General features: G+C 48.3%; 7 protein-coding genes and 1 long non-coding RNA gene across 17 annotated transcripts in view; 4 read left to right on the forward strand and 4 right to left on the reverse strand.

The window, feature by feature from the left end:
* Positions 1 to 204: 204 nt before the first annotated feature.
* On the reverse strand, positions 205 to 24,011 carry tfap2c (transcription factor AP-2 gamma (activating enhancer binding protein 2 gamma)). Of its 4 annotated transcripts, none has more exons than XM_088607753.1 (8): positions 23,866 to 24,011; positions 13,542 to 14,012; positions 12,675 to 12,726; positions 8,951 to 9,034; positions 6,980 to 7,202; positions 5,461 to 5,579; positions 3,663 to 3,804; positions 205 to 1,854 (listed from the first exon to the last, which is right to left on the reverse strand). In XM_088607753.1, the coding sequence occupies exons 1-8, from the start codon at positions 23,893 to 23,895 to the stop codon at positions 1,563 to 1,565; spliced, it is 1,413 nt and encodes a 470-aa protein (XP_088463879.1). In that variant the 5' UTR covers positions 23,896 to 24,011; the 3' UTR covers positions 205 to 1,562. The 4 variants fall into 4 exon arrangements, with proteins under 4 accessions (XP_088463879.1, XP_088463878.1, XP_088463881.1 ...); XM_088607752.1 differs by lacking the exon at positions 23,866 to 24,011 and adding an exon at positions 16,940 to 17,368; XM_088607755.1 differs by lacking the exon at positions 23,866 to 24,011 and adding an exon at positions 16,453 to 16,773.
* Positions 24,012 to 28,168: 4,157 nt separating this feature from the next.
* rtf2 (replication termination factor 2) lies at positions 28,169 to 57,527 on the reverse strand. The gene is made up of 9 exons (XM_088607758.1): positions 57,329 to 57,527; positions 56,320 to 56,414; positions 55,552 to 55,645; positions 54,700 to 54,839; positions 53,476 to 53,554; positions 32,367 to 32,480; positions 31,499 to 31,565; positions 29,558 to 29,635; positions 28,169 to 29,339 (listed from the first exon to the last, which is right to left on the reverse strand). Exons 1-9 carry the CDS (start codon positions 57,395 to 57,397, stop codon positions 29,149 to 29,151), a joined length of 927 nt encoding a protein of 308 aa, XP_088463884.1. The 5' UTR covers positions 57,398 to 57,527; the 3' UTR covers positions 28,169 to 29,148.
* On the forward strand, positions 37,746 to 46,925 carry gcnt7 (glucosaminyl (N-acetyl) transferase family member 7). 2 transcript variants are annotated; one of them, XM_088607756.1, is made up of 5 exons: positions 37,746 to 38,231; positions 40,191 to 40,290; positions 41,770 to 42,763; positions 44,172 to 44,267; positions 45,562 to 46,925. In XM_088607756.1, the coding sequence occupies exons 2-5, from the start codon at positions 40,267 to 40,269 to the stop codon at positions 45,798 to 45,800; spliced, it is 1,353 nt and encodes a 450-aa protein (XP_088463882.1). In that variant the 5' UTR covers positions 37,746 to 38,231; positions 40,191 to 40,266; the 3' UTR covers positions 45,801 to 46,925. The 2 variants fall into 2 exon arrangements, with proteins under 2 accessions (XP_088463882.1, XP_088463883.1); XM_088607757.1 differs by lacking the exon at positions 40,191 to 40,290 and having other exon boundaries at positions 37,747 to 38,231.
* A 19,772-nt stretch (positions 57,528 to 77,299) lies between the features above and the next one.
* apcdd1l (APC down-regulated 1 like) lies at positions 77,300 to 92,168 on the forward strand. The gene is made up of 4 exons (XM_088607876.1): positions 77,300 to 77,701; positions 87,479 to 87,662; positions 88,264 to 88,795; positions 89,278 to 92,168. The coding sequence occupies exons 1-4, from the start codon at positions 77,641 to 77,643 to the stop codon at positions 90,058 to 90,060; spliced, it is 1,560 nt and encodes a 519-aa protein (XP_088464002.1). The 5' UTR covers positions 77,300 to 77,640; the 3' UTR covers positions 90,061 to 92,168.
* Positions 92,169 to 96,951: 4,783 nt separating this feature from the next.
* vapb (VAMP (vesicle-associated membrane protein)-associated protein B and C) lies at positions 96,952 to 111,149 on the reverse strand. 2 transcript variants are annotated; one of them, XM_088607774.1, is made up of 6 exons: positions 110,960 to 111,149; positions 105,880 to 106,032; positions 101,506 to 101,609; positions 100,602 to 100,682; positions 99,935 to 100,111; positions 96,952 to 99,234 (listed from the first exon to the last, which is right to left on the reverse strand). In XM_088607774.1, the coding sequence occupies exons 1-6, from the start codon at positions 111,015 to 111,017 to the stop codon at positions 99,043 to 99,045; spliced, it is 765 nt and encodes a 254-aa protein (XP_088463900.1). In that variant the 5' UTR covers positions 111,018 to 111,149; the 3' UTR covers positions 96,952 to 99,042. The 2 variants fall into 2 exon arrangements, with proteins under 2 accessions (XP_088463900.1, XP_088463901.1); XM_088607775.1 differs by having other exon boundaries at positions 96,952 to 99,210; positions 110,960 to 111,146.
* On the forward strand, positions 111,108 to 112,382 carry LOC148648390 (uncharacterized). Its single transcript, XR_015926710.1, has 2 exons — positions 111,108 to 111,236; positions 112,117 to 112,382. It is a non-coding gene; the product is annotated as an uncharacterized LOC148648390 (long non-coding RNA).
* Positions 112,241 to 132,381, reverse strand: rab22a (RAB22A, member RAS oncogene family). 5 transcript variants are annotated; one of them, XR_015926709.1, is made up of 8 exons: positions 132,236 to 132,380; positions 128,881 to 128,960; positions 128,554 to 128,635; positions 120,803 to 120,874; positions 120,291 to 120,397; positions 119,149 to 119,258; positions 116,404 to 118,218; positions 112,241 to 116,278 (listed from the first exon to the last, which is right to left on the reverse strand). XR_015926709.1 is itself a non-coding variant. In XM_088607779.1 (8 exons), exons 1-7 carry the CDS (start codon positions 132,296 to 132,298, stop codon positions 118,121 to 118,123), a joined length of 612 nt encoding a protein of 203 aa, XP_088463905.1. In that variant the 5' UTR covers positions 132,299 to 132,381; the 3' UTR covers positions 112,241 to 116,278; positions 118,117 to 118,120. The 5 variants fall into 5 exon arrangements, 4 of the variants coding, with proteins under 4 accessions (XP_088463905.1, XP_088463904.1, XP_088463902.1 ...); XM_088607779.1 differs by having other exon boundaries at positions 118,117 to 118,218; positions 132,236 to 132,381; XM_088607778.1 differs by having other exon boundaries at positions 112,241 to 117,653; positions 118,117 to 118,218; positions 132,236 to 132,381.
* Positions 131,617 to 140,345, forward strand: part of ppp4r1l (protein phosphatase 4, regulatory subunit 1-like) — a 15,685-nt gene continuing 6,956 nt past the window's right edge. Inside the window, exons 1-9 of the mRNA XM_088607771.1 lie at positions 131,617 to 131,756; positions 133,566 to 133,610; positions 135,709 to 135,838; positions 136,425 to 136,531; positions 137,048 to 137,190; positions 137,278 to 137,424; positions 138,007 to 138,114; positions 138,521 to 138,586; positions 139,270 to 139,428. Of these exons, the coding sequence (XP_088463897.1) occupies positions 131,750 to 131,756; positions 133,566 to 133,610; positions 135,709 to 135,838; positions 136,425 to 136,531; positions 137,048 to 137,190; positions 137,278 to 137,424; positions 138,007 to 138,114; positions 138,521 to 138,586; positions 139,270 to 139,428 (912 nt within the window). The 5' untranslated portion in view covers positions 131,617 to 131,749. The remainder of the gene's footprint in view (positions 131,757 to 133,565; positions 133,611 to 135,708; positions 135,839 to 136,424; positions 136,532 to 137,047; positions 137,191 to 137,277; positions 137,425 to 138,006; positions 138,115 to 138,520; positions 138,587 to 139,269; positions 139,429 to 140,345) is intronic.

Below are 140,345 nucleotides of genomic sequence, written 5' to 3' on the forward strand. Positions count from 1 at the left end.
GATAATGAGGACCATTGTTCCTTTGTTAGTGCTTTATTTCCCTCTTTTTTTAAACTGCTTTTACACACATGAATGACCATCAGTCTGCCAAGCACGCTTTCCAAACTACAGCTCGGGGGGTGGAGGGAGAGAGTACCGCTCTCTGCAGACCTCAGTGTCACGTTACACTCTTGGAGGGAAAAGACAACGGCAAATCTTCACAAATTCACTTTCAAATACCCTGTTTTATTGTTTTTTTTTTTGCTTTTAAAATACGTTTCCGCACAAAAAAAATGTATAACGTACGTTGTCTTGCCCAACAACGCCGCATTTTGTTTCTGTATTAAAAAAAAAACAAACAAAAGAAGCGAAACCCATTTACAAAACTTCTTAAAAAGCGAAGTGGTACACCAGTATTTACAAATCCCGTTAAATTACAACATAAATAAAATATTTACATTCAAGGAAGATGAAAGAAAAATCCTCACTTTACACAAATTCTTTTTAAAAGAGTCAGGCAGGGAAGTACACAATTCCCCCTCTCTCATCTCTTCTTCTAAAAAGTTTTTAAAAAAAATGTTTTTCCAGGGACTCCGCTGTCTTGCTGCAGTTGAAGATTTTCCAGTGGGGTTTTAAGCAGTTCCGGGGCATCTCTGCTCATTAAAAGCTCGTGGCGCCGGAAGGTCAGGAAAAACGCCGCCCTGCCCTTTGCGCCCTTTGATGGCGTCATGCGGCCGACGTGCTTTTGTGCGGCGACGTCCCTCTGTCCGCGGCTCTTTGAACTCCGCAGGGGGTGAACATGAGAGTAGCGCAAAAAAAAAAAATCTCGATTAAAACTTTCCTATTAAGAACTGTTTAGGATGCAGGTAATCTTTGAGTCCCCTCGTCCACCAACAGCGGGGTTCATTAAAAAAAAAAAAGACACCCCTTCTTCTCACATTTCAAGTTTTCCTCCTCCAACAAGACGGAGCTGTGAAGGACTGCATCTGGGCGCTATACATCTCCCCTCTGTCCTCACCTACAGCACCCTTGTACATTTTTCCAGATCTGTGCCCGTTAGCACTGTAGCCAAGCGATGTCCTCTTTCCAACACAAAAGGCCCAGTAAATTGTCGTCTCTCTGGTCTTATGCATTTAGTCCTGCTGTTATCCTGTCAGACTCTTTACTGCAGGTGGGGTCAGAAAGTCCAGGAGAGCGCCGGCTCCCGTGCGGAGAGTTTCACACAACGCCACAGACCTGCGCCTCAGCCCCCCTCCCTCCCTCCCTCCTCGCCGCCGCCGACAGCTCCTCTGGGGTACGGAGAGCGTCCACGCCCACACGCACGCAGCTGGCCAGCCCGACCTCTCCACTGTCAGAGGCAGGAGCAACGCGGAACAGGCCAGACACGTCAGGGGGGCACTACCAGGAAACATCAAACTCGGAAGGGGGAAAAAAAGAAAAAACGCAGACGGAAATCGGATGAGGCTTGTGGCTTGTGGGGTTGTCGGTGCAGTTCAAAAGTAATTCGGCACGTAGGAGCGTCTGCAGGCTCCAGACAGCCGGAGCACGCAGGGTGGTGTGGGGGGCGGGGGGCGTGGCCCGTCTCACTTCCTGTGCTTGTCCATTTTGTCTGTGGCCTTGCTCGCCCCCTCGGAGCCTCCCTGCGCCTCGCCCGAGCTCAGGTACATCTTGTCCACCTGCTTGAGGGCCTCGTTCAGGTAGTTCTGCAGCGAGGTCATGGCGGCGCAGATGGCGGGGCTGCCGAAGCCGTGGGTGATCAGGCTGAAGTGCGTCAGGCAGCCCTGGATGCCCGGCTCCAGGATAGGCGCGGGGCGCGTGTTCCCCAGAGGGGAGCGGTCCTGGGTCAGGAGGTCAGTGAACTCCTTGCAGATTTGCCTTGAGAGGAAGAGGAGACACATGAGGAAAGGAAAGCATCCACACACATAACCCTCGCTTAGCCAGGACCCAACAGGATATCAAGAACCACATGGATGCACGAATACCTCCTTAATACCTCATTGTACAACCTCCTCGGTCTTCCATAGGAAGTATTACACCACTTTGCCTGTTCATCATTGAAACTGAGAATTTGTTCTCTAATTCCATACCCAGTTAAATATGATTGAAGTTAATGAGGTTTTAAAAATCATGGAAAAATATTAAAAGGATTAAACACTTATGTACATGCCAGTTAATTCAACAAAGAAGCAGTGCACCCCTTTGTGCCATTATTAAGGAAAAGGCTGACACCTTATTTTTATTTTTATGTGCAGACATGTCGAAACTGTGACGCTCACATCAAGTACCACAGACCGGCAGGAACCATCGCTTCAGCCCTGTCTTTCATGGCTGTGTTTCCCTCGTGGGATTTCCCTTTAAACTTCACCTTGGCCAGGTCTGCTTCCCAGGTAAGCATCAGCTTTTCACTTCCCACAGTCACAGACGTGCCACCCCAAGTCCCCCGAGGACTGTTTACAGGGGGCTGATCACTATCGCTCACCCCTCGGGCCCTTTAACTCTCATTGCATTCCGGCAATTTACCAATCGGTTTTGCATTGGGTTGCTCATTTTTTTTTATACCAGGTGGTGTACAAGACATCTGACAGTTCATTTCTGCAGATCAAAGAAGGGAGAAAATGGATGGATATGTGAACCTCACTATCCACTGGGGGCCCGAGCCCACCTCTGCAAGCAACGGGCACAGGGACCTCAGCACTGCAAGACTGCAATGCTAACCATGTGCCACCATGCCAGCCAGAAGTAGCATATTATTATTTAAAATATCATAGCTGTAATTATGGTTATGTATTTATCTATTACTCATCCCACTTAGACATGCGCTCAAGACACTGTGAAACAAGCAAGTAAACTGAAGTTAAAACCACTGGGGCCAATCTTGCTTTTAATTAAAATGTCACATTTTACATTTTCAGAGCTGCCGAATGACCTGAATGAATACCTGGAAGGGTTTCTGGTTTATCTGGGTCCTGCCCTAAACAGATGCCATTATGACACATGAAAAGGCTTTGTTTTGTGGAATGTAAACATTCCAGCAGAGACAGAAAAATGCAGAACAAAAAAAAGCCACATGTGAAAAGAAAAAAAAGTCACCCAAGCTTACTTAATTATACCAGGAAACAGCAGCCTACCTCAGGTAAAGCCTTCTTTTCAAGGAGAGGCACAAAAGGGATAAATGTAGTGTGAAATGAGCTCAGTCTGAGTTGGAATGGCAGGCTGTTCTGAAGGACACGGAGGTTTAATTGACTCATAAGTAATTAAGTTAAAGGATGTGAAACCCTGGCAACTGTCATGTGTCAGGACAGCATGCAGCCTGGCACAGGGTGAGGGACTGCCCAGACAGCTGGCATTGTCCTAACCCCAGCCCTGCCAGCCTCCATTGAAGAGCCACCCAATTTACCTGGTCCCCAGCACAGAACAAGATGCTGCCCATGCAGGGGCACAGTGGCTGCACAAGGCAGGGGTCTCTCTGTTAATGAGAGCCAAGGTAATGCAGTGGCACAGCCCCAGTTGTTACCCCACTCAAGAAATTAAAGGATGAGGATCTAAGAGCAACTTCATTAGCAGAAAAGAGGTGAACAAACAGCAAAGGTAACAGGACTGAGCTGGAACAAAACACTTGCTGTCTTGTTGCCCCTGAGTGAGCGAGCGAGAGAGAGAGAGAGAACGGAACAGGAAGCCCTTACTTGGCGGCCAGCAGCATATTTTTCCGGCTGTTGATCTCGTTGCGCTCCACGTGTGGTCGGCTCAGGTACTCTGCCATGGCCTTGGCAGGGAACTCCGTCTCGCACACGTAGCCGAAATCCCGGGCCAGGTGCACTGCCTCACCTGCGAGGGGCGGAAAGGAGAAGTCCCAGGTGAAGGAAGAGCACAAGCAGCCAATTGCCTGCCCTGACGGTGGGACACCCGACGGTGGGACGCCAGCAGGGTTCCCACTCTTCTTGAGCTGCTGTGAGCCCGACGTCTTCAGAAAACAAAGGCTGTTTCTCATCGCGTCTAAGCTACCAGACCCTTGAGCCCTGAGCCAGAGCTTAATTGACAGTTCTGATCAGTCATTTCAGAGAGCCCACAGACCAAAACATCCAAATCCCAACAGCGCCCACAGCCACAGCATCTCAAACCAGCAGAAACAAAGTCTTACCAGCTTTGACCACATCATTCAACTTGCTACATGAAGAACGGCACTTTCTGTGCCCAGAGTGTAATTAGGTTGCACAACAGTTCATCAAAGCGATGGAGTCAGTTCTAAAATATAGCAGGGCTTGCACTCATCGGGTACCGTCAAGATCAAGCTCACCGCTGCACAGTGTGACGGAATCGTTGGAGAGAATCTGCTGGGCTTATAGTTCATGGGAGAGGACTGCAAATGCATCTATGTGATTAAAACAACAGAATGATGCAGAATTCCAATCTTATTCAGCCCAGTTCATATAAAAATACCATCATGTTGTTGGTATTTGGCTATGGATCAGTTCCACCACCTCCTCCTCCAGCCAGCAGCAGGAAAAGCACAAACTGTTTCCTCAGCCTGCCCGGTTTAATGGTTTTCCACAGCTCGCGGCACTCAGCCACCCTGTCCCACCACCAGAGTCTGGTCCCCGATACAGACAGGCACATCGCCGAGAGGCACACGCATTCAGACCGACACAGGCTGCAGGGTCACTTAATCCTCGTGGCGAAAGATCCCACGTGTTTACAATCCCAGATTAAAACAATGGGCTCAAGCCATATTTCAAGAGCCCACATTTCCGTTTCCAGCTGTCGACAGAGCCTCGGCAGTGATGGAGACAGTGGGCTGTCTCAGCAAGGAACAAGCGCAACTTCCATGGAATGTGCTCAGGAAGGAGCAGAATTCCGACTCATTTGCAACAGCCTGGGTTCCAGAACCCTGCCCCCACGCAACCCCCAGGAGACCCTGAGCACACCCCAACCTGCCTGGGCGGCATCACCGCATGAATTGGACAGACAGAGTGTGAACAGCAGACTGGTGTAGTGCGCAGCACGGTAAAGGAAGTAAGGAGTTTGCACAGAAAGCTTGGTTTTTAAAATTTTAGGAGCCTCAATAGGAAAATTCTGGATGGAGATGGCAAGGAGATAAAAAAAATCATTCTATAGGAATCCAACTGGATAGCTGACACAAAAAAAGTCCAGTCATGTCCCGTCAGGCACATTTAACTTTTTTTGAAAAAGTGAAAATGTCACAGATCTAAAATCCCCTTCCCACTTTTTTTGTAGTATGCAGTACTGTGCAGTACAGATGCACACCCTCCTACACGCAGAGCTCCAGCCCTGGCAGGGGCACAGGCGAGCGCATTCCTCCTTCGCGTTTCTTTCGCCCAGGAGCCCCAAGGACCGGCTGTAAATCCCGGCAGCCCTCCCTCCGAGCGCCGACTGCGCACAGAGGCCTTCAGGCCCACGAGGCCAGAACGGCAGGCAGCGCGAGAGCAGCCGCGCTCGGCCCCGGGTTCGAGAAGCAGCGCCTACCTTCCACCAGCGCCGTCAGCAGGGTCACGTTCGCCGCCTTCCTGCGCCCCGCCGGCAGGTTCAGGCCGATCTTGTCGAGCTTCTCCCTCAGCGATCGGCCCCCGTTTTTGGACTTTGCTCTGTGGGAGGAGGAGGAGGAGGATAGGGGTAAGGAAACGCGTTTTATTCTGGGTTTATATTTTTACAGGATATAGAAGAGAGGCTCAAGGCTTGCAGCACCGATGAGACTCTCAAACAGATGTCTTGTACATCAAGCAGTGCTGTTCGTAGGGTACCTGCAATTGGCTGCATTCAGTTACTTTGCAACACATTCCCTGTCTTAAGCGATTCCCAATTTATTCTTCCTACTGATGACCCCTCTTCTGCCAACCTGACCCGTTCGTAAAGCCGTCTGGGCCGTGGGTCAATGGGCTACTTGCTCCCAGGTTTAAGCTCCCCTCGGCTCAGCTTGCAGAACAACCCAAACTGCTAAAAAAAAAAGTGCTGGTGCGTGCCTCTCCAGTGTGCTACACGGTTCTCCCCCCCCGGAGTCCGAACGCGACGAAGACGGGCTTTCGGGAGCGCTGCCACAGCCCCAGCGTGACGGGGAAGCGATGTATTTGTGTACAGAGGCACGTGCCCCTCAGGTTCAGTTCCCATAAGGGCCCGACAGCACGGTTCTGTCCAGGACGCAGTCCGCTCTTGACCTCACGTGAAGCGAGGGTCCTCCTCCGGGAGGTCTTTGCGGGGGGATTTACAGGAACGGTAGCGGCCCCCCGTTTCCGCCTGGCCGCAGTCTGCGCCCGTCGCAGCGCAGATCGCGAGGAGACGGCACCGGGGAGGCTGGCGGGCCCCCTCCCTCCCCCTGACCTACTTTCCAGCTCCTCTCTCTCTCTCTCTCTCATGTCTGTCGCTCGTGGGGAGGGAGAGCGGACGCGTGCTCCCCACACAACCTCCAGGAAGGGCTTCGACTCACGGGAGGCTGGGTCAAGTGCCCCTCGGCGGGCAGCATGGTACCCCACACGCCCGGAGCGAGAGCCAGCCAGCCCCTCCGCCGCACAGGAGCAGGGGAACAGCCAGCAGGAGGAACTGGACGGCTGAATGGGGACTGCAGTCTGGACTTTTTAAAGGGGGTTTTCCTCTGAAGCGCTGCATGCGTTATGAAAACTGCATAGCGGGCCTGAACGCATTTAAGCACAAGCACAGAAAAAACAGGGCCGCCTGAACCTGCACTGTCTGCACATGTTGCGTCCCTGTATAAATCAACGTTTGACTCAGCGCACAGCTACAAGGTCTCTGGTGCAGAATCACATTACTTCAACTCCAAGAGAGAAAGACTGGGCAAATGCTGCAGTAAAACTACAATGTAGATTTCTTTACATGGAGTAGATGGTCATCTCGGAAGAGGCAGAAGAGTACTAAAGCTTCTCAAATGCTTTTGACAAGAATTGGCTAGCTGGTGTCCAGCCTCTACTGCCTCTACTGCCCCGCCCTGTGCAGTTAGACCATGCCAGCCAGCCGCGGGCGTCGAGGTGCCTACCTGCGGAGAACTCCGCCGAGCAGAGAGGCGTTCAGGCACTCCGGGGGCGACAGGCGCCGCTGCACCTCTGCCACCGTCACCTTGTACTTGGAGGTGGAGCTGAGCAGCGAGAGGCGGCCAGGCACCGAGCAGAACACCTCGCTGGGGTTCGACACCATGCCCAAGAGCGCCTCCTTCTGGTAGGGCAGCCCCAGCGCGTTGCCCTTTGCCAGCGACATGGGGCCTGTGGGAGTGGGGGGGACACACAACAAGAGAGCTCAGCCAGCATCCGGCAGAAAACCAGGGACAGATCTGTGAAATAATCGGGGGTCAAGGCCTTCCAAACAAGTCATTCACTGATAGAGAGGACCCGTTTTTTGCATAGCCACAAATCCCCTTTATTTTTCTACTCAAAAGAATAAGAAACTATGAGAAGAGGTGTGGGTTAATGGCACAGTGCTCCTGGGTTTGATTCAGGACTGGGGCATTTTCTGTGTGGAGTTTGCATGTTCTCCCCACTTTTTTATGGGTTTTAATCTGGTGCTTCAGTTTCCTCCCACCACCCACAGACACAATGACTGGGTTAACTGGTGTCTCCAAGTTGTCCTATACTTGTGTAACGGTGACGGACTCGTGTCCCATCCAGACCAGAGTCCTGCCTTGTGCCCAGTGCTTCCAGAAGAGATCCGATTGGCGATTAGCGCCCCCCAGCCCCCAGTGAACATGACAAGCTCTTCGTCAGTGCTGATGGAAGCATGGAGCCGTTCTTTTTGTTTTTAATTCAGAGACTCAAGCATGGCATCACTGAGCTGACAGCCCACCAGGAGCCCAGTCACTCCAGCCGGACCTTCAGATGGACTTTAAAGCATCCTTCTGCACTTCAGAACCAGCTCCATTTGCAACACATCCCCCGGCTCCCTCCTCCCCCCCAGACTTCTCCCCTGAAGGCCGAGACCCAGTCCACTGCTCCCCAGGGAAATTTGCTCAGCTCTCTTCCTCCACAGAACTCACAGCTCTGATTTGGAGGAGACAGTGCTATGAATTTCCAAAGGACCCGTTTTGCAGACTGAAATGCTTCCTGAGGCTACTGACAGAAAGTAATGCAGAAAAAAAAAAACAAACGCAAACAGTATGATGGTTTAGAAACCTGCAGGTGCAGCTGTCCACCTCCAGCCAGCGAGATATTTACACTTTAGCTGGACAAGAAACTTGAATGTTAACTCAGAAAGTTATTCCGATTATGAATGAGGTTGTGGTTTTGAAGTGCAGTTTATTAGAATTATACAAAAAAAAAAACCTGCAGGTTTTTTATGTTGACAAATATAGGTTAACATTAAAGTATTGTCCACCTAAAGATCTACGTATTCTGAACCATTTTATAGTTCAGATTTCATTTAGTAAAAACTTTTATACAGCATCTAACAGTTCTGCCTCACATCTGGAGTCTGATCCAGATCAGGGTACCATTCGTGAGGAGTGTGCGTATCAGATGGGCATCCCGAGATGTGTGCCCTGTGATTCAAGGGCATTGTGCCACTTTGGGCCCTGTATCTGTGGGACAGGTCTGGGTTGCTGCACCCCACTGCAAGCAGAAGCATAACTTTCCAAGAACAGATGGTTCAAATGAAAAGAATGACCTGTACAGCTCTATGACGTAAAAGAATGATCCTTCCCCCCCCCAACCACTGAGATACGCACAGCCCATCCCGGTGGTTCTGTCCAACAACACAACCACTCCATAGACTGCTTCCTTCCTGGGACACCTGACTGACTGCTTACTCCACAGCATCCACTGTGAGACCGCGCGGTCCTTCCATGGGGGGTGTTCCCACTTTCATACACTTGACAGGTTATAGATCTGGACATTTCTGATCACAGCAAGTGACGGGGGGGGCAACCTCAACCCACGGAAACCGCAGCCTCGCGCCGTCACCCCCAGAATGAACCGCATGTCCTGCGACTAACAGGCACGTCCTAGAGGCATTGATGTACCTTCGTCCTCGCCTGCAAGATAGCCACTGTCAAAATACCTCCTCTGTACCCGCTCATGGGCCCAGCCACATCTGAGTCCTAATACTGAGACAAGAAAAGCATATCACAGCACAGCACAGGAGAACGGAAGAGCAGAAGACAAAGGCAGACTCACCAGCAGCATTTGTATTTTTCCCCCCAAACAGAAACGGTACAGCAGAAGCCGATGGCATGCCATGTAAGACAGTGGCCAAGTGGTCTGCTACCAACAACAGCTACTCTTCTTATAAAGTGCCTCCAGTTTTCATCTCCGATGGTAGCCTCGGGTTCTTGTGCGCATAGGCAGCCTGCAATCTTTGTCTCTATTGGGTGTGTGTATATAAGTATATGCACCCCAACAGTTACATTAAGATAAAACGCTCATTTTAAATCCTCTGCTTTCTATTTCTTTAGGCGATACTACACCCCCCTCTTGAAACCGAACGATATCGGAGACATGAAGAAAAAGCACTGGTGCACTTCCAGAACTGCACAATGCCTCGGCGGTGATTCACACACGTTTGCAGGAGCTAAACTCGTCTCTCAGGCTGCCGCCCTGCCAACTCCGAGCCCTTTCATAACCGCCCTGCAAGAGCTCGGATCGGTGCGGATTTCAGACGCATCACGGCAGGATTAGTGAAGTGAAGGATTTACTGAAGGATCTCGAGAAGAAAGAGCACTTGAACGGCCTTTTTCTTCTTCCTCATCACCGGCTTTAATTAGCACCCAAGGTGGAGCTCCTGCATTTCTATAGAGTCGCTCTTGCTATTGAGCGGCTCGCCCGAGCGAGCGAGTGTTTGTTTTCTTTCCCAAGAGCCCCGCAGCACGGCCCTGCCCGGCCTCCCCTGCACACAAGCGACAGGAATCGAGCTGCCCGAGCACACGACCGGCTCCAGACCGGGGCCCTTTTCTGGACTTCCCTCGCAAACGACGGCACAACCTGAAGCCTGTTTTAAAGCTGCAGAACTGAAACGTTCACATACGTATGCTTGTCTCCTCGTTGGACAGGTTTCGCCCGAGGTTCAGGTATGAGGGTTCGAGAGTGAAGGACACAGCGTGCTGTATACCTCGAGGGTCTTAAACAGAGGCTGCAGCAAGAACAGTTAGAAATGAAAAGCCCTTCAGAACCACCGTGATCATCTCCAGCTGCAGCTGGAAGAAGCGGATATCTCCAAATTGTTTTTTTGGGGGGGTAAATTTAACCTCGCTGGGCTATATTTATTCCAAACAATGTACAAAATACAGACAGAAAAGTGCCTCAACAAAAACATTACTGTAAAGAAAGCTTTTTAAAAAGGTGCACACCAGATGCTGTCCCCGTTACACTTCGTCTTTTTGCAAACACTATATAAAGCGTACGTCTGCTGTGTTTAATATCCCCCGCAAAAGCAGGTAGCATGTCATTTAAAGGGAGACCAGCTTTCACTCAACTGAAATTCAGAAAAAAGAAAATCGGTTTCTTTCCCACATCAGAGCCAGTCCAAACCAAGACGAGGGTGGAGCTGATCGGCAGACTCAGCGCTTTCAGAAAGGAAGGGAGAAATGCACAGATGTACAAAGAAAGCAGGGAAATAAACCTGGTTTCTCCCGAAATCAAATCGATAAGAAACATTTCTGCAAAGTACACTCAGGTCTGAGCTAAACAGGTCAAAAACAACCACACAAAATAGGCAATATTTAAATGGTAAACAAATCCAGACAAATTTCCTTCCCTTTAAGCCGGTAGTAAAAAGAGATAGAGGGTATTAAATGCTTGCTTATGTTACTCATTTTTGCTAAGGAAGTCTGAGTAACAGTCTTCCGCCCGACAGCAGATTGACTGAATTAGTTAAAGGCCAAAACACTTTCATCTCTACCTCGTACAGAATTACCCCAGCTAGTGAGAGCAAGGGTCCCGACTAATTGATTATTTTACTGCTGAGCTAATCTAACCCCACAGAGGCTTCTAATCAAGAGGAAACGTTTAACTTGGCATCTGTGGGGGGGGAGAAAAATATGAAAACGTAAAAAATAAATTTGGTTTCGCCGTTTGTTTTTAATGGAACACACAAGCTTTGATAAATACTCTAAAGGGACAGTGCCTCAGTTTTAAAATAACAGCATTTATTTCTGCCCTTAGATACCAGAAATGAGGAAGCGCTAACATTAAGTTCCAACAGTCAACTTTCAGCAAAACCGGAAGCCTTAAAAAAAACCTCAACGTCAAAAACATGAAAAGGACTTAAAATTTACCTAGTGTGAAATAAGCACACATCTCGGACATTAATGCGCGATTTTATTTTTCATGTGCCTGCTGTGCACGCATCACCTGCATGTTGCGAACAAGGAATAAGTATGAACTTGAAAAATGATTTTGGAAGACGTCCACGTTTTCATTTGGAAGAACCATAAAGCAGAGACATTCCCCATGAAAACCCTCAGCTGTTTGTCATCGCCTTGTAATTAAAACACTAAGGCGCAGCTTCGATAAAAAATGCAAACATTTCATTTTTGCACTCGGAGACCTAGTAAAGCATTAATCTTGCTTGTCACTGTTTTACGGGGAACCAAATTGAAATATGATGGCCTCAATATGCTAAATGCTAATGAGGAGGGCAATATATACGCCAATTTAATTATTCAAGATATTTTGTAAAAGTAAAAAAAATATTTCGTTAAAGTCAATCTGGACAATGACACTACCGGGTCTGTTGTTCATTCGTTATTTGTTGAAGCGATCTAAATAGTTACACGGATAATTTTGCAAGAACATCCCAAGTCATCAATGTAAATACTGCATTACAAGTCTGTGAAGTAGCGGAAGAACTCGAATCCTGCGCCTTCAAAAAAAAAACGCACAAGCAATTATCGCCGGCTACGATGAACGAGCTTTCGACAAACTCCGTTAAAATATCAGAGTTGACCAAACGTCCATTATGCCCAAACAAGACAGTGGCGGAGACGCGGGGTGCCTGTTAATCCTCGAGAACTGCACGAGACGGGTTCCGGAGCCCACCTCGTTCCCCCTCGTGCGTGCGGGGCTGCACGCCGCCGTCCCGAGCTCGATCCCCCTGCCTGCGGGAGCGCGGCCGCAGCTCGACTCCAACAAGCCGCTTGACCACCTCCCTGTGCCACAGCTCAAGACCCGTCCTCGCCCCGGCCGCCGGGGAGCCCGGAATTAACTCCGCCAAACGAAATCCGGCCGCTGTTTTGTTTGATGAAGCGGGTCTCTTTTTTTTTTTTTTAAACGGATGATTTTTTTTCTGAACCGCAGTTTTTCTAAAGGATCGCGTTTATTTTGTTACGTCAATCTTCTTGTTAATGCAAATCCTTTTGCACAAGACGAACAAGCAAAAGAATGTTTGCATTCGCCAGGAGTCTAAAAACTGCAGTTGGCGGGAGTTCGCTTACCTGCAGCGCTTAAAATTAAGCATCGACACCATGATTTAGATCGGATTTGCATTGAGGTTAAATGTCCTTTTAACGTGCTAGAATGAGCCTAGTCACAGTTCAAGTTTGTCCGCAGTTGTAAATAACGAAAACAAGTTTAATTTACCCCTGTGTGCCACACTGCTTAAATTGTGATTATAGCAAATTCAATTAAATTGAATTCAGTATTCATTCAGTATTATTTTTTTCTTGGACAGGAAAATAGTTCAAATACAGCAGGTTGCCGTGAATCAGACAGGCAGGCGCATTAAGTTAAAACATACAGAAACATCCGTACCTTTTTTAATTACCGTCTGATCCGCCATTAATATGCTGTGGTCATCCACATTCTGCAAAACAACAAGAGGAAACTTTACTTCCAAGTGCACGCAGCAGCGAAACTCCCCTTAGATCGAGGACAAACTACAAACGCGAAAGAGAATTAATGTAAAATTGTGCTGCTTTCGCGCACACCCGTAATTAAACTCAACAATAAGAGGCGTCTACTCACAGCGAATGAGTATTTGTTAAATGGAGTGACTAACGTATAAGGATTTAAACATATAAAGAGTATATGTAAGTGTTGTACCATGCTTTTACATAGCAAATTATTTTTAATACAGTACTTTTCAACAAATATTAGACCTTGAGATGCCGTTTTGGAATTACTGGGGAAACGCTTTACTTTAAAATTTCTTTCTATGAAACTATTAACATCTATGAATTCATTAGGATAAGGTCTCAAATTCGTGGTTCTTTAAAAATAAACAATGCGCTTTTTAACAACAACCTTGACGACATCTCAGTTTAATCACTTATTTTCAGGACCCTGGTGGTGAGTGTGTAGCGATCTGTACCAAATGGACAACAATTTACACGCTGTGTATATCTTTCGCTGTGCGCATAGTAAAAACTCAAATTCCGTTGTGACAAAATTACAAGTCGATATGAAAGTTCGATCCTTCCGCTGAGAAGGAAAAAATAACACAAACCGCAGTTTGTAATTTCATTGGTGTAGTGCACGTTTCCTCAATAGAGGATACCAAAACAAGTTGCTACATTTGTTTTTTATGCGTTCGATAAATGTCTCGGCCGCTCAGACAGCCCCCCCCCCCAGACTGGTGGACTCCATTTCCCATGAGCACCCGCGGACGCCGTGACCCACCTGCGCCTCCTCCAGGCCCTGGCCCATCTCGTGCATGCCCATGCTGTCCCCGAGGACGGACGGGTCGATGGCGTGCCCGTGCGGCAGGAGCAGCTCCGGCCGGCGGAAGGCCTCCCTCCGCCCGCCCGCGGCGCCCGGCTCCAGCCCCAGGATCTGGCCGGCCAGGCCGGAGCGCCCGTGGGGGCCGAGCCCCGAGTGCTCGGGGTTCTGCCGGCCGGGCCAGGCCTGCTGCTGGCTGGTGGCGGGGGAGGGCTGGTGCAGGGGGTTGATGTTGAAGGTGTCGCCCAGGTGCGAGTAGGGGTCGCCGGACTGCGGGTACGCCATCGGCTGGTAGGGCGGAGGGAAATAGGGCGGCTGGAAGTCGGAGCTGCCCGAGTGGGAGAGGGGAGGAGCCGGGCTGTATAGGTGCTGGCTGACCGCCGTCAGGTGCGGCAGCCGGGGGGCCCCGTTGCTGCCGCCATCGTGCCTCTCCTGAGGGGGAAGAGCAAGGAGTAAGAAGAGCCGTGGAGATCACAGAGCGCCGTCGCGAGTGCCAGTAGCACTGGGGTTGAGCGGAGGCGATTATCGAACAGCGACACAGTTACGGCTGTGTTCATCCTCAAATATCATCCGTCCTGATGCGCTCGGTGCGCGTCCCACCCTCCCACAGAGTCTCCCCTCCGCAGAGCGCTTTAATAACGACGAGGAGCAAGAGGGTTTGCTTTTGTCTCTGTTCGATCTGGTTTTAAAATGTAATGGTTTTCCTCCTTTTACATTTACACTTATTCGTTTGCGTAATGACAGAAAATTTTTAAAAAAAGTTACCACACGTTGCATGTGGACAAGATGCAAAGGGGTTTGGACAGCAGTAGAATTTTAAAGCATTTTCTTACGATTCTAGAAAACTATTTAAAAAAAAAACTAAAGCTGGTCATAGCCCTTCGGCCGTGAGACGTCTCTCCTGGCCCTCACAGATCCACTCAAAATTTGAGAAGTTAATAAAACAGTGAATAAGTAGCCTCAAGCTAAAGCATAAATATTTAAAAATATCAGTAGCTGCGAACCATTGAAAGCTTTTAAAATATATAGATGTATTTTAATCATGGTCAATCTACTCGCAACCGACTTTTGGAAAAAGATGATCTCCCAGCACATCGGTTTCTAGAGAGTGGGATAGGTGTATATTTAATCTCGTACAACGAACAGTGTGAATCTGGTAGACTACACCAACAACACTGGCGAGAGCGGTCGATTCTACATGTTCTGCACCCGAAAAAAAAAACCCAACAACTTTCGTTGTTGTGAACCCGATTTTAAAAATCTGTAGATGGGGAAAATTTAGAATGGGCTTTACAAATTTGCGAACTAATTCCTGTTAAATTGTTAAATTAAAAAAAAACCAAACTGTTGCACATAGATCAATGATCCCCTCTGGCATCACCTACTCGTTTTCTCAATTTCTACACCCGGGAAGAATTTCGCAGTTCAAGCGCCTTCATCCCGAGTTGAAAGCGTTTTCCAGAGCGCACCTGAGTACATTCGGGGGGTTCGCTCCCCACAATCTGCAACTGCTTCAGGGCTGAGTTAGGTTTCTCTAAGCGCGATTTAAGACCATTACTGTTTTTCGACATATTGACTTTTACAAAGTCTTACAAAGTGACGGCGATAAACGTCTTCAAATCCGTTTGGATGGGGGGTTTTTTATGCTTCTTTAATCGGGTTTAAAGAATTTAAGAACAGCGTAGAATCGTTTCAGTCGGTTTCGCGTTATTCAAGACGAGTGTGGTGTAGTCCGCTTTTCAAAATCGCCTCGCAGCGTCTTTCCTGAAAATGACCGCTGAACGAGCTCAAGGCCAGACTACCTCTCCCGTCACCCTGTCGCTCGTTTGCTTTTACTTTTTGTGAGCCGCTAGCAAGGGAAAAAAGATGGGGATTTTCGGTCATGATTTCTTCCAGCGTGCGCGGCTGCCGAGCCCGTGAGCCCGTGAGGGTTAATAGGGGGGCTCGTTTTCAATGCCCGGACACGGGGTCATGCGGAGCGTGAAATGCTCAGGGCTCGAGCCGCCCGGCTTCTAAAAGACGTCTATTGATGCGGAGTAGCTGAATCTAATCACGCGGAGCCGAGGGGACAGTATGGAGCAGACTATGACCAATTGAGCCGGGGGGGGGGAGAGAGGTCGCCCCGCATCAGTGCCCGTCCCTGCGCCAGCTTCAGGCGACAGGATCTGCACAGGATACTTGGAAGCACTTCGATCTCGAAGAGAATCCGGGAGGTTAACGGCGTGTTTCCCAGACGGCACCGGCCCCGTTCCCAACGCTGCGCGGAGACACGAACCCCGGATTCGCCGTCAGACTACCACAACATCACGCCTCGTCCCGGAATCGTTGGCCTCCTGATGCTAAAACAAGAAAGCGCGGCCCTTTTTCCCCGACATCTAGCGATCTGTGTTTTAGGCAGTGAAACACAAATGGTTTCTAAACAAAGGGTAAGAAACGACTGCACGATCAATTGCGTACTGACCCCCTACTTAATTTTAATTAATTCCGTAAGGACCTTGACTCGTTCTAATTGTCGAGCAAATGCTACACGCGAGCTTCAGGCAAAGGGCTGCGGATCTGTGGGGCACCTGGGCGCCCCTTTCCTCTCGGAGCCCACGCCACGGCGCGGGTAGGGGGCGAGGAACAGACCAGTTCGACCGGTCGGCTCACCTTCTGAATCATACCTGTACAATTCACTGACACTCGCTGTACTGCCAAAAACAGGACCTAAACCGCTTCAGTTCCGCCTGTTGGGGCCTGCACGGCTTTTCAGAAAATAATTCGTGATGACTGAAATAAAACTTGAAACAAACACACCTCTCACCTCAGTGAGGGAAAGACTCAAACCTTTCATTTTGCATATAGTAGTCCTCGCCGCTGACTACATCTTTACCTGGATATTCTGTAAGTATCCCCGATACTACAGTGGTAACCGAAGTCTCGTCGAGCGGCGGAATGGACTCAGTAGTGTCGTTACGGGCGGATATCCCGACAACCTGTCCGATCCGCCCCGCCAGTCGCGAATGAACCGGCACACCCTCGCGTCTCCCTGCCTACCCAATCCGTCCACCCGAAACTACCCCACATCACAACCGATTTGAGAAAATATCATCCTGGAAACTTTAAGGTGGACTTCACCCTTCGGCGCTGTTTAAAATGTAGCCCCGATATCCCTCCGTGTACTCTACAGCCCAGGCGCGTTTGCTCGCTTACAGATCCAGGAATTGAACACTTGAAAGGGAGCCGATCCGAGCACTTATTTTAAGATGGAGTAAGTTTACACCTGGGCAGACAACCCAGCGCCCGGTTCTTGGTCTTCAAGTGCTCCCGGAGCCGCCTGTGCAAAAACGCCTGCGCTAGTTACCCTGTCCATCTCTCACCTCGCAGTCTTCCTCGTATTTCACGTTGTCCGCTAACTTCCACAGCATGGTCTCAGGCTCATTCAACTCCAACTCCGGACGGCGAGCCGCTCTCGGCGGGGCGGGTATATCCGAGGAGCGCACTTCGGGAGCTCCTACTCAACTCCGGAGCGGTCGCTGTGCTTCGCGTGGAGATCAGGACAGCCTTGGAAGAGTCAACCGCATGGGGCTCCCTGCTTATCAACGCCGTCGTCTTCAACAGGAAATATATATAATTTGCAAAATCTGGAACCGTCCCTCTTGCGAAACGGACAGGACAGCACTGCTGCAGACTCGCTGAAGTGCTCAGGAATGTCACCTCCCTCGAAACTTAGCCCTCCTTTTTTCGGCTTCTTGTAATCGGCAACTGGACCCCAGAGTTATATTTGCATAACCACCCCCAGGAAGGATGGGTCTAGGGGTGACGTCACGCCCGCGCCTCGCCTCTTCAGCGGTTAGTCGCCCATTGGCTACAGTTAATAAAGAATGGGCCAATCAGCGAGCGCACCGTCTCCTGTCTGCTTTCCTATTGGCTGCGAAACCTCTCAGGTCCGTGTTTACTTTTTCCCCTATCGCGTTCAGAAGGCAGAACATGTCCAGGTTGAAATTTACGGCTGCCCCACTTTGTTTTGTTTTTTTTGTTTTAAAGAATAGGCTCCGTATAGGGTTTGGTTAACGAATTGTTCCGTACGGTTTGTTATAGTATTAAAAATAAAATAATGCCAAACCGCTTCGCTCGCCAGAGGCTCGTATCGGTAAGTGGAGTTTCAGCGACGCGGGTCAAGCAGGTTGGAAATTACCCGTTTTTAGTGTCGGTGTTACAGTGCCATAATACGGGAACTGAAATACAATTAATCATCATATTTAAAGTTGAAGTATTCATCTTTCGCACTTTAACTGTAAGATTTAAAGAGGATGTTATAGCTAGGGATTAAACTTAACCTTCTCACTCCAAATCCAAACACCACTAATAAAGCTACAGCACTACTAATGATACCTACGTACATTTAAACAATCTCCACTAATTGAACCACTGTACCCAAAGCAGTCCGGCTGCCATTAAAAGGGTCATGTTTTTTTGTATTGCTTTATAAATTATATCACACGATATTTTGTTTGAAACATCTGTGCCCGGACAGAAACGCTTCCACAGTTCTCCCTGAAGATGTACAGTAAGCTATGCAGGTTCCAAAGAGCGGTAATTAGGTACATCGGTATCTGCTAAAGTGGATGTTGTAAATTGTACTATTTCCCTACGTGCAAATATTGCCGTTAAATGTTCATTCGAATTTCACTTTCTAAACTTTTTTGTATACAAAGTCACAATGTGCCTCTTGATAGTCTTTCCCCGAAATGGAATTGATTTCGATTTCAGCTCAAGCCTTAGAATGTGATATTACGAATTGTGTTCAGAGGAACTTAAGAAGACTGTTCTTGCGAACAGTTCAGTGGTAAAAACAACACGTTAATCATGGAAAATAATGTTCTGTCTACATTAAAAAACTGCCCCGTTGACGGGTCGGTCAATAACGTATCGAACTTCAGCGCAGTTCTGCGCGTCGCTGTCTCAACGCAAATGGTATCGTTTTTGACGCGTTTAGCACGATATCTCGGACGGCTTTGCTCGGACGTTCACGCCGAGAAAAGACTTAAAAAGAACCATTTCTTTGTCCACAATGGGAAATATTTTTTGGGGGTGAGTATTGCAAAAACAAAATCCAAAAAATATGCCTTACATCATCAGTGATGTACACAAATGAGAAAACGGTGTATAAAATGAATGGCACTGACAGTAAACGCACCCTCTTCTGGTTCCTTACGAAAGACACTTTAAACGAGATACGAAACGCACCCTGAAAGCTCTTGAGGAAGAAGTTAATTGGTTTCTTTTTTCCTTTATGTAAATAGTGGGTTGTCGGGATTTGTGGAATTAATCTCTAATGCCAAGCGGAAGTGCCGCTTTTATTAGTAGTAGGCTGGTAGTTATTAAATGCCTGATGATGTCTGGACATTGGAATAGGGAGCAAGGCCGACTGAGAGGCGGCGATGTTACACGCGGAGGCCTGTCGGCCCATCCTGCCCGTCTAATTGATCCCAAGAACTCGTGTAGCTGCTCCTTGAAAGAAACCAGGGCAGTTCCACACTCCCACAACCCTTTGTGTAAAGAAGTGTTCCCACTTGTCTCCCCCGGTGTACGATTTACTGTCAATTCTGAAGGCTTCTGCCCGGCTGACTTTGAGGACTTTGAATACTTGTATCGGGTCCGCTCTCTCTGAGACTGAAAGGTATCTAGACACCGGAATGCCTCGCAGCTTGAACACGGCACAAGGGCAAAGGGAGAAAATGTGTTACTATAATTCAATATCCTGCTCCTTCAGATCATGTTTTTTTTTTAGTGTTTTTTTGGAGCCGCAGACCCGCCTGGCCAGACGGAAGTGGGACACCGCGGTCCGCAGTGCAGGCTGGCACTGACCGAGCCGAGCCCCACTTCAGCTCAGCTCAGCTGACTTCAACACCAACCTTGTTCAGATGTGCATTGTGGAATTCCTCGAAACGATTTAATTTGGCATTTGCCCCTTTTTTTTTTTGTTTGTTTCGTTTTGTAAAAGCATTCTGGAATCCCTAGACACGAGGAGAACTGTCCTCGAACTTATTCGTGTCGTATTTGTAACATACAGAGGCAATGAAGTGTCCTTACAGTACAGCCATCCGTTTCCGAGTAAATCGGAGGAAGGCGATGTCTTTATATTGTCAACGCGTGTCCGCGCTTCTGCGAGACCGCGCCGGGCCGGCACTGCTGTGCAGGCAGGGACAGCTGGAGGAAATTGAATTACACTGAACCACTACAGCTGTAACACATGAATGGCAATACGGGGATTTTCGGATAGATACGGAAATAAATTGGAGCTTTCTCCCCTGACCTTAAATCTAATAAAATGAGAGAATTCCTTCATAGCATATTTTTAAACTTGTTACATACTTAGAATATCCATTACCCCTCCAGACGATAATTAGAATATTTACAGTATTTACTAGTGGTTTTTATTTTAAAAAAAACCCTACACTAACTTTACTTCCTACAGAATTCTATTGGTGTTCTGTAATACTGCATACTGGGAATATACCATTATATAACGCTGCGCACAAAACCGTAAAATACTACTGTCAGATACTAGATTATGTCCACAGTTTAGGATGAAATATACAAGTTATATAATTTAAGGTTAATACCTTATTACGATTAATGTATCCAATACTTTTAGGTTCTGAAAGAGCATTTACAGCCGTGGTTCTGTTCGGACGGGAGTAAGAAAACAGAACAGCAACAGATGAGAGCGAGTCTAGCGGTCATTCATCCGGTCTTACTCGTTTCGTTTTCGGGATATAAGGGACAGAGGCTTGATTTTAATTTACACTATATAATGTCTACATTATGCTGAACTATTACTCTTGATACTGTAGGCTAATACAGACGGACCCTGCAGGGTAAAATCCACGTTTAGGTTTACCTCGGTGGTACACACGAGCGAACAGTGTAGTGATTACTAGAGCATCTTCTGCTGTTTATTTCATCTCGGGAGATTCGCCCCTGACAGTAATTACGGAGTAAAATGGCTTCTGGTAGCACTCTCGCGTCCCTCCCCAATTCCTTCGAAATTGCAGGCTGTTAAAATGGGATTTCGTACAAAAGTGGAGTATCTTCCACGACACCGGTCCGGCGAGGTGAGACCGGACCTGTGACGCAGGAGGAGAGGGTCGGGGAGTTCCTGGCAGGTCGCTCGAAGCTTCAGAGGATTCGGGGCTTAAAGCGCCCAATTATCTCAAGCCCAGCGAGCACCAGGGACCCTCCGAGCTCTTCATTCCAGAACGCATTACCATTTTTGGTGGAGCTGCTAATGAAAGAGTCTGGGACGCGTGGAAGTGCTGGAGTCTCTTTGATATGCAGGGCTGGCTTTTTCTATAGCAGGGGCAAGCTTCCTGACGGCGCAATGTAAGCAGGCAGTAATGCCGTACACAGACACCCGACTCCAGCTCTCCACGCCGGCCGAAGACCTGGGCTCTCCCTCGCCCGTGTGAGCATTCTAACTTAATGAAATATACACACACCAGGCCCTACAAAAATGAGTTTATTTTGAAGAACAAATATTCGACTGTTTCTACAGCACGACTCTTGTTATGGTCTGTGATTAGTTTTTACTTTAATCTACTTCATATGCGTCATATTGTTCTTCGATCTAGTATTATTTTACATACACATTGTCCAGACCTTAATAATGGTGCATTTTCACACGGGCAGGGATTGTTACAGCCACTCGCTCTGCTGTAAAATGTAACGAGCATTAATGCGAGACAGTTTCCCCGTCTACTGCCTCGACTATCTTTACTGTCCACATAAACACGACCAAGAGACGTTTGTTTCACAGCTGGTCAGTTGTCACAGACGTGTTTGTATTCTTCACTGCTACAACAAAACGAAAACGTACTTTTGCTAAAACTGTTCGCTAAACATATGGCCATATATTCAGTTAAGGTTTAGACGCACAAAATTTAATCCACACAAATGGAATCGTGGTATTTCTACTGAAAATATGGTGTATTAAGTTTGTCGACAAAAGAAAAAAAATATATTTTTCCATAGAAAACCGTGGATGAATTTAATTCAATAGCTTGCAATATTTTATCTGGTTCTGAAGAGCCGGTATCAGGTATATAATTCTAAGAATTTGACTATGTGAAGGAAAAGGCATCGGCACGCTATAGATCCGAGACCAGGCCTGTAATCTAAGAGTTTTCCCGCCGCACATTATCACCGATTCCTGCGCTCACGACAGAGCCCACCGGCAGAAACTCTTCCTTTTTTGCCTTCGGGACCGCGAAGCGAGGGGCCGAGCTCACCTACAGATACAGCAGGAGGGGAAATGAACGAGTCCGACGGAGGTGCCGGTGGGAAACGTCTTTACCTACTCAGGCCTGTGAAATGACGCCGCGGCGGTGTTCTCCAGAAATACAACACAACGCGCAGTCATTCAGAGAGGCTCATTTTAAGTGGTCACGACCCGGAAAAAAATAGAGTATAATTTTATACATTATTCTAGCGCCCTCCAGCAAGCCTCAGGGATATCCTCGCCTCAAGTTGCTGGCCCCACACAGAACTGAGAATTTCTACTGAGCAGAGAAAACGAATCTCCCGGCGGGACGCGCCAGTCGCGGCAGTAATTAACCTGCGGTTTATTTCGCCCAATTATCCCAACCCGAAGGCCAGGCGATGTACCTGCGGGACACTCGTGGTGAAGGAATTCCACCCCGCCGACTGGAGAAGAAACATTTCGTTTGGCAAATTCGCGTTACACGTGAATGAGATTCTGCTCGTTCCGTTTCCACGGCGGGTTGTGAAGGAGGAAAAGCGAGAGTCTAACTCGAACACCAACCTGAAGACAATTAGGACGCGGGAGCGAGAAATGTCGCCGAATGATTCACGCGGCGTGTTCAATCGTGACGGAGGCGGAGGTTTGTTTTATTCCACTCGCTCGTGACGACGACGACGAGGGATCGACGCTTCAGTAAACAATATTTCAACCATCAATCTGTTCTGTATTTAACGTTTATCAGTTGCTGTACTAAGGTTTTTTACGTTGTTATCGATAACGTGTAATACTGCTAAGCCGTTTCTCAGAAAACTATTCGAAAGTGCCGATATTGATGAAAAGGACAGGATCTGAGAGGCCGGTGAGCTCGATTAAGATAATATTTGAAAACGAAGAAAACCAAATTATTATTTTTTTTAAATACATAACTATGTTTACCCATTTACATCAAGTAACGACATTTTAAAAAACCCTGAAATTGTATCATCTTGATTTAAACAGAATTTAGATTTTTCATTAACATACGAATGTAGCTTACTGAACGAATAATTATTTTTACTCCTTGTTTATATTCCAAGGTAAAATATTCAGCGTAATAAACAAGCGTGGAATGTCAAACAAATGAGTTTTATGCTCCATTTTTTCCCCGTCTGAAAATGAACACCTTAATCACAAAGTCCCCGTACAATTACGAAAGTGTTATACAAAATGATTTTGGAAGTGTTCTTAAAAAAACCCACTTAAATAAAGGTTTAATAAGCCTCAATAAAGGAGGCTTGTCGAAAAGGGACCTGCTTTAATTCTCCTCGTCGTCATGGAAAACGAGTGTTCCCGAGACCTGTTCCCTTTTCGCGTCTCTTCGGTCGACAAGGAGATACCCCTGCGGTCACAGCTCTAAGTGTCCGATCGCTGTCCAGCGAACGCGAAACCAGTGTTCCCCCGGACAAACCGCAGAAGCCGACTCACGCCACGCCACGCCACGCAGACAGCCCGCACACAGGGACGGTCTCCCTCTCGCTCGGGGACGAGTTTGAACCGCGGGCTGCCCTGAAGGTGAGCGCTGGGGTCACCTGGCGCCGCTCGCCCTAGCGAACCCCTCATTAGAAAGCGGGCTGAATTCGGGCCTGGAGGAGCCCACTCGTGACTTATGTTCACACAGGGAGCGCTCAAGGGCAGCCTGCAGCTCTGATTGCGTGTAAGGCGCTGTCAGGGGCAGAATATACAAGTGTGAGCGAGCGAGTGCCCGAGTGCCCGAGTCGCCTCCCTTCCCTCTCCTGCATCCCGGTCTAGGGCTTCCTCAGACAGCGTGCAGCGTCTTCCTAACGCGATGTTGCGAACTCCCCACACCAAGAAGCTGGGAATTGTACGGCTGGGTTAGCGCCCTGTTCTCCAGCGGGGCGTATGATTGGCAATGCTAAGACTATATAACTCTGTGGTCTGTTCAGGAAAAGAAATACATATTTCCTCCCCGCCGCCGCCGCTTCTTTTCAAATCTATGCAAATCAAACAATGTCACGGTTACCCGATCAAAGCCCACGTTACCTGCCACTCTATCCTGTCCAACAGAGACATCTGCACGGGCCGATCCGCTGCAAGTCCAGTCCAGAAGCGTCCTGCGGCTGGCGAGTCGCGAGAAGTAACCTGCGCCGCGAGCTTCACCTGGCTTTCTGCGCCCCGCCGCCGCGCAGGCGCACTGCGTCCCCAATACACCTGAATGGAGAGGCGCTCCTGCAGCGCGTCCCCTGCATTCCAACCACGACCGCCTCCTTCCCGAGAGCGCTGCTTCGCACCCCGCGCCTCTCAGAAACAGCAATGTTCTCCGTAGATGGCAGAGATCAAAGAGCACAAGTCGGGGCATTCCTTTTAAGTGGAGGACGGTATTTATTCTATGTGAGCAGATAAAGCTCTTCTATGTCGTTCTGTCCGAACAGTTCAGCTCCGGGCTTGCGGGCTTGATATCCACAGGTCTGCATGAGGGCCAAGGCTGCCGTGTGCCTGTTTAATTACCGGTGGAAGATTGATTCAAATAGAGCGTGTAAATTTAACCTGGTCATATCAATCGTCATGCAAACAAAATATACAGATACAACGAAAACTAGTAAAACTAGAGGTTGTCCCTCATGCATTGTCAAGAAATCGATTTTTTTTACATTAGTCTGCATTGTGGTGCGTAGAGACGAATTCAAGCCTGTGTTAATTTAATTAGATTGCACATTCTCCAGCATTGATTGCTTCTTGTCTTTTACTAATGACTGCAAATGGCTCGGCTGCTTCTGCGTGAATTTTTTTATTCCGCATAAGTTACTGCTTTTCTTTTAAAAATGACACTTTGAATAGTCAAAGAATATCAATTGAACACGAATAATGCAAATCACCTCCATACACTGAATATTTCCATTTCAAATCTTCTTTGTTTAACACGGGTCAACAAGAAGAGCGACATTTTTCAGAACCGGGGAACCTACTATAATTTTATTAGAAAAACCTGTTAAAATTAAATGCGCATACGATTATTATTCATATCTTGAATTTACCGTTTTTGATGAATTATTCGAAGGCAAACCCAACAAAGGTATACATTTATATAGATAATAAAGATTCTAAGGGAGATTCGCCAAATATTCGATTTTATATAATGAGTAACTTCCTAAACTAGGCGATTTGCGCTAAGTATAAACGGTGAGATTTACGAGAAGACAGAATTAGTGTGTGAAAGTTATAAATTGGCGAATTAATTAAACTAATTAATTAATATAATTAGATTTTTAAATATAAATAAGAATCAAATGCAAATATTAATCGATTTGCAGGAACACTTTTAAATCGTGTGCTTCTGTTCCTGAAGCTGGACTGTGAAAGCAGCGACAATCGGTTTAAAGATTTATTTGCAGTAAGATTTGTTTGGACTGCGCTCAGTTTAGCAAACGAATGCGTTTCATCAGCTAACCACGCAATTTAAGATTAGCTTGTGAAAACATTAGAAACTTAGTAAATAAATTAAACGTAGAAAATATGGTCGTTAAGCTCCATGGTGCATTTGTGGAAAGTTTGTTTCCCAGTGTCTCTTTATTCACAAACGTAGATATCTTGCCATTTTGCACAAGTTAATAAAAGACGGTGTCTGGCACACAATTCTGCAATACATTTTTTTTTAGAAAACGTGTTTATAAATACCTTATTACAGTAGAAAAACACAGTACAATTAAATACTTCTAAAAACTTTATTGAATACCCATTTTCAAAACCCCGTGTGCATTTGTTTAAAACATACTGTGAAACACGAAACAAACAAATCGACCGATCGTGTGTTCTTTGAAGAATTAAAGCTTCTTTATGTATTCTAAGTAAACCAATATGTGAAAAAAAACATAGGCCTGGAGGCCAATATGTACCAGTGGATATTATATATAGGCTGTATATTTATGCTGTTTTGTTTAATAGCTCGTCGCCGTTGTGAAAACCGGGCAAAACAAAAAGATCAATTATTTATTTTGTGGATAGGAGGAGATCGCTCTTGGACTCCTGACCGATCAGCAGTGACTCGACTCCCCCGTTTGGCAAAGACGCAGTGGCCGTCGAGTGGTTATAAACGTCCAAGAGCGTGACTTTCAACAGGGTCCGGACAGGTCACTGTTTTGTCAGGAGCTCGGGAGAGCGGGCGCGTCCCGGTGCCCCTTGAGAAACCCCAGCCTGTACAAAGCGCCGTGCGGTCTGTTGTGAGGTGATGTCCCCTTGAAATTCCGCAGGCTGGAGCTCAGGACTGGAAACACTGGTTTCTCAGCGCGAGGCTCGGGAGACAATGGTCTGTCGCCTGAGAGACGAGAGAGACAACGACCAGAAACATCCCCCTCCATAGAAACCGGCCGTCCGGTTCCGCCAGGTATGGGAACATTGTCTGCACGGTAACATGAACAAGTAAAAAAAATAAAATAAAAGTGAAGAGACGTGACCGTCACCCCGTCCTCCCCCCACTACAAAACAACCCTTTCTAATCTATTTAATAGTAAACACGATTGAAGGACCTCCCGTAAGCAGGTCATAAAAAAGAAAATGCATGTATTTGAAGGAGACGTGTGTATTGGAGGGGTTCGTCTTGCAGTGTCCCTGCTCTTTTGGGGAGCGTTTTTATACACTGTGGGACCGGACCAGGATCCGCAAGCAGGGGGCCGCAGCCCATTCCCATCTTGGGATCGGGAAGCGCTCCGAGACCCAGGAACAGGGGTCTTGCCGTTGGCGGCCGGTGCCCGCCGCACTGCCCGGCCTGGGCGGATGGAGTTTAGACCTCAGGGTCGGGGACAGCCGCCGGAGGGAGAAAAAAACTCGACAGTAGTTTTTCATCTTCCACTGTCGTCTGTCCCGTCTGCCCTGCCTAGCAGCGAGCTCAGTCTTGCTTTGTCGGAAAATTTGAATAAAGGCTTAATTAATTTCTGTTACAACAGCTCAAGCCCACATTCGTCGCGGAGCCGTGCCAGGCCTATAATTTACGACTTCTGTGAAAGGCGACAACAGCTTTTTGTAGTTGCTTCATTACACTTAGTAATACACGACTTGGAGGTCTGAATATTCATCACTCGTATATTTTATTCTCCTGGGGAAGCTGGGAGGCTTCATTCATTTTTTATTTGCAAATGCAAGGGTATAAAACCGCACCTGTAGTCCACTGTACTCATCCGTGAACTGCTGTACGCGCCGCGCGGTACTGCATATTACCTTCAGACTCACCTCACCGCCCCGAAATTCACACCAGTCAGCCAATGGCGATTTCCTGCCAGTGTAAAAGTGAACATGTAAAGATCACAGGAGCCGAAAGCCCTTACCGTTCACAAACGAGCGGGCTGAAAGAGGAGCGCACCAGTGCATCTAGAACGACGGGGCAGCGCGACCCCTGCTGGCCGCCGTGGGAGACAGCAGACACTGCGCCACGCTCGCCTCTGGCCTGGATTCCCAGCAGGCCGGGAGCTTACGGGAGGCTGAGGGCAGTGCAAGGTGAGCCAGTCTTACCCGTGTCTACGTGATAAAACGGAAAACGGTTCCACTGGATTTAATCGCAGGAGGTAAGAGTCGCGTATCTCAGGCCAAGGAAACAGAACCGGCGCAGTGAGCGATGTACCAGCCATTGCCCATACTGACATTACTGCAGAATAGTTTGATTAAATGCACAGATATTATTTAAACGCACTGTTGAAAAAATGTCCATGAAGTATTCCCAACTCCATTTCGAGATTAAAAATCCTTTTTTTTTAAAAAAAATTGAGGGTCATGAACTCGATTTTCACAACACCCGCTGCTGTGTTTGAAATTCAACCCAGAAACCCGTGTGAATCAGCTCGCCCTGTTCCTCCAGGCTGGGGAGTCCAGATGCCGCAGCCCAGTTCGGACTCGCAGCCTCGTCGACTCCAGGGTTAGGCTTGGAGCTGTTCACGTATGCACTCCGAGCATCAAGGTGGTGCCCGAAATGTTACCTTGCAAACCGGGAAGAGGCAGCTCATTCTGGGAGCGATATAGGCTGTTTAGAAGCTAAACTGATCAACTGTATTCGGAGCTGCTGGGTCAGAGACGAGGGTCCCCGCTACACGAGGGGCGACAGCGCGTAAACACGACAGAATTAGTGCAGGTCTGAAATTCGCTTTTTTAAAGCCCAGTAACAAGGAAAACCGAAAGTCTAAACAAATAAGACGATCCCTTAAAGGCATCAATTAGAACCGGGGAGCTAAGAGTTCGGCCGGACCCGTACCGGAGCAGCGAGAAACCCCAGCCAGCGTGTGCGACGCGGCTCTGCTGCCACCCTGTGGACAAAGCATGTCATAAACAAAACAAAACTTTACAAAAACGTGTACGCTAGAAATTAGCTGAATAATATTTAATAACTACAAAAACTGTTGCATTTTCTTCCGATTTCTTTTTCTTTTTTAAACCAAGCTCTATTCATTCTCTGGGCGAAAATCAACAGGCTTGCATCACGAGGAGATAGAAAATGTCCATACAAATGCGGACATGAAAGCGATACTGTGCATCTCGGCAAGGCACTAAGAGGAAATGCATTCAGGAACGAAAACAAAAGGGGCTTCTTGCCACAGCATCACGGGTTTCAGAACAAACTACCAGGCCAAGATGTTTCAAATCCTGTGTCCTTATTAATCTTGTATGTTATTAGCTGCAGTAATCACACACTGCAGTTTTGTAATGCAGCACAGCCTTGTACCAACAATAACAAGTCTGGTAAGATTCAGTTATGTTTTCTAGATTATTTCCAAAGATTTCAGGCTTAAAAACAAATGAGATCAGTACAGCAGTGGAAAGTTAAGATCCCAGATGTTAGTGATCCTGCTGGTAAATAGCCCTTTTGCTTTGCAATATCTCATGTGCTATAAAATGACAAGACAGAGCTAAAGAGCAATTTTTCTATAAAAAAACAACAACAAAGATGTCTTTAACTTATTATGTCTTAAAACCAAGCCACATGCTCTTCAGAGAACAAAAGGCCCAGATAGCATCAGGGTGTTTACCTAGACATTTAATAATAATGCTGGAAATAGTAAAAAAAAAAACTGGCATTATTCTGTTGCAGTAATTTCTTTCGGCTACGGCTGGGTCAATGTGTTCATCTATAATCCCGAGATGACGAGTCGGCGTGCCACAGCAGTCCTGTTGTCCTCCCAGGTCCTGCTGCTGTAGGACTGAAGAACGGTGTCAAGTCTTTGCTTCAGGTTGTGAAGGGGGCGAAGAGAACTCGGGGTGTGTGTGTGTGTATGGGGGGCGGAGGGGTGGCGGCTGTCCCGGGTCAACTCTCAGCACCCCCCCTGAGAGGGCGTGCCAGCTGGCAGCTCAGAAGTGGTAGGGGGTGTGGGTGACCCAGTTGGACATCTGCTCCTTGCTGCGCTTGGCCGAGCTGTGGGAGGTGAAGAGAGACTTGTAGGCTTCGGACTTCTCCGCGGCCAGGACCGGCCTTTTGGCTCCAGCACCGGCTCCGGGCTTCACGGTTCTGCTGGAGGTGGCTGTGCCCGGCAGCCCAGGGGCTGCAAGAAAGCAAGGGGAGATTCGCTTTCAATCTCCACACCTTCACCGCGTCCGAGATTGGTTTACCCAAACGATAAGCGTGTAAGGAAATGGCTCCGCCTGGCCGCTTTGCAGAAATTGAATTTAATGACCTAATCGGGCCTTGAGTACTTCACTGCTCCTGCTGCTGCAGGAATGGAACGGGGGGGAGGGGGGTCTTGATCAATCCCACACTCACCTGAAGAAGTGCTCCCTGCTTCTTTCTGGGATTCTGGCTTCTGCACTGCAGTGGTGGACAGGGAAGAGCTGTGGTTTTCTGGAAGGACACGCGTGCAGTCAATAAACACATCAAAAACTGACACCCATCGATATCATGTCACAGGCAGGTGTGCGCACCTAACCAAGTCACTTCTTATTGCATTATTAGCAGCAGACTCCCTGAATGGCACCTTCAGAGCTGGGAGTCCTCAGACTATGCCTGTGTCCCTGTGATGAAAGCAGCAGGGTGCACTCCTAATGTGCGCTGGCTTGTGGAATATCTGGAAGGAGCTCGATGACATTTCGTGACACCTGAGCACCTCTGGCAGTTTTTGTTTAAGGACAAACACTGAAGAAGAATTAAGTGTCCCCCACAGACTGCTAGAAAAAAAATATAACCTTGAATGAGATTTTTAGTGAAGCAGTAAAAATGATGTAACTTTGATACTGAATGTGGTATTCAATTCAGCTGTAAAGAAACTAACTTTACACAAAGCCAGTTGTGCAGTTATTTATACTGATTTAACACTTTTATTTTGTAATTCCTTGTGATTCTTTGCACAGCCAAGTCCCTTGGCTGTTACCAGTTATCAAGAACTTATTGAAGAATACCATGTGCTCAAGCTGATGCTTTTATTTAGTCAATGTTTTTAAATGGAAAGCAAATAAAAAGCTATAACTGAGGACAAACAGCCTGTGTGCAGAACTAATCGAGCAATTAAGCAGAAATATGTTTATGATCATTCTAAAACAAATTAATTAGTTTTTTGTAAGGGACAAACAAAATACAATCATGGCTTCACTGGAACATTTTAGTACGTAGCCATATAACCAAAAATAGTAAAAACTCAGCACATATTGTTAGAGGCATGAACATAGCTCTACTTTGGTTTCTTTAAAAAGAATGATAATATTGTCCTGTAGGGGTCTGTGTTATGATCCCACAGGACAAGAAATTCCAACTTCAGGAATGAGCAAAGGAATGCATTTGCTATTGGCTTGGCATAGCTGGGGTCAAGCTAGTGACCACAGGCCTGGCAACACTGGTCAGTATCTACAGTTCTAAGTATTAGAGTGTCACACGAGAGCTCAGTCATTATTAGCTGGCCTATAGTGCCACCTAGTTGCAACAAGAACAGTCACACTGGGTACTTTTTTAGCCTTCCAACTGCAATTCCATAACACTGCTGTTAATATAAAAGATTTTACAAGAATTCAAACATCTGAATGCTCTGATTTTGAGGGGATACCAGAACGTCTGAACTACTACTTCTGTTGAGCTACTGGACAAATGTTACCAGAATTGACTGTCCGGAATTCGGATAAAATGGGACCACATTACCCAAATCACCAAATTAAGATTGGTTTCGTGAATTTCAACAGGTTGCACCAGGAGGATGCCAAAGCATTACCCTAACAAATAAAAACCGCACAGATATAAAATTCGGAAACTAAACCAACACAGCGATGGCCAGCATTTTCATGCTACACAGGAAATTGTCACCACTGTATCAAACTTCATCTAACAGAATTCTAAGCCACACAGCTACTAATTATAGTGCAGGATGAATCAGAACGCAGCGCTGCCTCAAGCACAGGAAAACACTCATCTCTCCATGTCCTGACTCAGCCCACAGCCTGCTGCATCTCCAGTCTAGTGTGACTAAGTCTGCAACAACTGGCTCATTCGTTTCTTAACCGACGACCAGCCTGAATAACTTCAGAGTCGATGTGCTAGCGAGAGGTGTGGTGCGGAGCGGAGCAGGTGGAGAGACACGGTTGGAGAAGCCAGCCATTAATACTGCTGAATAGGTCGTCTGTTGCACCGACGTCCTAATGCAGAGCTCGATGCTGTCCAACGCCCCGAGTCAGCCCAGCGGTGAAGAGCTGAGGCGGGGAGGCAGCAGCTCGCGGGGCTCACCTTCTGAGGGTCCCGGCTTCATGCCCTTCTCCGTCTCCGTCGCGGCTGCCTTGCTCTTCCTGGACTTCTGCAACGGAACAAGCAGGAACAGGAATCGCAGCAGGAAATCACTTCGTGCTCCCGTTTAAGAATTCGACAGTTACTTTATCCAACCGCGGTGGCGCATAGGGAAGTCACCTTTAACTTTCTTGATAAAGAAACCCCTACAGCAGTGGTTCCCAAGCTTCTAAGCTCCTCGGCGTCCGAACCCCCGGGGATCTCACAGCTGCCTGTCCTCCACACTCGGAGCAACACGCAGACACTGCGTCTAAAACTGCGCTGTGGTGCTTCTGCTGCCCGATGTCTCCCTTGCAGGGCGTGACCTGATCCCCATTTTTTTTTACAAGCTTTCCTCTTCAAGCACCCCATCTTTAACCAGAGACCCCACTGCTCTCCAGCGTGTTCAATCAACAGGTCGTACAGAACTGATGGCGTTGAAGCAGATGGAAAGTTGAAAAAAATCCTTCTTATCTTAAGAAATGTAGGAGAACAGCTGACGGCATCAGCAGAAGTGTTTATTTTAAAACACTTCATGGACTGAAGTGACTTTATTTATCCCTTTATTTATTTTACGGGGTAAGTCAATCGAACTCACGCTGACCTGTGAACCCATTTCTTTAGCAGGGCGTTTCCTGGAGCGATTTGAGCAAAGTAACATGCTCATGGGCGTAACAGCCATGGGATCTGCACTCACAACCCTCCTGTCCACAATACAGAACCCTAAATAATACCCCACACTGCTGCTCACACTTGAGGTCCAACAGCCGGGCCCCAGAACAGACAATTTCAAGAGACAAATCTCAGCTGTCATGCTAAAGGTGTGCAATACCTTCCCATTTTTGGCCTTAGCTCTCTTCTCCTCCATTCTCTGGCGAAGCTTCTCGACTTCTTCCTTGCTGCCATTGAGGATCACAACGTCGCTGTCCTGAAAGGGATCGCCGCACTGCGGAGGAGGAAAGAGAGCACAGTGCTGTAAGAAACGCGCTGAGCGGACACTGGGATTCACGGGGGACAGCATGTTCCTTGGCCACTCCTAGGGGTCACCTGTGCCAAGCCAGGGGGCAACTAAAGCTTCTCAACCCTAAACCCCAAGCCAGCAAGCCTGTTCTTGTTACAGAAGACAACGAGAAGGGTACAACACACCCCCACGCACTTCAATCCAAACGCCTTTCACCTTAGTCTCCACTTGCGTTTCGTGCTTCATCAGGTTTTCTCTTTTTAGTCTTCGAAGACCAAGTGGAATGTACCCGTTTGCTCTTTTCATTACCGATTCCAGAGCAGAATCATATTTTTTTGTAAGGAGGGGTCCAAAAACGAACAATATTATACACAAGGACATACTGTTGCATTGTAAAATATAAACATATTATGCTTCAGTTGAAAATGTATGCTTTTAACAACATATACTAATATTCCATTTTCCTTTATTGTTTCCCACATATAAACACATCCGACCTGTGAAAGACCTACGTCTTGCACAGAATTCTCCAGGATTGGTTCTTCCATCTTTTTTTATACTTAATATTTTTGCTACTTGCATGAAACCCACCACACGTGTCTACGAATTAACAGTGAAGAGTATTCGTTTTCAATAATGTTCATAACTTGTAATATTTGCTGGTGCCAGCCTTCACAAAATTTGCTCAAATTCATTGTGAAGAGTAACACAGAGTCTGATCAACTCAACAAACTCAGCAACCCTCTTGACATGCTTCTTTTCACTTTGTAAAATATCAATTTATTTATTTTATTTATTATTTATCAATTTATGTTATTTTTCTTATTCTTATTATGACACTGTTATTTATTAATAGGACTATTTAATTTGACTGACGTTTCCAGCACAATCTCACGAACCCCCTGCAGTACCGCCATGAACCCCTAGGGGTTCACGAACCCCTGCTTTAGAGGAAAGGGGACACTTGTCTGCAACCACTCTGAAGACCGGGCTATATACTCAGGACCCAAACACGTGCTTAAATGAACAAGGCAGGCAGATTAGGCTTGAATCTTATCAGTTTAATGGGATAATGGAGCAGGAGACAAACACTAGGGGGCAGATGTGCTTTGAACTATTTTAAGAGACAATGAGATCACAGAGACCCACGTTTGTTAAGTTACTCAGTATCCAGAATATTCAATCCCTGTTATTTGCTGCCCATGCCTCCCACTGCAGGATATTGTAGATAAACAGTCATGACCACTTCTCTGACAAAAGACACCATAAATGCTTCTTAAAATACATCAGGGCGTTTAGCAAAGAAACACCGCATGAAACAACGAAATATCGAGGTCAAATGCGTAACGCACAGAAATGTATTTTGTTACTCTTCTGCGCAGTTGATCTGCGTGTGCCCTGAGTAACACACAGACACAAAAACAGAATCAAGAATTGTAGAAGGGGATGTGATGCCTCTTCCTTCGATGTTCATTTGCTACAAAAAGTATGAAAGAAAAGCCCTCCCAAGGGGTACATTCTACCCATGTGCTTCTTGACTGGCACCAGCAGGTACCCATTTTGAATGGCACTGCCAAAATGACAGTATGAACATTTGTGACTGCACCGAATGTTAGGTAGCGGAATGAAGGGAGCAGTCTCTTCAGTTTCTTAGCCATCATCAAAGCAAGCACAGGCAACAACGTAAAAAACACACTAGATCAACAATAAAACACAAAGACTGGCAGCATCAGAGCCGTCTGAGGTTCACTGGTGTTCTTTCTGTGCACCGAAGACCTCATTTTCAACATTCTGTTCTATTTTGCACTGCCCGTTTAAAGACCAGAAACCAGAACGACTTTCTGGCTTAAAGACACGTCACACCCAACACTGCACAAAAATCCCAGAGCAGACCTTGAGCTGCAAGAATGGAACAAGCTACCCAGGCAGGTGGTTAAAGACAGTATCCTGACATCTTCCCAGAAAGGGTTACATGAAGCTCTTGGATAATTAGTGGTTTGCAAATGGAAAAAGCTAAAGAAGCCACACTGCCTCCTTGGGATGTGGTTCATAACTGTTCTTCAGCTCATTGCCTGCAATCCTTCAAGAAACATCTAGCTGAGTCTCGGACTAGTTAGTATGCAGGCCAATGGGAAACAAAGTCTGAGTATCCACCTCCTTTCTGTGACTCGTTGCACTTTCTTACATTCTAAAAATTCACTGATCCTCTGTTTTAACAGACCTGTCACACTGCATACCCGCCAGTGTTGTGCCAGTCCTGCAGGGCTAGAGAGTGGCACTGCCCGTTTTGCAGTTTGCAAAACACATCCTACATGATTTCTCTCCTGCTCCCCTCCCTCAGGTTTTCAGAGCAAAAGTGGCAGTGTTCATGGGGGCTGTAATCATATCTGAGAAATGTTTCCCAACAGGCTAATGGGCACTTTCAAGATAATCCAGCACTTTAGAAGGCTGCCTGACAGATTGTTCTGTTAAGAGTCCATCACAGTAATAATGCACTCATTCAAGCACTTAGGTACGCGCTCATTATAGCATCCTTAGAAAAAAAAGTAACTATAAAATAATTATTGAATATAGGATCAAAAACCACTACATAAACTGTGCATTGGACAAGATATTCCTGGAACTGCGCATCATTTAAACAGACATGGGTAAAAATGACAAATCGCTTCTTTTTACCTGAAAATCACATTTTTCTTTGCTACTGATCTTTTCTCAAGTTGACTGCTACCTCCTGAATTAATATGCACACACACCTGTTACAGGCATATATATAGTATATATATATATTCCACATCCAAAGAAGGCTCCACAGCCAAAACATTGGTTTTCTTTTCAGCATGGAAAGAACCTTTACTTTTTCCTATATACCTTTATGCACTTCTACAGAAGAACCTTGCAGATCGTAGCTGCTCCAGAAATGGTCTCTTTTTCCTCCTTACAGTAACACAAAACAAGCTCCAATGAGCCAGAGTCTATGTCCTGTTACAGGTTCAACCTCAACTGTGTTGTGAAAATATTAATTGAATAAACAATGCATACTTCATTGTCATTATCATACTATTCTATAAATAATGCTTTGTTCTATATTCTTTTTTGTAAAGAACACAACAACACAACAGTGTACAGTGGTCCACAAAATGGATTAAACAACTGCAGAAATTTTTTAAAGCTTCAGTGACGTGTTTATACTTTAAAAAATTCCCAGAATCTGCCTCTCACTCATGTTCCAGGTTACTCAAGACCAGCCTCAAAAATAGGCCAGAGCCCTGCTTTGCCTAAAAAGGTTGTAAACAGATGGGAATGTGTCTTTCTTTTTTTCTCGGCATTTCTTTGTGCTCTATTATTAGAGCATTACTGTGAATTACTCCATCTTCTCCCAAAGTTACTATGAAAGCAATCCATCTTTTTTTTTTAAAATAAAATGCCTGACCACTTGATGGACACTCCTTACTGCACCATGAGAGCACCAAGCGAAAGGCTAATGGGGGAAAAAAAAAAACGCAAACCATTATCTGAAGGGCTCAGGATGGGTGTCTCTGCCAGCCCTCACTTTCTGATCCAGTCAGCTGCTCACAAGTATCTACGATTTTTCACACCACTTGCCTGCCCGAGAGACGTTTTACAGCCACAGTTAACGGCTGCATACAGCAGGAGTCCAGGGCTGGAGCTCTAGAACTCTGGAACAAAGGCCGTGAGGAGTTACGAGGCATTTACAAGGAACAGATCGGAAGGGATCATCTGAAAGAGCACTCCAGTCTTTCCTGAGGGTACAAGCTACTTCAAAATAAAAAAGGGGGGCGATGACCAAATAAAATAAAACATAAATAAATATGAGTTAACTGCTAGCAAGACGTGCGGCACTGCTTGTGGGAAATTAAGTCCAGAGGCAGGACCAGAGCTGAGTAGTAACATTAGCTGAATATCTGAAGTAGGTTCACTGTGCTCACAAGCACCCATGAAAGTGTCTAAATCACTTCAATGGCAGTGAATTAAAATCTGTGCTTACTAATACTGTATATATTGGCTCAGATGCATGCTCTCTCTTTGTTCACTTACATCTCAGCACTGCGCTCACTACTGTACTCCATGACATTCTATTCATCGGCAGGTGACAGATGAGAGGAGGCTATACTGTAGGTCCCATTTAGCGTGTCTGGTAGCAGGTAGTAAGCTGATCTCGGGACCTCAACCAGTGGTGCCTTGAAAGAAGCCAGGGTATCAGCTTCAATAACAGGGCTGAGTAGGTGGTCCTGTTCTTAATGTACTACACAGTTTCCAGTTGCATCTTCTGGTACGTGCTGACTGTTGATTCTGAAGAGTCTCTCGTACTTCCCTTAAAATCTTCCCTTGCTGAAGGTCGGCATTTTACTTCCAAGATTGGGTAGGTAGATACATCTGGCGTCCCACAGGCCTATTTTGCATTTCTATTTCTCCACCTGGTCCAATACTAAAATTACATGCCCTGTATTCGCATTTCTGGCAGATGCTACTCAAATCTAGGTGCATGCAAATACTGATTTGGAGGTAGCCCTTGCAGTACTCTGTGATTGATTACACTGGTTTAATAGTTTAGATGATGCCACTCCAAATACTATTGTATTAAACTGTTATGACACCATGTTTGAGCTTTGATCCAAAATGCAAAATTTAGTATTTTTATTTTAGCATTGACTTTTGAGCAATCCATATTCAGAATTTTCTTAAATGCTTCATTATTTCGACAGTACCAGGTCAATACTGCCTTTGTCTGCAGTGGAAAAACTGGTTCAGGTGTTTGTTTTGAAAAGGAATGATTATTCCAACACCTTCTTTGCAGGAGTCTCTAAATATACAATTCATCCAGAATTCAGCAGTTAGAAACCTGAGCAGGACACGCACAAGCCTGGGAAATTTTAATTTTATAGCGATATCACAAATTGTAAAAGCACTTTGACATAATTGCTTTTAAAGCCACAACATCAAATCATCAGTTCACTTTCCACCGTCACAAACTAAACAAATCTCTGAATAGTTTCTTTCGTCATCCATTTGTTGTTGTTGAAGCCAATTAAAGAGTTAAATGACACTATTACAGCGCAAAAATAAAACAACAATCACAAAATAACCACCAGGGGCCCTTCTCATGTTCCCCTGCCAGCTCAATGTGACCTCTGTACGCATGAACAACACACTGAGCAACAGCAGGACTTCAAACACAGCAGCTGACCTGCTGGCAAACACAGCAGTCCTACACCTATTTCCGCAGAGCACTTCCTCTCCTTTTTCCTTAGTAAAACTCACAGCTGCTAGCAAGGACTACTGCAGCCCAGGTCACCACCTGAGAGCCAAAACGTTTTCAAGGCAGAGATGAGAGAGTTTGTGATAAAAGAGATGGAGAGAGGAGAGGGAGCCAGTCAGCAAGCGTAAGGGAGGGAGAGAGGGGGGGCAGGAGGAAGGGCGGGAGGAGGGGAGGAGATTCGGAGAGAGCTGCTCACCACAGATGAAGAAAAACAGCCCGTTTCCAGGCTCCGCTTCAGACTCCTGGGAGCCAGCCTCTACTGCAGCACACATGCAGATACAGCAGCGCAGGGCTGGCGGAAGCTCTCCCTCTCCCAGCACAGAGGAGAGACCCGGAGAACCGGAGGATACCGCAAGGTCCCCAGCCTCCCGGGAGTAAGAGCGGATCATGCCGGCGCGGCACCGGCACCCCTGCGAGTCCGACTGACCCCTCGGCAGCTGGACGGGCTCTCTCTTCAGGTGAGGCACTTGCGAAACGCTGCTCCCCTCGCCGCACGCCGTTTCCAAATCGGCCCCCTCCCTTTCGGCCTGACTCAAGCGTGACTTTAGATTTTCTTTAAAAGGGGTCTTTGTGGATCGCAAGTCATGACAAAAAGTGAAGTGCAAAGAGATGACGCAAGATGAAACTATCCAAATAAGCCATAACCCAGGAAAAGTCTACTCCGGACTTTCAGCTTAGTTGGAACCCACGTAAATGTGAAGGAGTCTTTATTAAGAGCTACTACTCATGGTCAGGCACAGGGAATACCTTTCGAACAGGGTTTGAGCACCACTTCAGGGCTACAGAGTTTTAATGACAGTGTCGCTGCCACACACAGCTGACGCTGTGAAACTAGCAAGAGGCATTATCGCGCTCTCGCTGCGTCTCTATTCTTAAACACGACCGCCACAAGAGGAAGACCGAAAGCTCGTTTCCTTGGTTCACACTAAAAAAAAACACAGCAAGAACTTAACTCGCATATCCATCATGCTTTCTTAATCTCTCACAGGTCTCCAGCAATTCAGCAACTATTTTATACAAGCAAATACAGTGAGGCAGAGGGAAAGGTAAATAAATACGACCTTTGTTTTAAGACCAGGCTTATTCCAGTTCAATTAAGACCAGTAACTTCAAGAGGATACAGGATAGTACTGTACTCAGCATGTGGTGCACAGTGAAAACATGCTGCAAGAAACATGATGGTATGATTTAAAATCAACTCATCTTACTTTTGGCAACTAATATCATAGTTGCTGTGTATAGTTTAGTGATCAATACCAGTAACAAAGTACATGACTGAGCAATACATTTGAGACCAACCCATTCTCAATATTTGCTGAGCACTTCATGCACACTTTTTTAAAAAGACACTAGTTAAGCCTGTTTGTGTGTGGATTAATAAGTTAAAAAACACTTATGCACTGTAGTGCAAGTCATACTAAGAATGACTCTAGTTTCCAAGCACTGAGTGTGGAAGACAATCACAGCCTTAACCGGGTCTCACCCCCACAACCTCCTGCTAAAAAACAATTCAAGCAGAACAACTCTTTAAAAGTCAAATATAAAAAGGCTCATTCTTTCAATACACAAATTGATTTTACAATAAAAAGGTTAATGCCTGCTTCAAATATGCTTAAGTCTTATTTGAGATCACTGTTCTCATATAGTATTATTTACTTTTAAGTACTTCAAATAATTAAAACACCGTTATCATTAATAACAACAATACCTCACAGATCTACATAAAACTAAACGGGGAAAGAAACTGCTACTGAAGTGAAAACACAAAAACAGCTTAATAAAGGACTATACAGGTGTTATTCCTTAAAACAGAAGTAAAAACCCATTTACACTGAAAGGTTTATTCTGATTGGCTTAGACAAAAATGAACTTTAAGACCAAAGAGTTAAGTAGGAGGCCACTCTTGGAACGTTTTAATAAAAAATAGGTCACAGAAATGTAAAAAACAGGAATAAGATATAAAGATTAAAATTGCAAAGCATACCTTGCATACCAGCATACCAGACTCCTCACTAGTAAATGAATCACAAGAGTCTGACCAGCAGGGCATTTGTTTTACTTTAACTCGGGACAAAAACTATGCACGGATATCTAATGCAAGCAACAAATAAATTCTCAGGAAACAATTAATAGACAAGAACAGCCATTTACTATACACTCTAGCGCAGAAGCACGAAATATTGGTGTTACTGTCCGTTGGAGGAGAAAAAACCCCCATGTAAAAACACTCCCAGGGTGTGGTTCGTGTCTTATCGCAGGGTGTGGTCCTGAGCTCACTGCACCAAACCGTCCATGCTCGCCAAATACCGTTGCAGTATTTGATGGAAACATCCGAGGTGTGACAACAACGGGGGGGAAGGTTTACAGAGGTGTAACCCTTCCTTTCTCCGAAACAATACTTTTGGTGCCGTTCATAGATGTGACACTGCTGACTGAGGACCGCCCAGTTACGAGTATCCGCTGCCTTGCCTCTTTCTTCTAAGAACTCTAAGGATGTGTTGCAAGTTTACTGATAAGGCAAGTTCCCCGAAATCCTTTAAGTTAGTAAGTCTAGTTTTAAAGACGGTCAGATTTGCAGATATTACTGCAAAGAAAATATAAAAAGATATGATGGAATTCAACAGCTGGTAAATGGCATTTAAGGTAGATGTGCAGTGTATTCGTGGAATCCTAAGTAACATATGAAGCAACACAAAAGATGGGACCTTTATCCTAGGTTGTTTACAACACAAATCCACAATGAAGTATCACAACTGTATAAATGACTGTAAGACAAATACGGTGCTCTAAGATAATTAATATAATAAAACTCAAGTTAAAAATCTTCAACTGTCAAGACTTCCACTCTCTTCATACGGAAAGCTGCATCCAACAAAATTCCCGCTTAATCTAACGGGAGTTTTAACACTCGGATTAAACAAACAAGTAAACAAACAATTAGGTTGCTGGGGAAATCGTTCTCTTGATGCTCATGTTATTCCAACTGCTAAACTCAAGGCATTCCTTGATATTTACACTGCCTGCACTACAGGGATTTAATTAAAACTTAGGAGGTGCTTTTTTTAATATTAAACACCCCCCTCCCAGGGTTTCGGAGACCTTCAGGGTCCCCTGGGTCCAGACGAAATGTGCTTTCCTCTGGGATGCTATTAACTAAACCAGGAGAGGAGGCTGAAGTGACCCTGGTGTCTGCTCCAAGTGTAATTCCTGCGTCAAACTGCCCAGCTCTCCAGTAGCAGTGGGAAGAACATGCCAGCATCATATTTTACACTAGACAGCTGTGACTCGTCTGTGGAGCAGTTCTTAAAAATCAAAACTTGCAGCAAGTGTAACGCACAACTTCCTGTCGTTAAAACCAGAAGGACATCGGGGCGGAATCTGTTCCGTCACCACTACTACAGGCTTGTTCGGTGTTCAAGTTGCAAAATGATAAGCCTTGTGGGTTTTCAACTCAGTCGTGACCTTTGCCGGCTTTATCTTGACACAGATCATTATCAACATCCTTTCCATTCAAAAGTGAGCTTTTCATTAATTCTCACTTTGGGTACCTCAGAATGCACTGCGCAACCAAGCTGCCAAAGGATTAAGAATGGAAACTGGATTTAATTAAAACTGTGTCCCTGTAGCCAATCACAAACGCCGGACACCTGATGGCAGCTTTTCATTTCCCTACTGGAGAGACACCACTGTGTGTCAGGTTTCAAGTCTGCAACTGGTAGGTGGCTTAAGGTTTTGAGTTAACCCTATACTGAGCCAAACAATCAAAAACATCACAACTGGAGCTACAATGGCAAAGGACAAACGTACCAATCAACACACCTCGAGAACAAACCGAATCTGCATTGTCACAGACGATAAAAAGGAAAAACTTGCAGAAACGCTAGCCCTGTGTGCCTTGTTTTGAGAACTGTCCTAAAGTGTACGAATTACCATCCTCGTTTGATAAAATATTCGCTGCCCTGATACTAAACAGACTTATCCGCTTTGTACCGCCAGGCTGAGCAAGCGCGTCGCTGGTGGGAGAATATTATGCTCCAGCTTCACAGCACCAAGCGGAGTTTCCTGGTCTGCCTGGGAATTTGCATTCTGGTCTGCGCTGCCATTTACGTGAAGGTGTCCAGTTTCCGAAGGGGGCGGCAGCAGGCCCCTGTGGAAGCCGGGAGGTGCAAGCTTCAGGCGCGGACCTGTTCCTTCGCCTTGGCCGGCCCAGAGGAGGCGGAATGGCACCAGAAGCAGTGTCTGGAATACGACGAGGCAGAGGCCTCCTTTCTGAAAGGGGAGCTGAACTGCTCCCGCCTTGTAGAAGACTTTCACTTCATCACCTCTCCCCTGAGCCCAGAGGAAGAGGAGTTCCCGCTGGCCTTCATCCTCACCGTCCACAAGGACCTGGAGATGTTCCTGCGGCTGCTCAGGGCCATCTACGCCCCACAGAACGTGTACTGCATTCACGTCGACAGGAAGTCGCCGCCGGACTACAAGGCCGCCGTCGCACGCCTGGGCCGCTGCTTCCCCAACGTCTTCCTGGCCTCCGCGACCGAGGACGTGACCTACGGGGGGTTCTCCAGGCTGCAGGCCGACATCCACTGCATGAGAGACCTGCTGAAGTCCCCCGTCCCCTGGAAGAGGGTCGCCAACCTCTGCGGCCAGGACTTCCCCACCCAGAGCAACTGGGAGCTGGTGCGCTACTTGCGGAGCAAGGAATGGAGAGACAGGAACATGACCCCGGGAGTCAAGCAGCCACCCAGCATTCAGCAGCGCACACAGCTGAAGCACAGGGAGATCAAGGGCTCTTACGTGGTGCAGCTGAGGGAGCGGAAGGAGCCGCCGCCACATAACCTGGAAATCTACTTCGGGACGGCTTACTACTCTCTCACCAGGCCGTTCGTGGAGTTTGTGCTGCACAGCCAAATCGCCAAGGACCTGCTGGAGTGGTCGAAAGACACCTACAGCCCCGACGAGCACTACTGGGTGACGCTTAACCACCTGCCAGGTAAGAGCGGTCTGCGGCTTTATTTCCACATTTCAGAACGTCCCGTGTCCAGCGGTCCCGTGAACTTCGGCGACAGCTCGAGCAAATTCAAACGTTGCCTGCGAGTCAGCGTGCTCATTCTAAAAAAAAATAAAGAAAGAAGAGCCAGCTGTGCCACGTGGAGCAATGAAATGTGGAAACACACAATCCCATGGACAGCGAGCGAACGGCGAGCAGCTTCATGCAGCTGTGGTTTCCTGTACGCGAGCTGTGAAGAGGGCACTTCTTGGCCACGCAAAGCCAACACAAAGGCCTTAAGGGTGGACTGCCGTTGTCTACAGTGGCTGGCTCCCCTCTCTTTGTGTGCTGTATCTTGCTGCCCGGCGTGCGATTTTCACAACGCACTTGTATCTTGAACAGCTTGACTAACTGAAATGAGCACCCTGTACATAAAGCCTGGAAGCCAAGAGCTTCTTCAATGGCGACTGTGGAGGACATGAGGTGCAAACGAAGGAAACTATTACCCAGCCTTCCGCTGTGGAGTGAGAAACAAACAGCTCAGCCTGGCTGGCAAGTGCCTGTTTGGCAAACTCATAGCAGCAACGCTCCTATAACGGTTTAACGCTTAACGGTTGACGAACGTTTATTTGGTTATTCTAATTGTTAGTTTTCACCCCCAAAGTTGTTAAACCGACTAAAAACCTTGAACCTCCTATTTTTAGCCACAAGACATACTGCAATATTTAACATGCTCTACTACTACAGAAGAACATAAAGACTGAGTGCTGTAGAATGACCTCTTCCTGCACAGCGCACACACAGGAAATGCACATTTGCGGCACTGATAACAGATAAGCTCACTTTGTAACTCAAAGCAGCGTGACAGGAAGAGGAGGGCACGCCAATTCGTTTACTACTTAAAACAGCAGATGCTTGTCTAGAAAAGACTGCTGGCCTTTTCTGGTTCGGAAAAATAACTGAAGGACCGCACTGCGATTGAAACGTTCCAAGTCTTGTCAGCACACGGTGTTCCAACCCATGTGTCCACAAGTGTCCACACTTAACCTTATTTTCTTTACTCTCTGCACTAAAACTCGGGAGGATACTCAATGTTTGTCGGGCAAGAATTGGTAGCTTGTTAACCTCTAAATTCCTCATTTCCAAACTTCGAAGACGTTGACTCACAAATTCCTTTTTTCCCCACTTACCTTAATGTCACATAAGAAAGCAAAGGCAAAGGTCCGGAAAGAGACAGCCTAGTTATATAATCAGCTGCACCCGATTAGAACTCTTTATTCAGGAGTTTCTTACCTGTTCTCTTCGATCCCTCCAGTGTTGCATAACATTATAGTTACCATCAGTGACCAATAAATGCTTCCTGCCTCTGTGGCAGCTTGTTTTTTTAACCGTCTCTGTCCTGTTCTTCCAGAGGCTCCAGGGAGCCACCCGAACGGAGGCTGGGAGGGGGATATTCGAGCGATTAAATGGAGAGACCAAGTGGGCGCATCCCACAACGGCTGCAAAGGTAGACACCTGTGAGGCCTCCGCTCCTCCCTGCCACTGCAGGATTGACACAGATGCTGCCACGAGTCCTTACAACTATATAAATTGCAGAATCACATCTCATATATTCATAAGTCACACCGATACTTTTAAATCCCATTACATTCACAATTTAAATACGCAAACAAACCTAAAATGCATTTTTCCCCCAGATAACTTAAAACTTATGGGCATTTCATAAGGTATACTGTACTCCTAGAAGAAGAGGGACTAAAACCTATGATATTATTTATTTTTGAAATATCATGTTTTTATATGTTCATTGGTCTCCTTGTGCATGTTACCATGATACCTCCTGTTTTATAAAAGATGTATGAAAAAGGGTGCATAAGAATAACAGACTCAGGAGAAGGGATGCAGCTATGAGTAACACACAAGAGACCGGGAGGAGAGCAACTCTGCAAATTTGATTAAAATTAAATAAAATAACCAGGCCTTGGAGGAGAAATAATGTCAATGTTTGAGCTTTAAAGACAGGGCAAAATCCAATTATGAGAGCTTATGAGCAACATGGAGCACTTAACTGGGGACTATTGTTCCTATGTTTGTGCAAGCCAGGTGCTGTATCCCATTTCCTCCAATCCTGAAATTACAGCTCTATTTACAATCTGGCTAATTCCCTGTCCATTTCCTCCTTGTCAGTCAGCTCCAGCAGGTGCAGGACCTAAATCACCACAGCCCTCACCTCACTGTCTGCACATGCAAAATCAGGGCTGAAACTCAGGTGCGCCCATCCACACAGAAACAAATATTAAAAACAGGTGTCACAGGAATATACAGTCATAGCGAAGCAAAGAGACTTCCATCTTCCCTCTCAGAAAATGCTACTAGCTGCATCATTTATGACAGCATTTCATTGCAACAGGGTTTATGTGCACTGTAACACGTGAGGCAGATACTTTGCAGTGAATTACACTGCAAAAACACCACTGCTACAAGGGGAAGTGAAGACAGGCAGCCTGAGTCACGTGTTAAGCAATATCACCACAAAGCATTTGCTAGCTCTAACATGTAGGCCACAGGAGTAGTTTTCAAATCTGGAGCCACGACCCCTAATGGTTTTTGTTCCAAGCGAGCTGGCAGTTGCTCGTCCGATCACTTGCTTGAACAACCCTGAGCCATTCTAGAGCCGAAATCTATACAAGGGGTCTAAATAAAGCAACGTGTTTGTCCAGTGAATAAACTTTTAAAAGAATCCGTTCACAACACAGTGTGAACACAGGCTGGCAGCTCACCATCTTTACTCTGTGTCCCAGGCCACTACGTGCGCGACATCTGCATCTACGGGACAGAGGACCTGCAGTGGATCATCAGCAGGAACAGCATGTTCGCGAACAAGTTTGAGCTGAGCACCTACCCCCAGGCAGTGGAGTGCTTGGAGCTGTGGCACCGCAAGAAAGTCCTGCAGCAGGCGAAGGTGCCCATCGATCCTGCCTGGCTGCTTGTGAAAGAGCATAACCACACAAAGCCTCTCAACATGTCCAACAGCCCCTAAAATGGAGTCTCTCTGTTCTGTTGCTGTCTAGGCCTAGAAACCTAGACAGCAACGAGGAGGATTCGCTGTTCTCCGACTCTTTGCTGTCAAAAACTCTCTCTGCACAACGCACCACGACGTTGACGCTCCAGAGCTCTTGATTCATGGCCCATTTTTCAACGATAGACAAAGGAAAAGAGCCAAGAAGAACCCTTTGCTGGGGTAGCAAGACTGAAAAGCCACGTGGACGCACTTCAACACATGCTGAGCATCGACGGCAGAAACCAAAATTAAACTGCCTTAACGTGAGCTGGTGGAAACATCAAGATAAACTTTTTTATAAAATCTGCAGAAATGGGTCAAATATCACCAGGCTGTAATGCAGCCGAACACCACACCTCTCTAGCGCCACACACTGAAGTCAACCCTGGGCTCCAGACCTCATTCAGACCTGCACTGCAAAAACCACAGGGTCTCAAACACACCTGAATGTCTGATAATTTTATCCTGCTGAAAACGGGCATTAGAAACAATTTCATGACTATGCTGGCGCACACTGGAAACTGTGAGGAGGGGGAGCACACCTTCAGCAATGTCACATTGCAGAACTGGGCTCTGTCCCTTGCAGGATTGTAACAGTGACCTTTCAGGTTTTGTCCGGATGATGTTTTAGAAAACGTGCTGTGTTTATTATTATTATTATAATTATTTTGGTTTCTCAGGTTTATTTCATGTTCTCAGTTACTGTGCACAGACAGACACTGAAAAATACTTTAAGGGGCTCCCATGTGTCTCAGCCAGTAATGCCAGTCGCTCAGGTCACAGACCTGCGCGCTACGGTCCAGGTCTGTCAAGTTGAGCTGGGGCTGTGCTCCTACCTGACCGGGGCACTGGGACACTTGCACTGCTGACTATACAGAACAAGCGGAACTTAAGTCACCAGAAGAACAATCACAGCTTCTATTGGCACCACTTTTTCAGCCTGTTGTCCAAATGTCCAGCCTTTCCATCAAAACTGATCTTCTGTACATTCAACGCAGCTTTACTTCACAGCAATGTTTTTTCCAGACGTAAAAACCATGCAGTACTCAATGAGAGCAGAAATAAAAAGCTTGGAATAAAGTTTGCACTTGAAAGGACCTGCAATGTTGTTGTAAATATCACGATTATTTTACATTTTACTCATCGATCTACCTGTAAGAAATGTTTTGCCAAAACACGTTCCTACAAGCTACAGGAAGACCAGCAAGATCTTGCTAGCCAGCAGAACCATGGATACCAACTCAACAATGTAACTTTAAAGTAGCAATCTGGAATTGCACTCTTATTAATTACACATTTAAATAAAAGTTACTTCAACTCACTTTCATGCTGCAAGTTAAGAAAGGGGTTCAATTTCACAGTTGTACTTAAATTTGCTGAAAGAGACATTAGGGGCTTTGAAAAGTTTGTTATGTTCATTTACCCCTAATCTGTGCCTTTATACAGCTCTATCCCCAGGTAGTTCTGAAACATCCCTGGTGTGTTTGGTTGAATCCCTGCTTGAAATACATCTCACCAAGGGACTTCACAGACATTTGAGCATTTATTCTGAAAACAGGTGAACCACTACTACCGCACAATTGTGTGGCTCTTTAAGGTGATTTTGTGCCACTAAATTAATGTAGGATGGCCACAGCAAATATTCTGAATTCTTAGGAAAAAACGTCTCCATTTTTCTTTCTTTCTATCTAGTTGCTTTTTTCTGTTGTTTTTTTTGTTTCAAAAGTATGCAGTAGGTTGTGTGATCAATATTAATGGCTATTCAAAAGCGTCATGACTGCAAGTCTGAAACCAAGGCACTGTATGAATCCCTCCCTTAAAAAAAGACAAAAGTACATTTTCAAGGTACAATACAAACAGAAAATAGCATCCCTGCAACCTGATGCTCTGAATTTGAAGACAACAGATGGTCACTGAACTCAGTGTCTGTAAATAAGTTTGTATTTAACCTGCTGCAAGATCTGAGACAGTGCCTTTATGCTCATTGCTGTGCTGACCGAATCAGTTCTACCTTACCTGGGGAATAAATATGCCAAGTGACAGCTTAGCAAGAGCTCTGCAGCAGAAACCTTCCATCTCTTGCCTCCCGGTACTGCGGCTCGCTCACTGACGTGGCTCTGCTTAGCAACATGCAAACACAGTTGCACCAGGGGTGGACAATGGAGGTTCCTGCCACTGAATCAGACTGGCCCAGTCCACAGAGCCACAGAACCAGGACAACCAGGGTGGGTCCACAGGGGCTGGAGCTGGGAAGTCTGTCCCTCGGCTTCCCGGAATGATATTTCCGAAGAAGCCGGCTCGTACAGAGCAACGCACACTCACAGGAAGCAACCTCAGGGGGCCACTGGCAACCCTACAGGCTCTTGAACTCATTCCCGTCGTGTGAAAATAATAGGATAACCACGGAGACTGAAAGGGGATCATGGGTGAAATAAAAAAAAATGTTGGGCATTAATGACAATTTCACATTCATAGGTAAGTGAAGCAATGAAGAGAAATGCATATATATTGTCTTAACAGTATTTGTTTGACAAGTAAGACAACAAACCATACATTTTACAAACATCCCTTCTAAAAATACCCTGTTAAAGAGTCAGTGGACAGTTATATTCCTCCAAATGTTTATTTAAATGTAAAACGCAATACGACTCCTATCCTAGTACGAATCCTAGGTTCAGGCCCCTTGGGTACAGTCCCCTTTTTAACACTGCAGAGGGTTTCACCGCTGACTGGAAACCATTACACACTCATACACACTCATTCAGGCAGGGAGCAGAGGAAGACAGCTGAAGCCAGCCATTCCAAACTCATCACACCGGTTCTGTTAAACGCTAAACCAAGGTCAACCAAGGTCAGATTACTGTGAACCCATCATAGTGGAGCCCACTGTCATTTTCTGCCTGCTGCACCTCCTTTCTCCCAGCTACTACATCTGTGCAGCCGTTTTATTTTATAGCAGGGCCCATTTACAGTATCGTTTTATTCAAGCCACCACCATGACAACCCTCATGTGCTCAAGCCATGATGAGATAAGGGACATGCCAACATGAGGATTCCCGCAGTGGGCCGACTGAGGATCCACACCCCTGTCCCACTGAATAGCAGATCATTAACTTTCTACTGAGCCACAGCTTTGGTTAACTGCTAACCCCACACAGCACAGTTACTTTAGACTATGTTGAAAGAACGGGGGAGTAAAAACTAATCTAAAAACCACTTTAGAAACGTTAAGCCAGAATTTATGTCCAGGAGCACAAACAGAATTACAAAATGCTTAAACACGTGTGGAAGTTTGCAAATTAACAAAAAAGGCCAAACTATCTTTCACCTGTACACTAAGTAAATAGAGCTACGTTGGACTGATTACTAATGCAATGGAAAGCGATTCAATTACAGCACTCCCCCAGAAAAAGAGCTTTCTTTTAAAGCTGCTGAATACATTTGGAAAAGACATTTCCAATTTTAAGTAAAAAAGTGGGTATTCTTCTCCTACAATATTTCTTGGGAAGTTACTGTAATCATCACCATTAGTGCCATTTCAATAAAAAAAAAAGTCAAACATTCCTCCCCCTCAGGCTGTGGAGAACGACTTTGGTAAACTGGAGGTCACAAATGCTTAAAACAAAGTACTAAGGACTGAATGCTGAGAAAAAAAAGAAAGAAAAGCTAAAAAAGCTAAAAAAAATCTCATAGCTTTTCCCTTCGGACTTCAGACCAACGTTTCCCATGGCAGTGGAATTAGGCCACATTTTTCACATGCAACCCTGCACAATAACTAGCACTTCAAGGAAAAAAAGCTTTTAAAGGCACTGGGAGATAAAAGCTGGATCTAATCTACTCTTGCATACATACATAGAAATCTACATTCACAAGAGACAGCTAAGCCCAAACAAGGTCGACTATCACTTTAAATCTGCGTGCTTTATCAGTGTAATGTTAAAGCACAAGATCCAATTATACAAACAAGTACAGTATCCACGTTGATTTGGTTAGTCATCACAGTCTTTGCTATGAAAAACCAGCAGAGCGTGTTTCAAAGGCAAACAAGTAACGTCTTAAAACAACAAACGTTGACAAAAAGTGCCTCACCGGCATTTTAGACCCATTTGAGTTGCTCTGCCAAATTCAGGCCTTTTCAGTAGACCAAGGAAAACAGCACCGCCTCATTTCTTACAATTACAAAGTCATATAAGACCTTACTGAAATGGTCTTGCATAAGCTCTGAATCAAATACTCCAGCAGCTCCTTGTTAAAAATCACAACAGCTGGCAATTCATGTGTCACTGCACAAGCACTTTGAAAGCATGGGACTGTGAACGCGTACTTTGTTGAGGAAATCAGGTGCCTGTGAGAGGCGAACCAAGAGGGCGATGTTTTTATAGCACTTTCAGGGTTTTGCATGGTGTCCATGTTACACCTAATGAGATGCAGTGGGTTCCCAAGCTGCATCAGCGAGAACTTGGCATTTTGTTTGTGGGATCCAGGTCACTGCGTCTGAGCATATTGTGGAGCTCCTGTTTTATCTGAAAACCACAGCCCAAGATACAAATATTTAAAATCTCCAAGGGCCCTGATCCAGTCAACCCAACTGACTTCTTCAGAATGAGAAATAAAACAGATGCCAGAAGACACAGATGGAAACAAATGTGGGAGAACATTAAAATCCAACAACAGGAAGAACTTGTGTATCTAAAGCGTTGTCCAGAATTGGCTGGATGAGATTCTTCTACCAATGAACTACTAACTCTCATTTATATCCATTCTTATGTTCAAAAAGCACTGTAAAATGTCCTTGAAGTATTTTGTTATCATGGAACATATATAGTTCAGGAGGATCATATCACCGACGTCTATTTAAGAAAGTGACACAAATGCTGTTTTACCTCGAAAAAAACAAGTATTGGAGACATGGTTTCACTAGCTTTTTTTTTACTTTGTATGATCTGAACATGCAGAAGGCCGTTACCCCTTTAGACTGACTTGTAAGCTATTTGTGTCAGGCATTAACTATTAAACAAAACCAAATCCCTGGAAATACCCCACCCTCACCACTTGAAGCCAGTATCAGGACGTGCCGTATCAGTACAGCAGCTGAAGCCATTACATTATGGTCCTCATCCAGTACTTCATTGCAACCAGCAAGCCTGTTTTTTTAACAAGTCTTCAGTTGTGACTCAGCAAAGTGTTGCACCTCGACACCAAGCAACCGAAACCCAATGTTTTAATGCGGGTGGAAAGAGAACGATTGTACCGCAGTAACAGAAATAGAAAAAAAAAAGAACATCAGACAGGTTTCAATTTCTGGTGCAATAACGTTTGAGTACTGCATTTTTGTACATTCTCTGTTATAATAGTTTAATGCACTGATACTAAATACAATAAATATGCTTTTGACTTCAAGACTAATTTTAAATTTATAGAAACATTGTTAGTTCGTTTTCACTTTGCATAGTGCTTACTGGAAATTTATCTGCAGTTGCTTTTAATATTTTATACTCCAAACAGTTGTTTAATCACATATAGCATCTTAAAGGAAATAATGACAGAAGTGAAAGCTCTTATTATTTGAATAGTTCCTTGTGGTTCATAAGATGATACTTTCCGGTTTTGCAGAAGAGGACAGTGAATCCATAATAATCATGCTCCACTGTATTTGTGTAAAAATACATTTTGCACTGTCAAAGAGACACCTAATATTATTGATTGGTTGAAAAAAGAATATTGACTGGAATTAAATGCATGCATTTCTTTAAAAGACTAAGAAATTCTGAGCCTAGAATTTCTGAATTTTTAAAGAAATGGTGGGGTTTGATTTTGTTTAATATTTAAGCATACACGATAATAACACCTAACACAAATAGCTGGCCAACTAATCTAAAGGCGTAACAGCTTCCTGAATGTACAGATCGTAATGTCAAACAACGAGCTGGCAATTCTACAGCATGACTGCACAAGCCAGGTCAGAAATACCTGTTTTTTCAAGATAATACGTCATTTTTGTCACTTTTTTTTGGTCAGAATTTCTGATTCTATTAGAAATAGTTTTTTTTTATTTTTAATTTTCTCTCTTCCTCATTTTCATCTTATTCTCAATGGGACCTTCTCATTAAATATAACTTAGAACCATTAACTGGAGAAATATCTAACAGTGACGCTCGGCTGCACATTGTCACAATGTACCTTTAACGCTGAATCGTTCGATTTGTGCTTCGCAGTTAAAAGCACTAAAACTCTGCTGATTATGAAACAAAGCCACAGCTTTCCACTTTCCACATTTCAACAACAGTGAGTGTGGCCACACCAATCTCTCGGACAGCTCGGAGATCATGCCGATAACTGACCACAGAGCATTCCTGTCCTTTAGTTCACTATCCACCACATATGCGTGTCGAATTTCTATTCATGATGATTTCTGAATGCAGCTTCACTCTTTTCCACAGAATGGAAATGTCTATGAAGGTTACTATTATCACAACTACAACAGTGATTAACATAAATAACGAGAAAAAAAATATTCCCAAAGGAAAAAGAATAAATTTAACTTCCTGTTGAAGACCTAATTGCATTTTAAAGGGAAATACAGTCACAAAATCGACGATAAAAACGTGGAACACGTGATTGTATATCACAATAATATACAACGGCAATTCATAAGGAATTTCCCCCCAAAAAAGAAGACATTTTACATTTACGCCATAATTAGTATGAGCCATGATCGTCTGGATCTAAAGGGTTGTACCAAGGGAACAGTTAACTGGACTGCATGAATGTACAGGGTGCTGAGCAGACGCTGCAATGACATGAAGTTACAGGCACTATGCAGAATATAGCAAAGAAAAGCAGGCCAACGGTTATCACTCTTAGTTATGGGATCATGAAGATGAAGACTAGAGTAACATTCTAGTCTCTGTGGAGTTCAACAAAGGAGCTTCAGGGCTAATAAACTACAAGACACAACAGCTGACTTTACCACAAACTTCACCAGCACTCACTGGGATGAAACAATGCTTAGCAAACCCTGATAATATATAATTGCTAAAAAAGCATAGGTTAATTAACAGTCTGTATTAAAAGTAATACATTACTCAATATGTCTGATACAAATGAAGAGTGCCACTTATCAGTGTATGAATGTTAAAAGTATAAACACCTAAAATGTTACAAGTAAGGTAAGTAATTGGGTGTCTGTGTCACACTGGGATTTAAAACTTCCCCACTTGGGGCAACAAAAGACAGAAAAAAAAACTTTCATTTAAGCTTATCTATGATAATAGAAGAAGTTCATACTTTCACATAACCCAAGTTACCTGCTTAACTTATTTTCACAGGTTAAATATTAACCTATTTTGCCACACCGACGTTACACAGAAAAATGAAGAGTTATTGAATGACACGGGCACATCCAAGGAAAATTTGTTTTTTATCTGGAGTCCGTTTTTGTGCCTTAATGGCTATGGCTTGAGACAGCCAGCGGCTCTTACAAAGGTCCACTTGTTGCAGTCAGATTGTACAACCCTGCATACTTTTCTTATCTCCGGCCTGCTTGGCCACTGTTCCTGGCACCCACCTCCTGGAATACCTCTGGACGGGCAAACAATTACACGGCTATTTCTGCACGTTTGTTAAACGACCAGCCGGCTCCGCAGCTCCTTACCTTGTGGCAGATTTCCGTCTTGACCTCTCTCAGCGCGCGCTCGGAGAACACACAGCCACAGGTCTGCAGGAAACAGAACCTGGAAGCCGAAAAGCGACAGCAGAGTCATGCCATCACGTCAGTAATACCAGGAGAGTCGAGAGCAGGAAACGACTCCACTTCGCTCAAAAATGACAAGGAGTTCGACTGACATCCCCCCAGGGATTGTTTTTTAAACAGCCTCCTGTTGAGAGTGACAGCACAAGGCATGTCAAGTTCAGAAAACTGATTTTTTTTAAGTGGTATTAATTAATTAAGTGGTATTTATTGGTATTAATTAAGTGGTCATTAATTTATTAGTCTGGGAGGTAACTTCCATCTGTCATGTTCTAACCTCTTTTTGAAAAACAGGAATGCAGGGCAGTCGCCTTCTATCAAACTGGCAAACAAGGGGCATGACACACCCTGCATGGGACGCCAGTCCATCGCAGACAAGCTATCTTAACACGAATTCCCTTTTTTTGGTTCCCAAATGTAAGTCAAACAGATACAAACATCCCTTTGTTCCACTATCCATTAAAGCTGTCAATGCAGATGGCAAGGATAAACACCATTTTTGACCTTTACAAGCACTTGTGTGCAATATGTTTTGTAATGTGTCATAAACGTTATATGTTATGTGTTATACATGTGCAACAGAGTGATGTGCAATGCTTTTTTGTTTTTTTGGGGGGTGTGTGCATTATATTTAAATGTACAGAAGTGCTGCACGTCCACAAAAAATTTCCCTCGGAGGACAATAAATCTTATCTTAAAAAATATAGTTGGTAATATTAAACATACAAAGAACTATGCAGTACGGTCTTTATGGGCATTGCTAAGGCAAAACTGGAAAACTCCTTTATTACAAAATGTCTGTATGCAAACAGACCACATAACCTGGAGCTCTAGAGCAGCAAGAGTGTGAGGCGATGGAGCGCGATACAGTAGTTAAGACTGGCTGGAGCAAGCCTGCCACCTAGTGGAGGATTAACTGTACAGTTAAAAGAGAAAATGACACCTGTGCCCAGATCAAGCGACCTCTGTCCTCACATTAGCCCAGGACGGCCTGGGACAGCACCTCCTACAGGTCGGCCCCACGCTGTCCGGACTGTCTGCTGCAGGCGCCGCCCGGGCCTGACCCCCGCCCGCGGCGGCGCGGCTGGCAGCCGGGGGGGACGGACCCCGAGAGGACGGAGCCCTTACTTGTGTCGGCCGTTCATTTCCAGGCCCACCACGGGGCAGATGAACCGGGCGCAGCGCAGCTCCTCGTAGCGGTCGCCCTTGGCGTCGCCGTGGTCCCCCTCCCAGGCCGGGTTGTCCGTGAGGTTCAGCTCCTTCACGTCCTGCTCAGACACAGACACACACACGCGGGTCACAGCTTGTGCTTTGTCTACACCTCGGCCTGCACTCCACAGCTCCCCTTCTCCTTCGCAGCATGCCAATCGAACTGAGAGGCGAGAAATCTTTTTTTTTTTTAAACTGCAAGAAGGTACAGCACCAAAAGTCCAACCAGGGAGCTGTGTCAGCATGCATGGGCTGCAAATGAACAAGTAGAGGTTTATTCCGTGCTAAAAGGAAAACGGACAATGTTTGGGCTATGGAGCCAGCTGTGAGCCCAGAGCCGAAACGCTCTCTCTCCTTTTCTTTTCGGCATGGAATAAACCCTTACTCGTTCCTCATCACCAAAGGGGCCTTGAGAAACCTGCACTAACTATGCCAAGGCGGAGAAATGCAGAGAACGAGGCTGAATAAAACAGGGGACTAGTTTAAGCTGAATTCTGAAAAGTGGGTCCTTGTATGATAAAACAGATCATTGTGCGTTTACTCTGTTCTTAGAATGGCTTAATATGTCAGAAATGATTTATGAGAAAACAGCATTTAAAAAATATTAATAATGAATGCTAACAGCTACAATCAGTGCCAAATAAATGTTGCAAGCCCTTCAATGAATGGGCACTTTTTACTTTCTGATTAAACACTCCGGTTTTGCTTTCTGTTCTTCAATTCGTTTTTGTAATCGCAGAGGGGGGCAGAAAAAGAGTTACTGTAACAGACCTTGATCCCCCGGATATGAGCTGCGGCCTCGGCATTGGGTCTCTCTGCAGACTTGTCCAGCAGATACTCAATCAAAGCATCCTTATTGTACAGCCTGCAGGCAGGCAAAGGGAAGACAGACATCTGGTTTAGAAACCCGGGTCCTTCTTGGAAAAATGACATCAAGAAATTCCAGTGGTGTTTTAAATGAAACCCAGTGTTCTCCAAGTGTGGAAACACCTTTGTAGAAATAAAGAACCTGCTACTCATTTCATGCATTCTTCCTTAGTAAAGCTATGTGTAGCTCTAGGGGATTGTTCCATCTATCTAGTACTTCCTGTAGGATGCATGCACCTGTACCAGGATGATCACATATGATGACCCATTTGTTTTTTACCTCTTATGTATTACCTCCTTACACAAGCACACATGATTACCGTTACCCCAGTCTGAAGGAAAATTAGAATTGTCCGTCTATGTGTGGATGAGAGCCTGTGCCAGTGTGCATACACATGACTTAAGGAGACAGAAACAACTGAAAGCCACGAAGCAATGCCCTACACGATCCAATCCTCATTCAAAGGACTCGAATGCAATTCAAGCATTGATCAACGTTAAAAGAAATAAAACATTCCTTTGAACCGTGAGATATACTGCACACGAGTCATCACATCACTGGCTCCAACCCAGTGTCTCAATACAAAAGGAGGTGGGGGGTCCATAACTCTGCACTGCAGTCCTGAGGAGGGGGAGCTACCGGGGGTAAAGAAAGACTCTTCCTCTCCTTACCTGCCCAGGTCACAGGCAACTATGGGACGTCTGAGCTTCTCCTGGCTCAGGGCGCAGTAGTTCCAGCGCGCCACCAGCTCTGCGCTCTTATCCACCTGACGCAGCAGTAGAAAACAAAATCATCAATGACAACCTGCGCAACACATGCCGTACACCGTACGTGTGTGTGTGTGCGCTGCAGGCTTGGTGCTCCACACTGCCCGCCCACCCACCGGAAACCACACAACAACCAGGAGGTAAACATCCCTCATGCCCAGATCTCTACACGGCCCTCCTAACGTATTCACAAAATGACGACAAAGGAACAAATATCAAATAACAGGAAGGGGGAGCTGGGCGCCCCTAGTTTGACAGGGGGGACCCCCAGACGCAGAACAACCCCAAAACCTCAATTCTGGGGCACAGGGAAACGCTGAACACCCACCTCTTTTGGTTGCTATTAGCTAACTGATTCAAGCATCTCGTCCGAATTATAATCTTCTTACCTGTCGGTAATCCGATTCTACACTCTTCCACGTACTTCTCTTGAGACTCTGGATCACAGCACTAGCTCTTAAGCAAATGTCGCATCACTGAAATAATGATACTAAAAGATCAATAGCTTTTCTGCTATGTGTTGCTTCCCGTCTGCCTCAGGGTCACAACATGTTTAAACGAAAAGCAATCTCCAATAATTCGTACAGGGTCACCCTCCCAGACAGGTTACGCTACTGAATGTGCTATCACATTTTCACAATTTTCGCCCTAACGAGCCGGGAAAAGACAGCATTTCCTAGTATTTACAGAGTACGGCGGCTGTTATCTCTCCTCAAACGACCACGTATCCAAGTTCACTCACACGGCGCGACTTTTAAAATTTAATAACAAACAAAAATCGTCCTTGCCACAAAACAGATGTTTTTCCAACGACTACAAATAAAGGATTTACGACTTTAATTGAGAAACCTAGGCGTCACAACACAAGCAGGCCAAAAACAAGCCCGAAAGAGCAACGTTTAAAAACACCCACCTTCTCCACTTTTTTGGGTCCTTTGACAAGCTCGTGTCTTTTGGGGATAGTGCCTCCATCGCATCCCATGACAGCTGTTTAGGTCAAGTTGAATTTAATTAAACCCAAAGAATAAAAACTAAGATAACAACGGAAGAACAAAGTCAACACCAGCTACCGAAGGCAGGACGCGCTCCTCCTGGTTTATGGGCTACAACCGCATTCACGGATCTGCTGCCTTCGGGAAAGTCCGGCGGCACTCGGGCTTTTCCGACGCGTGGAGCGTGTCAGACCTTAAATGCGGTCTCAACCGTGTTCCCAACCAGCCGTTTCTCGGGAGAAGCCCGAGTATGGGATTCAGCAGTAGTCCTGGGGAGCCTGCTGTGCTTGGGTTTTAAATGCACTTCCTCCTCTCAAGCTTCGTGACATCAACAAATCAAAGATGAACCGCTCATTCTCTGAAGGCGCAGACAGCCGCGGACGGCCCAGGGTCCGAGCCGGGGACACACTTCGAGGTGCGAGTCTCTTTATTACCACCTCTGGCCGGCAGGTGGCGCAGAAGTACGGGAAACTCAACGGCGTTTGGCGATGCAATCTGGAATCGATATCTTCCGTTCAAGAGGGCCACACTGTTGAAGGGCTTTAGAAGACGTTTTTAGTCTGCACTACTAACCTTTTAGATGTAATTAATAGTCGTAGCTAAATTAAATTATGGTTAATTTAAGATAAAAGGGTCAGGTGGCGAGACTATTGAAGCCTATGAAAATGTACCATGGTAAGAGTGAAAGGTATTTTCACATTGTTGTGATATCTCTACCATGCTTGTAGCAAACATTGCTAGCTTCATGCTTTACTGTGGAACTCTGTGCTTCACTACAGTTTTACCACATTATACCATAGTAAAGCCTCTTAAGGGTTCTGGTTTAACACGTCCCAGATTTCAGCCTTGTCAAACTGCCAACATTATACAGTGATAAAAGGTGGCTTTGGAATACACAGTAGAGTAATATAACATAATATATTATAATTATTATACAAAGTATTATTACTTTGTAACATATTAAAGAATATAATAAGAGATGGGCTTTGAAACTAATTTGCAGAAACATGTCTACTGCCTATAAACCCCCGAGGCTGTCTGAATATACACATTAGCCAGGTCTGCTGTTGCCTTCAGACACACACCAGACGCATATGTACCACCAATCATGTCTCCTACGGGGTCACGTGCACCAGCCATGTCTCCTAAAGCAATGCACACCGAGGAAAACGCCTGTCCTGCTACAGTTTTGCCAGGCTCAGGGATAAATAATTATTCCTTACACTTGGATGGTGCTTTTCTGGGCACTCCACTCAAAGTGCTGTACAGGTAAAGGAGACTCCCCTCTACCACCACCAGTGCATCGCCCTCACCTGGATGATGCAGTGGCAGCAGAGTGCTCCAGTATGCTCCCCACACACCAGCTGTATATAACAGTATAACAGGGTGATGGAGCCAGTTCAGAGATGGGGATTATTAAGAGGCCATGATTGGTAAAGGGCCAATGGGAAATTTGGCCAGGATGCAGGCGTAACACCCCTACTCTTTTCGAGAAACACCTTGGGATTTTTATGACCATGGAGACTCAGGACCTCAGTTTTCCATCTCCTCTGAAGGGAGGTGCCTTTGTCCCCATCATTAAACTCAAGGGACCTTGGGACGTGCTATATTCTGGGGGCCATTCCTGTGGAACATACAACTCTTTAATATTTTGGTAGTGCAGTGTATTTTTACAAACACAAAAAGGCATACAGTGTGAACTGCCACGGTGCAAAGTCCTCATGGAAGAGAATGCAGGTCCTGTTATGCCTTTTGTTTTGTTTTTTTTACAGTCACAGCAGCCCAGCCTGCTACAAATGTCAATCAGTAACTATCAAGAGCACTAAACACATGTGCTACCAGGAAACCTACATTAACAGATAACACTTCAAAAATGCTGCGACATTGTCCTCCCTGGCCGTGATTAATGGGATTGCAAATCATTCCGATGGCTCCTCAGCCTGTCTTTCCCACACTGGGAAGCCACACACACGAACACAATTACCGCCTTGACCAAGATCAGCAAGGCTTGTCTTAAAAACTTATTAACCTGACTGCTCACCCTAATCTAGTTAAATGGTGCTGGTTGCTAAATTCCTTCTCATTCATGTTGTTGCTACTGATTTACCTGCGGGAATATCAAACACATCCACTCAAACAACTAGGCCCGCAGTAATGCGGAATATTACTGATTAACAAAAGGCGGCTGAAATTATTTTTTTATTTTTTCCAACAACCACAACATTAATAATTAAACACATACGCAGCACATCTAGGGTCACTTGAAGGTTTTTTCAAATATTTTTTGGGGGTACATGTAACGGGTGTGTCTCTGGACTGATGGGTGGAGGGTTCAAGCCTCGGCTGTAAACAGTGCTGTTGGACCCCGAGTGAGGTACTTTATCCCAGTGGCTCCAGTCCTCCCAGCTATATTAACAGGAATCAGCATTGCTGGGGGTCGGCTCTGTGACAGCTTCATCTCTGGACTGGAGTCTTTTGCTCTCTCTTCACTTAACCCCTGGATGACTCTGGGCCACGGGTCCATTGTGAGTCCGGTACACAACTACATACTTACCCGTCAGTGTCACAGCAGACATGTCAGCGTGTCCTCCTGCTAAGCAATGCAAGTGCTTTGAAGCGCTTTGAGAAGCCACCTTTAAAGGCGCTATGTCAAATAAAGGTTGTTATTATTATTATAGATGTGAGTGAGTGTGTGTGTGAGAGACAGGTACAGATGTCTGCACACAGGGCCACAGCCGCCACTGGCCTGGCAGGCAAAGAGAAATCCAGAGCTACAGCAACTGGCAGCCGAACTCTCGACCTTTGCAGAGCGCAGGTGGGACTCTCGGGGTTCTGTCTGCTCCCCATTGACCTGCAGGTTCGTTCACCCCTGACCCCGGCTCAGAGATGCAGCTCCGAGGCCCCCCGACTGCAGCCCTGCTGGGATCGCCCACCCCTGAATCCTGAGAGGAGGAGCCAGGGACGAAGAAGAGAGCCGGAGAGGGAGAGGAAGGGCAGGGGGGGGGTGACTGCTAGCCCCTCGTCCCGGGGCGCAGGTTCTGGGGGGTCTGCCGAACAGATTTTGCAGAGCAGCTTGTGTTTCACTGCAGGTTATGTCATGAAACCCCCCTATTCCCCAAGCCACAGCCCAGTCCTTAACCCCTTTAACCTGAATTTCGGGATGACCTCCCAAGCCAGCGCTGCTCCGGGCTCTGATTTCACAGGAGGAGAAGCCAGTTTGAGCCAAGCCCTCCTCTGCCTCAGCCCAGCCAGTGCGCTTGACAGAGCTCCTCACCTCACGGATCCACAACACGCTTTTTTAAAACTTTTATTTAACACTACAAGACCTAATGGGGAGAATGTACGCAAATTTACGGAGTCATTTTGTGCTCTCGTTTGTACAATTATGCTATGTTTTTCAATATAATAAACTATTTTCATTTGTGCCAGCCTAAACCTCTTTTTAAAGATGTCCTCGACAGCTGGGCTTGTATTAAAGAGACATTATGTCGAGAGCCCTTCTCCCCCTGAAACCATGAGTTGCACGCTTCTGAGCGCTTTTTACAGTTGACACGTTTGCGGTCTGTACAGTTCTCCCTTCCTGTTTTCCCACGTGGCTTGCCTATTGCAGCAAAAACAGCGCAGGCCAGTGAAGGAAACTCTTCCCAGCCCTGGGGGTGGTGGTGTGAGGGCTGTCACAGCAGTGTGTTCACAGCGATCTGGGGAGCAGGCCTGTCTGGGAGTAAGCCTCAATTAGCCTGCCATTATGACTGGGCGTCGGTGATCCTGACAGGTGATTTAATCTCAACGTATATTCCAGTAATGCTCAGATTCTGCTGTGAGAGACGTTCAGAGAGTCGGCTGGAGTCAGTGCCTGCTGTGTTTCTGAGGTGCTCGCGTACTGGCAAGAGCTGAACACAAACACCGAGTCCCTACTTGCCTCTTGATCAGCATCCTTCCTGCCCCAGACGCGCCCCCCAGAGCAGGCTCTCAGCCACAGCTGCAACCTGCTTTCAGCTCCTTATGATCTTATTTGTGAAAGAGATGAGAAGGGAACTTGAAGCAAATTCCGATACTCAAAGCCTGAAAAGAGCTGACATTCTCAACACTGTGGAGACAAAGAGGAGATTGTTAGGCCCCTCGTCCACACCAAACTTCATTTCTTTTAAATTTGGAGTTTCCAGTCCCCATTCACCCTGCTTGGAATTTCATGTGAGTGGGGATTGGACTAGATAATAATCTGTGTGTGCAGGCCATCGGCCTCAGGAGACACTGTAGCTCACATTCCATCCCCCTCTTTCATCCAGTGCTTCAAAGGGAAGCACCCCCGTCCCGGAGCGCCTCACGGAGTCAAAGTCCCTGAGCTGGCGGCTGTGATGCACCTTCCTCCTCCTCATGTAACGTGTCTGTCCCTCCCTTCTTACTTTCCCTCTCCCCGCCTCTCCCTCACGAATGCCCCGCCTCCCCACCCAGTCTCCCCGCCTCTCCCTCACGAATGCCCCGCCTCCCCACCCAGTCTCCCCGCCTCTCCCTCACGAATGCCCCGCCTCCCCACCCAGTCTCCCCGCCTCTCCCTCACGAATGCCCCGCCTCCCCACCCAGTCTCCCCGCCTCTCCCTCACGAATGCCCCGCCTCCCCACCCAGTCTCCCCGTCTCTCCCTCACGAATGCCCCGCCTCCCCACCCAGTCTCCCCGCCTCTCCCTCACGAATGCCCCGCCTCCCCACCCAGTCTCCCCGTCTCTCCCTCACGAATGCCCCGCCTCCCCACCCAGTCTGCCCACCCCCTTCGCTAATACCCCGCCTCCCCTCCCAGTCTCCCCGCCTCCCCCTCACTACTCCCCCTCCTCCCCACACAGTCTACTTGCCATCCCCTTACCTATACCCCCCCCTTACCTATCCCCCCCCCTTACCTATCCCCCCTTACCTATCCCCCCCCCTTACCTATACCCCCCCCCTTACCTATACCCCCCCTTACCTATCCCCCCCCCTTACCTATACCCCCTTACCTGTTCCAATTCCAGTCCCTTTGGTGGAATGAGCTCATACAGTGCTGCCAAAGTGGCAAAAACAACATGTCATGAGTGTTAAAAACAATGTGACCGAGTGTGCTCACTGCTCTCTTAGATAATGATTGGCAACACTGATTGTACCCATCAGTCATGCTAATAAAGCACCTTGAATTGAAATTGAATTAATGAGGAAGAGAGGAAAGAGAGGTGAGCTCAATCAGGCGCAGCTCAGGCCTGTGCTCGGACTGTGGCACTGTCTGACTCCCAGGAAGAGCCTGGGGCCAGACACTGCGCAGCCCCTCACTCCACAGTATCTCTTCTCCCGGCTCCATCCCTTATCTTCCTAGAATCTGGGAGGGCAGTAACTTCCAGGATACAGCTTGCTAATTTGGGGAAATCCACTAACTCTTTCTCTCTGTCACCACGACCCCCATTCATTCACCCTCTGTCTGTACCTGCAGGTCTTACCCCCTGCCTCCACCTCTCTTCCCCTCTGCGTCCCCCCTCTGTCCCTCCGGACTTCTGTGTGTGTTTGGCGATTTTCACAGCTCCTCACAGCTTCACTTCTCTAAGACAGATCGCCCCCTCCCCCGTCGACCTGCCCACAGCACATCCATCATCTTCAGGAGCCCCATTCATCACGGCGGAGCCCACAGAGCGAAGGAGCTCGGAGAGGTGGGGGCAGGGTGGGAGACGGGGGCAGAAGTTGAGCAAAAACCTTCGGGAATGTCCTTTTTTATAATAATAAATGTGTGGATCGTCCAAGTAACATCTCAATATAAAGTCAAAGTTAGCAGCCATGGACTGCTCTTTCCCCCTTGTAAATGCTCATCAGCATGATGTTGCTGAGCTATAGCAGTGACTCTTGTGTATTTTGTACCCTGCACTTATAAAGCCACCATTACCCACAGGGTGCTCATTGTTACACAGACAGATTGATGAGTGCGAAAAGTGTTCTAGTATCATATGTACCCTCTGTGAAAATATGGGAAGTGTCGTCCAAAGACAGGAAGTAAGTTTTGCACTGAGGCAAAAACCTTTGAAGATCAAGCTGTTCTTTGAAACAGATTATTTTCAGTGACCCTGGACAGGACACTTACCTCCCGGGAGCACTTAAAGACAACAGCAGCCAAGATCAAAACAAGGAACAATGTGATCTCCTGGTACAACAGGTGGTGTGGCCACTACCACCCTCCAGACCTCAGCGCTTGCGCTGTCTTTCTCTGCAGCAGAATACTGTGTCCCTCTGCGGTCAAGATCATCAGAAAGAAAGGGGTCCAGTCTGAAGCACTTTAGGACTGGTCACTGGTCAGGGTCCCTGTCCTGCCAGCCTCTATAGAGGGGGATCAGTGTTCCTGTGGGCTAGAGCAAACTCTGCAGCCCGTCCTAGCGGCCTGCCCACTCCACACAGACTGCACACCCTCCACACTGCGGGGCCAGAAGCTATTGCTGGGCCCAGGGATTTCGCATGCGCTAAATGAATAAAATATAAAGAGGTTATTTTCAGGCATGGGCTCAGCTACCTAATCTGAAGTCCAGCTTGCGGATATGTTGGGGTTGGGGGGTACCTTTCCTGCAATTCTTACAGAGCCCCGCCACATCACAATGAGCACACCACACAGACAGTGGAAACATTAGATCCTTCAGGCGGACTTACATACCTATACCTGCTGTGCAGATGCCATTGTGAATCAGGCCGTGCGCAACGTGTAAGCTGGCAGGTGCTGTCGTGCTTGTGCCCATTCCATTTCAGGCTTGGTGCTGAGCTGAGGATGCATCTCCCCTGCGCCAGGTCTGCCTGCTGTAGAGCAGCAGGTCTCTGTGAGCAGCGAGCCGCCACACCTGCAGGGAGTCTTGCAAGCTGTGTGCAGAACGAACCAGGTGCTAACGCTGGGGCAACCCTTTCACTCACAGAGACCCCACACACAGCTCGGAGCTCCGGGCAGGACACGCACCTGAAGGTCTAGCGACTAAACTCTGCGAAACCGAAAAAAAACTGTTGTTACTTTGGTCTGTGTCTTTCTTTGTATTGCAGACCTGGAGTGCTTTTTAAAAGTTTTTATTGTCCTTTTAATGCTGAAAAGATTGGGTATTTTTCAGAGCCTGGCTGTCTTGCAGCTGAAATTGACTCATTTGTCTTTCCTCACTGGGCCTCAGCTGAAGCGCCGTCACGTTGTTGATGCAGCATCGTTAACCACCTCTGATGCCTGTTCTCCTCAGTGAGGACCACGGAAATAATGTCTCAGTCTTGTCTTTCGTCTGGATCAATCTTGAGAGGTTAGAAAGCTGATCGCTGAGGGTGATTATTTTTTGATCGATGGATGGAAGTGATTAGCGATTGCTGTGAGGTCGCTGCAAATTTGTGGAGGAATTTAGCACACAGGGAATAAAACCAGGAACTTCACCCAGGAGCTACTGTAGGTGCCAGCAGCCAGAACTAGCCAGGGGAGGTGGGGACAGGATGATAACTAGGCTCAGGGATATAGTTAATCCCCTGTTTACTGACATACCTTATCTCACTCCTGGAGAGATATGCTGGTCCTGTGCATTAGGAGTCAGCAGCTGAAGGGCTGTAGTGGGGCTGAAGGATCAGTCTGCACCAAGTCTGGTAGCTCGACTTTCTGGGATTACTAATGTGCCTCTATTCACTGCCTCCTCGCTGTTGGGGCGAAGGGGGGCACCACAGTTACTGGGCTGCTCTGGGATGTGTTTGCTGTGCTGAGGGAGAGCAGGATGTGCAGACAGCGAGAGAGAGCAGCTGTGTGAACTCAGACTGGCCCACTGCAGAGACACACGGCCACGAGCGCACAGGGGGCAAGCGAGAGGAAAGGAGAGGATCCTCCGGAGAGGGCGGGAGAGCGGATGGTGGGAAGATGAAGAGGGAGAGTGTAAACGCTTCAGAACTGGGGCTTCCTGTGGGATAAAAGCATTGCACTGAAAACCAGCTAGAGCAAAATCAGGAGACCCCCTGTCTGAGCTGAGCTGACTGGCCGGCTCCAGGGAGGTGATAGCCCAGGACAGCAGAGCACCTCTGGACCCTGCAGGCCAACGATGCTGAGACCTGGGTAGAAATCCTCAAGCATTGACAGAGCCAGTTAAACATTACCATCAGCGCAGCCGCATCAATTTGCTACGTAGGTCCAAAGGACCTCCTTGGACTGAAAGGTCTTGCCTCCTCTCACTTGTTACTGTTCTTATATTCTTAAGACCGGAAAGGTTGAGCTTTCTGAGCCTGTCAGTACAGGACATTTCAGTGAGCCTGGGGATGCGTCTGTATATACCATGCTTTCCCTGTGTCGTAGAACACCTCAGTGTGATCTTGCCATGCTGTCCAACAGCGCCTCCCCCTACAGACCTGCTGTCCACCAGTCTGTTGGCTCTTCCACCGAGGGAGGCATTTAGGAGCTTGGCTGTCCCAGCTCGGGGCATTGTGGGAGTGCGGGAGGAGAGGCAACTGCAGAGAGGCTGGCTACCGTCAGACTAACACATGCAGACGTGACTCTATTCACTGGCAGCCAGGAGAAACATGCAGCCCCTGCCAAGAGCGGCCCTTTTCACATCCAGCTCTATCTCAATTAGCATTGTTTTGTTTCAGCGTTCAGACTGCAGAACTATCCCACCCTCCGAGCTTCAGGCCCTGTCGGCACGGCTGGGCAGGGGTCACGGGTTTGGAAATTAACAGTGGCTGGGAAAGATATCCCTCACTTACTTCCAGATGCCCGATCCCTGTGTGTTTTTTCCCCTTGCTGGATTCCAGTTTGAAGCAGGGGATGCTCTCTCTGTGCCTCTTTCCAGGCTGAACACAAATCACTGGTGGTAAAAAGTGCAGATTTCACCTCTCCACTTCCAAACGTCAGAGGAATGGCCCTGGCACCCTATATATTCTGATCTGGGACAGGCAAGGCCTTCTCTCTTGTGGTTTTCCAGCTATAGGGACTCAGTCAACGATCATTGGGGTGAGAGAGAGGGAGGGAGTAGTAAGGTATCTACGTGTCCCTAAAAGCTCGTTTTCAAACGAAACAGTGTTATGATAACTCATCAACTGAGTAAACACATGACTTCTGAAATAATCTCAGAAATGCAAGCGATTACAACAAGCACCAATGAAGTAATTAAATAAGAGCGTGCATGAAGGCAGGCGGGCGCGGGACACGGAGGGAGTCAGTCCCCCAAGCGCTGGAGCTGAAAGCCAGTCCTGCTAACGAGGTCTGAGCCGCCCACCCTGAAGCACCCCACACACACACACACACACCGCCTGCCTGAGCGCACCTGTCGCAGTGTGTGCACGCACGCGCGCGTGTGTCTGTGTGTGTGTGCTCGGCTCTGTGTCCCCCGAGCTGGCATGCCCAGAATGTGTTGCGGAGACATTCCTCTGCCTGTGGCTGTAAATCAGCTCCCCCAGCGCGTCCCCGCTGAGCCCCCCCCACACACACATGGGGGGGACGGGGGACGGGGCTCATTGTCCCTCTGAGGACAGAAAATGGCTGAATGGATCCTTGTTCTCAGATCGGTGGGGGTCTGGCGTCCCGGGACACTGACTCCAGCTTCACCACGGGGGGTTCTGGAGCAGAGGAGGTGGGGGCTCGGGGATTAGGGAACCGCAGTGGACGCAGAGGAAGAAGAGGACGTGTCTGGACCTGCACGACCCGGAGGCCCCTGTGAATCAACTGGGTCGCCCCCTGCCCCGAGCTCCCATTAGCCGGCCCTAGCAACGCGTCAGGACACCCCAAAGGTGTCCTTCCCCTGACAATCGAGCAAGAACCCCCTCCCACCTTGGACTAATTGGGCAAATTCTGCTGCTGACCCTGGTGCAAAACGGAAATAAGACACACGCCATGTTCATCTGTTTTTTCCCCTTTGTCCCCTGGCGAAGTTCTCCCCGTTTCCTCGCCGCGCAGGCCAGAAGAGGCCGGGGCTGACGGAGTGCGGTCTCCCCAGACCGGACCGCTCACGCTCCGCAGGGGGGCCGTCAGAGCGGGGTTCCGGGAAGGGAGCGGGACAGGGGCCGAGGGGGTCAGAGGGCGAGGGGGGGAGAGGCAGACGGAGCTGGCAGCAGGCGGGGGACAGGAGCCAGGGCTCTGGGCGGGCCGGTGATGAATGGCCTGTACCGCTCGCCGCTTTTCCCATCATCCATCACTGCCCGGGCACGGCGATCCCAGATAGCGCCCTGCGCCTTGGCCCTGGGAGAGCTGCTTCTTATCTGTTCCAAGGAACTGCCACATCAGCCGTCATTCCAGGGATAGCTCAGCCTCTCGGATTTCCAGTCTTCTGGGAGCGGGGGGCTGTTGTTGGTGTGGGGGGGGGGGGGGTTTAGTAGTTTAGTCATTCACTAGAAAAAGTAGTTTTGGAGAAATGTGGATTCCTGTGCCAAACACAACACGTTGTGCAAATTCTGTTTTGATTCATCGGCAGCAGCGTGTGAAACGGCTGGCTTTATTGTGCTTCACTTCCCTTAAAAGACTGAGGGGGTTGTTTTCGCGTTTCTCCTGCTCTCTGTCTTAGATTCGAGCTCGAGACTGTCACGCAGAGCTGACAACATCACAGGGTTACTGCCAGGGCTTGTTTTCCCTTCCAGAGGCTCATCCGCTCCCCCCCTTTGTCTTTCTGAAAGCAACTGCAAAAAAAGTTTAAATTAAAGGCTAAGTGAGTGTGTAAGGCTGTAATGGAATAATTGTTTTATTCAACTTAGAAAACACTTGCAGGACCCACTTTGGACAAAAGCTGTACATTCTGATCACTGGCGCTGCCCGTGCAGCAGGCTTGTTAAAAAAGAGACGACGGTGTGTGATCTCTCGGCGGGCTGTGACAGATCCAGGGAAGGAGTCCTGTTTGTTTCAGGCAGCTTGGGTTCTCCACACCTGGAGAGTCAGGCCCCAGTCCTCGCACCTCTGCACAGACAGACACTGGGGGAGGTGGGACCCTTCTTTCACAGCACAAGCGTTTAAGATCACCAACCTCTTCTCCCTCACGGAAGGCAGAGCTGAGTTAGCGTGTGGGAGCCCTGACCCAGGGGGCAGGGGTCAGGGGTCGGCCAGGGGGCGTGCAGTACCGGGCTGCCCTCCGAGGCCGACATGCACGCGGTCCGTGGTTCTTTGCGGAAGTGGGATGTCGAGAAGCCCCGCGACACCTCGCTGAGGCTTATCCAGTCCCGGCAATTACATGGAAGGTCCTGCTGACCCAGCAGGCCTCGGCCTGTCTCCCTGGGAGAAGACCTGAGCCCGCCTGCTGTCTTCAGGCTCTCGCCCGCTCCTGCTCTGATCGTCTGCGGGAGGGGGAACGCTTCTTAGACGAGGAGGAAAGCGGCTGGTTTGTGCCTTGAAACCAGGAGGAAGTGTCAGGGGCCTGTGCGGCTCCAATCCCTGCTCTCCTCCTTCTCCCTCTCCGCCCAGCGACCCCCCCCTCTCCCGGCGGTGTTGGGGAGAGACGGCCGAGATTGCAGCGGGAGTGGGAGAGGGGGCCGTCGGGTGGCCAGTGGAAGGCAGAGCCGTGGTGGGGGGGGGAATGTGTCTGTTGGGGGGGGCAGAGGGGGGTGCGGAATGCGGCCCTGCTGTCCAGCACCCTCAGGGTCCTCTCTGGGGCCGGGGGGGGGGTGGTGTCAGTAGAATGAATGTTCCCCTCTCCCCTCACCAGCATGATGGATTTGCACATCATATCTGCAGTTTACAGAGCCTGAGCAATGCAATACAGCCTCCAGAAATCAGCCCATCTCCCTGCTCTGGTTTTCTTTATATCTGTGCAGTGTATGTGTAGATACGCACGTTCTATAAAACGATCTAGGAGCGTGACTTAACAAATGAAAGTATTCATCTTTAAGCCTCCATTTCTTATTTCACACACGGGTAAATGAAAAAGAACATATACAGTAGGTGCTCTCAGACGCTATGTATTAAAAGCTTACTACCTTTTCATCTTATTTTTGCAGACAGGCGTTTGTGATGAAAGCCGCTATATAAACAGTTACTAGTGAGTTGTCCTAATAATTCTATAACAATTCAAAGCTTTTTGTGCAGCAGCTCAATTTGTTCCTGACTTTATAGAAGGTCTGCCACAAAGGTCAGAGCTGCAAGTCCAACAAGGCCAAATTTAGACGGCGAAGAGAAAAATGAAACCAATTACGGCTGTCTCCGCCACTTAGACATTTCTGTGGTTTGTTACCAGGAGGTTGCCAGTTCAAATCCTGGCTGTGCCACTTTGTGTCGTGTCACCACGTGTGAATTACCAAGCCTCTCTGAATGCCACCTTTTCAGCGGCTTCTGTAACCTGGTCTGGACAAAGTTTCACCCAAACTTATTAAGTGCACACTTTGCTCTGGAGCACACAGCCTTGAAAGCTGAGTCAGGCCCTGTCTTATTAGCCACTACAGTCCTTAGACTGTCGTGCTCACTAGACACATAATCCGCCAGCCCCCTCCTCCTGTGCCTCTGTGAAACCGCAGTGGCCTTTCCCTGCTTTGATCTCCCGTGGGGAGGGGATTCTCAGGGCTCATCCCTGTCTAGAGCACTGGGAGACCACGACGCAGAGTTCAAAAGTACATCTATATTAAGAAGGAAAAAAAACACAGATGTTTCCTTTTTTATTTCATCCTTAAAGATAAAGATCATTTCTGTTTTTGGTTTGTTTGATTTAACATTACCTTTGCGAAGAAGAAAAATTTCCACCTGATTTTCCACCAGTGCCATGAGAGCCCTGCTCCCAGTGGAAAGTTTCCTGTGATAATACTGTATTTCCCAGCTGCAGAGGAAATACTTGGTGCGATATAGTTTAGAACAGGCGCCTAGGCATGAAGACACACCTAACCTTCTCACCCTTGACCCCTGACCTGCGAAAACCACAGGTCTCAGGTTCACTGTGGTGCTGGGAGCCCAGAGTCCTGGCTGACTCATCCCAGCATGAATCCCCGGCACGCAGATTGCAGCCACCGGGAAATCCAGGCCACAGTCGGACAGTGACGTGACCCAGACTCGAACCCACGTCCGCAGAAAAGCCTCCAGCCCACGCTGGCGCCCTGCCTGTGCTGAGCCACTTGGGCCACTCGGGACTGCCTGTCTGAGGCTCCATGTGCCTGCGGCGCGGACCATCTGCACAGAGAGTGGCAGTGGGAGGGCGCCAGTGCTCGGTGCCGGCTTGCAGCAGCGTGGGGGAGAAAGAACATCGAAAAGACCCGAGTGCTTTCGCGAGCAACCAGAGAGGCAGGAATCCTTGCGTTCTTTCCACTCGGCTCTCTGGCATTTCCTCCGCGGGAATGGGATGTGGGAACTGTTCATGTCCCGCACGTGCAGCGAAGGAATTCTTTCCCCTTTCGCTCTTTTAGTCTCTGCAGGGGTCCTGTGTGCAGTGGGCCCGGCAGCCCCTGCTCCTCTCCGGTCCCCAGTGGGAAGAGCTGAGGTCTCCCCTCGGCCCTCGGCCCTGGCAGCGCTCAGTGACAGGCCCACCTCCTTCTCACTCGTTTTATTGGAATTGTTATTGCGCCTGGCGTTTCCTGCAGGGACCTGCTTTTGCCCTCAGCAGCAGGCCAGTAAAAGGGATAAAAAACGTTCAATCAATAAATTATCATGGAGCTGTAAATCCTGCAGGCTCTCCCTTTCAAATCCTGTCCCAGTGGTCTGCCCCCCCTCTACACACACACACTCACACACTCATTCATACACACCAACAGCCTCCCTCTTCACTGGGAGGTGCCGTGCGCTGGAGTTTGGATGCAAGGCTGTAACTGGTACCATGTCCTCAGGCTGTGGGTGCAGTAACTGGTCAAAGAGGGTCCAGTGAGGAAGAGTTTTATACCTGAGCAACAGCTCTTTCATGCCCCGCTACAGTGCAGCACTTTGGGTGAAGAAAGTGAGAAGCACAGGCCTGGACACAGACAGCGCAGGGTGGAGAGAAAAAAAAACTTTAAAAACATGTCAAACCTTTTTGCAGACAAACAGAAAAGGGGACCCCCTTCTGAGATCAATGGGGTCTCAAAGTTAACAGAGGCAGATTCAGGATCGCTGGGCAGCCGTCCCCCAGAAGGGACTGCTGTGGATTATCAGACAATCGCGCTGGCACTGGAGAAGAGCTGGCACTCTCTCAAACGCTTGTCGATTGCCGGCACATGGCGCAGATGCACTTCAATAACCAGGGGGAGCAAAACAAGAGTCCATTAAACTGGCACTTACAAGATCGCAATCTCACATGTGGCTGTGAAAGTCCCAGCAAAGCACTTTTCTTTTCATCGCACGTTTAATCGCCCGCTTTGAAGGCTAGGGGAGCTTGCAGAGGGGGGAGCTGGGTCCAGGGTCACACCTGAGCAGAGATGAGAGCTCACCGCCACGCCTGTACAGACACCCCCCAGCACACACCCCCACCCCCTCCCTCGTCTGCGTCCCATTGATTTCTCCTCTCTGATCTCCCAGACCACCCTGAGACTCAGCGCGGGGAACCCGACACCGTTTCTCTCCAGGGAGCGAAAACAACTGATCTGCAGAAAATAAAACTCTATCGGTTCCAGATCAGCGGAGGGAGGCGGCGAGGGATGCAGAAACAATGTGGCGTGTTTTGATACTGTCTGAGTCCCTCCCCGCTCCGCCCCTATCCCTGCAGCCCAGCCTGTGCCAAACACCTGTCCTCAGGTATGAGATCACAGGAGATTAGCGCTGCTGTTTCATCTGCGCCTGCTTTAAAAAGAGCCCTTCTTCTGTATCTGCACACAATCACAGCCTGCCATTCATCACGCCTGTCGGCCTCACACTCCCTCTCCCTCTTTCTCCCTGCGTCTCTCTCTCTCTCTCTGTGCATCACAAGTTTCAGACCTGGAGAAAAAAACCCCAAAAAAGGCAGTAACATTCTATAGGATAGCCCAAGAGGCTACAAAGTGTAGCAGCTGATGGATCATGATGTCCTCCACACAGTGTGCATGCCAGCACTGGGTTTAATATAGTATAAGGCAGAACAGAATGCCTAGTCTAATACTGCGAAATAGGAGCTTTCAAGTAAGACATCCTATTAGGTGTCTCCATCCATCAGGAACCTCCTGCAAAGCACAATGCTGGTTCTGTTTTGGAAACTTAAAGACATCCTATAAAAGCAGTCAGAGCCCTGGAATAGGGGTTATAAATTGCACAGACATTGTAACTGAAGCCCCCATCATCACAGCACCCTCAGGTTCTGGGGCAAGGAAATTCCACAGGAACCCAAGAAAAAGGGTCTTTCGTTCTGCCAGAAAGCACACAGCACCATCCCCGGCGCACCTCTGTCCCGGGCAGCTGTCTAATCGCGGGACACGATCTGCTACACAGCCCCTCTCTTTCTTTTTCTCTTTAATCCAAAAGCAATTAAAAGCAGAAGCCGACGAGAAGTCCCACAGGAATTTGGGAGCCGATTGTTGAAAGACATGACCTGCTCTGTCATTTTCAGACTTTTAATTTATGATCTCGCTCAGGCTGGGAAAACAATATGGCAAATTACAGAGATTAGGCAACGTTTTCATTTGTGCTTTGATGCCCCCAACACACACACACACACAGGACACGTGCACGCACCCTCCCTTGCAATCATTCAGCTGTTGAATTTAAACTTTGGACGGCGTGCAAGATGCACGTACTGTACAATACCGTCTAGGAGAAAGAGGGACACTTGTGATCCTTTGGAGCATGCTTTCCCCTGAATCGTGTGGAACTCGCAAAGCACTCACTGGAAAACAAACATCTGCAACTTTATACTGGAGGAGAAAGAGTAACAAGGGTGTTACAGTGATGTAACTCACCCCGGGCTCCCAGGACAGCTCACATGTTCAGTGCTGCACAGTGCGGTAACCCAGGAGTGGAGTGTAATAGAGCACTGGGGGTGTATGAAATCACAGTGGAGACAGAGACAGCAGGGTAAAGCCAAGATCTGCAGTGCAGAATCGCAGGCTGCTGGGGAAAATAGAACAGCCATCGTGTTTCAATAAAGGCTGTCCTCTTGGTGAACTGGGTTTGACACTCGTTTGGGATGCTCACAATCTGCGTCTGCGGGCTCTTTGAATGTGTGGGGAGGATACTACAGCTCCTGATGGGGGAGACACCCCAGCAGCCTAACCAGGGGGTGTAACAGACTGCTCTGGTCCTAACTTCTCTTTGCACTGCACAGGCAGACCATGGTGCTCTTAATGCAAAAAACTGCTTCAGACATGAGCACTGTCGAATTCTTCTGGGTGTGATTCCTCAGCCCAGGGCACTGGGGGGAATGGGAGATGGCCCAGGGCACTGGGGGGAATGGGAGATGGCCCAGGACACTGGGGGGAATGGGAGATGGCCCAGGGCACTGGGGGGAATGGGAGATGGCCCAGGGCACTGGGGGGAATGGGAGATGGCCCAGGGCACTGGGGGGAATGGGAGATGGCCCAGGGCACTGGGGGGAATGGGAGATGGCAGTATACAGTGTGTCAATAGCAGGCCTGGGCTAGACAGCTCCCTCCACCTCACACACGCCCTCAGCCCCTTGCCTGCGCTGCTCCGGACAGCAGGGAAAACCGTGAGGCCAGCAGGAATCTGGACCCCCCAGCTCTGCTGTGGGGGTGAGAGGTGTGGAAAGGGTCCTGCAGCCCCTACTGATGAGGCCACTTGGGCAGCGAAGGCTGGTACTCTGTGGCTTTTTGTAAAATGACACACGCACACAGCCCTGCAGGAAGAGAGAGATATGCATCACTCCCTCTCCTCCTTGAGAGACAACACAGGGGTTTGCACAATAAAAATCATCCTCGAAACAGCAAACGTGCCCCTCATCGGAGTCCGGCGCGGTAGATCGGGGTGTTTCCGCACGGACGCGCGAGCTCGGTCACGCATTTTGTGGTCCAGCCACGCGGGCGGATCCTCGCAGGACCCCGTGAGCGCTGCTCGGCCCCGGACAGGCCCGCAGTGGAGCGAGAGAGGCTTCGCGGGCAGAGACAGCGCGCAAAAATAGCCTTTTAAAAAAAAAAAAGGTCCCGTCTGTGTCTGTTATCTATATCTACCCAGACGGAGCTGATACCAAACTGGAGCCGTCGGGTCCTGCCCCTGAATCGCTCAGTGGCTGCAAGAGGCGATCTGTGCTGCCCGGACACGGACTTACCAGCTGCCCCTGCCGCTTGTGGTGACAGCGCCGGTCGGCTGAGACTCAGAGTTTCTGCGCACGAAACGGCCACCGTGTAGGGACAATAAAATACCGGCTGGGGAACGTCTTTGATTCGTCGTAATAGGCGTTATAGTTTTGAAATACATCCGCACGGGTCCCGGCTGTTCGGGTAGCCAGACTGCGAGTGACGAACTGCCCCTGGGCTGCTTTCATGGTCGCCGCGCAGACACAGAAGCCCGGCAGGTAATAAATTCACCCGACGCAGACCTGGAAATTAACGATACGGCGCTTCGACCCGCTCTGTAAATCACTCCGGGGTCACCCCAGGGTGGGGAGCAGTGCTGACGCGTCGCCCTCTCTGTCGGGCTGGAGCTGTAAATGATATTTTGGGGGCGGCGGGGGGGTTCTAAAATCTTCGTCCCTGTTTTGCAAAGCAAAAGACAGCAGTCAGTTTTCTGACAAGCAATTGGGAGAGACAGGAAAATGCACCGTATCCGGAGGGCCACGAAAATAGCAAATGGCCGGCTTCATACTCGGGTTTAGAAACATGCGAAACCCGCCCAACGTCCCTGTTTCCTTTCGCGCACGATTCCGCACTGGCAGGTGGCGGCACTGCGCTGGGGAAGGTGCGGCTGCAGAAACGGGGGTCGGGGGTCGGGTGGGCTGCGCCTCCGAGTGTCACTTGCCCCTGCCCCAGCCCCCCCGGCGGGTCGGGCCCCGCGGAATGCGAGCTGGCGTGAAGGCGCAGCTGCCGCCCAGACTGGAGCGGGCGAGGGAACGCGAGCGAGCAGCTGAGCTTCCAGGCCCGTCTTCACGGGAAAGCGCTCCACGTGGGAAAGGTCCAAAACCCAGAAAATGGAGAGGAGAGTTGGACGGGGGAACGGGGGAACGCAACATCGACGACCAAAAAAAAAAAGAAAAAAGATGAGCCTGCTCTCGCCTGCCGGGGGATGTTTTTATTTTCTCAGCTCACGCTGCTAGCGGGGGAAGTAAACAAAACCAGCTTTTCAGTTTGCTCCTTGTCTGAAACCTCTGTCAGGGCAAATTAACATTCTGCAGGCGTTGTGTTTTGCTTGGAACGGCGTTGTAAAAACACAGAAATATCCCAGGAGGAAAGGCCGGCCAGCTCTGAAGCAGCAGATCAGATCAGCAGGCAGGACTTGCACTTGCTTGCCTCACCGCAGCTAGCGACCTGATAGAGCCCTGAGGCTGGAGGGGCTGCCAGCTGGCCGGTGCCTCAGTACAACAACACACCTGGACCTCCTGAGAGAGACAGACCCGGCCCTGCCAGGAGCTCCAGGTCTCGGCGCGTGCACGTCTCCAGCTCCGCGGCGGCCGGGGCCGGGCTGATCGCGAGCGGAGCTCTGAGGGGGAGCCCACTGCAGGCCGGCAGCCCACGCCGAAACCCCGAGACCACCCCAGGCGGGCTTCTGTTCAGCCAGTTTCTGCTCCTTTGTTCGGACCGCTGCCATCGCCGCCTCCGGTGATCCGACAGCAACGGGGGGGTTACTGTTCTAATCAGGGGCAAGAAGAGAGGGGGGGCGGAGGGGCGACTGGCGCCCTGAGCTGTGAGTGTCACAGGCGCTCTGGCCACAGAGAGCAGGAGCTTCTGGAGGCGCCAGGTGCTGACAGACAAGACCAGCAGGTGGCACTGCTGGCAACATTTTATCCCCAGCCTTCAGTTTCGCCCTTCTTTCACGTACTGATGCCCAGGTCCCTGTTAAAGCACCTGCATGCTTCCCTGAGTAAGGCCCAGAGCGGATCCAGACCGCACTGAGATAGCCATGTCCATCGGGCGCTCTTCGGGCCTCGGGGACATACACCAGTTACTTTGCACTCCTTCCCCAACACTAGTCAAGAGCAAGAGAATCAGACTAAAGTTGTCCTAATGCAGCCTCTTTCCACATCTCTGACCTGAAACTCCAGCCTTCAGTGCAGCCCAGTCGCAGTGCCCCTAACACACACGCATGCTGGTCTCAAGCACCGAGAAAATGAGCTTTACCTAAGCTTGTATTAATCCTCTTAAATCCCACCCCCCACAGCCTTTTTTCTGTCATACGTGTTTTGCAAAAATGCTGTGAGGCGTCAAGCAGGTGCTATTCCGTCAAACTTTAATAAGGAATGTCTGGAGAGGCCAGCGACTGGGAGAGCTGTATCCATGTGAGCCTGCGTCTCTCAAGGCAGAGAGACGGGAACAATTTCGCTGCAAAGCGAAAGTGCAGGATTATTGAGTTCAGGTGACACTACAGGGGTTAAAACTGCTTCAGGGCCTGAAAGGTCTGAAGGGATCAGATCTCTCACGCACCAGTGAAACTGTCCTGCCCTCTCCTAGTCAGGGTGGCGGTGGGGAAGACTGTCCTGTTCCTGGGATTGAACTCCCATCCCAAGGAATTCCAGGGATTTCTGTACTGGATCCCAGAGGGCACTGCTGAATCGGAATATTGACCAGTCCTGTTGCTTGTCTGTTATTATTAAAGCAGTTACCTGTCCAGAGGAATGGGCAGCGTTTATTAAAGTATTACGTCCTGAGGGTGACGCACATGGAGCTGGGAAGGGTATAATATTGGCAACATGACGGACACGTTTTGTGCGTATTAGTTCTGTGCTTCTTGAAAATCGCAATAGCCTGAGCACTGTGCAAAGTGTAGCTTCCCCGTCTGAGCTGTATTTAAAGCAAAAGGGGTTCTTTTAACCAACAGGAGTGCAGGTCATGTCTCCCTGAAGTGTGGTTCTCTAGTGAGTTTTCCGTTCCTCCCTCTCCTCCCTGCACCTTGCTCAGAGTTCCCTCTGGAGGGCTGAGGCTCCGGAGTCTGGAGACCCCTCCTCCTCTCTCTCGCTCTCTGCCTCTTTAAGCCAGAGGCCAGGCTGAATCAGAGCACAGCGAGGGAGAGGAGCAGACAGGCAGGGAGCAGAGAGGGAGGGGAGACCGTCCCACTCGAGCGCAGAGAGAGACGCCGCACAGCCTCGCACACGTCCCCGCAGGGGAAGGAGGTGGATTATAACACGCAAAAACAGAATCAAAGAAAGCAAGGACTAGGACAGGGGGCTTTACTGTTGGACCTCTTGTGAGTTCTGTATTTTTCCCCTTTGGAATGGGATTGCTTTAGAGAGAAGGAGCAGGAGAGAAGGGTCCGGAGGAGACGCGGATTGGGATTCGGAAAGGGAGCTGCTGCCATGGCGCGGGTTCCGCGGGCACACCTGGCAGGGGCGCTCTGGGTGCTGTGGACGTGGGCAGGTGAGTACGGCCCCTGTGGGTGCCCTCTGGGCTCCCTCTCCCCCAGGCGGCTCTCTCCAGCCCGGCCGGGGAGAGAGCACGGCTGTCTGCCCAGATCGCAAGACAGATGGGCTCCAGTGCTATCAGTGATCGAGTCTTTCCAGACCTTCCAGAACTGTCCGCTACCCTCTTGTTTTTCATTCAGTATTGAGATACTTGTGCAGATTTTACTGTGGTTTACCGCGGTCAGCACAAAGCCCTACCTTGCTTTCCAAGTCCTCTGACCGGGCATGTCGCTATCTGAGCCTGAAATCTCGATAAGGTCTTTTAAGTACAAGATCATTTTTTTCTTGCTTTTGTCTGACTCTGGCTGTAGCTTGCTTTGCTTTCATGGTTTTTGAATATATTCCAAAGACTCTGTTTCATAGATCTCCTGAGTGATTTTTGCTTTGAAGAATGCCACCAACATTGTTAAAGACAGAGCGCACTGACCTCCTTACCCCTGGTCCCTGGTAGTGCCTTTAACTCACACAAGAGCGTCTCAGCGAAGATTAGGATCTGGCCAACAGTAAAGGAGAGAAATGAACATCATGCTTCTTAGTGCATATGAAATCAGTCAGTCAGTGAGTCTTTCACTTTTTTTTCACTTTTTAGAAAAACAAAACTGCTTACATGATAGCAGCACAGCAAACTACACCCAAGTTTAGAAGCCCAAGCTAAGAGCAGCTGGGTGCGCTACAGGTCTGGATCGCAGGACATGACATGAATCGCGCTGGTGCATTATACATCTGGACAGGATGATCAGAGGCACAGCTGCATGCTTTTGCCTTAATTCTATTAAATTAAAGACAGAAGAACAGATAAGCGGTGGAAATGATGTAAAAGAGTACACGTCCAGCTCAGCAGGGCAGATGTGTGATGTTGTGCAGAAGCCAGGTGGAGGAGAGAGAGGGTCCCTGTTTCACGTTTATTGTGAGCCCTGGTCGAAGTGAGACAAAAAGCGACTAACAGATGTGCCATAAGCACGGCACACACTGCAGGGAACCCGGGGTCAGAGCAATTCTGAATGCTGTACTGCTGTAGGGCTGAAGTACTGTAGTGCTGTAGTGCACTGTAGTGCTGTACTGTAGTGCTGTAGTGCACTGTAGTGCTGTACTGTAGTGCTGTAGTGCACTGTAGTGCTGTACTGTAGTGCTGTAGTGCTGTAGGGTTGTAGTGTGCTGTACTGTAGTGCTGTAGTGCACTGTAGTGCTGTACTGTAGTGCTGTAGTGCTGTAGTGCTGTAGGGTTGTAGTGTGCTGTACTGTAGTGCTGTAGTGTGCTGTAGTGCTATAGTGCGCTATAGTGCTGTACTGTAGTGCTGTAGTGCACTGCAGTGCTGTACTGTAGTGCTGTTGTGCTGTAGTCTACTGTAGTGCTGTAGTGCTGAAGGGTTGTAGTGTGCTGTACTGTAGTGCTGTAGTGCTGTAGTACTGTAGGGCTGTAGTGTGCTGTACTGTAGTGCTGTAGTGTGCTGTAGTGCTATAGTGCGCTGTAGTGCTGTACTGTAGTGCTGTAGTACTGTAGGGCTGTAGTGTGCTGTACTGTAGTGCTGTAGTGTGCTAGACTGTAGTGCTGTAGTGTGCTGTAGTGTGCTGTAGTGCTATAGTGCGCTGTAGTGCTGTAGTACTGTAGTGCTGTAGTGTGCTGTACTGTAGTGCTGTAGTGTGCTGTAGTGCTATAGTGCGCTGTAGTGCTGTAGTACTGTAGTGCTGTAGTGTGCTGTAGTGCTATAGTGCGCTGTAGTGCTGTAGTACTGTAGGGCTGTAGTGTGCTGTAGTGCTCTAGTGCTATAGTACGAGGCAGTGTTAGGAAAGTGCAGCTTGGCCCCGTGGGGGACCTCTCTCCTTGTCCTGCCGCGTGTCAGGAGGATTGTCAGGGCCGCTAATGGGCCGATTACTGTAATGGCAAGAATAACACATGGCGATAACACACCCAGCCATCGGCTCCCATTACCTTCCCAGCTCCAGCCTTGAGAGCCCAGCGCTTCCCCCTGTCAGCAGCGGTTGAGGTGACGCTGTAACACACGGCGTGAGTGCAGACAGCAGTAATGCACCGCTCAGGCCTCGGCCGCCTGCTGTGAGCCCAGGAAGGCAGGTGAACCAGCTGGGCAGGGAGAGAGAGAGCTGCCCCACCTCACACTCCCACTCCGTCTGCGGTCTCTCTGCTTGCCCCTGGCTTCCTGGTTCAGTGGAACTGCTCTCCCTCTCCCTCTCCTCACTCCTCGCTGCTGCCAGATGTTTACTCCAGCTCCCGGAACACCTGAGGGACGGATGGCTTCGTCCGGTGGGAAAGAGGAGCAACGGGGCTCTCCTGTCCATCGTTTTAGCAGCGGCCAAACGAGAGCCCATCCTGTCAGGGCTGAAGCCGGGATTTTTTCACCGGTGCCGGATTTCCTCAGTCCTCAGACAGGAGGTTACACATTCACCACCCCGGCATGCACGTCCTGAAGAACAGCGTGCACAGGTGCTGGAGGGCTCTGTCCTCGCCATCAGGGTGTGACGCCCCCGCTGCAGACACCACTAATCTCCTCTTGACCAAGATACACTGGTCGAAAGGGGACCAATGTACGTTGAGGCTAATCTGTGACAGAGAGCACAGAGTCTTGTTTCGTGATCCCCTCACAGTACAGAAACTGGGGTGAAACCCAGCCCCCTGAGCAGCTTAGGCTGATGAAATATTGCTTATGTGACACTGTCCGGGGCACCCAGATAGGTGTGACAGTTTCCTCTAGTTTCCTGCTATGGGCCTGCATGATATGAGAGCAGGTTGTTAGATTATTAAACCAATCTGCTTGCCTGGAGAGATCTGTCTGCTTGCTGACTCCACAGTAGAATTCTATAGTACAGTACAGTAGGATGTAGTTCAGTACAGTGCAGTAGGACGCAGTGTAGTTCCATGCAGTACAGTAAAGCATGCTCCAGAGCCTCATTGTGCTGCTGGGGTACTTTTCTAACACAGCACATGAAGACAGAGGCAGAGCAGACGAGATGCCCTGTCTTGGCAGGAGTGGGCAGTACGTGTTGGCATGCCCCTGTTGGATGCATGTGGGAAAAGCTGACGAGGAAACTGCCAGGCAGTGCCAGGTTTCCAGGGGGAAAAAAGGGATTTCATCCACCCGGGGCTGCACCCAGCACCTTTGTCCCACAGTGCACTGCTGTCTGCTCACGGACAGCTCGGGATCAGTGCGCTACTGGAAACTGGTCCAGTGAGGCAGAATAAACGAGCCTGTCAACCTCTCTGCGGTGCTAATTATTCTTGGCTCTGCTCGTTCTCGATTCTGCAGCAGGTCACAGAGTCATTTGCTCCGCTGTCTGGTGCATTGTGGGTAGTGTGGCATTGATGCCACTAGGTGGCGCTCATTCATCTCAATCAGATTTTCCAATCCAATGCCCCAGTCTGGTAACGGTAACCAGGGATATTGTGCCATGGGAGGCTCTGTCCCTCAGATGAGACATGAAACTGATGTTCTCACTGCTGGTCATGAGAATACCCAGGGCTCTTCCTGTGAGAGCACAGTATGGGTGACAGGCGCTGGATTTCAGTATCAGATGAAGTGGGTGCCCACCTGTATCTGAAGCACTTTGGGGTCTACTGGGTTGAAATGCCGTACATAAATGCAAGGAAATGTTGTCGTCTACTATTCAGGACTACAGGGAGTCAAGGCTACATCAGGTGAGCTAAAAGTACGCTTTTTTAAGAAGGTCTGCAACCATGGTGAAACCAGTTAACCAAGCGAAGGCAAATGGAATATCAGTAGAGTGCCCAGCAGACAGGGATCACGGCTCATGCTGCAATGGATGAGACAGCAGTCTTATTTCAAAACATCCGAGATCAATCACCGCTCATGAGCTCTCGTGTGCTGGAGAGGGCCGTGCAGTGTGGTAGGAAACACAATGTCAGAACAGAGATACAGGGCTGAAGCAAAGCATGACGTTACGATTACTTCTGTATCACGTTCTCTGTTTTACACGGACTTAGACTTGCCAGCCCCCGACCTAACCAAAGATCGTACTTTGCTGTAGCCCAAATAATTTGAAGATGTCCTGACTGACACTTGCGTGCGATATGCAATTTTTTCCCTTAATGAAATGTTTGGCAAACGCCGGCTCTTTTCTGAATTTGGCTTGCAAAGAATGTCCAGCTCAGCCTTAACAAAACACAGGAGGAGCTGCTGCAGGTCACTCGCTGGATTAGCGAGGGGACCTCATCCCCAGTCTAAATAAACACCACGGCTGGATGAGGCAGATCCAAACTCTCAAGGAAAGAGAACAGTGGGCTGGATTAGGTGTCAATAGCTGTGAAATGAGTGCATGGACTGGAATAAAAACAAGCGCTTGATCCTGGGATAACCTCCACAAGGCTCTCTTCCCCCGTTGCTCTCCTCGTGAAGCTATGCTTGTAAGGCGTGAAAGAGTTTTATGGGGATCTCGTTGATTCCTGGGATCCTTCAAAAAGCATTCTGATGGGCTCTTAGATCACTCAGCTGCTAAGCAACCAGATGAGGAAGATTTAGTAAACAGCCTCTGCTTTTATTTGCAAATGTTCGTCTGTGGCTGGGAAGCTCTTTCTGTCTCAGTGCTCACAGTCAATGGGCTCTTTGCGCTCTCGCCACATGAAGACCGACACCGTTTCCCTGGTCTGTGAACGAACTGCGCTGCATCAGCAGACGAAAGACAGAAACTGAAATTCATCCACCGCAAATGAGGCGCAAACTTTCCGTCGGGGATCTTTAATCCGAGCGAGGAGGTGCCGTCTCTCTGCCAGGCCTGCGCCCCGTGTCCTCCTGCTGCAGGGCTGAGCCGCCCAGGGGGCTGGAGAGGGCTGTCCGGCCCGGGACAGCCAAGAGGAGGAGCGCAGGCCAAAGGGAGGGGAAAGGACAGGCTGCCTCCGCCAAGCTGGGAGAACATCAGGGACGGAAAGAGTGAGAAACAGGAGAGTCGTCCCGGGAGCCGCACATAAACAAACCTCGTCAGAGCTGGAACGGCACGAGCTGTGCGAACAGACCCAGACGGACTGGGGCTGGGACGTCATCGGAGCGCTGGCCCTCCCAGCGGTCACAGGTTGCAGAGCCAGCGCGCAGCAGGCTGCTCTCACTGGGCAGAGGCAGAAGCCAGCAAGCAAACACGCCTCACGGCGCGCGGGGCTAGTCGTCATCTGCTGCTGGCTCATGCCCATTTCACAAAGTCAGCATTTGTAATACTTTGTCCCAGTAGAGTGAGTGGGAGATGCGTACTCCAGTGGAGAGAGTGGGGTGGGATTAAACCAAATCCTGACTATTTTGTCGTTAAAGATCCCAGGGCATTGTTGATATGGCTGGGGGTGTTTACACCAGCGATCTGGCTGAATTCCATTCTTGGCACCTTGAAATAAATTCTTACTTAATTGGTGAAGCAACGTCATGCTCTTCCCCCTGATCTGCTGTGCAGTGGTATTACTGACATAGGTTGGCTGCTCTGAGTCACTCAGGTGGAGCTGAACTTCACGGGTGGATGACGTGGGTCCCCGCCTTTATGTAATGTGCTTTGGGATTCTTTGAGATGAAAAACAGTGTAGAAATGCAAGCAATTACCATTTTCAAACAGGCGATCGGGCAGTAACCAGGGCCAGTTTCAGAGCCTCTTCTGTGGCGCCCTCTGGTGTTCAGCCTGTTTAAAAGAACAGAAGATCCTGCCAGCATGATAACTCAAGTGTGGCTCCTCCACGCCCTCTGCTGGTGGGATGGAATATCTGGAAGATCCGGGCAACTGGTCACCCGTTCTCCTTGAAAGCCCTTGCTCATCCAAGTCTTTGTGAGTCTTCGTCTTATGAAGTGGGGAAGCGGTAAAGCTGATCTGATCGAGACAAAACGTAGGCGGCGGCGCTCACCTGCAAGGTATGAGCTGAAGTCCAATTCGTAAGAAAGAGATGGTCTTGTCTGGGGCGTCCTCAGCAGCTGGCTGTCGCATGCAAGGTGATCCCCAACCTTGCTGGCATGTCCTCCTCCCCAGGGTCCCGGGTTTGAAAAGAGCAGTGCGTGATTTCTCTGTGAAAAAGCCCGACTCTCTGTGGTCAATAAAAATCCCAGGGTGTTTCTCGAGAAGAGTAGGGGTGTTACCCCCGTGTCCTGGCTAGACTTCCTCCCTGGACATTCCCAATCATGGCCTCCTAATAACCCCCCTCTCAGAACTGGCTTCATCACTCTGCTCTCCTCCCCACTGAGAGCTGGTGTGTGGGGGAGCAGACTGGCGCATCATCCAGCTGGGGCTGCACACTGGTGGGGGTGGAGGGGATCCCCATGACCCGTGAAGCGCTTTGAGTGGATCATCCAGAAAAGCACTACAGTACAAGTGTAAGGAATTATTATTATGAACCCACTGATCAAACTTCCTCCAGGCTCCCGCTTCTAAAAACCTCTGGCTAAGCTTTACAATGAAAGCCCTAGACCTGCAATGCAGCCATTGTCGTTACAATACCAGCCCGAGCATCAATGCGGACAGGAAGTCCCTCTCCTACCTGTTTCTCGCTGAGGTTAAAGGTCAGCCTCTCGTCAACATGTGGGTCAGATGTGTGAAGGTTAGGGGGGGGAGTGGATGGATCGTCTCAGCCCAAGTTCACTAGGATTCCGAGCCTGGGCTGGCCGGGATCAGGGATCAAGCCTGGATCAGCACTGGGGGAGCAGGGTTGAGAGGGTCTGGCCTGGGCTCTCTGGTCTCGCAGACCCCAGGACAGCACTTCTGCAGGAGAAGGTTGAACCCCTGCTTCAGTGTGCATGTCCCGTCCCCAACCTGTCACTGCGAGCTGAGACACGGACGGTCTGGGTCTGTAAGTAATAATGTGCAAATTCATTTAGAAACAATCCAAAGCTGAAACGTTTTGTTCCTGACTAAAAACCCCATTTCTCCACAGGAGCCCCAAAAGCTCAATTACTTTAATTTTGTAACAAGCTTTTTTTTTAACTGGAGCCATGTGTTTAATAACACACAGTTTTTCCGCTAGAAAGCCGTTGAATTGTAAATGAGGGGTCAAAGCTGAGGGACACCCTGTGTAAAAACCTTAAAGAAATCTGCTAAATTGTACCTCCCGCTGAAATCTAAACGTTATTTTTACACAACATGATTTTTTAAATTAAATGTAACCATTCTCTTTGAACTGTTTTAGTGTTGTTAACGTTTTTGGAGTTTCATTTTTTTTTTTGGGAGATCTTAACACAAACCAGAACCTCAGTAGGCAATTGAGAGGAACAAAAGACAGAACTTTAATTCAACTTGATCAGTATCATAAAGTAGGGGCGTTTCAGGAAAATGGAGCAACATGCCAGCAGAATTAAAGACATAATGACAGATATAAAAATATTTACAAAAGAAAATTGCAAACATATTTCATATGGTTTGGTACTGTAAAAACAAAATCAAATGCATATTTTCTAGTAGACTGTTAACTAAATAAATCGCATGTGACAAGCCAAACCCAGCTCGTGTCTGCATTGAGAAGGATTTGAACTAATGCATATAGCACTCCTCATATGGCTGTCTTAAATGTGTGAAACACCCGAGAGTTTTTAATCAGTTAGCTGAAGGAAACGATTGTGATCATGCTTTACTAAGTACTTTGGTGAAGAAAATATGGTCAGACACATGTCTTTGAGTTTTTTAAATGGAGACCTTGAAATTAAGGGGCTATTAATGTGTAGCTAAATATCTGAGAGCTATAGAAGTGTCAACAAACCACAAGAGGTTATTTTGTACAAGTCCATTCAAATCCGTGTGCAATATCATGAAAAGCTGAGTCTAACTGTAAAGCACAATGCACATCGTGAATCAGGGAACTAAGCAGTGTCTTTGTACAGAAGGAAATGTCCATCTGCATGTCTTGCTCTGCTGGAATATGACTTGTTTGTCCGTGAAGCAGAAATGGTTCCGCTCACTGGTCCTGGAGGAACAGATACTGACGATGGCAGACTGGCTCATTTCTGCCACATGCTGTAACCAAGACACACAACGAGGAGTGGGAGGAGTGGGGAGGGGGTCACTCATCAAAGATTCCCCTCTGTGTTTGACATTTGGCTGAGGAAGCTGAAACTCTAGACACACTGCTCGTTACAAAACAAACCATTGCTAAACCACCCTCTGGAAGGGAGCCTCTTCAACCAGACCATTTGGGTTTAATCAAAAACAAACTGGGCTGGGAAAGTTTGTGTCTCCTCCTTGTTTCCTCTCCTGAGTGAATCTGCCCCCATGTCCCTCTGCAGACCACAGAACGCACACAATTCAAGGCTTACAGAGCACTGAGCTTCACTGCACAACACTGAGCGTCACTGCAGAACCTGCAGAACAGGAAGGCTCACTGAGGGACCTTAAGGTTAACTTTTGAATACAGAGCTTAATCGATAAAGGACTTTTATTGTATTCGTGAGTGCAGACTGGCATAGTTAATACTGTGGGATACTATGATTTTGTTTATTCCACTTTATTAATTAGCTAATGCTGAAATTGCAGATGTTTTTTTTAACAAAATGTTTGCAGGGTTTGGTAAGCTGGATGGCACCATGTATGAATAATTTAACATGCATTGAACAAAATGCAAAACCACAAACGTCTCCTGAACAGCCTCCTCTTCCTCAGTGTGAACAATGCACGGATTGCTAGGAAGGACATCAATTTAAGGCAGTCATCTCCTCCAGCGCTGGAATGGTACAGTCTTTTTCCGAGAGCTCTGTAGGTATCAGCTGTACAGACTGGAACATTATGGAGAAATCAGGCCAGCATGCAGGCTGCTCTTTCACTGCGGCACGTGGGGTCATAAACCAACTGGTTAATGACCTAGAAAAAGTCAGTGACATCCTTCATTAGGACCTTGGTACCCAATCCAGATGCAATTAAAAAGAAACGAAGGAGTATCACCAACACTAACTCCTCTCTGGCTCACTGGCAGACCCCCAACTCCTCCCCCAAAGAAAATAAAAAACTATGAAACTGCAGCTGCCCGCGGCAAAGCAGTGACAAGCCAGAACTCCAGGCTTTCTCTTTCAGTAGACTGGCCAACTATTAATTCAGATGTATATCCTGCTGTAATAGCCCCATCAAATCCCATTACAGGGAAAATTACTGAAATCTGAAGCCCAAGGGCTGCTTTCCATCTCCTAAAGCATCCGTAAATCAACAGCTATTACAGTAGTATTATTATTAAAATGTATTACTTAACAGTTTTTTTTTTGTTTTTACAGAGAAAAAGCAAAACCTCTGTAAACTTGGCACAATCTTACATACACAGTGAACTGGTGTCGAGACAGCAGAGGCCATATTGCAACACTCACATGCAAGCGCTAATTACTCTTCTCTTCTGCTCATGGCTCTGGCATGTTGTCAAGATCAGGGGCTCCCAGCCCTGGACTTGGGGGACCCCAGTGTCGGCTGTTTTTCACCGGTTATCACTTCAATTGATGTTTAGAATTTTGCTTAGCTCTTTCTGTACTTAGTCCTTGGTTGAAGAAAATACCTTAGTTCAGCATACAGAGCCTTGTGCTTTCCTCCCTTCTGTCTCCGAACAGTTATGTGCTTTTGTAGAAGCCCAGTTGGTCACATTGACAGAAACAGATACAAAGTGCACAGACGCCATTCACATTTTCAAGGGCTAAAAGCACCTAACTGGAAGATTGAAATGGGCCAGCCCGTGATCCAGGGCACCCTCTGTGACCGGAGCTGGGAGCGCCTGCAGGGTTTCCTCGTGGGAAGCGTCGGGCTCCTCCACCTTCTCAGCCACCTGTCTGTGCACTTTCAGCTCTGTCCGTCGCCGGCAGGAAGCCGTGGGACGTCCCGACTGCCCCGCAGGCCCCTCGCAACACTACCACCACCAAGCTGCTCTGGGAGCCACAGTGCCTTTCTCAACTGCGCCACCTGCAGGACGGCGCCAGGATCACAGCCCTCATCCCCCCTCGGCTAGAGGGAAACTGGGTGTCCACCAGGCAAGTCACCTCCAACACCAGCAGAACAGCACGCGCCCCAGGGGGCAGTCGATGCACACTCCTCACACCCTCCCTGCGTCAGCACCACACGCTGCTACAGTACCACGGCGGCGACACAGGCTCTTGAATTCTTGGAGAAGAAACAAAACAGGAGGCAGGGAAATCTGTTTTGTTCGTTCGTTCTGCCCAAAAGTACGCTATGAAACGAGAAAAGATACATCCACACTACAGAAATGCTTTCTGGATCTTTTAACTTATTTTTTTTATCAATTGCAATCAACACAGTCAGTGAAAATTTTTCCTGTGCCTTTTTCATCCTAAACATACAGTACAGGCCCTTTATTTCACGTGTTGTAAATATGCTGTTTAGAATATGCAGCATCATCCAAAACACAAGCAACAGCCTGTGTAAGCAACTGGCCGACCCCGCTGCTAGTCCTGAAATTTGAACCCTATGCGGTGTTTTATTCCTTCACGGTGGGGGAAGTCCTGGATTTCTGATTTTCACTGCTTTTGGCCGTTAAAGTGACGGTTTACTCTAATGAGAAAGCTTCTGGTTCTGCAGACATCTGCCTCATCACATGACCTCTGTCTCCCGCAGGTGTGAGGTTCGGCCCGGCCCGGAGTTCCTGACCCGGTTCTACACCTTCTACCCCAGCCGCCTCTTCAAGGCCCTGCAGTTCTACTACGAGGACGCCGGCTGCCGGACGCCCGCCTACTCGCTGGTGATCAGGGGCAGGCTGCGGCTGCGCCAGGCCTCCTGGATCACGCGCGGGGCCACCGAGGCCGAGCACCACCTGCTCAAAGTGGGCATCGTGCTCCACAGCGCGCGGGCGCGGCGCCAGCTGGCGGGGCGGCTGGGCTCCTCCTGCCCCGGGACGCTCCCCCCCGCGGGCGGGCGGCCCTGGGCCCCCGGCAGGGTGCTGGAGCTCCGCAGCGCCAGGGCGGGCCGGGACTGCCTGGAGGCGCTGGGCTTCTCCATGCTGGAGCTGGGGCTGCTGAGGGTGGAGACGCGGCACCACGCCCACGGCCGGCTGGTGCAGGAGCTCTTCCTGGGCGACATCCACACCGAGTGGGCGCAGCGCACCCACCACCGGCCCACTGGCTACCAGCAGCCCCTGCAGAATGCCATGGTGAGACCCCGAGCGGCCCGCACACTCCCCTACAGTCCAGGGCGCACACACGAGACCTTATGGATGCGAGATTGAGACATTCCTTCTCCCATCCCTCCGTGTTCTATCCACTTCTTCCGATCCTGGGTCGCGGGGAAGCCCGAGCCCATCCCGGCAGGCGCCAGGCAGGGTACACCCTGGGCAGGATCACAGGACACACACACTGGCACGTTAACCTGCCAGCGTGTTTCTAGTCTGTGGGAGGAAACCCACGCAAACACAAGGGGAACACGCAAACTCCACCCCATAGCACCCCAGGGCTGGAATTGAAGGCAGGGCCCCAGCGCTGTGAGGCAGCCCTGGGTGGGGTGGGGGTGGATGAAGAAGGGAGGGCAGCACTAGCGCCCCTGCACCACTCTCCTTTACTTTGAAACACACTCCTCGGCTCAGGAAGCTGCACTCCTGGCAGTGAGTGACCCTGCGTCTCGCTCTCCCTCTTTCAGCACCACGTCCACCCCTGCCCCGTGTGTGGCGCCGTGTACCGCTCCTCCGAGCACCGCCCCCCCGTGCTGCCCCCCCGGCCGCCGCCGCCCCTGGCCCTGGGGGGCCAGTGGGTGAGCCGGGAGTGCGAGGTGCGTCCGGCCGTGCTCTTCCTGACCCGCTTCTTCACCTTCCACGAGGACCGCCGCGCCTGGGAGGGCAGCTACCAGCACTACTCCGACCCGGCCTGCCGCCAGCCCACCTTCACCGTGCGCGCGGCCGGGCACTACGCCCGGGGGGCGCCCTCCGGCCTGGTGCAGGGGGCCACCGAGTTCGTCTTCAAGGTGACGCGGGCCAGCGTGACGGCGCTGGACCCGGCCACGGCCAGGGCGCTCAGCTCGTCCCCGGAGGGCGCCTGCGGGCGGGCGGGCGGCTGGGGGGTGGGCGTGGAGCAGGACGTGACCCACACGGGCGGCTGCGCCCTCCTGGGCATCAGGCTGCCGCACAAGGAGTACGAGCTCTTCAAGACCGAGCTGGACCACCGCCAGCGCCCCCTGCTGTTCATCGGGGAGAGGCCCACCGACGGGTCCAGCCCGGACAGGCCCAGCAAGCGGCCCACCTCGTACCAGGCTCCGCTCATCCAGTGCGCGGGGCCCCAGGCGGCTCCCCCTCCGCGGCACAGCCCCCACCGCGCCCCTCCTCCGCCGCCTGTCCCTGCCAGCGGGGCTGCTGGCCGGCGGAGGCCGCCTGCCCTGGCCTGCTCCGCGGTGCTGGTGCTGGCCAGCTGGTGTGTCCAGACACGCTGACCCCCGGGGACTCCCTCTGTCGAAGGAGCTGTGAGAAAATTCAGGGGTAGAGATACTGTTTTTGGAGACGTGGGAGATTCCTCTGTATCAGGACCAAGCCATCCAAACCCATACTCCTAAGTTCCTTTCATGACTTTTCATATACAGTTTAAATCTTCAAACACAGATCAAACACACAAACACAATGATATTATGTGAAGAGGTGTGTACATCTCCCTTCCCCTCGGATTCTATGCCTTTTCCTGGTATCTACCAGTCCCAAGTGAAGCCCCACCAATGGTGAAAACCACTATGCCAAAGGGCCAGTCTCCCGACAAGGGACACTGTAAAGCTATTGGGAGTCCTTAGGAGTGATGTCACCATAACGGTCTCATCCCAAGCTGAGTGCTGTTGCAGGGGCTTGGAATCAGCCGGAGAGGGTTTGAGTTTGGAAAACATGGACAGTCCCGGCCATTTCAAGATGGCAAGGCACTCAGGCTTTGAGAAGTGCCCGACTGTGACACTGTTGTACTTACGAGCTGGGAAGAAGGGAGAGAGCTGGAAATGAAGGCTGTTGGTGTTGGGGAAGGCCATGGCAGTGCTAGTTTTAACTCACTGGGTGGGGGAAGGGCGGGGGGGGTGGATGAAGAAGGGAGGGCAGTTCTTACCAAACAAAATCCTTCAAATATTAATAATAACATACATTGTAATTAATAACTACTTTACACATTTTATCTCCATTAAATGTTACTCGGAGGTGCTGATTCCTGTATAGAAAAAATTCAAAATCATGTTTTGAGTTTTTTTGGCAGAGGTTTCCAGATATTTTATTAATTATTTAACCAGACAGCCAATCTACCTAAGTTGAGAGACACTGTTGGCTTTCTTGCTGTCACAGTAGCAGTGCACTCGTATTTAAACTCAAAGCAATGACTGAGCATACCTATTCAAATTGATCAACAGTGGATATTTTACATAAGTTCGAGATCCTGACAAGCAGCTTTAAATCTTGAAGATATTCTGTTTCTCTCCTCTACATTGACACCTGCTGGTCAGAGCTGGGTACTGCAATCTTTTCACCTTTTCCTGCACCACACATCATGTGTACTGCGCTAATCTTTAGCCAGATTAAATCACAATTTCAACCTACCTGACAAACACGTATAACAATGGGACTCACACATGATTTTGCCAGAATTAAGTTACAAACCAAGTACTTAAATTTGTATCTTTGTATAGAAAGAAGACTTTAAAAAAAAAAACTAACTCATCTTTGGCAGTCACTCTTAAGTGTTTCAAGGGTTTATATATTTCTTAATACCTGTTGAACTGGACAGAACGTGGAACCGGCACAAACTGGGGGTTGGAGACTGAGGTGCAGGCTGATCTGAGGAATGGAGAGCCTGTGCAGAGCTCAGAATCTACAGCACAGCCTGACACACAGCCCTCCTCTGAAGTGGGGGCCAAATGGTGCAAACCCAGCATGGGATTAAGCCAGAATGCCAGGGGCTGACAGCCGAACTCTCCCGAACAGTGCTCTGGGGTCTTCACACCGAAGCCCTGGCTACGTGGCCATTAATGTTTCATCTGCTGGACAGAACCTCCAACAGCACAGTGACCCCCAGCCACCTTACTGTGGTAATGGTCCATTCTGGTTCAGCAAGAAGAGCGTCCCCTACTGGTCCACCAACACCACACACAGCAGCAAGCAGCTCTCCCACCCAGTACTGACCAGGCCCAGAGATCGTCCAGGCAGACGGCCGGACACTGCCCATGCAGTCCAGCTCCCCGAGCTCTGTGACGACTCCTCACGTTGCCGTCCAGGACTTGTTGCAACACACCTGGCAGGCAATGGACTTATTTATTATCCAGATCTTAAAAGAAATAGCGACAGGCTTCAACCCCAACGAGATATGTTATAGTAGCTAATGCATTAAATTTGTAGAGAGCTTGCCAAATTTTTTTTCATTCATCTTTTCATAGTTTATGTTATTACTGCTTTTTTGCGGGTCTTTTGCATTTCTTCATTTCGATTTTTTTTTTTTATATGAAAAATATTAAAAGTATGTTTTCCACTAAAAAAACCCAGCGAGCGAGCTTGGTTTTGTATAAATATTTTGTTTCCTTTCCAGATGGCTGACTGTGTTTATTTGAGACCGTTGCGATGGCGTTGGAGAGCGCGAGGACACACGCGTTCAGCTCATTCGGCTCTCGGAAGCTGACCGCGCACACAGCTGGCTCATGGGCTCTGAGGGGAGAAGGCCAGGGGCAGGGGCAGTCACCATCAGTGCATCCACCCCCTGCCCCCAGCCCGTGTCCCTAAGAGCCACACACCTGCTGGGCGGCCTTCCTTCTCTTGCTCTGTGCTTCCTGCTCCCTCTGCCCTGTGCAGCTCGCCAGGATGATTGGAAGTCACCCCTGGAACACGCAGACCACTAACCGCCGACACAGGCGCACAGGCTGCGATCCACAAATCGCACTTCAAGTTTCCCCGCTTCCCTCTTAATTGGTCTTAATCACGAGCAGGTGGCTTTAATTGGAATTGGCCTGTTCACCGGCTCGTTACAGCTCCCGCGGTTCTGGAGACCTGCTGTTCTCAGCCCAGGGCCCAAATCCAAATTCAAATAAAACTTTTAACACAACCAGCAGTTATAGGTTGCAAATCCAGGTTTTGAGGTATGTCCGGTCTGCTCTCTTGCAGTCGGTTGTTTAACTGAATCTGTGCCTCCGCCGTCTCCAACTGCCTAACCACTGAAACACACTGGAGAGCTCTAATGAAGGACTGTTACACCACAGAGAACCAGACTGAGGCTGACAGATTTCACAGACGTCCGCTCTTTACGGTGCATGACTCGTAACTGAACCAGAACGGCAGAAGCCCACCAAGGCACCCCAGTGCTGTAAAGCGGTAACCCCCCAAACCCAAAGCGCAACAGCGTTGTAAACCCCAAACGGGCACTGTGTGCGACATAACAAGGACGTTGTCAATTCACTTGAAATGGGGGCTAAGCTGAAACAATCAGAATGGGTTTCACAGGGAGGGCTGGGTTATCTCAGCCTCCTCCAGGCCCAGCACGGTGGGTTTAAGACAGGAGAAGTCCTGGACAGCACAGCCTGCTGTGCTCTGAGACCCTCTGTCTAAGTTGGAGAACAGTGTGGCCTCTGCAGTCTGGGTCAGTGGGGAGAGCACACCAACAAGAGCAGACCCCTTCCCGCCAGTCCCCCTGTTAGTTCCAAACAGTTTGCATAATATCCACCCTAAGGCAGTTTCCACACATTCTTTCCCACTCGATACTGCTTGAGATCTGCAATCCTCACTCCTGGGCCTGGAAAGGCAGGACTTCTCGGCCCCTTGAGCCCCTAATGATTTAATTGGATCAATTATTGACTCAGCTGGCCCTCATGAGCGCAGTTCCCAAGCCTTTAGTCCAGGGGGCACCAATCCAGCAGCTTGCGTAGCTCTCTTTAAAGCTCCAGCTTCTCAAGAACAAGGGCAGGCTTCAGCTTGTCCACATGAGCAAATAAGGAGTCCAGTTAGGTAATTAAGGGCTCAGATGGAAAGAGAACCAGAAACTGGCAGGGCTCTCCAGGACTGGAGTTTTGCCCCTCTAGTTTAACTTTTGGGGGTTTGGGTTTCCTATATCAACGGTGCCCGGCCCTGGTCCTGGTCCTGAGGGAGCACGGTCTCCTCTGGGTTGTGCTCCAGTTGAGTTCCCCCTCCGCCTACAGTCTGGGGCGTGTTTTTAAATGGGCTTTGGGTGTTCGAAAGGTCAGATGGGATTTGCTGCTGTTCAAGAGCTTTAACTTTACACAGCCAGCCCCTGGCTGTGACTGAATGAGCAAACCAGATCGTACCGATCAGCCCTGCTTTTGGGAAAGGCGCTCTATCCCACGGTAAAACAGAGTGCGCCGCCCAGCCTCCAGCTCACTGCTGCACTAACACTAACAGGCGGCTTGGCTAGTCTTCAACTGGAACCACAGCCTCTCCGGTTGCCATCATTACTCCCACTGTTATTTTCTTTCATCCTACTGGTTTTATTATTTTATCAAAAAGCAGAAATAATGAAGCAATAAATGCAGGGGTTAGCCCGAGGAGGGAAGAAACAGAGGGAGAAGGAGGGCAAGGGGGCCCTGGGCACGTCCAGCAGACACAGCCTGTTCGCATTAACTCCAGCCCGCTTCGCCACAGCGGCTGCCGGCAGCACCATGAGGTCATCATTCTGGTTACAGCAAGTGTATGAGGGCTTGGCTTGGGAGGGAAGAACCGAAAAGGACTAGGCTTTGTACCAGAGCACCGAGCGTCCCGGATCCTTCGTGAACTGGAGGTGGAAACCTCGTAAATCTAAGCCCCAGAGCTGGTCCAACTCCGACAGATAGGTATGGCCTTCTCCAGCAGGGAAGATATCTCTGCACCTCCACTGTAAAACCCCCCCGCCCAGCAGGGGCCCCAGCCCCCCTCTCCAGAGCCAACTGCAAGGCTCCGATCTGGCTTCACTAGGCAGCACTAGAGCTGTGGGAGAATACCAGGGGACTGCTCATGACCGCAGTCGCAGTCGTGTGCAGGAGCCCCCTGTATCGATTGTTCTCGATTAGGCGTGAGTCTCGCATGCTGACACGGGACACGCCCAGTCCCCCTGCTGGAAAGAAAACAGCAGAAACAACAGTTCTATTCAGTTTTACCTGCCCTACCCTGCCCTGTCAAAATGAAATAAATCTCCCCAAATCAGACTCTAGAAACCGGCTTGCACATCGATGTTTGATACAGAGTGCCGTTCGCTGTGGAGCAGTAGAACAGTAGAGCAGAGCTCCGAGTATGAACTCCCAGCCCTGACACAATACACACATCTACTTGAACAAGGAGAAGACGAAAGAGGCCCCAGAGACACTGAAGTGATTAAATACCATATTTTAAAAATGACTTACAGTACAGCATTCCTTACAGAAAAAAAATCACTTTAATTTAAGCTAAAACCAAGGTTCCAACTTCCAAACCTCAAATATCTTAGTGGGCTTGTCATGTTAATTCCATGGGAGGGAAATGATTCAGCTCTGCTTATCCGCCATACCAAGCTGCTTCCAAGAAGGAACCGGAGATTTCTCCTCTCTGTCCTGCAGCGGCCTCAGTGTCTGCCTGCTAGTAAAAGAGGGACAGATCGGACTTCAGGTCCAAGACCGCCCTGTTACAGCTCTGTGTTCCAGTCGAAAACTGGCAAAACCCTGCACTGTAACAGGGAAAAACAGATTAGACTGACAATGTTTATAAATGCTGCTAATACCCCATCAATTTTCATGTGTAAAGTTGCAGCTGCCTCATAAAAATATAAGTAATATGTTGCTTTTCTGGCTTGAGGAATACACTGTTGTTCAGAAGAGCAAACCCTTTTTTGCAAAACAAAAACATTCTCCTACAGAGCTGCCATTCCCAGGTGTGTTTTCCCAACAATACGGTAACCTGAAGTGGTTCAATTTATTTTTTAAGTCTGCCACTCTCCTGGGGAAAAAAACCAGCAGAAGAGAGCACTGACTTCCATACAGCATCACGACAGTTGGGCAAACTGTGGCTGAAGTCTCAAGGCAAGTCCGACGTGGAGGATTTTCCAAAAGACAATTCACCAGTCCCTGAACTCATGGTGTCTGACCATGTGGTGCTTACATGGTCTTTTGAGTTTGGGTGGAAGAGGATCACGCCAATCCGTGCAGCATATTGCTCGACCATTTAAAATGAATGATCAACTCTGCAACAGAGATATGGGCTGATGCCATCCCTCCGATTGCTGGAAAGGGCTTTGGGCGACTCCCTGTGATTGCACAGAGCAGAAGGGACGACAGCGGTCCATTACAGGGTGGACACACTAACCCGGACCACGAGAGTTCATACAGGAGGAGAAAACCAGAACACCCGTACAGACACCACAGTGAGAACATCAAAACGCCACACAGAGGACACCCAAAAATAACTGCACCCAGTCCCAAAAGGTACGGGACAGCAGCACAGTCTTCCACTCTATAATGCTGACTCTCTACAACTCCCTGGAGAGGTAGCCTAAACAAAGAACTTACCAGTCAAAGTGGCAAGAAAATATTTCCCCCAGCATGAGAATGAAGACCCGAAATGAATGGCTTCCTCTTTCCAACATTACATGCGCCAGATACAAACTCACCGAGGGAGCCAGAAACCCCTTGGTGACCTGCTGAGCCACTCCAGGTTACTTGCATTGCACCAGCAGGGTCACATCGCTGTGGGTTTTCAATCTCGGAAACGTAACCAGACCGCCATAAACTTTATTGCAGACCGCAACAGAAACCAGATTCTTTTTAAACAAAGCGAGAAAAAATATATATTTTTTAAAAAGACGAGAGATTACAGAGGGAATTGGTGGTTTTAAAAAGAAACTGAACAAAATTACTGGAGGATTGAATCAAGACCATTTTTCAGATATCCAACCCAGGTTAACAAGTCAAACAGTGAAGGGGTAGTTATTGTTCTACAGCTGCATTCCTTTCAGATTACCGCAGGTTTAATTTCTGGCATAAAAAAAGAGTATTCTTCTACTGCGACGCTTAGTTTTCAAGGTGGTTAACGGGGCCAAGTAACTGTCTTTAAGATAAAGAGGTACCGTCTTGAAAATTTCATTCAGTGGCCTCCCACTGCCCCCGAGGCCAGGAGCTCTCAGCTGCCAACATGCTGGCATCCCCTCAGCACCCCACAACAAAAAGAAAGGAGGGGGACAGAGGCGAAGTCGCCAAAACAAAAAAAGAGGGTGAAGGAGAACTGGACTGCGGACAGACCTGCGGCCTGCCCATCGGAGGCGAAACCGAGCGAGCCACAGCACACCCACACGCCCGTCTGAAACACAAACTTGACACACAAGCACTTTCAGGCAAAAATAAACAACTCCGCACAAGAGAAGATACGTTTGGGGCTTTATTTAATTTATTAAGATGCTACATAGTCCAACAGGGTTGGTTTTGACGCCATAGACTAGTTTACTACGAATATTAACTTCTTAGATTGTTATTTATGTACATAGAAAACAGTTGCCTGATTGCTGTGATTACATCATGGTGATGGTCAGAAGTGTCATTTCAGGTCTGTTTAGTGTCTACAGCCCTGGTGGTCAGGACAGGCCCACAGAGCCACCCCTTTCAGCAGCAAGTGCATCTCCACTCACCTTTTGCCCAGGTGGGGTTAAAAAGTTTTTCCTACACCCAACCTCCCCCCCCACCCCACAGCAACAAACAATTTTGCAAGTTCTCTTTTTTTAAATAATTTTACAGTATGCAACCGTGAGATGAAACATTAAAAATTAGTGTGGATTTTAGGCATCATCCTGTTAACAAATAAATCCCAAAAAAAACTAAACCTAGATAGACAAGAAATGGTCCCTTTCAAGATTTCTAAATTTGTCATGGTGAATGATTTTGCTCAAAAATGTCTTTGACACACACGCACACACACACACAAAAACTAAACTACCCATAAGATTTCAAGACCTTAACCATGGCTAGATAATGTTTATTTATATATATATATTTATATATATTATTTAAAATATTGTAGGGATAACCCAATTTACACATAGTGCATGAAAATGTTTCTTAATTATAATACAATAATGGCTGTTGTGACATTAGATTAAAACCTGAACAATTCATACTGTAGCTGATTAACAAGGTACGAGCATAAATTAGAATAACAGACTGAGTCAGAAGTGATGCTGCAGTTTTTTAAAACTACATAAAGTGGACGATTCGACCCCTATTCCCCATATACACTGCTATATGATACAGGAGGAAAAAAACTCAGTGCTCATCTGCCTGGAAAGTTGGGAGGATTTTGGTTCACAGCATCTTCCAAGTTAAATGGTACAAAGCCATATGTTGTTTTGTAAATTGGGTTTCTCAATGACATCAGAAAGCTGCATCTCAGGACAAAGACTAACTTTTCCCATTCTTCTATTATTTTTAATGCTGTGACAACCACACCAAGCAAAAACAAGGCAAAAACCAAACCTTTCCAATCAGTGATGCTAAATGTTTGTTATGTAAAATAACTTGCGAAAGTAGGTTGCAAAGAGCATAACTCTTTAAAAAACCGTTCTTAATTTTTAACCAATCATGCTTACCAGCGGTGAAGCTCGGCTGTCTGACACTTTGTAAAGTAGCTAACTCTCAAGTGCAAAATCCTAAAACAGAAAATAACTACAGAGGAGATACAAAAATTAAACCGACTTGCACTATATCCCAGAAGAGAAGCACTGGAAGAAACGGCGATTGCAGCCTTTTCTGAAAAACGACAAAGGTTTCGCTTTCTTGTGACAATATCAAACCATCAATAACGCTTCTTCCAAAAGACCTCTTGCAGAAGAACACGAACTTGCAAAAAACAAAAACAAAACTGAAACGCTCTCTGCAGCATTGCACACTGTTGATCGTAATCACAGAGGACCAAACTGCACACGCCCCTAATTGGAAGTCTATCTGGACATTTATCTCCCCCCATCCTTTAAAGGAGTTAGCCTGCAGGTGTTACACAGACACGGCCAACCCCAGCACTCCTCCCACCACAGTCCCACTCACTTTTTAGAAACAAATCACAAAATCTGACATCCCAGTCTTAAAAAAGCAATGATTAAAACATTCACATAAATTCCACTAAATATTACAATCAGTCAGATTATTTCTCTGGTGTTAGAAAAAGCCTTGCTCTTTTTATTATTGTTACCATTATTAGAATTTCTTTTTAATACATTTCTTTATAACTGTACAAGTTATAATTCCCCCATATTATCATCACTATCTGTGCAAGTTGGGGAGGAGGCCAAGAAGGGAAACAGTTAAAAGGCAAGACCTGTGAGACATTTTCATTATATAATGGTTTTCCTGTTTTGTTTTCTGTTTTATTTTTATTGTACATAGTTTAATGACTCAATTCTACCCCAGTGATATGGCATTCTGATCAAATTCTCCAATCCAGAAGTTAATCCATACGGCATGCCCTCTCTACAAGACCAGCTTCCCTATGATCACACCGATGACGAGGAATAAAACACACAGGGCAAGCATGCGGGTGCTGGGGCCTTCCTCCTTCACCATGGCGCTGGGGGACGAGGAAGAGGAGTGTGGAGCCGGCATCGCAGAGGTCTTCCTCATCCGCAGGCCATCGTCTTCCTGCGGGTAGGGGAACCCAACAGTCTTCAATGGAACAGAGAACACTTCAAGTACAGGCTTCGTCAGAGAGAATCAGGGCTGAATGGAAGGCACCTCTTACACACGTTGCACCCACTGGAAGAGCGATCGCCCATCACTGACCGCACTGTTAGCTCACAGGCATGCAAGCCCACCAGGCTCCAGCGGTTATTTCCGGAGATAACTGGCCCGCAACCTACACTCCAAAGAGATGCCTGTTGCCTTCTGAGCCACAAAGAAGCTTCTGACACATGTTTAAGAGTCGATAACTGCTGGGTTTCAGGGCGGCCCCACCAGGCAACCCAGATGTTGCAGGTTCAAGCCTGGGTTATGCCAGTAGCCACTGTGACCAAGATGACCAAGTTCAATCACTTGCGAAATACATTTTAAATCTGTTAGGTGCCCTGAGGCATTTTACACGGTTTGCTGTTCCTGGTGTGAGGCTAAAGTGAGCTCTAAAAATTAAACTGCTCTGTTGCTGCAGACCCTCTAGAGCGAAAGGATGGTTAAGGCCCACCTGGACTTTCGAATGACCTCACCCTAGCTCAGCTCCCGAGCGCCTGGAGAGGAATGCAGGACCGGCCTCACTCTGAATGCAGAATCTGTGTCTGTGCTGCCTGCAGCTCCAGGAAGAAACAAGTCCCCCCCTTGCTCTCACTGCCCTCCAACCCCCCCTCCCCAGTCCGCCCCCCCAAGCCCGACGTACCCGGATCTGTTTATTCTCCTCCCTTAGCCGCTGCACCTCCACCTGCAACCTCTTACACTCTTCCACGATCTTCTTCACCTCCCCGTCGTCCAGGGAGGAGCTCATGGACTTGGACAACGAGGAGGACTCGGACTTCAGTACGCTGGAGGACAGGATTTTGTTGCTGTCGAGGTCGTGCTGCATGAGGGGAGAGGGAACAAGGGTCACTGTGATTCGGGCTGGGAAGCGGGAGGGTTTCGAGACGACGCTCCATCTACCTCTGTCCCTCCTCACCAACACCACAAACACCTCTCCTCTCCTCGTCATTTCCGAATTACGCAAAAAAAAAACTTCCGCAAAAATGCACCTAAGACAACAGAACATACCTAACCAGTTCATCATGATTTCTAAAGCCTGGCATTGAACAACACACAAAAAAGCGAATCAGTATTTTTGTTAACTCATTTCGAGCTGGCTTTATTGAAGTGCTCTTTGGCCTTGTGCAGAACGTCTCAGCGCTTCCAGAAAGGATTTTGACAAGCAATCCCAGATGAGAAGGGAGATGGATCTGAAGCACTAAAATGATTAACAGGCTGTCTACTGAAAACAACGAAACCAATGTTTCCCTAGAGCCTGCAGTAAGGGTGCACCCCCACAAAAGTTTCTACAAAGGCAATGAGCATCTCACCGTTTTCTCATTCTCTGCCGGGAGCTCGAAGACGCACCTCAACTTGGAGTCCATCAGCTCCTCTGGCTTCGCATCCTTCCACTGCAGGGGAAGACGGAGAGCTGGGATTAGAGAGGAAGACAGATAAACTGTCGCAGCTGCGTTGTGAATCACTGCCTGGAAACAGTATCTCTCTCAACAACACTGGCAGATTTGGAGACCCATTTAAGCAAAACCTAAAAAAACAGCTGGAGGAGCCACGATGCCGCAGTATCACTCAAAGCAGCTGAACCTACACTGGAGTTTTCCCTCCTATGTTACCTGTTCCAGAAAGACGATTTGCCAAATCATTCCAACAAGCTCCATTCCAACAAACGCAATCAACTCTTCTGTATTAAAGCTGACTGGAGTCTAGAACCAGGGGGCTCGAGAGTTTTGCCCAGCAGTTCACATCCTGAGAATTACCACAGGATTTCCACACAAGAGCAAAAGTTGACATGGGCATTTCAAACGCACTGCAGCTCCAGGAGAGACAAATACATCTCTCTGCAACTCACTGGGACAATCAGAGGAGCTAACTGTACATACAAAAACCATACGTAGACAATCAGGTGTAGGTGGTAGATTACCCTTAATCAGTTAATTAATCAGTTAGTCATTTTCCTAATACAGGAGGAAAAAAACGATCTTCATGTCAAAATCACATTTCCTTTTTTTCAGACAGGCGCTCTAAAGGACAAGAGGATAAAAAGAACAGACAATGACCAATGGAAAACACAGAACAGCAGAACGCCACAGTGTGAAGCAGCTGCTGATGGTGGCCCCACGGCGCGTCCAATTGCAGCCCCCCCCCCCCCGCAGGACGCCGACGAGGCGCAGAATGGGAGCGACGAGCTCAGGGACAGCGGTGGCCGCGGAGACTTACGACGCCCTCCATGTCGGTCATGTCCGACGGAGCCAGCACGGACTGCACCATGAACTTGTGCTTACTCTTCTCGTTGGGGTCGTAGTCGAACGGCTGCAGCATCACTGCAAGGGAACGGGAACGAGGATTAAGCACGAGAACGGAGACGTAAGTAACACGCACCGCCCTGCGCTGTGCAGGACTAACCATCGTCTTAGCGTCTGGGGACAGAAAACACCTCTTGCTGCTCATGATTTTATGGAAATGTTAGGTCTGACAACATGGGTTGGATGTTTTACACAAGAAGCTACACAGATATGTTTTAAACCCAACGCCTGTTTAATATCGCTGCTTTTGGCAGTGCCAAAGATTTGTCGCTAGTTTACCTGGTTTTGGAAATTCATGGAACTGCTCAACATAATTTACAATCATAATTTAATAACTGCTCTTTGGTCCTCGTTCTTTGGAAAAAGTACTACATTCTGGAACCCTCTAGGTGAAACGGGACTACACCAATCTCCAGACCACAAACTACCTGGCCACAAAACGTGATCAAACGACGTTGCTGGAGACCAGATTCTCAGCCTACAAAACCATATAAAATTGATCATAACAGGAGTTATGCCTTTTTTCTAACCCTCAATCAATGGAACACTGGCCTTACAGTTCTACTGACTGTGATGAGCTGAAAACATTTACACTCCTGAATACACTCTTATCAGTGTTTTAAGTGAATAATCTTTTAGGCATGTATATATATCCATGTGTGAATAATGAACACTTGATATTTTAGCAACCTTTGGCAGGGACCACTAGGGGATGCTCACCCTGTAGTCTGTGTGGGTCCTAATACACCAATATTGTCATGGGGACACCACACTGTAAAAAGGCACCGTCCTTCTGAGACTCAAGACCTCAGTTTTACATCTTAGGGCGTTACTCAGGTGTTCTAGGCTTCACCCTAGAACTTCACCCTTGGCCTTTACCAGTCATTGCTATAATCCCCATCTCTGAACTGGCTTCATCACTCTGCTCCCCTCCCCACCAACAGCTGGTAGGCGGTGAGCGTACCGGTGCACTATGGCTGCCGTCACATCATCCAGGTGGGTTACACGTTGGTGGTGGTAATAGGATTCCCCATTACCCGTGTTTTGAGTGAAGTATCCAGAAACATAAGTGTGAATTATCATCATCATGAACATGATGTAGCCTTAATAGATGCAACACTGGTAAAGAGACTTAAAATAAATATACAAGAGCTACTCTGAATCCCTAAGATCAGCCTGGACTGCTGTTAAAAAGCTTTGCATCCACACTTTTCCAGGCTTGAAACTTGAGCTGCTTGACAGATTTAGTGATTCTAAGTGATCTTGGCTACAATCGCCTGTCAGAGAGCCGGAGATTTTGGCTGAACAATTAAGTCAAATCTACTCTCTCTCGCTCGTCTTAACCGAAATGCTGAAAACAGACATAGAAATAATGGACAGATTATTCTCCACTTCTGTAACCTCAGTTGCTCAACAGTGGTTTTATTTAACTCTTGTAGTTAATTTTCCTGAAGGCTTGCATCCCTTTTCTTGATATAACTAAGCACAAAATAAACATCAAATGCCAACAGGTGCTAGTTAATTTCTCACATTCAGAGAGAGCCAAACAGCATTATATGAAGCTGAAGCTGTTCCCGAGACAAAGGTAGCATTTCAGGCCTGCTACAGCAACCAAAAATGATAAATCTCTCAATTTCTCATGGCTTGCAGATATTTCTGTGGGATCCAAATTGCTAATGCCAGGTAAAAGTGTTTTAGAAAAATAACATCTGAACTGGCATATTTAAACATGGTATTTTCCAAATGGCAACAATGTTCCATTTCAGATGTGTGTGTCAAGTATTCAGGTCTGCTGCCAAGGGCAACCTCAGAACATTACTGATGTTAATACTGTCAGAGAAGAAATTAAAGCTATTTTTTAAATGAGATGTAATTGTTTCACCATGCTCCTTCTCACAAAGAGGACGCATGTTTTCGTTTATTTGACATACATTTCCTGTTCTATATGAATAATCAGAATTGCTTTTCATGGTTACAAAACATTAAAGAAAAAAGTAATAGGTTTATTCCATGCGGAAAAAAAAGAAGAAAGAAAACACGTTTCAGCCGTGGAGCGTTGGAAGTTTTCTACAGAAATGTTGGAAAAGAATGTTTACAAGTGGTTAGCTGTAATTATATAAAATACAGCAAAGAATCATACCAATTTTGACTGCCTTACTATCTGCTGATTAGAAGTTGTAAAGGAATCAGAGGGCATTTCCTTGTTGTAGCTAGTCGGCTCCTAGGAGACAGTGACAACATCAATCATTGATCTGTGGCTCAAACTCCCAGCTCAGCAGTTGCTAAAACTGGGAAGCAGGAAGTAACACACCTATGAAACAGGTGTGTTTCACACATGAAAAAGACACCCATGCACACCGCTTCACTGGACAGGTGTAACCACTTTTTCTGTTCAGAAAAGAGTCTTGGAGCTCAGACTACCCGACATCTTTGTAAAGAAGTTCTGGAATGTTATTAACAGGGTGCAGAGCACACGCCCTGGAAACGTATTTGCAGTGAAACACGTTGATCCACAAAGTTTCTGCTGTGTGTTCCAACAGCAACGGTACCACACTGTAGCTTGATGTCATGCGATTTTAGAAGCAGGGCAAAGGCTGGACCTGGTCAGTACTGGGAGTCCAAGTTAAACCAGGTTCCTACTGTAAGTCACGCTGGTGGACTAGTGGGGGGCAGTGTTACCTCTGAGCCATAATCTATAAACCAACGCCCCAGTGCTGGGTGGTGGGACGAGGGGTCATCCAATAGATAGAAGTTATTATGTAATAATGTCAAACTAAGGCCCCGACTACTTGAACATTAAAAATCCCATGACACTGCTTGTAAAGGCAGGGGGGTGCTGGTGTTAAACCCAGTGTCCTGACTAAATTCCACTCGGTGCTTGTACAACCTGGCCTCCTTAAAATCCCCTCTTAGTTCAACTAGTGAAGCAGTTCTGCACCTGGTCAAACTGATAGGCTGTGTGACGGGGCTGTAGGGCTGCAGAATGGCTGCTGCATGTCATCCGGGCCAGTGCTGCACTTCAGCGGGCCCCCAGTTTAGGAAGCCTCGATAAAGAGTGCTAGGGTACATCAATTATTAATGATGACAAGCACGCTATACAAGCCATGCACTATAAATGGCATTTTACAGTGCTTGGTCAAGTGCCTAACTCTGGGCATGAGCAGAAAAAACAGATTCCTTGTTAAACTCCCCCTCTAAAACACTAGGGGCTATACAGAATGTATATTCCTCAAAACAAAACTTGGCCTCCACCAGAATCCCTGAATTTCGACATATCCTTCCACACACAGGCCGCATAACTCCAAAAACCATGTTACTCATGAAGTTCTCAGTTTTAATGGTTAATGGATGCCCACAAGGCAGTGGCAACCTGCAGCTAATTTGAAATAACGGAGCGTTTTCATGCTTTCCAGGTCTCTAGGTCTGTCTTCTCATTTCACTAGAAAAGCAATATTTTTTCCCTCTCGCATGCAACTCATACCACAACAGAAAGCTGACAGCATTAAAAACTTTGATTCTATTTGCCTTTCAGGGCTTGAGGCCTCGAGTGGAAATTTAGGTTTAAATACAAAACAAAAGACAAATCCACCACTTCATATCATCTCTGTCACCATCCTTATTGGCAGTAAGTAAATACGATCAACTTAGCCAAGTGTACCAGAGCACCCCCCCAGAGACTCTGCTCAAAGTGACTAACTCCTACTGGACATGACGGCTCCGATGCACGTTGTGTCAGCTTCTCAGGCTGGAAACCGCAGCTTTGGGGGTGACAGGCCCGTTTGTCGGCCTCTGCGAACGCGCTGGAGCTGCCTGACATCCGATGCCGTCACAGTAAGGGGAGCCCTGGACGGCTCACAGCTCTCCTAGCTCAGCAAGGAAACCTGATCCCTTCCCTGGTCCCCTGGACAGGCGTGGGCCTTACGGCAGGGAGGCAGCTGCAGGCCGGGCTGCAATGCTGCTGCTGCTGCCCCATCGCAGGGTCAAGCTTGGCAACATGTACCCTGACAGCAGGTCAGACAGCCCCAGAGCAGAGCAGGATGTGAGCCTAGCCCACACAACCAACAGCTCCCTGACAGAAACCGGAGTCAAAATGATACCACCACCTGACTCCCTTTTATTTAAATGCTGAATTTTTCTGACGTTTTGTGGTGATGTGCCCGGACGACCTGGAATCGAAGAAACAAAGTGCCCCCCCCCCACCCTCTTCTCTCCTGACCCCCTAGACGAAGAGCGGAGAAGAAGAAAGGGGTTCGCAGACGAGAACCCCCCCTCCCCCACTGGGACTCACCGGACACGTTGATCGATGTCCCCGCGTCAATCACGCCACTGTTCGGCCGGACGCAGTACCGGCGCGGCGCGGTCGTCTTCACTTTGAAGCACACATTCCTGTCTGTAGGGTTGGAGAGCTTCAGGGTGGTCGTGACGACATCTGTGAAGGGACCTGAGGGTGGTGACGGCAGAGGAAATTTAGCATGGGCAACTCCTGGCCTTTGCCTTCTCTCAAGTCAGTAAACACGTAAAAAGTCAAAGCAAATTCACGGTAAAAAAAATAAGATTTATAGCCACGTTTGACAAAAAAAAGAACAAAGAAAACCAAAAGGTTTATGAAACTGCCCATGACATCAAGAACCAGAATGAGCATGAAACTAATGTAAACTACTGTGAAGGATTAAGTAATTAATTGGATGTTTTTGGATTAACACATCAAAAGCAATAAAGAATAAAGATCTATCTTTAGTCAAATAATGTGACATGAAAGGAGGGTTCAGTTCAATACCCACTGCTGTGTAATGACTGTGCTTTACTGAAAATCCATGGCAGGAAGAAAAACTAGAAAGCCAAGACACTAGGTCCCAGCGGAGTAAAAAAAAAAAGTGCTGAAAGAGCAGCAATTAACCCTTTCCTCCCCATCACCCTTGCTTGAGCCGCTCGCAAAGCTCACAGTTCCAGCGAGGCTTACAGGGGTGGGTAGCTGTGCTGTGAGCCCCAGCTGCACAGCCTGACACACGAGTTAACAGGCTCTGAGAAAATGGCGCCCCTGACCCTTCACGCAGAGGCACGGACGTGCCCCGGGCGCCCGCGCCGCAGACACGCCCACCTGCCACTTCTTCCACATCCGGCTCATTAAATATTACCTTTCAATTAATGTGAGGAGGGGAGGTGGGGTCTAACGAACCCACAAAAAGACAAAGGAGTGCTTAAGCACCATTCTCTGCCTGCAGGTTTCCAACATCCTCACACCGGCTGCAGCAGGAAGACCTGATATCGTCCGTGCAGCGTTCACTGAAATCTAGGAGATGTTGCATTTTGTGTTGTTCCAAAGCTACATGCCCATGTCAGCCTTCTTGTAAATCTAACACATGAAGAAACATGGCACTGCGTTCACACATCACAGCCCCTGCGATGGCACAAGTCCTGCTGTCTGAACCTGACAACCCAAAACACCACAGCTTGAACACAGAAGATGCAGCAACTGGGATTCAAGCATGAAATATGTGGATCTGAATCCGCTACACCCCAGATAACCAGCCTGAAAGCTTTGTTTCTGATTTGCTTTGCACAAAAGAGGAAAATACAGGCAGGTTAAAAAAAAAACTAAAAAGCAAGGTCCCAAAGAAAACAAAAGAAGGATTTTGTTTCAGATGTCTAGGCATGGTGTTTATTAAACACAATGAAGGACAGGTCTCGTGGTTTGTAAGCTTTTGTAGGTAGTGACACATCCTAAGCTCACACAGCTCGCATAGACTCCCCAGAGCTCTCCCACAGAGGCCCTGCAAGCTCAGTTAAATTATTGAAGAACTCAGTTACACAAAACCTTCAGGCAGGATGAAGTCAACCACCAGACGAGGCTTCAGGTGCCCCATGTGCAAACAGCTGTGCTCACGGGAGCCATAGAGACCAAAGCTTCCAAGGAAAACCGTTGCTTCAAACAACGCAGAAGGAAACGCAACACACAAATAGAACACAACTGCCATGTTGCAGAACAACAGCAATAACTGTGTACATACCTTGAATTCAGACACTTCTCACAACTAACATACAGACTAGAAGGGAAAAAAGGCTCACGATTTCTTATTTTTATATTTTATTACACATGAAATGGGAACCCGACTACCCATTGATTTCACAGCCTGTAAGACTGTTCCGGACTGTTGTGGCAGCCACCAGTCCAGATCTGAAAACATTCCAGTCGGGCACATCCGCCCGTTTGAATAAAACAGGCCGGTGGAGCTAATTAGGGTACAGCTCGTTAGAAAGCATGCTCCCTGCTGTCGGCAATTCAGACACCTCTATCCAATCAATACCACGAGCAATGCATTAATCAATAGCACCGCCGGGCGAAGAGGAGAAGCGAGCAGGAAGGGACGGAAAACAAAGACCGCATGAGGGCTGATGAGATGCTGGACAGCCGCAGCAGGGCTCGGGGAATGCTCTCCCTGGATATCCACACGTGGGCCACCTGCCCCACGTTAACCTCTCAAAGACACCACGCCTATTTTATTTACTGCTCTGGCTTCTTTTTTCACCTTGTTATCGTCGACAGCTTAAATCAAGATTATTAACTGGAGACTGCACGATTGAATAAACTTCACTTCCACTGAAACGGGTTTCTGACTGTTTCTTTGGCTCTTGTGCACCTGAATTAGTCAAATGATGGACAGGACCAAAGGCAGGAACTCACCTGGATGGCAGTGAGTGGTGTTAAGAAGTGTGAGCGAGACTGCGTACCCCGAAATACCACACTAGCATCAAAGGGCTTTTCTCGTATTTGCACAGCTTAACTTTATTACTTAAAAACTCCTTGGAACACCCTGAACCACTGGAAGCACCAAAGACATTTTTCTAGATTCCCACCTAATTACATTTAATTGTCTGCAAAATATTTCCGATAAAAGCTGTCCTTGAAAACAAGGCAGATCTTTCAAGTGGCTCTCTGGAGGAAATTCTATGGAGCTCTCTCGGGAGAGAGTTCACCAATGCAGGGCCTGTGCCAAATATTAGCAGCGCAGTTCCATTCAGGAAAAAATGCTCTGACCTGGACTGGCTAATCGCTGGAGGAGCTCTCATCTCCACTATGTCAACAGAAGAAGAAAACCACAAGAAACTGCTTGGCAACAGCCTTGAAAAATAGCCCCCAAAAGTTTTCAGTCGCACAAAAGAAAACCACAAAAAGAAGCCTGTCTGAAGGACACAGATGATAAATCAATGACTCAGAATGGAGGGAAAAAAAAAGATTTAGGAGCTGGATGGTAAACTATCTTTCCATTTTCAGATCAGAAGGGGCTGAAAGTATTCTCTGCCGAAGGGTGAGAGCAGTAGCCACCCCACAGGGCAAAGGGCACTAAAAACAGGGAGCAGAGAGAGCCGTGCTGGCAAGATCAGAAAGTGGGCGCAGTGCAACAGAGCAGTATAAACGGGTTTCAACACCAACATTCGGCATTCCTCCTTTATTCAGACACGAACGCTAACTTCTGCCAAAAACCTAGGAAGGTCGGACAAAAAATTGATTTTATTTTTTTACAGTTGTGTTACAATTAATTGTGATGAGTCCCAGAGGGACTCAATCGTCTAAAAAAAAAAATGTTCACCGTCACCGAGCCACACAGGTGTGAGAAAAATAAATGCAGATCTGAATGGATTAAGATAAAGGTTTATTTGCTTTGGAGGCTGAAGCTTAATGCGATATATAAAATGCTGCAGGCCTACACTCTAAAACAGTCTTACAAAGCCACGCAGACAAAATAAAATACCCACGGTCTGACACACGCAAGCAGGCAGCGACTGAGGGGGCACTTCTTGACCCAGAGGCTGATGGGAGTGCAGAACAAGCTGCCCACCCACCCAAGCGTGCCATTAAAGATGACACCCTGGGCCCTTCCAAGAAATGGCTGGGTGACCCGACTGGTTCTGGTCTCATTTGTAAGCGCTGTTATTTTCATGTCACACGATGATCGGATGGCCCAAAGCAGCAGAAGGGAGGTCAGCAAGAGGGCATGTTACCATGGAATTTAGAGGTCCAAGTTTTTATTTTTCCCCGGGAAGATCCAGGTTTTTACACGGTGTGTGTCTGTATATGGAAGAGCACACCTGTACAGCAACACATTTTTACCTTCAAGGAATTATATACCATCACATCTGCAGTGGTGCAGGGTGCAAGTGAGGCCACCAGACATTCCCAGCTAGTGGACTGTCCCGAGGCTGCGACGTGGGCCCGGTCACTCAGGACTCCCCGGGATGACACAGCCTGTCCACGAGCCACCTCCCTTTGCGTTCTGACAGGGCTGTTGACCCAGCTCACGCCAAGACATCCTGGCCTCTGCCACTGTATGGGCTGGTCACCACCGAGCACGTGTGGGACATCCTATTCACTGCCCTGGGCAAAACCACACCGCTAATTCCTCTCCAGTGTCCAGAGTGGGTTGTAATCCCACCAGCCAGGAGTGAGGATCTGATCCACAAGCACATTACTACTGGCTTTAAAAAGAGGGATAAACTTACACCAAGAAGAAGTTTATTTACATATGACAGTCACCATTTCAATCTCTGCACAGGAGCGTCTGCACGACTGCATCTCTGCAAGTACGCTTGACTGTTGTACGTGCTAAACACACATCTAAATGCACACAGAGCTGGACTGACATGCTGATCCCTCATAACGTAAGGCTCAGAAGGCTGGTTGTTGTGGCCTAGCCTCTACAGATGACCGCTCCTTTTCGCACAAGCCGGCCGGCCGGCCGCCCGTCGCTAAACAAGAAAACGCAAACGCCCCCCCCCCCCAAAAAAGAAAGAAATCAAACCCACAAACGAGATCATGCGCTGGAGGGAGGCGGCCTGTACACCGTGTGCAAGAGCCGAGCCGGCGGCGCTGCAGCACAGACGGCCGCTTCCCCGGAGACGGGCCGCCGGGCGACAAGGAAGCAGAGGCGCTTGTGATCCCGCTGCAAGACGGTGGGGGGCTGGGGCTGGGGGGGTTCAGGGCAGAGTCATGACCCTAGTCAACCTCTCCGAAAGGGGGGGGGGGGGACACATACACACACAGCGCCAGATACGACTTCCCTGCCGTGTCCTAATGCCTAGGCCGCGGGACCAAACAGGGTACGCCGAAGGGGAGACGGGGAAGGAAACGCGGGGGGCCTCTGCACAGCCCTGCCTTCCGCGCCGGCGAAAGGCTGCCCGGCGGCACGGCTCCATCTGCGTCTTCCCCGGCGACCGAAGGGCCCACACCAGCCCGCTATGCGCGCCGCCCACCCCCCTTATCTCCTCAACATGGCCGCCGCCTTCAGAGGAGCCCACCGCACACACCGTCGGCTGGAGACGGGCGGGCGGCTCTGCTCGGGCCCGCCTCTCCTCCTCCTCCTCCTCCTTACCTCGGAATTTCAGTTCGTGCTGCGGCTCTAGAAGGAGGACCTGCTCTTGCCTGGCCATGTCCCAGCGGTTCGGAGCGGTTCGGCGGGCTGTCGGTCCGGGAGCGAGGGGGGTGAACGGTCGCTCGGTTGCGGGGAGCGCGGCTCGAGCTGCTAGCGGCAGTGATGATGCAGCAGGAAGGAGGTGAGAGAGAGGCTGCCGGTGACGTCACGGCCCCTGCATTACCCAGTCGGCAGGAGGAGGAGGAGGCGGGGGGCTCCAACTGGCCCCGGGTGCAAGGTGTGTCTCTCTCTCTCTTCCCCCACCTAGGCTACAGCACTGAATAACCGATTCAAAAAATAATGACCAAAAAATATATATATTTTGCATCGGGGGCCCATTGTACAGCTTCAGGGTTAAGAACAGTGTTAACAGCGCACCTGAGCCGCTCCTGTGTTAACTTTATGAGCTTCAGGAGTGTTTTACCCATCTTGAGGGAGTACAGAGATGGTTCGATCCGTTTCGGGTTCCTTTGTTTTTGTTTTTTTTTCCCCACGAGCTCCCGTTGCACACGTTTTACCGATGCAAAAGAAAAGTACGGGGGTCAGTTTCAGCTGTGCTGTAGCGCAGGGTCCGCGTCGCTCCGCCGGTGGGTGTGGTGCCAGTCTGAAGGGGTGAAAGGTCAGGGCGGCAGGACTCTGGCCTGCTCAGCACAATTTAAAGGGCAGCGTTGAGCGGGGAGGCACATACCTCCAGTACGACATATATAGAGATGGAAGCTGCTGGCTCTCAATCTCACTGATGTCACCGTAACTTTATCCTCCTGCTGCCACCGAGTAGTCGCAGCTCCACCAGCGGGGGAACATTCCGCAGAAAGATCCCCTGGCCGTCATGTGGAAGAGTTAGGATAAAACATCGACATTTTCAGATCAATTACTTGCATGCCTTCTAACCTCTTGGGATTGGGATTTAAAAACTTTAATGCGACGATGGATTTGGACTCATATGGTGATTTTATCAAGTTTTTGTACAGGTATAAATCAAAACTGTGTATATGTGGGTTGATTAGGGGTGGGGTATACTGATTGTTCGCACTGGTTTGTAATTGACAGTCATTGTTTTGCTGGGTAAAGATCTCTTTGTACATCTGTACCAAATCCGGATTTTAATCTTTTCACAGGCTTCAACAAAAACTTGATCTGATGACTTTGTGGGAAGCATGGACATCTGGTCAGAGGGTACTAAAAGAAAAAAAATCCAATCTGAAACTTTTTTGCATTGGAACAGATGCCACTGACCAGACGTTGTGTTCTTTAATAAATGTTTTTATTAGTAAACAGCTTGACATTTCCCTTTTGCACATTCAGAAATACATAGTAAAGTGATTTCAAGCATTTTTATTTGTACAATCGATATGAAAATATTAAAGCTCAATATGACAAATTATAGATGGAGTATTTTTTGGGTGGTGCCTTTGCAAACAACTCATGGTAAATAATGATATGACTTAGCTCACCTTCCAAAACTGTATTAGGGTATTCACGTATTTATATATACGTTTGCATGGTATCTACATTAAAACATTATATAATTATAAGGGAATTGCTACACTGTCTCAGGACCAGCCCAAGATAAGGAACTTCAAGAGATTTCTTCAACATTGTTTATGTTTATGACTGACAATCTCCTTCACACAAAAAACACTACATATTGCAAAGCAAAAGCATCACATTTCATGCACAGAAGCTAAGCCAATGCGTTACTGCGCCTGATACAAGCGGTTAAATATTCTACAGCAGCTACGATATGAAGGCACCAGACCTGTTAGCATCACTACTGCAAACATGAGCGAAGCACACACGCTGTCGTACCACAGTGCTCGAACAACAGTTCACCGATGCAGATCCGCCTCGCCCTTCCCAAAGGCAACACGGAAAACGGCACATCCAGGCTCAAATTCCAAAAGAATGAAGACTCGGATGTGCATCTTTTATCATTCCTCAACACACTGCACTGTTTTAACACGCTGATGAAAGGTTTGATCCGTAGCGGAAGGAAGCCTTTTGAAAGCAGGTTGGTTCCGATGGCTAAAAGCTGGTGATCACTGAGGCAGGAGCTCTCCACTCCTTCCCAACGCTTAACGATTCCCACACAGCCCCAGCAGAACACACTAGACAGCAGTGCTTTACTGCAAACTTGCTACACCTTACCAACAAAGTAAGCGATGATTCACAGACAACTGGACCAAAAAATAAGGAACTAAGTATCTAAAAAACAGAAGGCTTTGACTTTAAAGCACTTTCCAACACAGCAATATCAAGGGACATCTTTCTGCAGTCAGGCAGAATCACTAACAAACCTTTTAACTAAAGTGGTAACATTTTCACTACAAATGAAGCCTATTTATAACACCAAATTTGTATTCCGCTGAAAAAAAGTCTCTTTTCCACACCTATATTAAATCTCTTGCTTGCACCTTTAAATTTTTAAAATGTAGCACTTCAGAAAGCTCAGCCGAAAGAAGATAACTGTTCATGGAGCAATTAAAATCATTATAATATTTCGCTCCTCAGTGTGCGTGCCCTGGTGTGACTGAATAAATAACCAGTCTGAAATCCACAAATAATTTAAGCAGAGAAGCATTTTTGACTGAAAGCTGATGTACCGTACAGGGAAGACTGACTCTCACTGGACTAGTTTGTACTTAAATCAGACCTTGCTCTGGGTTTGGATCAAAGTCCTGCTGTTGAGCCAGTGTCTTAAAGATGTGGCTCTAATGTGCTGCTGATAAAAAAAAAGCAGCACTCCTTGGAATCCTGCTTGGAGTCAACTGCATTACCTTCGGAGACCTCTCATCTTCACCATGGCTCATTAAAACACATCTCTACACTGCCTCATCAGGAACAATCTGCACTGCTGAGGCGCTCAAAGGTCTACAGGGTGGCAAAGCATGAATGCAAGATATCACTGCACACTCACGACTTTAAAATAAAGCTTTACACAAAATCACAAAGTGCGAAACCAAAAGCCACAGACTGCCGCTCAAAAAGCATAGGTGGCTTATGTCCAGACATTAAAAATGACTTACAGCTTCACTAAAGAGTCCCTTTAAAAAATGGGTTGGTCCATCTGTGTGCAACATGCAAATAAAAAAGTCACATAAAAAAAACATTTAAACAATCTGAAACTCTACTGGGTAGTTTTCTTTCCTGAAAAGACAGTAGAGGCTGGAAGCACACACTTCTCTTCAGGAGCACAAGGGCCTGTCATCCTGCCTACACATGCTTGTCTGAACCACTGAGCCAAAACATGAGCTCCTTTCTGGTTTCTGCCTGTAAATAAAATAAAATTGCATTGACAAAAAAGAAGAAGTTGAAGCAGTGTCTAACATCAGCTCCACACGAGGTATGGCTACTGCGCTTCAATGCAGTTTCAGTTTCTGTGAGAAATGTATACAGGTGGAAACAGTGGTGGTTTGGGTTGCTTTAGTGTTAAAATTAATAACCTGATTACTACGTCAGATCCAATTGATAACATTTCCCGTTCAAACAGCATTCGGCATCTAAGGAAACGCATTATATTGAAAATCGATAGATATGCAATTACTCTCCCTTTGCTCTCATTAACAGAGCAACAACAACAATAAAAGCCATTCAGCAAAAGTAGGCCAGAAGAAAAGATCAAACAGCTCAGCTGAAAGGTGGAGGTCAGATGGAGGTCATACTTTGCCAGACTGCATTGTTGACCAAAGATGCATGATTTAAGGCAAGAATGACTCCACCACTGAAAAACATGTGAGCGTTTTTGTGGATCAATTCTTTAATTTCCACTTTCCAAGTAAAAGCTGTCCTCTGTCCCCACTTGCTGCAGAGCAACAATAACATCTCTTAAAACTAACCTTGCTTGAGAAATGCCCAAAAGACATTTCTTTTATCCTATTTAAGTGATTACAAAACCAATTAAGAAGCACCACACAGCATCATAAACAAGATCATTGTGTTACAGGGCTCTTGCGCTTGTATTTTCTTATTTTGAATGGGTTTTTTTTTTGCTGAAAAGATGAAAATCCAGTTTTGCTGCAGAGCTTCTCACAGATATGGAGGGTTATAAATGCAGGGCTTTTTCCGTTAATATTCTCTAGCATGTCCTAATCTGTAATAATCAAAAGCTTGTTTCACAAGAAAACAGTGCAATAGCTCAGTGCTAAACTTCATCAAACAGCCATTGGCCTAGGTATGAAAACCACCTCAACAACAACAAAGCGAAAGGCATCTCCTTAGGGATAAGAGCTCCGGCACTTGGATACAGGGAACACTACAGGAAGAGCTGGGATAGACACGCCACTGGTTTAAAAAGAGTAACCAGCTCACAGGCGTAACTTCAACTTTTGTTATCCAGCCACCTTTCCATTTATTCACGCAGAACTGGAGGGGGCAACAGGCAGGCGTCCCTGCGGGCTCAGAAACTTGCTTAAAAAGGCTTTCAAGTGATATGAACAGTGTGCTGCATGTTAAGGTATAGGTATGACTGTAAAACAAATTAAGGTATGGTATTAAAACTATTTTTTCATCAATGTTTTAGCCTGCGAAGGACTGGCGTCCCATTCAGGCTGTCCCCTGCCTTGTAGCCGCTGCTTGCTGGGATAGACTCCGGCTCCCCTGCAGCCCTCACTTGGACGAAAAGGTTAGAAAACGGACGGATGGACAGGTCATTTGTAACCACAGGTGTACCAGAAAAAAGGGCGGAATTCATATTGCAGGAGCCTCTGAAACCTCCTAACAGCAGGAGAAAGCGTGGGTGCAGCAGGTGATTTGAAAAACTGGCTGGATTCTTCCCGAAACTTTTCTACTTTCCAGATACCGTACTTTGCTTTTCATCCCCGTCCAGCTCGTAAAATCAGTTTGGAGCTGGAGGGGAACTGACTTATTCTGTAAAAGAATAAGAAAGAGGTTTATAGGACAATTAAGGGACCAGCAGAAGCCCTCTAAACGCATTTCTCCTGTTTGAGGTGAACAAAAAACCCCGCGAGGGGCCAGAGAGGACCTCTGCCAGGGAACGCCGCGCAGCTGAAACAGGCTTTTTAAAAACATTAGCATGACTGACACAACGTAAAACGGGTTGGCTGCTGACTGGCTGGACCGCAGCAGGGTAATCCGTTCGCAGAATTCCAAAGCCTGGCTCGTTTGCCGACTAGTAAAACCGAAATGAGGAAAACATTCCAACCGCTGGAACAGAACCTGTGTCGCACACATGGCCGCCACCAGTCTCCTCTGCCGCCTTACGAGCTCGGCTCTGGCAGCCAGACCGCTGCTCCACGGTCATCAGTTCCAGTTCTGGTTTCCCTTAAAAGAAGACAAACTCAAGATGTTTCCAAAGTGTCCTTGTAAGTACATCACACAAAAACACCAGCCAACTGTACGGAAACCTTTTCAGTTGTTGCGACAGCAGAATAAATGTGCCTACTGACCTAAAACAGCCATGTGTCAGCTTGAAATCCTGGTTCCTCCTTGACGCGGGTGTGCTCCTCTCATGATCAGTTCTCATTGGAGCTCAGAAAGGTCGCAAATGAGAGCAGGCCATTCAGCTCGTCTACACCCAGCTCGTTTGGGTACTTCTAGCTAATTATGTTGAATTTGGTTCAGTGAAGGTTCAGAGATAAACTCTGTGGCGAAAGCAATCGAGTCCAGTGAGACACGCCATGCCTGGCAGGCCAGTGGCCCAGTGAGCACGAGTGAGCATGACTGTGAGCAGGGAACAGCGTGAGAGAGACAGGCCGACTGGTGGGAGCAGTGAGCCCTTCCTATTGGCCTGTTCCCAATCCGGTCACTTAATCCAGCAGAGCCTCATGAAGAGGCGGGTCCTGGGGGCAGGGAGACCAGCAGACAGGAGTTGTAAATACAGAGGTTAAGTCTTATTAGCCGTTCCCATTTTTAAAAAGAATCTCTCTTGTCCCGAACACATGGAGAGACCCGGCCTGCCCACGAGCCATCGGGCCACCAAGCTGACAACAAGAGGGAATATCGGACGGCCACACCAAAACACAAAAGAAACAGACGATCCGGTCACACCCCGGCCTTTCCATGTTTGAACTTTTCCCCGCCCCACCCCGGCTCCCCTTGACAGTACACAATTATAAACTAATTCCCTTCTCAGTGGGAATTGCATCTTCCAGTCCTTCACAATTCAGTGCTGAAGTCCACCCCCTGCCTCATGGCTCAACCAGTGTTTCCAGGGAAGTTCTTCTGATGTAACCACGGGTGATGCAAGCCACGCCCCCAGTGACATCACGTCAGCCGCCTGCTACACCATGAGGGCACTCAGCTGCTACACTGCCACGCCCCCACTCCCAGCTTCCTGCCTGCACCCTTGCAGAGCACGGCACGCTTCTGAGGGCGGGAGGTGGGCGGGTCAGTCAGAGGATTTTTTTAATTAGCCATTAAATTAGTCTCTTTTCCCCAAAAGTACTTTGCCATACCGTGACACTTGCATGCAGGAGCAATTCATGCAGGCCTAATTACAGCTTCTTGTGGAAAAGAAACCCAGAAGATTTACAGGTGGAAAATTAAAAGGGGAAGGGAGTTTTGGCACAGTTCAATAATCCACAGTCATCTTGCTTTCTTCAAATTAAGCCAGCAGAAGAAAGCAGCACAGCTCATGGAGGAAAAGTGCTTCGAAAACCAGACCATCTCCTGCTGCCAAGACTTCAGTTTCTCTGAGCTGAATGGTAACAGCAGAAGAAAAAAAAGTCCACATTAGAGTTCCATTTTTTAAACTCTATAAGCACAATAAAACGAGATTTGCGGTTTTACGGGCCAGGAAGGCCTCATTGCTTCCTCGGTCTCTGGAAGGCCCAGTGCGGGCAGGAACACGCGAGCACTCTGGACAGATCTCGGGGGCACACGGGGGTGAAGGCTGCTGTTTGTCATATCCTGCTCGTGGCTCCAGATGTGAAGTGGTAGGTGGGACAGCAACAGGTAAGGGCTCCCTGCTGCAGGACTACAGTGAAACAGAAACGCACAGGAGTTCCTGTGTCCCTCTGTGCTCTTCACCTCCTGGGCTCGCTTGGCTGAGGCTCGGCTCGTCTGTGCGTAGTGTGGAACCTCTCAATGGACACGCCCTGGGGACACACTCTCCCCCCCCCTCCCCTCCCCCCAGGGGGGCGAATCCCAGGGCCCCTCACTGTATCAGCAGCAACTGCGGCGAGACTCCGACGCCTGCCTCCGAAGTTTAAAGCCTTTCCCGGCTGCCCCCATGCTGGGATCGGTCACAGGGATCCTCTGACCTGAAGAGGATCGGAAGAAAGGATAATTATCAAACAGGCAGTGGCATTAACAAGTACTAGCACGTAAGAAGCCAAACCTGAGAGCAGACTCCCTGAAGCATTTCAGCGGTGAGTAGGCTGCTGTCCTATAAAAGCGTCTTTACTGCCTGTGTTTTTCTAGACCGGAACCCAACCATCCAAACAGGGGAAAGATGAAATACAAGCTCCCCCACTCCCCCGAATTCTCCTTCCGCACTACCACACTGGAATCACCGGGCTCCCCGCCACCCTAGGGATGCTCCAAGGCCTTTCTGAAGCACATCCCAGCTGGTCCTGGGAGGATGGTGAGGACACTGGACAGGCAGCACACGGCTTGGCCAAGCCCCTTGACACCGAGCGCTCCTGGTGATTTAAAAATCTCAACAAAGTGGATCAGAAGAAGATCCACGCTGAGCGTAGCCGTGCACCAAATGCTAAGAGCGAGCATTCATTAGAAGAACCCCACTAATCACTGGGGGCAGACTGGGCAGGGACAGTCCAAGGCTGCAATGACACAAGACAGGCACAGCGTACTGGGTCAAAGCAAGCACCCCGAAGGCTGAGGAGAGGGAGCTCTTGGGATAACAAGGCACTTCGTTTCACTTCAAAAACAGCGTGAGGGTAACTAGATGCTCCAGCTGGCAGCCCGTTAGCAGGGTAACAGATCTGTTCCTCAGCTCGCAGTGTAACGTATACAGGGTGGGTGGGTGTAGGCTTGCCTCTGACAGCCTGCCAGCGCACAACACAGGGAGTGTAATCTCACTAGCACAGCTGCGGCGCTGCTGGCCTCAGAGGGATTAATTATGAAATAAATAAATAAAAACGAGTATCTAGAGCCTCATCTTCAGTATGATTTTGTTTGCAGGGTTGGCGAGAACAAAATGGGTTTTAATCCCCCTAGGCAGTACTTACTTATCTCTATAAAGAGCTCGTTAATGTTAATGGCGTTTTTGGCACTGGTTTCCACAAAGATGGCATGAATGGAGTCAGCGTAGTCCTTGGCTTCCTTTTCTGGGACTTCTCTGAGAAGAGAGAGTGAAAGACAACAGATGCAGAGAGAGAGACAAGACCGGCCCGCGGTTTCCCGCCACTCCTCTGCCCGCGCCCCACCCCTGCCCCCCTGCCCCCGTCCGGAACCCGGGGCCCGCCTGCTCCCGCCCTCTCCGAGCTCCCAGCTGGAGCGCCTGACGAAGCCAAGTGGACGGCAGACCCCGCCCGCCCCAGGGGGGCAGCCGCTACGCCCCACGTGCCCCCCGCCCCCCCAAAACAGGCCTGTGAGAAAGGCAACCCTGACAGGCGAGTAGGGCAGAACAAAGGGAGACGGCGGGCGATCGGCGACAGTCAACACGCTGCGGGTGTAAAGGGGAAAAAAAAAGGAAGGAAATTCTAAACCTCATCAATAATAACTCTGCGCAAAAGCCTAACTACCGATCTATCTGACCTCTGCGTAATATATGCATCAGAAACAGAAAAGGCAAACCGGCAAACTCCTCACTTTTGTTTCCGGAGCCCACGTAGGGACAGTATAGCCCCAGTGCTTTATTCTTCCCTGAGCGCCCGGTAACGCACGGTGAGGCGCGGCACCCACGGGTCTCCAGACCCCCGATGCTGCGGAACAGCTCGGAGACAGCAGAAGAGATGGGAGGGCACACCGGGGACGAGGAGGTCAGACTGAGACCCCAGAAGAGGAGGGACTGGCCAGGGACCCAGCTGGAGCCCAGCCTGGGGCTCAAGCAGGTCAGCCCCACCCAAGCGGGATCAGAGAATAACTATATGCCAGCTTGCAGCCCACTGTTAGAAGGAAGCCCCTAGCAAGCAGCATTTATTAAGGGCATTTAAGAAGCTGTGGCCTATTCTATGGATGAGGCCAGAAAGTACCCTAAATAACTTTCTGAGCAACTGACAACAGCAGTATATTTAGACAAATGAGTAAGCAGTGGACCCGGAAATACTCCAAGGTGCTTGGTATTCGCCTGAACCCAGCTGGGGTCAGGAGCTGTGGTTCGGGGGCGGAGAGGAAGAGCCTGAAAGAGAAACGGAGGGGGGTTCCTTACCTGGCGTCGGTGAGGTCGCACTTGTTCCCCGCGATGGCCACCACGATGTTCGGGGGGCCGTGCTGCCGGAGCTCCTTCACCCAGTTCTTCAGCGTCTGGAAGGACTCCTGCGGCACAGAAGAGGCCGTCTGGTCACCCGGCCCCGCCCACGGAGAGCGCGCTCGCACCACACGGGAGGGACGCTGGACACAGCCCCAGCGCCGGGTCTGCAGGCGTGTGGCACGCGGGCCCGCACAAAGCTCGGCCCTGCACGTCACGCAAGACGGTCGTGCGGAATTTCACTGCATTAAGGGATCTCACGCTTCAGTGTTAGAAAAAACAACCACACAGAAAGAGCCTTGTTTTGCCTTCTGCCCAGTGCTGCAGAAGAAGTGGGTGGGTAGGCCGGGGGTAAACGAAGAGACGGCAATGGGGGAAAAAAAGGCCATAAAAAACTTGCATGTGTGCATGACACGACGCGTGACACGTGGAAAAAAAAGACCTGGGACTGAGGGGAACTTCGAAAGCGTTACCTCTTTAGTGATGTCATAGACGATGATGGCCGCCGCAGAGCCCCGGTAGTACATTGGCGCCAAGGCTCTGAACTGGGGGGAACAAAGAGAGAGAGGGCCGACATTAGCAACGCGGTACACCGCGGCGCCGGGAGGCGGCCAGAGGGCGGCGCCCATGAGGAAGAGGGGTGCGGACACCAGACGTCACGCCACGTGCCGGACAGCTCAAGGAAGCTCCCCTCGCATCTCGCGGAAAACTTCAACATTCTAAAAAGGCTTCGGAAACTCAGCCCAGACCTTTATTTCAGATTCAGCAAAGGAGGCTTAAGACCATGGGGGCATCCAGGGATTTCTGAAGCGGCCCAGTTGTGCTGGGGATGCGGAGGCACAGCAGGGCATGTGAGGCCCAGTCTCAATGGGGCTCTGCAGCCATCAGGCTGCTGACAACCAGATGAGCAAGGTGGGCCAACAAAAACAACCTCCCGGACGCCAAGGACAGAGGATGTGTTAAACCGTCAGTAAGAAAAATAAGACGTCTGTCCAACATATGAGCATCAACCCCCTTCAGCACATCTGAGCTGCATTCAGCAGCGAATCCAGACGGAGCCTCTTCCTGAGTGCATAAGACTCCTGCAGCCTCAGTCCCGGCACCGAAAGTGAAGGTAGCAGCAGACAGAGGATACACAAGGAGGAGAGTTGAGGCAATAACATTTCTCTTGAAGGCTCTCCTGAAATAAGCCAGGGGACCAGGCAGCACTTCAGGTGAAGGAGCTGTAAATTAATACTTGGTTAATGCATTATTAAGCACTGATAAAATATCACAGGAGGGATATTAAAAGTGAATACTACAAAAGCCTAAAGAAATCAGCATTTTAAAACTACTTTATAATGTACAGCTTCTTAAAAATCTAGGCTACAGAATATTACTAAAGCACCAATAAAAAAAATAATAGATTAATAGAAGATTTACAACATTGACAGCTTGAATTCTTATAGCTGTGAACTGGGCATTTTATTAAATTACAGATGCTTTCAGATAAAAACCGTAAGTATTGCTCTAGTTTAAAAAAGAGTTAAAAAGATTGCCCAGAAACAAATCTGCTAAAAAAAAAAAGAGTAATTTTTAAAGCAAGGAGAATCTTTTTTGATGAGCAACTCCGACTACCCCTTCCAAAATAAATAAATACACAAAACCGCATTCAACTGTGATGATTGGTGTGATGTTTTATTAGGGAACAACTGAAACCAAAACGCTGCAGCAGGACACAGCTAAGAAAAAGAAATTCTATTAAAAGCCACAAGGAGCTCACTGTTTCTGGTCAGAATGCCAATTACCGTTTCTTTCCCTGTAATAAATTTCACCTTTCAAGCACTCTGGTGGAAGTAGTGTGGGACTGCCTGGGGTACAGCCTGCCTCACATGTGGATCCAATTACGACAGAGAGGAGCACAAAGTGTCAGACTTGCTTGGAGATGCAGTATTTATGGAACTACAGATATTTAGCTCGGATCCAAGTTTGTGAAAAAGCATTCTGCTCTGTCGCTTTAAAGACGGTACTAAAAACTAGCCTGTGTGTAATTGTCCATGCCCAGAGTGTAAAAATACAGCCCCGAATTACACCAGTTCTTGGAAGATTTTTTTTCTCTTTTCGCTATAATATTTTCCAAAGCTTTCAGCTGGGCTGGCTTTAAAATAGCAACGCAATTAAGTGAATGCCAGGTTTAAGACTCCTAAATCAATTGCACATTTCAAAGATGATTTTTTTCTCCCCCTGCTTTCGATAACGAAGTAAACAATTTCAGCAGTTAAGGTTTCCCCGCGTCAGCACTCTCAGTGCCGTTCTTCCCCGCCTGAGGTCAGAGGTCACAGTGGAGGTGGGGCAGGGCTCTCGATTTGTGTTTCCCGGACCTCCACCGGACAGCCCAGATTTTCCTGTATACGACTGTAAATGCACATTTTCACCTTGCAAGATTCCCTTGGAGAGGAACATGTTAAGTGCTGCATTCTCAAAAATTAATGTAGTGCACTTTTAGTGCAGCATTTCACCCCCCACAACTCTATTAGGAAATAAAAAGACAAAGCCCTCACGTTTTCGGACGCTAACTTGAACTGATGGCTTCTAAAAGGGCCTGCCTCTCCGCGAGACTTAAAAATAGTCCCCATCAAGGCAGTCTCAGTTGCATGAAAATGCTTGAAAATATGCATGGGCAAGGCAGTCTCAGTTCCACTCAAATAAACCCATGAGAGGAATCCAAGACACCTCGAGCCTCGATGATTCTAAGCATGGAAAACAATTCAGAGAGCAGTGTCCCGTGTCAAGATCTCTGCCCCCCAGAGGCGCTGGACTGAGGGAGTGCGCCCCTCCCGTAGCAAGACCAGATGAGATCTCCACCCTCCTGGTGACTCAGGATGCTCCCAGTGCGGAGCAGGCAGGTAACAGGAAGTTACATTCCGTGTTTCGCCGCGGCCTTGCGGAAGAAGCACACTTAATTCCGATTTGAAAACTATCATTTTGGAGATGCAGGATGGAAAGTATTAAACTTTTTAAAGCTAGCATGTACCTTCTAATGATTTGTGATGCTGGACCTCTAATCTAACAGGTGGGTAGCTGCGTCAGCATGCGTAAGCTGCAAAGGAACAAGTAATAGGTTTATTCCATGCTGAAAAAAAGAAGAAAGAGAACACAACATTTCGGCTGTGGAGCCTTCTTCAGGTGTGACACGGCTCCACAGCCGAAATGTTGTGTTCTCTTTCTTCTTTTTTTCAGCATGGAATAAACCTATTACTTGTTCCTTTGCAGCTCTAATCTAATAGACTGACAATCACTGTGGTTGTATGAAACCCTGGAAGAGAACAAGATCCGATGAGAACGTTTTTGGCAAACCCCAAACAGAAAAAAAAAAATTCTCTCAGCCGAACGCAGGAACACTAGAGCTCCCCTAAGGAACCTTTGGGCTTATTAAGTGTTGACAGAAACATGGAAGCCATCAGAGGAACCTGCCAGGGAACCAGGGCTGCAGAGAGCACAGCCTCTAATTTGCAACAATGGGACACAGCCAGGCAGGGATTGCAGCAAGACCTGTGTGGTCTCCCCAGACTCCCCCTGCTGCCACCCCGCTGGCTCTCCGCGCACACCCACGAGCTGCACCACAACCATCTGGCCCCCGACGAGCTAGAAAAACCTTCCAACCTTTTCAAAAGCGTGCTCAGATGAATTACGGAATTACGAGACTGGCATCTCATGAAAGACCTTCTGTTATTTCAGGAATGTACCGGGAGTCTGGTTCTTCTCTGAAAACGGAGCGAGTGTCTGTTGGGGCTTCCAACACGCTGTAAGGTATGGTACACAGCGCACTGCGCAAGGCAGGGGGAGATAATGTTCCTGCTCCTTATCCCCCTCTGCACCATCCCCTGTTGTGTGTGAGGGGGGTGGTTGTGGCTGGTTGCTCCAGAGCTTTAATCTCATCCCTGCTGGTTTGTTTGCTTTAGCACAGTGCATCTCCTACCTACTTCAAACTATTGTTGTTGTTGATGACGACAGGCACCAGGTCTCAACAGCATACAAATGCAAAGATCTCTTCATTCCCCCAGCTGCTGCAGCTGGGTCAACTCATCGCGCATGAAGACAGGAGAAGCCATGCAGCAGGGGCCGGAGACAGGAGGCCTCTCCTGTTCGACAGGACTAGGACTGGGACTGGGACTCTCTCCCAGTTCAGCACTTGGACGTGCAAGACAAGGTGGGCGACGCACTTGCACAATTCCATTCATCCCACCCATGCAGGGGGAGACTCCAGCAGAACAGACCGGCCATCCCGGCCTCCTCTCTCCGAGCTCCGTGGGATCAGCGCTACACACAGAGGCCGGCCTGTCCTCTGGGTTGCAGGGTGGAACAAAAAAAAAAGAGAGAGAAAAGCGGAAAGATGCCAGAAGGATGGAAAGTGATTCTGAAGTGATGAAATGAAGAGCCACTGCCAAACACAGCGACAGCCTTACCAGGAACTGACTGGTTTCTTTAAATCTGAGCCCAGATTCTTCCAGCACTAGCATCGCTTTTGGCTGCCTCGTTAATCAAGCTTGATTCATTTTTCCCGCAGAAACAGCAGATTTCGCGGAGGCTGTGTCAGTTTCCCCCCGGCGTGCCAGGGAGGAACACCCTGCGCCGGCCAGGCAGAGGCTCCCGGGGAAGAGCGGGCTCCACGCCTCCGCCGACGCGGGGAGAGCGGGGGGCGACAGCGGGCCGCAGCTCGTCGGGAGCTCGCCTCCTTCGCGCACGCTGGGGCGACCCCGCCCTGTGCTCCGCAGGCGGCCTTTCCCTCTCTCGCGTTACAGAGATGAAAACTGACACGGGGAGGCGAAGAAGGCTCGGAGAGATAAAAATAACCTTCACTGTGCACATACTGTTCGTACAAATGCGAACTTCCTAGTTGTACACAAAGCACGCGCAGTGCCACCCTCTCCGTTTTGTCGCCCCCTATGCCACAGACCCTGACAGGCAGCGCTAGGGGAACGCGCACGCGCTCATATCACAGGGGAGCTAGGGACACTTGCTGTCTGGGCCTCCCGTCTCAACAGGCAGGTCTCCCCTCAGGATTCCCAGGACAGAATTAGGCAGGCTGGATCAAAAAGAGCTGCTTGCTATGTAAGGAAAGGCATTCTTGCGCGAGCAGAGAATGCTCTCTGTGGTATGTTAACCGTCGTACTACTGTCAGGAGGAACACAGCAGTTCTGCAGCCTGTCTTCAATACCTCATCCTCCTTTCACTACACAACACATGGCCCCCCGCTCACAGCTGGAGTCTGGTTTTTATTACGAAATGGATTTTTCAGCTTTTTTTTTTTAATATAAAAACAAAACACACAGCCAAGCCTGAAATGACTAACATGACCTTGTTTTCTTTTTTTGGGCTTTGCATGAAAGTGTGCGCTTTGTAAACACTGTAAATCATACAGAAGTGAAATGCATAATTTCCATAGCCTCATGGTAAGCCTGTTCTCACAAACTGGGACACGGACCTGAAAAACTAGCAGCGAGAAATCTGATACACGGGTTCCTGGTTGCAATGCATCGTGATGCGCACACACCTTGATCTGTTATCTCCTCAACCCTTCAAAACCACCAGAGACAGACAAGGTGCTTGTCTGGCAGTTGTTGATGTTGGCTGACCATTGGGCAACTGGGAGATCTGTATGCCCGTGTCTGAGCGAATACCTATGACAAAAGCTTTCAATTGGCTGAACAACAGTAGCAACAGCAGAAGCAGTTCTGTTTGTAGTTCTCACTCTTGTACTTTTATATGTTTTGTTCACCCTAAAGGATCATCAGGTGCTGCACACATAAGAGGGGCCACATTTCATCCACTCTCCTGAGCCAGAAGCCCCATTAAACAGCAGATGAGGCCAAGGAAAGAGAAACTGCTTCACCAGCTGAACCAAGAGGTAAATTTTAGCAAGCCAGTTTATCCAAAACCGGACTGAAATTCAGCCAGAATGCTGGAAATAACACCTTTACTCTTACCAAGAGTGCGAGGGAAATCTTCCAACACCCGAGTAGTTAGGATCACGGTTTAACCTCTCTTCCAAAAGACTATTCTGGGGCACTGGTTTGGAAATTCTGGTTCTGGGGGAAGATCGCCACCTGCTGGTCGACCACCACTTACAGCGGCAACCTGGTTTTCCTTTGGAGGTCTCCCTGACCGGGCCCAGCCCTGCTCAGCTACTGAGGTCCGACGAGGTCAGGCTACAGGGTGGTAACACTGCTGTCAGTGGCGGGCAGGAACGGGGCTCAGTCCTCGCTCACCCTGCAAGCTCACCGAAACACCACGTCAGCGCTTTGAGACCCTCGTCTTCTGACGGCTGACTATGAACGATCATCTTTATTTTTCAAAACATAAATGAATGGCAAAGACACAAAGGTACCAGCTGCGAGTACAAGAACAGAGTAACCATTTCCGACAGCCACTTTAAAGGCAGTACTTAAGTGCCAACCGTTATAAATCTTGGGGGCGCTGAAAAACCTTTCACTCGGGCTCAGCAAAGAAGGGATGAGTCAGCACAAACTGTTGATTCATACAGCTGCGGCCGGCGCTTTCCTGAAGAAGTTTATTTTTACTTCCCTTTGATCCACAGCTCACTGCCCCTCTCAGTGACTGACCAGGCGCTGGACGATGACAAGACCAGGGATTACAGAAGCTGCTGGAGTTTTTCCCAAGTCATTTATTATCTACACTTTTGTAACATAATAAGATTTACTGTTTGTAATCTAGTTTTCTCTATTCAGGTTCTTTTCTTCCTCATTCCTGAGCAGTGTGGGCAGTATACCTGTATACAGGCTGCCACAATGGCGGACTGCTTTGAAAAGGCCAGGACCTCCTTCTTAGACAAAGTCCTCAATCCTGGCTATTTCCTGTATATGCTCACAAATACCTGATACCATGTTGCGGTTGATAAATACTTAAGAACTACTGGTGAGAAGAATGAGTAGAACAGAAGGCAGAACTTTGATTCAACCCTCTTTATAAAAATAAATTCTCTCAGTGCTTTTTAAACATGTCCCTCCATAAGACCACGGTCAGCAATGAGAAGAGGCTGGCAGCCCACCCTGGCTGTTTGATCCCAGGGTCTCATCCTGCCACTTCCGGACAGACAGGCCGCCGGCTTCACCAGCGTGGCTGCGGAGCTTGTTGCAAGCCTTTGTGTACGGAGGTGCCTCCTGTCCTTCCTTTTAAAAGGACTCCCATGCTTTGTGCTTGTGCGGTCCAGTTTGTGCTTCGCCGTGAATTCACAAAAACATCTCTCGTCTCTCAGCCTATTCCAGTGACACCTGTTGCATCTTTGCCCAGATTCAGCCTCCAGCTGCGAGCCCAGCTCTCAGTGCTACAGCGCAGTGCCACGGGTAGATGGCGCTAACACACCACTTTCAAACACAGCAATAAAACCCAGCCCTTCCAATCTGCCTCTGGCTCGCTTTAGAGAGAAACGTACCTTGCAGACCGGTAAAAAGACACGATACCTAATACGTTAAACACAACATGAATCCGTTAACAAAATTGTTTCAATAAATTTGGTAAATAAAATCTAGCTGTGTGCAGAAACAGCCGGGTGGCCTAAAATGAAGTTACATCCACAACAATCTATTTGTCACAAAAGTGCAAAAAAATAGCTCTCGAGTGTAAATTATATTTCTACTTTCCAGGACATATGGGAAGAAATTAAGCCTTATCCCTCCCTAGCCTCTCCAACAGCCAAGTGGAACTGGTCAGGATATCACCCTGTTACCCTGCTTAAAATCCTTCAAACCCAGACTCAAAACCTTTTTCTTTAGAAGGGTCTTTACTCAACTGGTTCTGTTCTTTACCCCTCTGCTCCTACTGTAATCAGTACCACCATCTGCTGTCTCCTCTCACTGTGTATATGTTGTTGTTTTTTATTGTTGCTGTTCTCATTCTGTAAAGCGCTTTGAGAAGCCACCTTTAAAGGCGACATACTAAATAAAGTTTATTATTATTATTATTATTATTATTTTGCTTCAATGCCATGAACCAAAAACAAAATGCATATTTGGTGTATTTGACCTGCTTCCTGATCGAGCGCACAAAGCTCCTGCAGGGTGAGACTGAGACTGTGACTAGCAGCCGACAGAGAGCCGGAGTGTGAAAGGAAGCTGGCGTGCGCAGAGATGAGCTCAGATAAGATGAAAAGCTGTTGCACAACACCGTGCCCTCTGCAGCCAGGCTCCGAGAGCGCTGCTGAAACCTGGACCCATGCAGTACGTACCCTCTCCTGGCCCGCGGTGTCCCAGATCAGGAATTTGTGAAGCTCGTTCTGGTACTGGACGGTCTTCGTCATAAAGGACGCCCTGCAAAGCACACACAGCGCCTTTACCGCAGGCCCGTCCCCTCCCCAGTCACACCTGCAGCTCAGCCTGCACAGCTGCATTCCTGCGCTTCCAGTGGCAATGCCAAGGACATTTTTGACACCTTCTCAAAGTAAGAAGCAGCACAACAGCATTGCAAGGGATTAAAGTACAAGAAAGGCATTTAAAAAAACAACAACTGGAAAGCGCCATGTTGATTTGTCCCACAGCAGATGTCAAGAACTTACCCAATAGTCGGGTTAATGTTGGGGTCAAAGCTGTCCTCCACAAACCTCCAAACAATGCTGGATTTTCCTACCCCTGTGTCCTGTAGAGGGAACAGAAACAAACAAACTGTCAGCAGAGTAAAGGAAAAGGTGAAGGTAAATTCCCCGCTGAAAGGTAGAACGAAGAAACGCAACGTTTTGGCTTTTGGGTGACCACACCTGGAGACGCCCGACAGCCATTTCCTCTGTCCACTCTCCAGCGCAAGAATACGCACATGAATGACTTGTTAATCACATACAAAAATCAAAGAGCGCGGCTCAAATGAGGAGACTGGTGTTTAATAAGCTGTTTGTGCTCCCCACTCACAGGCCCCAGTGCAGGAACCACATGGGGATTCACCGATCTGTCACCACCCACGGCCCACCTCACTCAGCGCGAGGGGAGGAGGGCAGTTCTCCACCTGAGGACACGAGCCACACTGCACTGGACCAGGAGGGATGCGGGGATGTCCTAAAGGCACTGACACAGTCAGCCCGGTGAACTTCCCCAGGACGAACAGGGCAACTTGAACTAGAGGGCGCAAGTGGAAGTGAGGTGGAAGTGTTTAAAACCCATTCATTTGTCAGCACAAAGAGCTGAGGCAGAATGTCAAGGACAAGCAAGATCCTAGGATCCATTAGCCATTGAAAACGAAATAAGCTGGATGGGCTGAAGTCTCCTTGAAATCGTAACCTTAAGAAGCTCATGGGCAGTCTAACTGGACCACCTTTGCTACAATTAGTTCAATTAAGTAATTATGGGACAGAGCCACCCTGGAAGCTGGGCATCCTTCATGCTGACTGGACGTCCAGCGCAGATCTTTGACACAGCAAGGTGTTTTTGATCAAATAATTCATCAGCCGTTAGAAGAAATGAGAGTGGGGAGCTGCATCAGCTTGCGAAAGGCAGCAAAGGAATAGGTAAAGGTTTACTTCGTGCTGAAGGCAGGAGAAAGGAGACAACGGATTTCCTTTCCCCAGCCCTGCACTACAACAGGAATGGACGACCCTGGTCTGTATGGAAGGGAATCGCCTGCAAGTACTGCTGGTGCTCTTCAGTTAGCAACTAATTAAGCCCTAATGAGGTGTATGTGTGGGGGGATTCCAACTGAACCAAATATATCTCAGCAGAGGTCCAAAAACGCAGTCTTACAGGTTTTCCATCCACACTGAGAGGGTGGCCAGACAGCAGACACCGTCTCTACCACTTCCTGTACTGACATGCACTGAGAAGAGGCGGGGGGGGGGGGGGGGGGGTAGTTTCCTCTCTACACCCTGAGGCTCCAGCTAAAAATACAACTCAGCCAAGAGAGGCAGCTAAACTACGAGCAACTCTGTAGCAGTCAGGGAAAAATATAACCTTTCATCCCCTACTGCTTCTGAAACCCTTCACAAACATTCACAGCTCCAAAGTCAAAACTGCAAAGTTAAAAATGCCAAAACACTCGAGAACAAGAAAGGAAAATTCAGCATTCCACAGCACACCAGCTAATTACTGACTGGCATCCCTAGAATTATTTTTGCACACGAATGCTGACACTTTGGAAGGTCCAGTTAAAAATAGAGACAATACAGCCTCACACGTAACTCTAATGGCAACTACAAAATGACACACAGATGTTGAAGTACAACTGTATGACAAGCATGTCTGTGCCATTTTGCCCCAGTGTTTAGACTTACACCACTGAATGGAATGAATCAGTTGAGCTTCCAGCCCTCGACCCAGAAATTGCCTTCACCCCCATAGTGCTCCAGTCTGAAATAATGAACTCTGACCACGTAAAGCAGCCAGAATCCTGCCCCCATGACAACGCCGTGCTTTAAAAACTGAAAAATGAGTTGTGAACTAGTTGTGAACGTAAACATTTCAAGACGTCCAGGTAGGGAGCTGCGTCAGCGTGCGCAGGCTGCAGAGATACAGATAAAGGTTTATTCCCAGCTGGAAGGAAAAGAAAAGCGACACAACGTTTCGGCTGTGGAGCCTTCTTTAGGTGTGTCAATATATCAAGACGTTGTTTCTCATGGACTGTGGAAAAGCTGCGGATACCACCTAATTTGATGCCCACGAAAGCTAGCAAACCGGAATGTTTATCAGCGCTCCCTTAACAGTCCTTAACATGTTTATCAGCTTTTAGATCATAGACGGTTAATAGGAGGGTTTCAGACAACATCAAATCTGATGGCCAGAACGGCACACTCGTCTGTTCAGGGTATCGATAGTTATCGGCTACCTAGGTAATGCAGGGTAAGTGTCAGATTCGCCCGTCAATTACATCTAAACAAACTGATGTACAAATAGATGCCGAAAATCCATTGCTTACCCCAAGAAGGCAAACTTTCAACTCTCTCAGCGCCATATCGATCTCGGAAAGAATAAAAACTTTATCAACATTCCAACGGTATGAAACCTGCAATCCCGACTCCACCCAATAGGACACAGCTGAAAACGTTTAGGGGAGGGGGGGTGGTGAAAAAATTAAAAATAAAACAAACAAAAATCAATGTAGGTCTTTACGTTGCCAAGCTAGAAAGCATCTTTTACGGTTGTTTCGATCTCGAATGATTTCTTTGAGTTGGTTGAGACTGTAGCGACAGCCGCCATCTTGGACAGCCCTCTCCCGGTCACATGACCGGGGAGGAATTTTATTTAAAAAAAGACAACGATGCGCATTATTATTTTCGTCCAGTGTGATCGTTTTCGAATTCCGAAAACCGCATATTTAATAAAGTAAAATAGCAACTACAAATTGCAGGTTTTTGTTTGTTTTTTTTTAAAGTGACGGAAGGAGCAGTCGAGGAAGTAGTTTCAGGAAGTGTCGGTGACACCGTGCCTTGCAGAATTCAATTCAAGATGGCTGGTAAGGGAATATTGTCTATTCTGAACTTTCTTTTGCAACCGATAAACTGCTTTGTTTTTACGCTTGCCTGTCCCCGATGCTCATAAATTATGAGCGTGTTTATAAGTGACTCGTCCTGTTATTTCCCTATTCTTCCGAGGTGAAACAGTAAGGTGGAAATGCTGTATTGACGGTCGGTGTTTTCAAGAGCTGGATTTTTAAATCCGATAGTATTAACTCCGCTGGCTGTATTATTGACACGACAGGGGCATGGTACCAGATCTGACATGGGTGCATTCCTTGTTCTAACTTGGAATCGGTGTTTTTTAGACGTGTTAATTTTTAAATGGGCTCGGTTTCGTTGGCGGTTCGCGTCTGGTTGGGCTTCAGACGAGGTGCCTTTTGAATAGGGAGCCTTTCGCTGCCCTTGATTTCGTCGGCTTTGTCGTTTCCCATCTGCCGCCGATACCCGCCCCATCCGAAATCTGAATAAATCTGACCTCCGATTGAACATGAGACCCGTTTTCCTGACAGCGCTTGATTTTCACAGCAACTCCCATCATATCGATCAATCGGCACCCAGTCCTCGCTCTTGTCCGTGTAGGATAGTTTTTTTTTTGAATGTTTGAATGCAAAGTTTGAATGGAACATGCATTCAAAACCTCGTATAGGATGGGAGTGGTTTAACAGTTCTGTGTACCGTTGAACATTGCAACGTGTCCTGTATCCCGCTCCCGTGCGTCAGTAAACCTGCATCTCTGACATTCCTGCCCGGTGATGATTGGGTCCAGGTACGAAGAGCAGCCGGAAGTTGCATTCCCCTTTTGTGTACTGAATGCATTGCACGAAACCTGACCTTGGCGTCTTGAAATTCTGAATTGTAACAATCCTTTCTCTTTGAAGGAGGACTTTTTTTTAATTCGGGTGGGGGGGAGGGGTTCAGGAGAAGCAGCTGTCCATCCTAAATGTAATTGGCATGTGAAAGAAAGATGCCCCCCCCCCCCCCCGTGCGGTCACTGACACTGCCCACACGGAGCATAAGCTGGGTAGATCTGCGCAGCTGTTGAAGCGGATTGGCTCACCCCTGTTCATGACAGGGTGCAAAGTTCAGTTCACTGTATTTGTCATATACACAAGTGCAATGAAACGCTTATTTGCATGTATGCACCAATTAAAGGAATCACCAAAAAACGTAAACGCAGAGCAGCAGCAGCAGCAACAACAACAAGTTAAATTGCATACAACTTAAAAAAAGTCAGACAAGCAGTGTGAGAGAAAAGCCAGTGGTGGGGTAGAGTTCAGTCATCTGACAGCTTGTGGGAAGAAACTGTCTCTGAACGTGGAAGTTTGTGCCTTTATGCTCCTATAACTCTTACCAGGGAGAAAAGTGAGGAACCAGGATGACTGGTGTCCTTAGTGATACTTCCAGCCTTCCCGAGACAGGGAGTTGTAAAAATGTCCACAAGAGAGGGGAGCTGTACTGCAGTGATGGACTGGGCTGACCTGACCACCTCCTGTAACGCCTTCCTGTCAGACAGCGAGCACTGCCACTGCACTGTAATTCCACATGTCAGCACACTCTCAATAATGCACCTGAAAAATGTGGTCAGGACAGCCAGAGATAGACCAGAACAGGTCACGGTTAATTCCGTGCTGAAAGGTAAAAAGGTAGAAAAAAAACGCTACGTTTCGGCTGTGGAGCCTTCTTCAGACGACACACTAATCCAACCCTTACCTGTTCTTTTGTAGGCTGCTCACGCTGACGCAGCTGCCCTCTGCAATATGTGCACTGTTCTGCCATCACCGATGTGTTTGTTTGCTGTTTTTTAGGTCTGTCTTTATATTTTGAAGACGGTCACGATGACTTGGATGACTGTAAGTTTTTCTATTTGACTTCTTCGTATTCACTCTTGAATATTTCCATTTCACTGTGTTAAAACAAATCCCTGTCTCCTGTCTGTAGTGCTCCTGTGTTCAGTTTGATCAAAATGACCTGCCTGATGGAACAGGTTTGCAGGCTTTCTAATGTTGTTCAAACCAAGCAATGATTTTCAGTGCAAATAAATGTGTTTGTGTGGACAATAACAGCTGAGCCACGATTGGAAGGAAGTATTTACTGAATTCCAGTAGGTTTTATTCCTGGCAGGACTTTTATAGCGGACATTGTGTGCAGTGGTAAACATTTGTGGTAAAAAAACATGTAGAGAGATTTTAGACTACATAAAAAATATTTTTTCTAAAGTAGCTTAACCCCCAGGAACTCTTTGCTTAATCAATTTAGTGATACTGAAAATCAACCAAAGCCTTTTTAAGCTTTTTTCTGTCAAGTTACATTAGCAGGAAAGAAGAAAATATGACTATAAAAAAGTGTAACCCACAGGGTGGGATTAATAGGAACTGTTCCAGGTTCAGACCAGCGCTTACAGCAGCTGATTGTGAATGAGAGCCGAGAGTGAAATGGTGATAGAAACAGACCAGGAGAAGTAAGGCCTTTGGAATTTGTATTATGCACTTAATTTACTGTAGAACAATGTTTGAACAGTGTTTCAGAGCAAACAGGAAGTCTTGTGCTGTTGTTCAATGGTCTTTCAACTCCAGACAGACGGAAGTAGTCACTCTGCTAATATTGCATATCAAAACAAGGCAACATGCAGGTGCTTTCTGCAGCCTGGGTTAGTGCGTTTTTTAAAAAAACCTTTCTCGAAGGGACTGAGGAGGATGAGGGCTAGGGTCCTAATGATAGGCCAGTTGGTGAGGCAGTAGAATTGTGTTTACTTTAGTGTTGAAAAGCATCGATCCTCCTGGAGTTGTTACCTGCTGGACGTAAGGGCTTTCTCTCTTCAGCCCTGTTTCTTCAGCCTTGTGCATGCTTTCCCCCTGGGGCAGCCGAGGCAGAGGTGATGGAGTAATGTATAGGAGGCCAGGGGAATCTCCAGACTAGTCCCAAGCAACGCCAGTGTATAATTCTGCTTCATCTGAGGGTTTCGGGGAGTGCTGGTTTGTAGGAGCCATTTCATTTCTCTCCTCGGTTCTTGCTGGGCAGTGTTTTTCTGTAGCTCCCAGTGAGCAGCTCGTTACAAGAGAACGTCTAGACCCAGGCGGCACGCTTTGCACCCTGTTCGCAGCCCGAGTGTGGGTGTGAGTCCAGTCAGGCCCGGGCACTGACTTTCATGAGGCCGGTGAATCAGCCAGGGGAGGCATGAGTGGCTATCACTCTAGGACTATGGAGCAGGAGAACATTTAAGACACGTTCTATACTAATTTAAAAAAAGGCAATATGCAAAAGGGCATTTTCACGATGGAAAATAGTCAGTATTTAATTTAAAAACTAAGGAGTGAAATAAAAATAACTCCTCTGCTGCAGCCTAAGAGCCAGGCTGGTCACCTTGCTAATCTCCACACACAGTGTGGGTGCCCCTCCTCCTGGTGGTCACCCCTGGCAGGGGGACAGGTGTAGTAAGCACTCAGAAGGAGTCCTTTCTCTGCAGCACACAGAAACCCTCCGACAAGGGGCCCTGGAAGGCAGTATAGTGAGTGCTCCCCACCATGCGTCTGTGTGTGGGATCTTGTATTTGATGCGTGTTAATCAAACAGCAGTAACGAACACTGTGCACACTTCTGTCCTGTTGCTGTGGCACAGGAAGCTGGAAGTAACAAGAAAACAAATCTGTCTCTGGTCTGTCCTTTGACAGCTTTGGTATCATTCATCCTTTGACAGCTGCCAGAGATGGCTAAGGCAGGCAGATGTTCTGCTTTACAGTATGAAGGCTTTCAGAGGTTCTGGATCCTGAGCTGAACAGCGCCCCCTGGGGAAGTGAAAGCCGTTCTCGCCCCAGTCCCACGGGGCATTGCTGTGTGACGGAGCTGCCTGAAACAGCCAGTGCAAGGACTGCAAGGACAGCTCCCAGTGCGGTGGAGCCGCTCGGTGGACAGCAAGTTTATGCTCTGTGCTCCGTGTGTGTGTTGTTCCCAGTTGGGTTTGACGACTACGGCTCGGAGTGCGACGGGATCCGGATAACGGCGTTCCTGGATGCAGGGCAGGACAACCTCACGCCGCTGGGCCGCCTGGAGAAGTACGCCTTCAGCGAGAACGTCTTCAACAGGTGAGGAGGGAGGACGGGGCCTGTCCCTGGGCGCATTTCCATTTGCTATGATCTCAGTCAGAACCCTTTACAGGGGGCATGTGGTCTCAGATTCTGCTAAGGAAAAACGCACCGCTATTTATCCAGCTGCTCTGTCCTGCCACAGAGCTACAGCTGTTCAGTGGTGTGCAACTGTGTTTGTCTGATTTGCATTTAAAACACCGAACTCCCCCCTAAAACCTTGTCTGATAAGTGCAGCATTTTGGAGGACGCTGGGTTTTAAGTGGAATAGCTGAGAAGTACAAAAAAATTACACTGCGCAGTCACAACCTCAGCAGACTTAGGGCTGCAAAGACCCAGTCATATTGTTTCTTTTGGAAAACAAGAAGTATTGTTTAAAAACAAGAGGCTCTCTGATTCTTTCAGTGGCATTATTAAGCTGCTGGTGGGTCACTGGTATTTTTTTCTGGATGGGAGGACTGTGCTGGCGAACCGAGGAGAGTGCTGGCTGCTGATTGTGCCATGGGGCTGGGGACTCGGCTCTGGCGGCCTCAGCTGCCATGAAGGGTGCTGTATAATCGATGGCATGGTGCTCTGCGCTTTGCAGGCAGATCGTGGCCCGTGGCTTGCTGGACGTCCTCCGGGAGTTCAGCGACAATGAGAACGACTTCATCACCGTCATGGAAACAGTGGCCAGGATGTCTGAGGATGGAGGTAGAGGCTGGGCCTGCTGTTTACAACAATCAGAAACTTGGGATTTTTCATTTTCTGGGCACAAAATTACATTAATATGTTTAATGTCTTGCATTCTGATATTCTTAGTTATGAACAAAAAATAAAAACAGAGCTGTCTAGGTGTTTCTGAACTGAAGAGTACAAATACTACCTGAAATTACTACCTAAAACAATTAGAAGATTTGTATTCCAGAGCTGCTGTATCTGTGTTTGTGTGATAATAACCATCAATCAGCAATAACAGCAGGTCAGGAAAAATCCCTGAAGCCGGTAATTGCAATTGGCTTCTGAGCAAAGTATTAAATTGTTGTTTTTTTAGCCTCATCATCTGTTAACAGGTCACAGAAATATTTTGAAAAGCTCCTTACCACTGAGCCTCTTTCTGTTGCGCTCTGAGAAACTGGCACGGCAGATATTGGGCTGGTTGCAGTAGGCAGGACTGCTGTGGCTCGTTGGGCAGGGAGTGAGGTGCCCGTGTCTGTGCTGTGCCCTCAGAACCCACGGTGCGCGCTGAGCTCATGGAGCAGGTGCCCAACATCGCCATGTTCCTGCACGAGAGCCGGCCCAACTTCCCCGCGGCCTTCTCCAGGTACCTGGTGCCCATCGTGGTGCGGTACCTCACCGACCCCAACAACCAGGTAGGCACACCTGGGGCGCACCAGCGACAGACCCCGCCGGGCCCGTCAGCCTGCCTGAGCAGCAGTGAGACCTCCCGCCCTCCACAGGTGCGCAAGACGAGCCAGGCGGCGCTGCTGGTCCTGCTGGAGCAGGGGCTCCTCGGCAAGAGCGATGTGGAGAGCAGGGTGTGCCCCGTTCTGCTGGACCTCACCGCGCCCGGCAGCGACGACGACTACAAGATCGAGGCCGTGGCGGTGAGGACACACGGGACAGGAAACCCCTTGTCTAGTGAGCTGTACTCAGAAAAACGCCCATAGGGAAGGTTTTCCATATTTTAACTTCACATCTGTCTAGGCTAATTTTCTGGCACTTAAGGCAATAGCATTAAACAGGCATCTGAAGGTGTTTTTTTATATGATGGGTCACAGCAAATGTCTTTTCTGTTCCTTATTTCCATTAATTTGTAAAAGTGGACTCACATGCACCACACCAAAGGGGTTTAGAGGCAAGTAGATGTTGCATAGATAATATGATGTTTTTTTATTCTTTCCTCTTTTACTGGTTAATGGGTAATTAAAATTATGGGATGGCATGTTGGCTTGGCATTTTAGTGCTGCTGCCTCGCACCTCCCAGAGCACTGTCTGGGGCTCTGTCTGTGTGGAGTTTGCACGTTATCGCCTCCCAGAGGTGTGCCGGCTAGGTTAACTGTGCATCCCGTCCAGGGGGCTCGGGGAGAGGCTGCGGTCGGGGGCCCGGCGGGCGGCGGTACCGCTCCGCTGTCTGGCGCCTGGGCTCCCTCTCCCGGCCCCACTAACGCTGCGCTGTTGCCGTGCAGATCATGTGCAAGCTCGTCGCCGTGCTCGGCGCGGACACCGTGGAGCGCCTCCTGCTGCCCCGCTTCTGCGAGCTCTGCGGCGACGCGCGGCTCTTCCAGGTCCGCAAGGTAGGAGCCCGCGGGGGCGCGATCGAGAGCAGGACCGGTCCCCCGGACAGGCTCGTCCGACACATGGCTGGTCGATGGCTTCGTCTCCTTTAGGCTCTTTGTCTGACAGTTGAGGGAATAGCACGAAACAAAGAATTTGAAGGAGTTTTTTATGTATGGGGTTGCAGTACCTTGCTGTACCTTGTTTCCATTACTATGTACCATACCAAAGGGATTTAGGGGCAAATAGATATTGCATAAATGTTGTTGTTGTTATATGTATAGATCGTCCTTTCTTTCCCCATGCGCCCCAAGTAAACTAGGGGGTGTGCTTGGCTGGGTGACCGCGCACCTGGTCTGATCAGACCTGAGAGGGCAGGGCTAGGGTCCCTGCTGGGTTTAACTGCTGTTCTCTGCTGACTCACAGGTGTGCGCTGCTAATTTTGGGGAGCTCTGCTCCATTGTGGGGCAGGAGGCCACGGAGAAGCTGCTGGTGAGTACGGGGGAAGGGGAGCTGGAGTTTCGTGTCGCGAGCGGGCCGAGGCCGTCGTGAGTAGAATGCCCTGGCAGTGTCTTTGGCCGTATCCCAGTCCTCGCACTGCGCCCTAAGCCCCCCTCCAAGTCCGCACTTCTGTGACGCGGCGCAAGTGTGGATTGGAGGAGCGTCGTTACGCACGGGGCAGTGGGACACCCTCCCGTGACGTCACTCGCTGGTCACTCGGCTCAGGGTGAAAACGTTGTCTGTTGTTGGTGCTTCCTTCCCAGTGGCTAAGTGCATGTTGGCCGGTATTTTTAAAAATGATTTTCATTCTCCGTTTGATGAAACTGAATTTCCTCTCGCCTATCCCTGCGCGAAGGTGTTCCTGCATGTTGAGCTGGCTCGACTCAAAACGGGTGGAGTCATCTTAGGAAAACTTGGCAGTATTGCTGTTCATTCAAAGCTTTGTACTACTAAATACATTTCACATCATCTGTCTCAGTACAAAAATGACACTACAAGGAACATGACGTGTTCATTCATGTTCATTCGGTGTAACCTCAATAAGGTAAACTTGGTGATACCTCAGAGCTTTGTGTTATTAAATATTCTGTGTGGATATTGCAGCGCAAGTGTGGGTATGGGGCGACGGCCTCTGTGTGTGCAGGCGCTCATGTGCGTGGCTGGCGTGTTTCCAGATGCCGCGGTTCTTCGACCTGTGCTCGGACAGCCTGTGGGGGATCCGCAAGGCCTGCGCCGAGTGCTTCATGGCGGTGTCCAGCTCCACGTCGCCCGAGGTGCGGCGGACACAGCTGTCCCCGCTCTTCATCAGCCTCATCAGCGACCAGTCCCGCTGGGTGAGACGCCGAGAGCAGCGGGGGGTGGGGGGGCGCAGCACTCTGTATGATGGGCCGCGTCTTGACGGGAGCGCTGCGCTGTGTGCTCACACACCGTTGTGATGGGAGCGCTGCGCTGTGTGCTCACACACTGTTGTGATGGGAGCGCTGCGCTGTGTGCTCACACACTGTTGTGATGGGAGCGCTGCGCTGTGTGCTCACACACTGTTGTGATGGGAGCGCTGCGCTGTGTGCTCACACACTGTTGTGATGGGAGCGCTGTGCTGTGTGCTCACACACTGTTGTGATGGGAGCGCTGCGCTGTGTGCTCACACACTGTTGTGATGGGAGCGCTGCGCTGTGTGCTCACACACTGTTGTGATGGGAGCGCTGCGCTGTGTGCTCACACACTGTTGTGATGGGAGCGCTGCGCTGTGTGCTCACACACTGTTGTGATGGGAGCGCTGCGCTGTGTGCTCACACACTGTTGTGATGGGAGCGCTGTGCTGTGTGCTCACACACTGTTGTGATGGGAGCGGTGTTTCTGTGTGCTCTCACACTGTTGTGATGGGAGCTGTGTTTCTGTGTGCTCTCACACTGTTGTGATGGGAGCGCTGCGCTGTGTGCTCACACACTGTTGTGATGGGAGCGCTGCGCTGTGTGCTCACACACTGTTGTGATGGGAGCGCTGCGCTGTGTGCTCTCACACTGTTGTGATGGGAGCGCTGTGCTGTGTGGCTGTGTGCTCACACAATTTTGTGATGGGAGCGGTGTGCTGTGTGCTCACACACTGTTAGATACTTTATTGATCCCGTGAGGGAAGCTGCAGTGCGACAGCAGCTTAGCACAGTGTAACGAAATGATACAATAATACAAAAATACAATACAGTCAGTACAGTCAGAGAGAAGCGCAGTAAAAGTAAGAAATGGATTATACA

The sequence above is a fragment of the Lepisosteus platostomus genome, chromosome 15, assembly GCF_059453375.1.
Source record: "Lepisosteus platostomus isolate fLepPlt1 chromosome 15, fLepPlt1.hap1, whole genome shotgun sequence".
Lineage (NCBI taxonomy): Eukaryota > Metazoa > Chordata > Actinopteri > Semionotiformes > Lepisosteidae > Lepisosteus > Lepisosteus platostomus.

Bases quoted from the DNA above. Each gene is read 5' to 3' on its own strand.
- tfap2c (XM_088607752.1), bottom strand. From the start codon at position 16,987: ATGCTGTGGAAGTTAGCGGACAACGTGAAATACGAGGAAGACTGCGAG. The intron at 5,580-6,979 runs GTAGGCACCTCG...CTCCTCCCACAG, and splicing joins CTCGGCGGAGTTCTCCGCAG to AGCAAAGTCCAAAAACGGGG. The intron at 3,805-5,460 runs GTAGGCGCTGCT...CGCCCCTCGCAG, and splicing joins GCTGACGGCGCTGGTGGAAG to GTGAGGCAGTGCACCTGGCC.
- gcnt7 (XM_088607756.1), top strand. From the start codon at position 40,267: ATGTGTTGCAAGTTTACTGATAAG. The intron at 42,764-44,171 runs GTAAGAGCGGTC...CTGTTCTTCCAG, and splicing joins GACGCTTAACCACCTGCCAG to AGGCTCCAGGGAGCCACCCG. The intron at 44,268-45,561 runs GTAGACACCTGT...TCTGTGTCCCAG, and splicing joins ATCCCACAACGGCTGCAAAG to GCCACTACGTGCGCGACATC.
- rtf2 (XM_088607758.1), bottom strand. From the start codon at position 57,397: ATGGGATGCGATGGAGGCACTATCCCCAAAAGACACGAGCTTGTCAAA. The intron at 55,646-56,319 runs GTAAGGAGAGGA...GCCTGCCTGCAG, and splicing joins GTTGCCTGTGACCTGGGCAG to GCTGTACAATAAGGATGCTT. The intron at 54,840-55,551 runs GTCTGTTACAGT...GTGTCTGAGCAG, and splicing joins CTCATATCCGGGGGATCAAG to GACGTGAAGGAGCTGAACCT.
- apcdd1l (XM_088607876.1), top strand. From the start codon at position 77,641: ATGGCGCGGGTTCCGCGGGCACACCTGGCAGGGGCGCTCTGGGTGCTG. The intron at 77,702-87,478 runs GTGAGTACGGCC...GTGCACTTTCAG, and splicing joins GGTGCTGTGGACGTGGGCAG to CTCTGTCCGTCGCCGGCAGG. The intron at 87,663-88,263 runs GCAAGTCACCTC...TGTCTCCCGCAG, and splicing joins GGAAACTGGGTGTCCACCAG to GTGTGAGGTTCGGCCCGGCC.
- vapb (XM_088607774.1), bottom strand. From the start codon at position 111,017: ATGGCCAGGCAAGAGCAGGTCCTCCTTCTAGAGCCGCAGCACGAACTG. The intron at 101,610-105,879 runs GTGAGTCCCAGT...GTTCCCTTGCAG, and splicing joins GACATCGATCAACGTGTCCG to TGATGCTGCAGCCGTTCGAC. The intron at 100,683-101,505 runs GTAAGTCTCCGC...CTTCCCCTGCAG, and splicing joins TGACCGACATGGAGGGCGTC to TGGAAGGATGCGAAGCCAGA.
- rab22a (XM_088607779.1), bottom strand. From the start codon at position 132,298: ATGATGGGAGTTGCTGTGAAAATCAAGCGCTGTCAGGAAAACGGGTCT. The intron at 128,961-132,235 runs GTCAGATTTATT...TTCCCTCTACAG, and splicing joins GGTCTCATGTTCAATCGGAG to GACACAGGGGTAGGAAAATC. The intron at 118,219-119,148 runs GTAAGTACTGCC...GATCCTCTTCAG, and splicing joins CGAGCTCTTTATAGAGATAA to GTCAGAGGATCCCTGTGACC.